General features: G+C 38.9%; 7 protein-coding genes, 1 long non-coding RNA gene and 4 pseudogenes across 19 annotated transcripts in view; 6 read left to right on the forward strand and 6 right to left on the reverse strand.

Moving 5' to 3' along the window:
* Positions 1–2,909, forward strand: part of LOC143861721 (rust resistance kinase Lr10-like) — a 4,964-nt gene extending 2,055 nt beyond the window's left edge. Inside the window, exons 2-4 of the mRNA XM_077372612.1 lie at positions 856–888; positions 999–1,022; positions 1,494–2,909. Of these exons, the coding sequence (XP_077228727.1) occupies positions 856–888; positions 999–1,022; positions 1,494–2,659 (1,223 nt within the window). The 3' untranslated portion in view covers positions 2,660–2,909. The remainder of the gene's footprint in view (positions 1–855; positions 889–998; positions 1,023–1,493) is intronic.
* Positions 2,910–7,443: 4,534 nt separating this feature from the next.
* On the reverse strand, positions 7,444–8,865 carry LOC143860019 (rust resistance kinase Lr10-like; annotated as a pseudogene). The gene is made up of 2 exons (XR_013239539.1): positions 8,695–8,865; positions 7,444–8,614 (listed from the first exon to the last, which is right to left on the reverse strand). The product of XR_013239539.1 is annotated as a rust resistance kinase Lr10-like (transcript).
* A 3,519-nt stretch (positions 8,866–12,384) lies between these two features.
* On the forward strand, positions 12,385–13,812 carry LOC143860021 (rust resistance kinase Lr10 pseudogene; annotated as a pseudogene).
* A 17,141-nt stretch (positions 13,813–30,953) lies between these two features.
* On the forward strand, positions 30,954–36,120 carry LOC143860025 (uncharacterized). Of its 6 annotated transcripts, none has more exons than XR_013239544.1 (9): positions 30,954–31,205; positions 32,147–32,195; positions 32,315–32,406; positions 32,530–32,944; positions 33,380–33,455; positions 33,665–33,698; positions 34,189–34,245; positions 35,055–35,122; positions 35,891–36,120. It is a non-coding gene; the product is annotated as an uncharacterized LOC143860025 (long non-coding RNA). The 6 variants fall into 6 exon arrangements; XR_013239542.1 differs by having other exon boundaries at positions 31,160–31,312; XR_013239545.1 differs by having other exon boundaries at positions 31,149–32,195; positions 32,530–33,004.
* Positions 36,121–40,611: 4,491 nt separating this feature from the next.
* LOC143860014 (rust resistance kinase Lr10-like) lies at positions 40,612–43,724 on the reverse strand. Of its 2 annotated transcripts, XM_077370522.1 has the most exons (3): positions 42,952–43,723; positions 41,926–41,955; positions 40,612–41,845 (listed from the first exon to the last, which is right to left on the reverse strand). In XM_077370522.1, exons 1-3 carry the CDS (start codon positions 43,667–43,669, stop codon positions 40,722–40,724), a joined length of 1,872 nt encoding a protein of 623 aa, XP_077226637.1. In that variant the 5' UTR covers positions 43,670–43,723; the 3' UTR covers positions 40,612–40,721. The 2 variants fall into 2 exon arrangements, with proteins under 2 accessions (XP_077226637.1, XP_077226638.1); XM_077370523.1 differs by lacking the exon at positions 41,926–41,955 and having other exon boundaries at positions 42,952–43,724.
* A 7,494-nt stretch (positions 43,725–51,218) lies between these two features.
* On the forward strand, positions 51,219–56,515 carry LOC143860012 (rust resistance kinase Lr10-like). 2 transcript variants are annotated; one of them, XM_077370520.1, is made up of 4 exons: positions 51,219–52,046; positions 54,475–54,507; positions 54,618–54,650; positions 55,129–56,515. In XM_077370520.1, the coding sequence occupies exons 1-4, from the start codon at positions 51,341–51,343 to the stop codon at positions 56,292–56,294; spliced, it is 1,938 nt and encodes a 645-aa protein (XP_077226635.1). In that variant the 5' UTR covers positions 51,219–51,340; the 3' UTR covers positions 56,295–56,515. The 2 variants fall into 2 exon arrangements, with proteins under 2 accessions (XP_077226635.1, XP_077226636.1); XM_077370521.1 differs by lacking the exons at positions 54,475–54,507; positions 54,618–54,650.
* Positions 56,516–62,269: 5,754 nt separating this feature from the next.
* On the reverse strand, positions 62,270–65,935 carry LOC143861664 (rust resistance kinase Lr10-like). Its single transcript, XM_077372550.1, has 4 exons — positions 65,930–65,935; positions 62,937–62,952; positions 62,552–62,842; positions 62,270–62,466 (listed from the first exon to the last, which is right to left on the reverse strand). Exons 1-4 carry the CDS (start codon positions 65,933–65,935, stop codon positions 62,270–62,272), a joined length of 510 nt encoding a protein of 169 aa, XP_077228665.1.
* Positions 64,950–109,198, reverse strand: LOC143860024 (uncharacterized). Of its 3 annotated transcripts, XR_013239540.1 has the most exons (4): positions 108,757–109,198; positions 103,626–103,714; positions 66,143–66,225; positions 64,950–66,051 (listed from the first exon to the last, which is right to left on the reverse strand). XR_013239540.1 is itself a non-coding variant. In XM_077370530.1 (3 exons), exons 1-2 carry the CDS (start codon positions 109,136–109,138, stop codon positions 103,668–103,670), a joined length of 429 nt encoding a protein of 142 aa, XP_077226645.1. In that variant the 5' UTR covers positions 109,139–109,198; the 3' UTR covers positions 64,950–66,225; positions 103,626–103,667. The 3 variants fall into 3 exon arrangements, 2 of the variants coding, with proteins under 2 accessions (XP_077226645.1, XP_077226646.1); XM_077370530.1 differs by having other exon boundaries at positions 64,950–66,225; XM_077370531.1 differs by lacking the exons at positions 64,950–66,051; positions 66,143–66,225 and adding an exon at positions 101,686–102,015.
* LOC143860023 (rust resistance kinase Lr10 pseudogene) lies at positions 67,544–68,778 on the forward strand (annotated as a pseudogene).
* Positions 79,221–83,343, reverse strand: LOC143860017 (rust resistance kinase Lr10-like). Its single transcript, XM_077370526.1, has 3 exons — positions 82,591–83,343; positions 80,651–80,680; positions 79,221–80,450 (listed from the first exon to the last, which is right to left on the reverse strand). Exons 1-3 carry the CDS (start codon positions 83,291–83,293, stop codon positions 79,327–79,329), a joined length of 1,857 nt encoding a protein of 618 aa, XP_077226641.1. The 5' UTR covers positions 83,294–83,343; the 3' UTR covers positions 79,221–79,326.
* On the forward strand, positions 89,892–99,381 carry LOC143860013 (LEAF RUST 10 DISEASE-RESISTANCE LOCUS RECEPTOR-LIKE PROTEIN KINASE-like 2.4; annotated as a pseudogene). The gene is made up of 6 exons (XR_013239538.1): positions 89,892–90,737; positions 91,630–91,662; positions 91,773–91,808; positions 97,690–97,722; positions 97,838–97,870; positions 98,057–99,381. The product of XR_013239538.1 is annotated as an LEAF RUST 10 DISEASE-RESISTANCE LOCUS RECEPTOR-LIKE PROTEIN KINASE-like 2.4 (transcript).
* Positions 109,199–115,822: 6,624 nt separating the features above from the next.
* On the reverse strand, positions 115,823–119,765 carry LOC143860018 (rust resistance kinase Lr10-like). The gene is made up of 3 exons (XM_077370527.1): positions 118,943–119,765; positions 117,138–117,167; positions 115,823–117,057 (listed from the first exon to the last, which is right to left on the reverse strand). The coding sequence occupies exons 1-3, from the start codon at positions 119,154–119,156 to the stop codon at positions 115,934–115,936; spliced, it is 1,368 nt and encodes a 455-aa protein (XP_077226642.1). The 5' UTR covers positions 119,157–119,765; the 3' UTR covers positions 115,823–115,933.
* Between the last annotated feature and the right edge of the window lie 2,131 nt (positions 119,766–121,896).

The following is a 121,896-nucleotide window of genomic DNA, read 5'->3' on the forward strand; positions in this document are numbered from 1 at the left end:
TACGAGGTTAATAAATAGTTACAAGTCTTTGCTTTTGTATTTTGGGTTATTCCATGTGTTGATCATGATTTGATCAAATATACTTTCATTTTATTTTTCTCTAGCATTTGCTTGTAAAGATAGAGAAATTATATGGTGGCCAACCGTGAAGTCCCGTCAAGGTGGTACAGTACCACCCTTGATATTTGATCCAACAGCAGCGGCTTAAAAAGTGTGCTGCTGTTCGATCAAATATCAAGGGTGGTACCGTTTTGACGGTAGTTGACGGTCGGGCACCATATAAAAACTCAGATAGAGAAATTATTGGATTATAAGATTATTTATAGTATTGTTCAATCTCTAGTAAAACTTCTACTTTTGGTTCATTCCTATTAGTTCACTTGCTTCAATAAGACAATATATGAATTTTCTTTTGGTGTTTTATGGCCAATTTCAAGTAAGATTTTAATTTACTAATATTATTTTTTAAATTTTAGATATATTACTATGTTAAATATATCTCAATTTTATGTCAGTTGCTAACATATTGTCGATATACAATCTATAAGTTCTTGGTGAAGTTTTTCATGAACTTTTCCAGTGACTATGATTTAGAATCCTAAAATCTAGTAGAAAAGGATTGTAAGAGCTCAACCAGTGACTATGAACTTTTCCAGTGACTATGAACTTTTCAAGTCGTACAGCTCAACCAGGATTGTAAGAGCCAGTAGAAAATCCTAAAATCTACAAAGGGTGGAATGGTCGAAGTATCATACCTTGTTAGTATCTAAGCAACGATAAATGTGGAATCCTTAGCTTAGAGTTTGGTGTTTTGGATTCTTATTCTTATATTAATTACGTGTTGGAAATATGCAGGTTTCTTCCAATCTATGTCGTTTCTCATTATTGGTAAAGCTTTCAAAAGGCCTTCTCTTCTTTCGTAATTTTCTATGGAAAGTGTGAAGCTTTATCATCTATAGTCAACCCGGATGACTTTGTTTTCTCGTCTCTTTTTTTAGGTATCGGGCAGTGGATGTTGATATGTAAGTGATCTTACTTGACAATTTAAATTTCCTTTAAAATAGGGCAATGATACCCCACCCCCCACCACACCCACACACACAGAAATCGTTAACTTTTAATGCTTTTGGAGTTAACGGTTGCACCTCCACGGCTCCACCCCTTCATATATCCTAACGATATCTGTTAGGAGAAGGGTGGGGGGAGGATATCCATCAGGGGGGGTATCACTGCCCTTAAAATGGTGCTGAGTTTGTTTCTTTTTCTAGTTATCCACTTTCTAGTTATCCATGCCTGTAAATGTTCTATCGACACCTGTAGATTTAATGTCCGCACCTATTTTTTCTGTTGTTGGCATGCGATGATATAAGTGATCTTACTATACAATTTAAATTTCAATTAAAATAGTGATTTTTTTATTTGAAATGATGAGATTAAAAGTGCTTTTATTATCAAATCTAATGCATAGTATGCATGTGGTTCTCGATGTGAAGTTGTTTTGTCAGCAAGAACATTTATAGGTGTACTCTGCGTGGCTATCTTCTTGGCATATAAGTTACGAATCAGACATGTTTGGATGGATGCCACAGTTGAAGAGTTCTTGACTAAGCACAGAAATCGGACGCCAACAAGATACTCTTACTCAGATATTAAGAAGATGACCCATGGTTTCAAAGAAAAATTAGGCAAGGGAGGCTTTGGCACCGTCTTTAAAGGAAAACTCCGAAGCCGTCGTCCGGTCGCCGTAAAGATGTTGGCCAATTCTAAAGCTAACGGGCAAGATTTCATCAATGAAATTGCTACCATAGGAATTATTCATCATGTTAATGTGGTTCAACTCATCGGATTCTGCTCAGAGGGTTCAAAAAGGGCTCTTATTTATGACTACATGCCTAATGGGTCTTTGGAAAAATACATTTTTACTCAACAAGAAAGCATTGGCCATTTGAGTTGGGAAATAACGTACAAGATCGCATTAGGAATTGCACGAGGGATCGAATATCTGCATCGAGGTTGTGACATGAGAATTCTACATTTCGATATCAAGCCTCACAACATCCTTCTTGATGAGAATTTTATCCCAAAAGTTTCTGATTTTGGACTAGCTAAGTTTTATCCCACGGAAAAAAGCATTGTGTCCGTCACGGCCGTAAGAGGAACCCCCGGATATATTGCCCCTGAACTATTTTTGCAAAATCTCGGGGGCGTCTCTTACAAGTCTGATGTTTACAGTTTTGGGATGCTTCTAATGGAGATGGCAGGGAGGAGGAGCAATTTTAACGCTAAGGCAGAGAATTCGAGCCAAATTTTCTTTCCCTTGTGGATTTATGACCAGGTTAATCAAGGAAATGATATGGAATTAGGGAATGCTAGTGATGATGAAAAGGAAATAGCAAAAAAGTTGATTATAGTGGCGTTATGGTGCATACAAATGAAGCCTGCAGATCGTCCTTCAATGGGCAAAGTGTTAGATATGCTAGAGGGAAGTATGGAGCTTCTACAAATACCACCCAAGCCTTCCCTATCTTCTCCAACACGGGTGACTAATGAAGATGATGCAACACAAATGGATACCATGGGATCATCAACTATTTCTGAAATTGAGTTAGTTTCACAAAATAACACAGAATCAAATCTCTTATCTGTGATAGTAGATTAATTAGTGATTGTTATAATGAGAACATGTAATATACAATGGGGTTGAGCCTCCAGCTCAACTGGTTGAGGCTTTGGCTTTCAACCTTAAAGTTGGAAATTCAATCCCAGCTTACCTATAAAAAAAATCATGTAATATACAGGGATAATACTTGGCATGTGAACTGCTATATGTATTATGGTAAATGACAGCATGGCTACATGGACACCTCGGATGGTGATAGAGATGAAGTTTTTCATGATCATGAGACTCATGTGGTACTAGCACATGAGTCTAGCAAGATTTCAACTATGGGTTTAGTAAGCTCGTCTTTCAATAATGCATAATCCAAATCTATGGAGCCTAGTACTATTGGATGTTTTCCTTCTACTTGCTAAAATCAACCTATTCAGATACTCTATCCTAGACGGGTATTTAGAAATAGAACTGAGGCTAATGGTGTAGATATAGTTTATAGTCATTTATATGGTCACTCCTAATAACACATATTAATCTATAATAGAGGTTTAAATTAGTTCAAGGTTTTATATAATCTAACTATTAGAAAAGACTAATTAGATTGGACTCAAGGTTTGAGGATTTTATAGACTCCCTCCCAAGCTAATAAACAAAAATACTTTATCTCCTTAGCCCCCTATTTTTTTTAGTATTGAACGTAATGAAGGTAGCGCTGCACTCTTGTCTCCCGATTCTTAATGAAAACTTTGAACATACTCGGTCATTTTTATTAATATCCCACTTATCTTGAGAGCAGGAAAGTAAAAATCCATCGAGTCTTGATGCCTTATACATGTCCATCTCAAAGATAACTTCCTTTTTCCCTCCTCCCCGAATTGACTTTCAGTCCGATTGACACTTAATTACCGAAAATGCATCAAATATGAGCTCATAAAGGCTAGGTCTATTGTCTTCCCTCCTAGGTATAAAGATTCATATGTTACTCTACTATAGCATATAGCATCATCAACCTCGATCCTTCATATCTCTCACCAATCTCTCATTAACTCTAAGCGCACCATAAAATTGACCCTATGTTTAGCTTAAGGCAAAAACCTAAATTCGTTTTAACATAAAGTCATGATCCGACTCCCCTTACTAATTAAATAAACCTTTCTTGGAACCAAATCATCCCTCATTTCTCACAGAAAGTGACAAAAATATTCATCTATATCATGGGAAATGCCCAAAGTATCCCTATCTCATAGAAAATAACTAAAATACCCCTATCCTATAGAAAAACATAAAATACGCCTCACACATGGAATTTGACCAAAGAATCCCTCTCATGAAAAATGAGGACAATACAGATATTTTATATAAAATTACTTTTATCTCACAAAACAAAATCAGGAAAATACTACACTATGTGAGTAACTGCCATACGTAACTATTACTAAGTTTCTACATAGACTTACCATTATAAATATGGTTATAGGGCTATGAAAGAGTAGCTTCACTACCAAATTATAAAAGATATAGTGATACAGCAGAAGGTACCCTGTGACACGAGATGATCGGTGGAAGCGAGTCGCAAAGAGCGGGTATGCTCAAAGGAGCAAACCCTAGGAAAGCAAATGTAGTTCTAATGGACTGCTCTTCCCTCACCTTTTTATGCTTTTTACTCAAACTCTAATCTGTCCAAGAAAGTATCTTGCAGCAGTAAGGGAATGATGCTGAACAGATGATGTAATTAATTCCCAACTTCGAATTTAAGAAGCCCTCCAACGTCTCAACTGTATTTGTATTCAATTTCAAAAAGAGAATAAGCTCTTTAATAATGAGGCTTTCTATCTTCACCAAGAACAACTGATCGAAGCCTTAATAGTGAACCATAACAGAACACTGTTTTTAAAATACCTTTGAAAGTCAAACTTGATCCTTAGATTGAAGGATTCCACACAGGAATTATGAGCTCCAAATCTACATGAAAGCATTTACCATTATCTCTTGATTCTAAAGACGCCTTACTAAAGCGAAATTTAACTTATATTTTTATTGTCTTTTTTTTAATGGCTATATTTTTAGGGAGATGATAAATTCGCACCCCTTTAACGTTAATTGACCTCAAAAAGCGTTAAAGTCTATTCAGATTTCTAAGACCTGGAAACCTCGGACCATCTCCTGCTCTCTTGCTATCGGAAAAAATGCTCTCTTGCTGTCAGAAAGAAGGGCGAGAAATCAGAAAACGACGGCTGTTATCTTTCTTCTTTACAATTTTGAGGAAATCCAAGATTCTATAATCCACGTTCCCAAACGGTCCCGTCATGATTGCAATCCAATGTGAGGAATTCATGTGACCTTTGGTTTTTAATATAACTCCATATGAAGTCTTCATATAATTAGTTGAAAGCCAATTCAGGGTCTTCGTAGCCATGTAAAAGCTGAGAAAAATAGCACCAACATAAGCATAAGAGAACAATATCTGGTTACTATAGTTGTCCCCTTTCCAACTGCTGTCATCTGTTTTCGCTTTAAAATTCGTCCAAGGACCACGAATAGCATTACCAAGAAAGAGAAGAAGAACAATCCAATCATCAGGGTTTGAGATCCATATTCTAGAATATGGCAAAATGGCAAAATCTCGGTCTTTGCCATCGTAGTATTAGGCACTTGATCTGTCATGCTAGTTTAGACCTCTGTAAAGAAAAATATAGAACATTGATTTTTATAGTAGGGTCATGTGAAATCAAGACCGTTGATGTTACAAAATGTCATGAATCTCCTCATCTATAAGATCTAGGGTCTTTATTCTAGGCCCTTGATTAATCAAGCCTCTCTTAGATTCTTCCTAGAAGAACTAAACCATTGGATGAAACCAGGACCATGTGTATCAAGATCAACTGTTTTTATTTCACATACTCGCCCCTGTAGGACCCAAATCATCCCTCATTTCTCACAGAAAGTGACATAAATATTCATCTATATCATGGGAAATGCCCAAAGTATCCCTATGTCAAAGGAAATAACCAAAATACTCCTATCGTATAGAAAACCATAAAATACGCCCAACTCATAGAAAATGATAAAATACCCCTATATATTTTAAAGATAATAAAAATACATATATCTCACGGAATTTGACCAAAGAATCCCTCTCATGAAAAATGAAGACAATACACATATTTTATATGAAATTACTTTACCTCACAAAATCAGGAAAATACTACACTATGTGTGAGTAATTGCCATACATAACTATTACTAAGTCCACTATATAGACTTTACCATTATAAATATGGTTATAGGGCCACGAAAGAGTAGCTTCACTACCACATTATAAAAGATATAGTGATACAGGGGAAGGTGCCCTGTGACACAAGATGATCGGTGGAAGTGAGTCACAAAGAGGGGGTCTGCTCAAAGTAGTAAGCCCCAGGAAAGCAAATGTGGTTCTAATGGACTGCCCTTCCCTGACCTTTTTATGCCTTTACTCAAACTCTAATCTGTCCAAGAAAGTATCTTGCAGGCTTGCAGCAGTACGGGAATGATGCTGAACAAATGATGTAATTAATTCCCAACTTCGAATTTAAGAAGCTCTCCAACATGTCAACTGTGTTTGTATTTAATTAAAAAAAGAGAATAAGCTCTTTAATAATGAGGCTTTTTATCTTCACCAAGAGCGACTGATCGAAGCCTTAATAGTGGACCATACAGCACACTGTTTGTAAAATACCTTTGAAAGTCCAACTTGTTCCTTAGATTGAAGGATTCCTCACTGGAATTATGAGCTCCAAATCAGTAAATGGAAAATAGTACACTAGCAGGTGATTTATGAGCCTAAGGAAGATGTGAACATTTGCATAGCAACTGTCACTAGAGTTATTTACCAAATCAAACCCCATCAAACGAGCATAATAGAATCACACTAATACTCAATTCCCATCATCAAGATTAAAATGCCAACTAGTCTCAGGTGGATAAAATCAAATAGCCCAGTAAATGTTCACAACACAAACAGATGGCGTGCGTGTGCCAGAACAGAAACATATTAGAAATTCTCCTTGTTTTGGACCTCAGAAACAGATCCAATGTGGATGAACTAGGAGATTACCTCTCAGAAGCATTATAGAACAGAATATATGGAATGAAATTCAAGGTAAGTAATGGGAGTGTTTCACTTACAGAACCATTTGAGAAGGAATCTCTTGAGCTAGCTTCCATCAAATTGTAAATTGGTAAGTAACGCTACACAACAATAATTTCCTGAATCGTTTATAGAAGTCCTTGCAAACAATGAGTAATTTGCGGAGGAAAGAAGAAAAGCTTGAAAAATCAAGCCCAATTTTCGAGTTCAAAAATACAACTCTCAGTTCTCCCATGAAAAAGAGGGAAATGGGCTTATACAGCTGCCTTTACAAGAGAAAAAGACAATTCTACCCCAATTTTTCCTCCCAAACAGTGGAAGATTTGGATGTAAGACGAAAAGGGATTTATGACCTTTTCAGCTACGACAATTGCTCACAACATTTCCCATGTGAACAAAACGTAAATTACTAAGGCCCTGTTCGTTTTGGATGTTTAAAATTGATTTTGAGTCCAAAACTGATTGTTGGACTCAAAATTAACTCAAAATCGCATTTAATTTTGAGTCCAATAATAAGTTTTGGCCTTAAAATCAGTTCCCAAAATTCAAAATGAACAGGACCAGAAAAAATGAAGCACCATTTGCTAACAAGACTAATGGGCATGATATACTCGTCATTCCTGTGGAGTAGCTTTGATAACTAGTATCAATTACATTGGTGCCTCAAAGCAAAATATTCCCATATGATGATGTTGAGAAAATGTATACAACTATAGGCTATACAATCATATCATAAACTTCTGAAAAAAAGAGTACAACTCCTTGATAATTTTCTATTTCATGGATAGTTGTCAATTTTGTACCGTGAGTTTCTTCAGGTAATGCTACATTAGTATCTTGTGGACATGAAGAAGCAAACGGGTATGGTGGCATCCTCAAGCTATCCATACTTCCTTCCAACATTTGGACTACACTTTTCATAGAAGGGCTATCCACAGGGTGAGACTGTATGCACCAGAGGGCCACTTTAGTTAGTTTTTTTGCAATCTCAACATCTCCATCTTCCTCAATCCTGAGTCTCAATCCATCTCCTTGAGTGAGTTTATTGTATACCCAAAGTAAATTTCACTAGTGTTTTCCACTGTAGCATCAATATTCTTCCTACCTCCAACCATTTCTAGCAACAACATTCCAAAACTATAAACATCTGATTTGTAGGAAACATTTCCAACGTTCCGAGAGAACACTTCGGGTGCAATGTAACTCATGGTCCCTCTAGCATCTTTCATGGATACAATGCTTTGCTCCTTTGGACATAATCCAAAATCATATATCTTTGGATTAAAGTTATGGTCTAGCAAAATATTGTGAGGCTTGATATCGAAATGGAGAATGCATTGTTCACAACCCTGGTGTAGATATTCGATTCCTTTAGCAACACCAACTGCAATATCTTGAAGCTTTTCCCAACCAAGCACTGGGTCTTTAGCATCAGCTGAGAAGATGAATTTCTCTAGGGATTCATTCGGCATGAATTCATAAAAGTGCTCTTCTGAATCTATCAACACAAAATCCTAGAAGGCGAACCACATTGACATGATGAATTCTACCAATGGTACCCACTTCGTTAATGAAATCTTCACCATTATCACCAGAGTTTTGGAGGAGCTTTACGGCAACAGTGACTTCACTGGGAAGCTTCCCTTTGAACACGGAGCCGTAACCTCCTTGACCCAACTTTTCCTTGACTTGATCTGTCATCTTTTTCAAATCAGCATAAGAATATCTTGTGGGCTTCATTGATTTGTAATCTTCCAAGAACTTTTCAACTTTGAGTTGGTTTTCTATATCCTTTCTATCTGTTTTCCACCAGATGTAGACCTTAATGCTGATCAATGTTGCTAATAAGAGAACAAAGATGCCTATGCTGACACCTGAACATATAATAAGATTGAAGATCATTAAGTAATTAAGGTACATTTATCTAATCTCTAAACATGGCAGAGAGCTCTACCTATTATTATGTACTTTTCATCACTTGATCCTGCAAAAAAATAATAGTAGAAAGTTAGAATCATTACACATATGGTCTTCATTCATTTCAAGCAATCCAATCCATCAATTGTTCATGTAACCAAGAAGAAACACAGATATTCTTAATTTTTAACTTTACATTTTCTTTTTAAAAAAAGATCGACACAACAAATTCAATTGTAGGGATAAAAATGTAACCATAGTGCTACTACACGCATACACACATACACCTACATATGCATGCGGTAACCATAGGCACCTACATATGCATGTGGTAAGAACTTTTGTGTCAAACAATGTTGCCTTCTCTCTCTTTTATAGAGAGAAAATATGACGGTTGGGAGGAAAAAATGCCCATTAAGATAACAAAATGTTTCTCTCCCAATAGTCACTTTTGCAATTGTTGGAGAAGATGAAACGGTTTGCATTAATAGGTGTAATTATAAAAATGTTTTGGAAAAAAATAAAAAATTGTTTTGGAATTAATGGAAAATTTTAAAACAGTTTTTACCAAAAAAAGTTCATTTTTATTTACCCAAACCCGATCCTCATACTGGTCCGGAGGGTGATCGTGTGTGTTTATATGAACTTGGGTTCATGTAGAACCAGGTCACCAAACAAATTCCAGCGTCCCCCCTGAAATGCGCAAACCTTTCCTCCACTCTATCTCTTATAAGGAAGTTAAACTTTTTTGAAAGTTCCAATGTGGGACTAAACATTCTTGCATTGGAGTTGAAACCCACTCCACACACCAGCTTTTGAAAACAAAGAGGAGATTTCAATTATGAATCTTCCTTCCAAATGTTATGTTCAAGTAGTAACTTTTGACTCTAAAATTTCTAACAGTGTGTTAGACTCGTCATCCAGAAAAGCCTAAATGCCTATGTATTTCAGTTTTAAATGACTTCCCAAATAATTTATTTCAGTTTAAGTCCTGATATATTAACTGGTTCTATCGGTTGTTTAATTCTTGTCTCAAGAGAAATTATATTTCATAGCAAGTTGGATGTAGGGAAAAAGAATTTCAGATTTTTTCTATGGAGAAATGATTTTTCCGTGTTTGGTCATTAAACACATTTTCTATGATTTGTTTTTCAAAAGAAATAAAAAATTAAGCTGAAAACCTACTAGAGCTTGGAATTTTTTTCATGGAATATTTTTTCTCTGGAAAATATTATTTTTCATAATTTCAATTGAGGCTGTCTCCCCTTGTGGCCACAAAGTGCGTCACCGAGAAATCAGCATTCAAGTTTGTTGTGAAGAGTGGATTTCACCTCCGGGCGCCAGTAAATCAACCCATGAGGAAGGTGAATCACCTCTCTTGTAAGAGGCCAAAATTAAAATGCATGGATTTCAGTGAGATTAATCTCTGCCTTTCACTCTCTTGTGAAAGGCTGATTTCTGGGCTGAACATGAAACGTGCTCATTTTCTTTTCCCTAGATCTGATTTCTGGGCTGAACATGAAACGAGCTCATTTTCTTTTCCCTAGATCCAAACGCCTATTTATTCAACAGGCTTGGACTCATTTTGTTGACAGAAAAACTATTCCTGCAACATGACAAATTAATAGCTTCATGGCAGAGAAGAACATGGTATCTTACCATATCTTACCATATGTTTGTGTTTTGAAACAGAGACAATTCGTATGGTTTGGACGGGAGACCGCCGTGGGTCGAGCGACCGCGATAGGTTTATGAACTGAAATTTTAATCGGACAGGTAGCCCTCGCCGAACGACCGCCATGGGCCGGTCGACCGCGGCAATAAGAAATTTAAAATTAAAAAAGGGCGCCCGATAAGGGCGGGCGACCGCGCCGGTCGGGCAAAAGAGCCGTTGGGGCTTTTGCAGGTTGACTTTTTCAACCAAGTTTTTTACGGTTTTACCCCAAACGGTCATATTTCCAAATGAGTTATATATACATCATCTAAACATATCTAAACAAGCTTTTGAACATTTTAGAAAGATCAAATCCTATTTTCCTCAAGCTAAAACCCTTATATCAAAAGCTAAACCTCTTTGAACTTGATTTTTACATTCTATCAAGAGGATCTTCATTAGGCTTCTTCAATTTTCTATCTTTGGAGAGTTTGTGAGCTATCAAAGTTGTAATCCGCCTATTAAGAAGCATTAAGAGTTTTTATTTTTATTTTCTTCATTATATTTGAGGTTCTTCTCTTCGGCCCGGTAACAAAGGTGAAGACATTGTGAGGGTCTACTCTTCGGCCCGTTAAAAAAGGAGAAGACATTGTAAGAGGGTGTGTCCCCTTGCAAGGCTTTATGCAGAAAGGGTTTCTTCCCTTTGGAGTCGGAGGAGTTGGGTGTACGGCTTGGAGATTCGCCTTATTGAAGAATCTCATTGTTTTAGTGGAGCGCCCCAAGGAGGTAAACTTGGAAGAGTGGAGTAGGTCTTGTGATAGACCGAACCACTATAAATCTCGTGCCTTGTGGATGCTTTCTCTTCTCCCTCTCTTTGCACTTTGGTGATTGGCAATCTCTACCCTTTAATTGCATTTATGGTTTATTGAACAAGGGTTAGAGCATATAGGCTTAAAGTAACATCTAAACCCTAGATTTCACTTTATTGATTATTTGAACAAGGGTTATATTAACTAGTGCTTAATTAGTAAATTAATTTTAATAATCCATTTAATTAAGCTTAAAATTTTTAATTAGCCACCCCTTCTTGGGTTGTCACCTTGTATTTCACTATGCAACTGACCCCATTATTTCTAAACTTCAAGTTTACAAGCTTTCTGATCAAGAACGCTTTATTTCCGGCTGTCTTTTTCTCATATAGATCATGCAACTTCTTCCACAAAGAATTTGCACTAGTTTACGTTGTTACATAGTGGAACACAACATTATCCAGTCATTGTCGGATACAAGTTACAGCTTTCCTATCCAACTTCTTTCAATAATCAATGGTTAGGGATTCTGGCTTCTTCTTTATCCTCTCAATCGACAAATAGAGGTCTCTTCAATATAGTAGGTCTTCCATCTTGGCTTTCTAGATTAACCACTTTCCTTCGTTTAGGCTAATCATCCTTGAAGTGGTACTTGCCTCCATCTTTAACCCTAGATAAATAGAAAAAAAACCCAACCAAAAGCTCTTATACCAATTTGTTGGAGAAACATGGATAGACCATGGTAGATAAACTTTCCCCTTCTAACTGTGAATTATAACTGGCCAAGAATAAGAAACCACAAAAAGATAAGAGGAATACAACAAGAAAAGAGGAATAACAGTGAAATCTTGTAGGAAATATGGGTTTACCTCAAAACCCCTTGGAAGAGAACTTTTTCCCACCCCAAGAATCCAAGCGTGCGAAATCGTTGAATAATCATGTATCTAGATTACTAAAAGTTGGGGTTTTGACTGAATTATTTATTGGAATTATTGAATAAAATTCATAGTACTTGAAAAGTAGTGTTGCAAAATGAAAAGGCCTCGTATTATGTTAAATATAAAGCTGTGAATGATTTCATAAAAAATTTCGATCAATTATTTAGGATAGTTTATTTGCTCATACATCTCAATGCAATTTGTAAGAGCCCATAGGAAATCCTAAAATATAAGAAAACAATAGTTTAATGTGTATAATGTAAAGAAACAAGTGTGCTTGCATTCTTATTCTTATATCAATTACTTGTTGAATCATGCAGGTTTCGTCCAGTTTATGCCGTGCGTCATCCGTGGTAAAGCTTTTAAAAAGCCTTCTCTTTCTTTCTTAATTTTCTTTAATTTGGAAAGTGTGAAGCTTTTTCATATATATTTGACGGTGCTGACATTGTTTTCTTGTCTCTTTTCTAGTTGCGTTCGTCTATATGTTGTATGTTATCATAGGTAAGATCACTTGACAATCTAAATTACAATTAAAATCGTGCTTTAATTATAAAATCTAATGCACATTATGCATGCGATTCTTTATGTGAAGTTCATTGGGCAGCACGAACATTAATTGGGGTATTATGTGCGGCTATCTTCTTGGCATATAAGTTACGAATCAGAGATATTTGGATGGATGCCACAGTTGAAGAGTTCTTGAGCAAGCATAGATGTCAGACGCCAACAAGATACTCCTATTCAGATATTAAGAAGATGAGCCAAGGCTTCAAGGTGAAATTAGGCCAAGGAAGCTATGGCTCTGTCTATCGAGGAAAGCTCCGAAGCCGCCGTCTAGTCGCGGTAAAGATGTTGTCCAAGTCGAAAGGGAAAGGGCAAGATTTTATCAGCGAGATTGCAACAATCGGAAGGATTCATCACCTCAATGTGGTTCGACTCATTGGATTCTGTTCAGAGGGTTTTCAAAGGGCTCTTATTTATGACTTCATGCCAAATGGGTCTTTGGAAAAATACATTTTTCCTCAACAAGGAAGTATCAACCCTTTTAGTTGGGAGAAGACGGATGATATTGCATTAGGAATTGCAAGAGGGATCGAATATTTGCATCGAGGTTGTGACATGAGAATTCTTCATTTTAATATCAAGCCTCACAACATCCTTTTTGATGAGATGAGAATTATATTCTGAAAGTTTCTGATTTTGGACTAGCCAAATTTTATCCAACCGAAGAAAGCATTGTGTCTCTCACGGATGCAAGAGGAACCATAGGATATATGGCCCCCGAACTATTTTATAAAAATATAGGGGGTGTCTCTTACAAGTCTGATGTCTACAGTTTTGGGATGCTTCTAATGGAAATGGCAGGGAGGAGGAGGAATTTGAATCAGATGGCAGAGAATTCATGCCAAATTTACTTCCCATTATGGATAATATGACCAGCTTAGTCAAGGAAATGATATGGGATTAGAGAATGCTACAGTGGATGAAAAAGAAATAGCGAAAAAATTGATTATAGTGGCGCTATGGTGCATACAGACAAAGCCTGTAGATCGTCCTTCAATGGGCATAGTGTTGGAGATGCTAGAGGGAAGTTTGGAGCTTCTACAAATACCATCTAAGCCTTTTCTATCTTCTCCAGCACGTGTGATTGATGAAGATCATGCAAGCAAAATGAATTTCATGGGATCGTCAGTTATCTCTGATGATGGGTTAGTGATGCAGAGCATCCCCTAAGATTCCTTACATCTTCCCATCCTAGCTCATTACCGTAGGGTTTCCTCTCTGATGATGGGTTAGTGAAGGGCTATCACTTGCATCAAATAATAGCTCAACAAACAGAAGTTGAAAAGAAAAGTAGCCATTTGAATTTAGGGCATAAATTATTATGGGAAATGAAATATTCAAGAAAAAAATGCCAATCTGCGGATTATAAATACTCCTAGAAAATGGGATTTTTTTTTCACTTCTAGACTAAACTTTCTTTGAAAAATGAACTATCCAAACGCGAAAAAACTCATTTCCAAATGAAATTTTATTCCAAGAAAACTTTTACCCTAGTACCAAACAGACCTTACTAGCATCAAAAATCAAATACAAGGAATCCAACAAAAGCAAAGGAAATTAACCCCATTCTCATAGAGAATTCGCCTAACAATTTCAAAAGTATTCAATTTTTGCCTAGGAAAATCGCTCCCGGATTTGGCCATGATTCCAAATCTAAAAATTTATATTTAAAAATTATCCTCTACAATTCCAAATCCAAAATATATTTATGAATAGAGTTGGTCTTATTTAATCATTTATATTTAAACCATGTGAAACGACAAATTAGCTGGCGTTATTTAATAAATCCATATCCTAAGATCCGAAACTATTTTGAATCATAAACCAAATGTAGCCATAAAATCCAATAGGGCATCTTAGATCCAAATGGAGGCAGCTACAACTCATTCAAAATGTACGAAAAATGTCCTTCCTATTTTTTTGGATATTTTTTCAAAATCATGAAAATAACTCCTCAGGAATAGGAAGTTCCTTACTTTGTAAACAATCCTTCTTAATGCCAATGCATGGATAAAATGTCAGAGCAATTAGCATTTGAATGAGTTTATATATAACCACAATACCTTCAATCCAAAATTTCGGACCGAAATTTTGGTGGGGACCGAAACCAAAATTTGCCGAAATTCCGTATTTCTCCCTTCTCGAAATTTGGTAATTTCGGTCCGAAATTTCGATTTAATGTAATTAAAAAAAAAAAAAACATGTTCCAAAATTTTGGTCCAAAATTTTGAAATTTATTAAATAATTTTTTTTTTATTATTACCAAATTTCGGCCCAAAATTTCGGATTTCGGTGGGGTCCGAAATAGGTACCGAAACCGAAATTTAAAACCTTGCTTCAATCTAACGATCAATTTTCATATTCTATTCAGCCTACTCGTTTTGAAGGTGTGCCAACAACAACAACTGGAATGGCTTTGCAATCCCTTTAGGGACCCAGCACATACGCAGTTGTAATAATTTTGCACACAACTATCCTGCGTACAACAAATTAGTTAGCGAATTAAATGTATGAAATCATATATAGAAAAAAATAATCTAACAAAGGAGGTGTAGACACCCCCTACATTAAATGGTCAAGTGTTTGAGTTACTCATTGAAAGGACAACACCTACAAAGGACTTATATACTATCCTCAAGGGTGTTCTCAATCAGCAGAGCATCACAGCATTTCATTTTTGGAAGTGAACTTCATATTCACGAGGGGTATGAAAATGTCCTTCCTATTCACAAGGGGTATTTTCATGATTTTGAGAAAAAAAATCCAAAATTATAAACAACAATTTATTTTTCCGCATTCTTTAAGATTCCCTTCTGTCTCTCTTATCTTTTATCTTCCCTCTCCTAACCCTAAGCTCAAATCGTGTACAACATAAATAATACTAGGAAACTCTAATGGACCGTCCAATTTGAAATGGATCGTAGACGATACCTATAAAGTAATTTCTGAAAATTACTCCAAAACTAATCGGGATGCAAATAATTTTAGTATTTTAATAATAAAAATAAAAGAAGTCTTTCTTTGACTTTTGAAAAAGATTCCAAACATTTGAGGTTTTCCACCAAAATTTCAAAATGCTTTTGAAGGAGGCTCTCTTATCTATCAAAAGTTTAGTCCAAGATGGGCAAGTGAGAGAGATTCTTCCATCCATATAAGATGGAGTGTTGAGACAAAGGCTTGGGCCTTTCAAGGGCATTCAATTTGTTTGCCTTGGAGCTTTTAAAAAGAACAAACAAAAAAACAAATAAGAAGAAAACACACGCGCGCCGTGCTGTGCTGTGCCAGGTAGTGGGCGCGGGTGCGAGTGGGTTTGGGTTTTCCCTAAACAAGAAAAGGATTCCGTTCCATTTCCTTTGTTAAGGACAAGAGGCCGTAGCCAGATCTCAACTGGTTACTAGACGCGTGAGTAAGTTCTCAGTTTTGGCAGTACTTTTGGGCATTGGTTCACGACTGCGCTTTCAAAAGGGCACATGTTCATCCTGATCCTATTCAAAATTCTATGTAGGGTCGGGCTTCTGGCCTGCTCTAGACAGGGGAACTTCCGGTCAGCTCTACTAGTCCTAGGGTTAAAACCCTTCTTAATAACGTTTTAACAAACAACTCTATTTTTTAAATAGAGTTTAATGGGTTGTGTCTTTACGCATTCAAGGTTATGTTTACATTTTTAAAATGGCGGGTGTCATCAATAGACACGTTTTGCCTTTAAAAACAAACCTTCATCAACGTTTTTTAACCACAGATCGTTTTCTGCCTTCTATAGTTTTTGCTCTGTTCATCTATTGTTAACAGAACAGTGCAGTGCCTTACGTTTTATATTTCATAGTATCATGTGTTCTTCTTCCTTCTTTGTTGTTGGGTAGTTGAAGTATTTCTTGTCTGGTTCAGATCTATCTGATCGTGCACTTCAGATAGATATCGACGATGGGCTGTGCAGAGGCGCAAAATCACTCATCATTTTTTTTTGGCAGAAATACAGATACGCCATATTTATATTTAGAGGAAAATTCTACAACAAATAATTCATTGTCAAATATACAATATTGTAAATTGAATCCGATATAAATAATAACATATTTATGAAATCCTATTAAGAGATAAGAGGGTTTCACGTTCACATTAATTCTCATATATTCCAAATCTAATTAAAAAACAACCAAAAATAGTATCAAAATTCCTTTGAGCAGCAAGTACTTTAAGTGTTAACTTACCTTCAAAGACGTTTCCAAACATGTTAAAATAGCTAATTAAGCAAAGAGTTGTATCTTTCTGAGGTTTGGAATCACTTGAGTCTTCCCAAGAACTATTCTGAATCTTTTGAGTATTTGGGGGTTTGTGCCATGAAAAAAGAGAGGGAAATTATTGTGGAATGTGTGTTTGCTAGCTACGTGGTGGGTGGTTTGGAAGGAAAGAAACTCTAGGGTGTCTGAGGGTTTGGCCAAATCACCTTATTATTTGTATATGCGGATTATAGCATTGGTCATATCGTGGGTTAGATGTCTTCCATCCTTTCTTTTTGTATCGGCTTTTGATCTTTGGGAACATTGGACGGAAGTGTGCTCTAGTAGTGAGAGGAAAGTTAACATAGTTCAAAGATAGGGGCCTCCGATGCTAGGAATGTTGAAAATCAACTTTGATGGTGCTTGTTTTGGAAATCTGGGTCCAGCGGGGGTGGGGGGTCTTTGTTGTGATGAGTTTGGTGAGATACTTTGGGCTTTTTCTCGTCCTATTGGTGTGTGTGATTCTTCTGAGGCGGAAGTCAAAGCAGCCTATTTTGGGATCAAGAAGTTGAGTAGGAAAGTCTTGGACCATATTATTGTTAAAGGGGATTCATTGAATGTCATTTGGTGGTTGAAGGGTGGTGTAGCTCCTCCTTGGAGATATTTGGCGTTATTTGATGAAATTGAAGATTTTGTTGCGGGTTCGGCTATTGTCTTTAATCACGTTTGTAGGTCGGCAAACGAAAAGGCGGATGTGTTAGCCAAGCAGAGAGTTGGGAGGGAGAGTATGGCAAACGAAAAGGCGGATGTGTTAGCCAAGCAGGGAGTTGGGAGGGAGAGTATTCTCTGGTTTGATCATCTTCCCCCGTAATATAATTTTGTTATTTTTGTTGTATCTTTTCTTCTTCTTCCCTATTTCTTCTTTCTTATTTTTGTTCTCTGGGTTGCCCCTTCTCGGGTGCTCCCTTGTCATTTAATACAAATCAATACAAATCGCTATTTAAAAATAAAATAAAAATAGATTCGAGACCACACTAAATTTCAATTTTAGAAAGTCTAAACCAAGGAAACTTCCAATATTCCATTCATCGTATGCATGTATATAAGTTACAATAAATCCCTGATTTGTAGGGATATACATGGTTTTACTTAGATTAACATGAAGAAAGATATTATCAAACTAGATACGAAAGATCAACTAGATATTGGACATCGGCAAAATGGGCATGAATTCTTGCTTGCCAACTGTTAGGTCTAAAATTGGTAACAGGTTATGGTAGGGCCAAAACTGAAGAGCTGGTGGAGCCCTGAGCTACACAAGGGCACAGAAGGACTGAAGGAGTCCTGCGCTGCGCATAGGCACAGAAGGACTGAAGAATCCTGCGCTGCACAGAGGCACAGACAAGAAAACGAAGGGTCAGAAGACCAACCCGGAGTGGTGCTCCGGACGGGCGCTTCGACACTCAAGTCAGTATGAGCAGGAGTGCAGAGCAATGTCAGAGCAGAAATCAGCTCTCAGATCCCCCCTTACCTTAGCAAAAATGAAGGGATTTATAGTGGTTTTGAGCCACCTGTCTAGGACAGGTGGTAACCTCTGTATGGACCAGGTGGTCACCTCTGTATGGACCTCAGGACAGGTGGTCTCATATCAGGAGGGACAGGTGTGGGCTTTGCAGTGGTCCCTGTGAGGGCCACGTGTCAGCAACCGATTGGTTGCATATTTTGGACCCCATCAGTTGCCCCCTGGTTCTCCGAGTCGTGACAGCGGCTAGGGGAAGCAAAAAGAGGGTTAAAACAGCATTTGGCCGACTGGGGCCGGCCTCAAACTGGGCCAGAAGGAGCACGGCCGGACAGGGCCCCCTGGGTGGCCTGGGCGGGCCTTGGAGCTTGGCCTGAAGGAGCACGGCCGGACAGGAGTCTGTGGGCGAACCAGTCCGGCCGAAAGTTGGACCAGAAGTCTGGCCGGCCAAACCTTCTGGGCGTCCGTGCCGGGCAGAATTTGCACTGGAGGTCTGTCCGTCTAAGCCCTTCTGGGCGGCTCAGCGAACGCGTCATATCCTGTCCTGCTGAGTTTGAGCACGTCCATGCCGGGCAGATATTTTGTCGCTTAGCGAACGCGTCATATCCTGTCCGGCTGAGTTTGAGCACGTCCATGCCGGGCAGATATTTTGTCGCTCAGCGAACGCGTCATATCCTGTCCGGCTGAGTTTGAGCACGTCCATGCCGGGCATATATTTTGTCGCTTAGCGAACGCGTCATATCCTGTCCGGCTGAGTTTGAGCACGTCCATGCCGGGCAGATATTTTGTCGCTTAGCGAACGCGTCATATCCTGTCCGGCTGAGTTTGAGCACGTCCATGCCAGGCAGATATTTTGTCGCTTAGCGAACGCGTCATATCTTGTCCGGCTGAGTTTGAGCACGTCCATGCCGGGCAGATATTTTGTCGCTTAGCGAACGCGTCATATCCTGTCCGGCTGAGTTTGAACACGTCCATGCCGGGCAGATATTTTGTCGCTTAGCGAACGCGTCATATCCTGTCCGGCTGAGTTTGAGCACGTCCATGCCGGGCAGATATTTTGTCGCTTAGCGAACGCGTCATATCCTGTCCGGCTGAGTTTGAGCACGTCCATGCCGGGCAGATATTTTGTCGCTTAGCGAACGCGTCATATCCTGTCCGGCTGAGTTTGAGCACGTCCATGCCGGGCAGATATTTTGTCGCTTAGAAAACGCCATCTAGTGCTTAGAAAGTCGTGCCTCGTATTTATTGCGAACGGCGCATTTAATGCGGTAGGTGACGTGGCGCACTCCGGCTGGTGGGAGGAAGGGCGGGAATTTTCCCGCGCTCCCCAGCCTATATATGCTGGAGTTTACTTCTCATTTTCTACATCACTTTATACTCTCCTCCTCCTCTGCTCAGCTCTTCAAGTCTCTGCCCACTTCGGATCAGCGAGCCCGGAGGTCTTCAGCGCTTTTAGTTCGGTAATTTCCTCTAGCTTTTTCTTTTACTTCTTTCTTTTCTTATTTGTAAAATGTCTAGCACTAGTTCGGAGACGGACTCCGACTCAAGGGAGTCCGGTTCAACCAGTAGCTTAGGATCCGGGGCGTCTGAGAGGGAGATGCCGGCCTCTCCTAATGGGGCCGGCGCGACAGAAGTAGAAATAGTAGACATAGAAGGGGAGAGCGGGGAAGAGGTGATCATGGATCTGGACACGATACCGGTCCGCGAGGACGGACCGTATCAAGCAAAAACCAGCGGGGATGAAGAAGAGTTTGAGGTAGCGGCTGTCCGCTCGCCGCGCCCACCCGTCGATGTAATAGCGGAGGCACGGATGGAGGCCAATCCGCAGTACGACATCGGGGCCCTCTATGAAGTAAATTACCTGGTGTCAGACAGGCTTCAGGTCGTCAGGGACAAATATTGTATCCCGGACCGTTATAGCATGAGGGCGGCCAGCGAAGGGGACCGGGCGAGCAATGATAGTGCAGACCCCTGCATATATGAAGAAGCCCTACGGGCTGGGCTCAGGTTTCCCGTGCACCCATTCTTCGTCGAGGTGCTGAACTATTATGGCCTGGCGATCACACAAGTCGTACCGAACTCGTGGAGGACGATGATCGGCTTTCTGTATCTCCTACGCCATCTCCAAAGGAACCCTACCCTGCCCGTCTTCAGGATGTGTGCGCACGTGAAAAGACACAAGGAGGGCGGCTGGATATATATCAGCCAACGGCCCGAAGTGAAGATGATCAGCGGCATACCCACTTCCATTCACACATGGAAGAACAGATTTTTTTATATTGGGAACAATGAGCCGGACTTCCAGTGGCCGTTCTCGCTGGAGTGGACAGCGCCGGACACCAAGGAACTCAGCCGGAAGCCAGTCCTCAAGGGTTACGACCACATGACCTTCGCTCTGATCAAAGAAGAACTGAAGCGTGGTCGGATAGGCTGCTCGGAATTCTCTGAGGAGCATGTTCTAGTAGAGCTCGGCATCAGTCGTGCGACGCCGGCACGTACGTAGGCTTAGTTGTGAACTGTTCTTTCTGTTCGTTACCTTCTCCCCCTCTTTTTTTTTTGACTGTGCTCTGTTATGACCTGTGCAGAAATGTCGAGGCAGATGTCCATGCTGGATAGAATCAAGCAACAGGGCTCTTCAGCGGCCCCGACACAGCAGGCCAAGAACAAGAAGAGAAAAGTGCCGGAGTCAACTCCGGCAATGGTAGCACGGGCCGAGCCGCTGAAAAGCAGTCGGGCGACACAGAAAGTCGCCTTCAAACCGAGCCGTTCAACATTTGTCGGCCAGAGCTCCGGGTCCGCGGAGAGAATGGAATCACCGCACGGCGGGGCCGTCCTAGCCGTTCCGGCTGTCAGAACGGCAGGGAGCACAGGCAGCACAGGCAGCAATGTTTTCCGTCCAGATTGGGCGGTACAGAAGACGGATACAGGCCTTGGAGATACCCGGGTCTGCACAGAGCTCCTTTACAAGGGCGTCCTGCCCCGCGACCGAAGGGACGTTGAGAAAGAAGCTCCTGAGACCTGCGAGGCGGCCGTGGCCTCCGCCCTCTACCAGCTCCAGGTGTACACAAGGGACATGGCCAAGAAGCGTTACCTCTTCTCGGAGACGCTCACGAAGCTACAATCTGAGAAGGGCGAGCTCGAGAAGGAAAGGGACGAGCTTACCGAGTCCGTCCAAGTAAAGGAGGCCAAGTACAGTTCATTGGAAGACGAGCTGCAGAGGGTTAAGAACCAGGCTGTACAGGATCTCGTAGCGGCGAGGGAGAGGGCCGACGAGAGGGAAAAGGCGGCCATCGAGGCGGCGGTGAAGAAGGTCGTGCAGGATACTGAGGAAAGGAAGGACAAAGAGTTCTTCAACCTCGGCCTGCAGGCCTATAAGGCGGGGTTCCTTTTCTGCGTTGAGCAGATAAAGGAGCGCCACCCCGATGTTCCCGTTGACGGGCTGGCCGTCCCAGAGGCACCTGAAGAGGACGAGGAGGAGGCGGACGAGCCGAACTTCCCCGATCCCATTGATTTGGATCGGGAAGTCGATCTGGCCGCCGAGGCCGCAGCCCAAACCACCGAGGCCGGGCAGACTGTATCTCCCAGTTTAGAGGCAGTCGCCGACGAGGTGGTTGACAGGGACGTCTGAGGGGCCGCTCTCCGGCTCTCACCTGTCTTTTCTCCTCTTCTTCTTTTTGTGTATACTGTACATGTAATGGCCTACGATGCTGAACAGATCTTTGTAAGCTAGCTCGGCAAAAAGAGCATTTCGGAATATAAATACAAATTTTTTGCTCAACTGTTTGCACGGCTGTTTTCTTTTTTGTGCTTACAAACACTTAGAGTTTTTTTTGAGGCGCCAAACGAGTTCGCCGTATCCTGTTCGGCTTGGTCTGTGTACGGCCAGACCGTGCAGGTATTTTGGCGTTTAGCGATTGCGCCATATCCTGTCCGGCTTGGTATGTGGACGGCTAGCCGGGCAGGTCTTTTAGATGGTCTTCACTAGGGCAGGTCCACGGTGGGAACTGATCTACACACCAAACTGGATGCGCCGGAGTGCACCATTGAGTCCTCTAAGTCTGCAAACACTTAGGTTGAAGGCTAAGTCTGCAAACACTTAGAGTTTTTTTTGAGGCGCCAAACGAGTTCGCCGTATCCTGTTCGGCTTGGTCTGTGTACGGCCAGACCGTGCAGGTATTTTGGCGTTTAGCGATTGCGCCATATCCTGTCCGGCTTGGTATGTGGACGGCTAGCCGGGCAGGTCTTTTAGATGGTCTTCACTAGGGCAGGTCCACGGTGGGAACTGATCTCCACACCAAACTGGACGCGCCGGAGTGCACCATCGAGTCCTCTAAGTCTGCAAACACTTAGGTTGAAGGCTAAGTCTGCAAACACTTAGAGTTTTTTTTTGAGGCGCCAAACGAGTTCGCCGTATCCTGTTCGGCTTGGTCTGTGTACGGCCAGACCGTGCAGGTATTTTGGCGTTTAGCGATTGCGCCATATCCTGTCCGGCTTGGTATGTGGACGGCTAGCCGGGCAGGTCTTTTAGATGGTCTTCACTAGGGCAGGTCCACGGTGGGAACTGATCTCCACACCAAACTGGACGCGCCGGAGTGCACCATTGAGTCCTCTAAGTCTGCAAACACTTAGGTTGAAGGCTAAGTCTGCAAACACTTAGAGTTGAAGGCTAGTGACTCAAGTAGAAGAACTCAGTTTAATCATAACTCCATTCTATTCTTTTTACAATGGTACAGACGCTATTTGCAGACTGTTAGAGGCGAGGAAAAAGACTATTGATAATATATCCGAAGGTTTCTGGCATTCCAGGCATGCGGCAGCAGCTGTTCGTCCAGTGTCTCTAGGCGGTAGCTTCCTGGGCGGATGACCCCTTTGATCCGGTACGGCCCTTCCCAAGTCTGGGAGAGTTTACCCACCCTTCTTGGTTGGGAAACGGCCGCTTTCCTCAAAACCAGGTCATCAGTTCGGAATTCCCTTGGCCGAATCTTCGAGTCATGGTATCTAGATATCTTCTGCTTGTATGCTGCTGCTTTGATCTGAGCGTCCTCTTGGCGTTCTTCGAGCAAGTCGAGGTTAACTCGGAGCCCGTCCCCGTTGAGCTGTTCATTGAAGCCCACGACTCTTGGGGAGGGCACCCCAATATCTACTGGAATCACAGCTTCTGTTCCGAAGGAGAGGCTGAAAGGTGATTCACCCGTTGCAGTACGCGGGGTGGTTCGATACGCCCAGAGCACATGGTACAGTTCATCAGCCCAGCGTCCGGTCTTATCATCAAGTCTCTTCTTTATTCCTTGTAGCAGAATCCTGTTCATCACTTCTGTTTGTCCATTCGTCTGCGGATGTGCCACTGAAGTAAATCTTTGCTCGATCTTAAGGTCCGAACAAAACCTTCTGAAGTTCTTCGAGTCGAACTGCTTGCCATTGTCTGTAATGAGAACTCGAGGAATCCCGAACCTGCACACCACTGACTTCCAAAAGAAGTTTTGGACGTTCTGCTCCGTGATCTTGGCCAGAGGTTCCGCTTCTACCCATTTAGTAAAGTAGTCAATGGCAACGACGACGAACTCGCGACCTCCCGAGGCCGGTGGAAAAGGACCCAAAATATCCATTCCCCAAGTAGCAAAAGGGAGAGGGCTGATGATAGGGGCCATTGGCACGGCGGGCTGGTGAACTGCGGGGGAGAACTTCTGGCATTTCTCGCACTTCTTCACAAGGCTCAGAGCATCCTGTCTTAATGTAGGCCAGAACAGGCCTCTTAGAAGGAGTTTGACGGCGAGGGCCTTGCCCCCAAGATGCTCTCCGCAAATCCCTTCATGGGTTTCTCACAGGGCATACAGGGCTTCACTTGGTCGGAGACATTTCAAATACGGAAGGGTGTATGATCTCTTGTACAGAATCTCACCGTCGAATGAAAACCTCGATGCCCGTTGCGCGACCTTACGAGCTTCTTTTTTCTCCGCGGGGAGCTCTCCACTGCGCAGATATCTAATGATCTGATCCATCCAGCACGGTTCATCTTCGATCTCGATCTCCATGATTGCGATGGGCTGATCATCAATACTGGACGTTTTCAGGAACTCCATACGAATTTCTCTGAGAGCGGTGTAGCCCGATGCCGCTAACTTTGAGAGCACGTCGACCTTGGTGTTCTCAGTCCGAGGAACTCTGATGACCTCGAAACTTTCGAACTCATTGGCCAAGCTACGCACTTTCTGTAGATACTTACTCATTCGCTCCTCTCGGGCCTCATATTCTCCTTGAATCTGACATACAACCAACTGCGAGTCGCAGTACGCCTTCAGTCTCTTAGCACGGACCTGAACGGCAAGGTTTATTCCAGCGATGAGCGCTTCATATTCTGCTTCATTATTTGACGCGCGGAAACCGAATCTCAGAGCATAATTCAGGACGAAATTATTTGGTCCTGTGAGTACTAGTCCGGCACCGCTGTTACTTCTGTTTGAAGACCCGTCAACGTATACTTCCCATTGGGAATCTTTAGGACACGGAGAGGGGCTGACTTGATGGGGTGCATCCTCAGGCCCGGGAAGCGGAGTCGCTTCAGCTTCAACCTGCTGCCTTTGAATGACCGGTTCTACTTCTAAAGGAGGTTCTGCTATGGACTCGGGGCCTGAATTCAACACCGTGCACTCAGCTATGAAATCCGCTAGAACCTGAGCTTTGATCGCTGGTCTGGGCTGATACTTGATGTCAAACTCGCTGAGCTCAACAGCCCACTTTACAAGTCGACCTGAAGTGTCTGGCCGGTGGAGGATCTGCCTGAGGGGCTGCCCTGTCAGGACCTTGATCGTATGCGCCTGGAAGTATGGCCTCAACTTTCTGGCCGCCATGATAAGGGCGTATACGAGCTTCTCAGCTAGCTGATATCTGGTTTCCGCATCATGAAGAACCTTACTGACATAGTAGATCGGTCTCTGCTGGTGGGATTCCTCTCTGATCAGTACTGCTGCAACTGCCAAAGGTCCCGCCGAGAGATACAGAATCAGTTCCTCTCCCGGCTCTGGCTTGGACAGCAACGGTGGGGAGGACAAATACTGCTTCAGCTCTTCAAACGCTGCTTCACATTCCGAAGTCCATGGCGCGGTCTTCAAACCCTTTACTGCGTTGAAGAACGGAAGACATCTTTCTGCGGACTTAGAGATGAACCGCCCCAGGGAGGCCACTAACCCAGTCAGTCGCTGAACTTCTCTGATTGTTTTTGGCGGAGTCAAATCTATTACTGCTTTGATCTTCTCCGGATTTGCTTCTATCCCTCTCTGGCTCACCATGAAGCCCAGGAACTTGCCTGCTCCGACACCAAACGTACACTTGGTCGGATTGAGCTTCATATTGTACCGCCTTAAGACTTGGAATGCCTCTTTTAGGTCGGAAACATGATTGCAGGCAACTCTGCTCTTGACCAACATATCGTCCACATATACTTCCATGTTGCGGCCTATCTGCTCCCTGAACAGCCTGTTGACGAGTCGCTGGTAGGTGGCCCCCGCATTCTTCAACCCAAAAGGCATAACACGATAGCAATAGGTCCCCTGATCGGTTACAAACGATGTCTTCGGTATGTCGGGCTCATGCATTCTGATCTGATTATACCCTGAGAAGGCGTCCATAAAACTTAGGAGCTCATGACCCGCGGTAGCATCGATGAGCTGGTCGATCTTTGGGAGCGGGTAGCTGTCCTTTGGGCAAGCCTTATTCAAGTCGGAAAAATCTATGCAGGTCCTCCACTTCCCATTGGACTTCTTCACTATCACCACATTCGCGAGCCAGTCCGGATACTGGATCTCGCGGATGAACTCGGCTTTCAGAAGCCTTTCCACCTCTTCTCTAATCGCCCTTCGCCTCTCCGGTGCAAAGTGCCTCCTTTTCTGTTTTACGGGCTTGCAGGTCTGGTCAACACCAAGCGCGTGGGTGCTGATTGCAGGGTCGATGCCGGGCATGTCTGAAGGAGCCCAGGCAAAGACATCTGCATTAGCTCTGAGAAACTGAGCAAGATCCTGGTGCGTGGCCTCTGGCAGGGCAGAGCCGATCTGGACGACCTTCTGGCCGTCATCGCTGTCCAGCGGGATAGATACGAGGTCCTCGACTGACTCGTTTACTGCGATCTGGGCTTCATCCCTTAGGTCAAATAGCTCGATCGGCAGAGACTCGGACGCATTTTTCCCTTGAGCGCCGCTGCATAGCACTGCCTTGACTGGGGCTGATCCCCTCTGACTTCCCCTATACCTCCAGGTGTGGCAAATTTCATTTTCTGATGATAGGCTGAGGGAACGGCTCGGAGGAGATTTTGACCAGGGCGGCCCAGAATGGCATTATAGGCGGACTTGGCTTTTACCACCAAGAAATTCACCATGGCGAAGGACTGGCTGGGTGACTCTCCTATAAGGACTGGAAGCTCGATCTGCCCTTCAACTTTCACCACTTCTCCAGAGAATCCGAACAGATCCGAGTTGGCCGGTTTCAGTCGGTCAGCTCCAATCAGCATCCGCTCAAAGGCGTGGTAGTAGAGGATGTCTGCGGAGCTCTCGTTGTCGACCAAGATCTTTTTCATCTCCCAGTTGGCCACCATCATGGTGATGACCAGGGCATCATCATGCGGAAGGATCAGGCCGTCCAGATCTGCATCTGAAAAAGATATCTCGTTCTCCGCCCTCGCCTTCTTGCTGCAGGTATGGACGGCGTTGATCTGCCTGGCATAAGCTCGGCGAGCTGATGAAGAGGTTCCTCCTGCAGTTGGTCCACCTGAAATGGTACCAATTACACCATGAGATTGCGGTTGAGGTACCTGAGGAGGAGGACTAGGCGGTGCAGGAGCCCGGATGCGATCGGTCAGAGGTTGTGCGCTCTGAAGGCTTCTTGCTCTGGTCTTCGACTTGTCCTTGGTTTCTTTTTTGTTGTCATCTTTTTTCAAGTACCTTCCCAGATACCCTCGACTGATCAACTGCTCGATTTCCTCCTTCAAATGCAGGCATGCGTTGGTGTCGTGGCCGTGAGATTTGTGGAACCTGCAGTACTGAGACATATTTCTTTTCCCGGATGAGGTCTGCTTCTCCGGCCATCGAATGAAGTCTTCTTCGCGGATGGCCGCCAGGATCTGTGCTCTGGATGCACTCAGCCGCGTGTAGTGCTCTCTCGGTTGGGGGCTTCCACCCTTTCGGGAAGGGCTTCTCTCCCTCTTCTGCGACTTGTCATCCCTACGTTGTTTGGTAGGGTTCTTCTCCTCGGGCCTTCTTCTGTTGACAGAGTCCAGGGCGGAAAGAGTTTCCTCCACAGAGATATACTCTTCCGCCCCGGCCATCAGGTCCGCGAGGGACTGCGGATTGCGCCGGGCCACTGCTCGCCTGAACTCAATCGACCGGGTGCCGGCCAGAAGGGCGTTCGTGGCCGCGGAGGGGTCCATGTGAGGAACCTGGAGGGCTTCCCTATTGAAACAACGAACGAACGCCTTCAAGGCCTCGTCGTCTCCCTGCCTGAGGGCCATCAGTGAGGCCGTCGTCTTCTTGGGTCTTCGGCTACTCATGAAGTGACGGGCCAGGTCATCTCCGAAATCACCAAAATTGTCCACGGACCTAGGTTTTAGTCGCGAGTACCAGTCCCTCGCGGCTCCAGTTAATGTAGTGGGAAATGCCCTGCAAAGGAATCCATCCGACACCCCGTGGAGGAGCATTGTAGTCTTAAAGGTCTCCAGGTGATCCACGGGGTCGGTGGTCCCGTCATACTGCGGCATCTGTGGCATCTTCCAGCCCACGGGGGCTGCAGCACTGAGCACTCTGTCCGTAAATGGAGGAGCACTAGTAAATTGACGAGATGCAGGCCGGCCCTGGTCTCTGGTGAGTTCCTCGATTCGGTGGTCCATCTCCTGGATCCTTAGCAACATCGGATCCTCTCTCTCTGCCCGGTGAACAGACCTCTCTTTTCTAAGCGGCGGGCTCACAGCGGAACCGGAATAGCTCGTCGGACTCTTTCTCCGGTGCCGCGATCCCTCTCCGTGCGCAGGGTCTCTTCTATTGTCATGTTTCTGCACGGAGGGAGATCGTGACCGGCGATGAACTTGAGGCTCGGGACGCACATGCTTGTCGCGGCAGACGTGATCTCGTTGCGTGGAGTGACGAGTCTGTTCCCGGGGCGGGGGCGTGTTCTCTCTTCGGGAGCTTCCTCTCCTCTGAGCGGGTTGTGAGGCTTCAGCTGGGTGTGGATGGAGTGCGGGGCCTGTAGTTCTGAACTGCGCGATCACAGCAGCCATTTCTTGAAAGAGGGCCCGCATCTCCCTTGGGGTCGGGGCTAGGTCTGAATGGTCCGAACGCGTCGGGCTCCGCTCTCCTTTTGCCCCCACCTCTACCTGTGACGCCAGTCGCTCACTTCTTCCTTCTCGAGGGGCTGTAGCTCGAGTCGTCCGGGAGGTTGGAACATGCTTTCCGCTCTTCCCTACCATTGCTTATGTGAGGTTCCGAACAGCTTTTTGTTGCGGGGTCCCACGGATGACGCCAAATCTGTTAGGTCTAAAATTGGTAACAGGTTATGGTAGGGCCAAAACTGAAGAGCTGGTGGAGCCCTGAGCTACACAAGGGCACAGAAGGACTGAAGGAGTCCTGCGCTGCGCATAGGCACAGAAGGACTGAAGAATCCTGCGCTGCACAGAGGCACAGACAAGAAAACGAAGGGTCAGAAGACCAACCCGGAGTGGTGCTCCGGACGGGCGCTTCGACACTCAAGTCAGTATGAGCAGGAGTGCAGAGCAATGTCAGAGCAGAAATCAGCTCTCAGATCCCCCCTTACCTTAGCAAAAATGAAGGGATTTATAGTGGTTTTGAGCCACCTGTCTAGGACAGGTGGTAACCTCTGTATGGACCAGGTGGTCACCTCTGTATGGACCTCAGGACAGGTGGTCTCATATCAGGAGGGACAGGTGTGGGCTTTGCAGTGGTCCCTGTGAGGGCCACGTGTCAGCAACCGATTGGTTGCATATTTTGGACCCCATCACCAACCACCGTAAAATGCATAGTAACATCGTTCTTCTGTAAAAACTTATACGGAGACAAATCATGCAACCCTCACCTGAATCATTCTCTTCAAATTCCTTAATCAAAGATCTCCCTCTCCACTCCATCCAGGCCCGATCAATATCTTCTTCTCCATCCAACCCTTTGTTACACTCCCAAGTCTTTAAATTCTCTATCTCGATAGAGATTATTAACACACTAGGCCTTGTACTCATGGCTCCAATTGTTGCATCGTGGGTGTAACCAGAAATCTTTCGCTCAGATCATCTTTCTTCTCTCTACTGATATCTAAACAAGAAATCAAATCTGAAATAAATTCTTCTGATTTCTCAGGAGAAAGCACCGACCCAAAATAAGTGGTTGAAGAATATGCATCTACAGGATTATCTCGATGATGATAGATGACCGTGGTAAATCCTTGGTCTGTGTGAACCATTACTTTTACGTTCCTTTTCACTGTGAATTACAACCTGGAGCATCGAATCCAAACCTGTAGTCATTATTGATTTCTTTGGATGGTAACGAATGGTAGGGATTGCTTCATGGAAGGCCATGGATAACGGAAAGCTTACTTAATTGTTTACTGTGTGGGGATTGAAGGGGGTTTTGATTTTGTAGAGTTTTGTTTTTTTTCACTCTAACCCAATTTAAATAGAATACGATAGTTGTTTTAGCAAAACTAAGCTTTGGATGTCTGTGTTTGACTTGAGTCAGGAAATTCTGTTAGGAGGAAAATTCTGGGAAACCAACCTTGGATTGATCTGGACCGTCCACCTGGTGTTCTTATTTGGTAACTTGCTCCAGAAGAAAAATAAGTGTGACCCACTTGATCAATCATCGAAGCCATTCATTTGTGGGGCCCACGGTCTGAAATTCTCCCCTTATTGTAGGGTTATGATTGGCCAATGCTACAAATCTTCAATATATCTCACCCGTCCATTGTCTGGGTTAGCATATGATTCGATAGAAGGTGGGCCCATGCCGCCCATCAACTTAACGATCCAGATTGACCGAAGGTAGAATGCAGGTAGTATTCCTTGACCATCATAACCCTACAAGAATTTGATTTATTTTATTTAGAATTTGGTAATTAGATTTATTTTATTGAAGAAGTGCTAAAAAAAGAAGCTCTTTCCTCTAGCCACTTTTTCTGGTCCTCTTGGTGTGTGTGTGATTCTTCTGAGGCGGAAGTCAAAGCGGCCTATTTTGGGATCAGGCGGAAGTCAAAGCGGCCTATTTTGGGATCAAGAAGTTGAGTAGGAAAGTCTTGGACCATATTATTGTTAAAGGGGATTCATTGAATGCAGGTAGTATTCCTTGATCAATCATCGAAGCCATTTTCATTTGTGGGGCCCACGGTCTGAAATTCTCCCCTTATTGTAGGGTTATGATTGGCCAATGCTACAAATCTTCAATATATCTCACCCGTCCATTGTCTGGGTTAGCATATGATTCGATAGAAGGTGGGCCCATGCCGCCCATCAACTTAACGATCCAGATTGACCAAAGGTAGAATGCAGGTAGTATTCCTTGACCATCTGATTTGGGAAATTATATGGACAAGAATTTGATTTATTTTATTGAAGAAGTGCTAAAAAGAGAAGCTCTTTCCTCTAGCCACTTTTTGGGGCAAATTTGCCATGTCTTTAGATCGTATGAACAGTAGTCATACGATCGTAGCCGTTGGATCAATCAACTTCACTTCCATTTCTGGATATTCGCTGGCAGTCTGTTTATTTCCTCTAGGCTTTATAGCAACATAAACCAAACAGCTCCCACTCCCCTCAAGACTCAAGAGTCATATTCGAAGGGAAATGATATCTGCGCCAAAGGTAAACCTATCTTGCTCTTTCGTTCTCTCTCGAGGAGGAACACAATTCCTCTTTTCTATTCAAGATGCGGATAGAAATAAAGGATTCGATTAATCCATTAGCAAAAGGTTTGCAACAACCTCCACCAAAACATCATTTCCAGCAGCTCTCTCTCTCTCTCTCTCTCTCATTTTTTGTTTTCATTTTATGGAGAAGATCAAATGAGGGGTTTTCAATCGGTTCTAGTCAATTGGTTTTGCTGCTTAACGAGGGTTCCTCTGTTATATGAGTTTTATGGGTTTTCTTCAAACCGTAGCCTGCGAATCCTATTGTTGAATGGTTTCAGCTTTAGAAATGCATGTCAGTGTCAGTGTTCTAGTTTTTTGTAAACAGAGTAGTCCATGACCCAATTGTTTTAAACTCCCTGAATTAATCATTGTCTTGCCTGGGTCGATTTGGTTTAGATTCAAATATTTGTTGCGTCAACCATTAACTCATGTAGACTCCATTTTACATTGGGCAAGTTCTTGGCTGAGTTGGAAGCAATGCTTCTTCTTACAAATTCTTGCTTTATTTGATAACCATTTTCTTTTTTGAAAAAAAAAAAAAAACTTTTTTATGTGATATGCTCTTCCCAATAATTATCTTATTTTTACATTAGAGTGTCAAGCTTCCATCTGAACTAAAGTGTGCTGCTTTTAACTTGGTGGTGTACATTAAATTGTCTTTCTAGCATCCTATTATATTTAGTTTTTGTTCCATGTTCATTCGTTTGGCTCAGATATGTTACATACTCAAAAGAGGAAGAAGCAGTTTGATATATTCATTAAATACATGGTTTTTTTGTATTGGATGTTTGGTCCTCGAGGTAGGTATGTGATTCACTTTCCAGTGGTAGTGTAAACAAGCCACATCTCAGTCATAATCTTGTCACTATGTGATGTTTTTGTTTGTCCATGCAGAGCATGCTTTGGTACTACTAAGTATTGCCACACATGGTTGAGAAATATGGTATGTCCATATGATTAAACAATAGGAAATATGTGCATTTACTTGATGAATTCTACTTTTAGTAGGCTTGAAACATGTTCACTCTAATTTCATTTAGAACAATGTGTTTGTTGGTCCAGCCTTGCAGCAATCCAGATTGTTTATATTTGCATGACTTTGGTGCCTATGAAGATAGTTTCACTAAATATGAGATAATTTCAGCTTATACGAGGTATATCCATTTCTGCAATGCATGGACTTTCTTGCATTTCTTCCCTTACCCAAGCTGTAGATAGACTTTACCCACTGGTTCTGATTTCTGTTCCTGAATTGTTGATTGATTATCTCCTTGCAGTTGATGTTGGAATTTTTTCGAAGCTCTTAAGGTTGGAAACACAGACATTTAAGTACAGGATTACCCTTCTATTTGAGATTTTACTGGGCGATTATAGTATTGGGTGACAAAAATATGAAATTCAATACCAAAAACTTAAATTTTTGGGAGGAACTCAAAGTGGATAGGAGATTGGAAGTTGGTTTCTTTTCTCTTTTCTTTGCGATGGAAAAATTCCAGAATCTGATAAAGTGGCTTCCCATCTGTTTTCTTTTACCAAAATCACTTCGCAATGATGAAATTGTGTGTGTGAGAGAGGCAATGAAGAAATGGGGTTGTGGGGTTTGGTGATATCTACAGATATACAAGTGATGGGTCGTTGAAGCAAAGTATTACCGTCGCTAACGCCTTATGCTCAGATCTGATTCTGGCACATGTTAGTGTCTATTTACATTTCCAGAGTTGCACCATTCCTTTTACTCATCACACAAAAGAAGTATCCTACCCATTCTTTCTTTACATTTCATTGATATAGCATGAGTTCCATAATCCATAGTATAGCCCGTGTTTGATTTTTTTTTTTTTGGTGCATAGTTGTTTGTGGACCACTTGGGGTGTAATTTTTACCATATCAAATCCTGCTAGAATTTGAAAGATTTTGTTTCCTCAGCGAATAATAGGCTATTATGTTAGAAAGATTTTGTTTCCGGTTGAGGCACGTGCTAACTGATTTTTAAACTTCTTGCTCTTACTAATAAAATCTACTTCAGTTATACAGTTGACACACATTGAGTTTATCTGACAGGATAGTGGTGTTAATTGTGGATACAGTTTTAGTATACCAAGTGTTAATTTATTGTGCTGCTTGTAGGTCTTTGCAGCAGATCGATTAACCCAAAGACAAGGGAATAGAGAACCTTGCCCATTTTCACACCAAGATTGGCAAAGTAGGTACACAAGTAATGGAGCAGTGGCCATTTCTCTACCTATCTTTTTCTTCTGTTTCTCATCCTTCTTCTTCATGCAATTTAAGAATCTTGTTCTAGGACACTTTTGCCTTTTCTTTGGGAAGTATTTTCACATGGTAGTGGTGGATTTAGGAGATGAGAGTGTTCCTGTATGAACGTTTATTTATGTAACTACCATGCATCTGCAGCTTTTTCGACCATCTCAAGATTTTTCATGAGGAGGTAAGTTGGTGAATGGGACATTATTTCCAGGAAGTTAGTATAAGTTGATTTTTCGGCTCGAATTTATTCTTCTTCTTGCGGGGTTCTTTTCAATAAGATACTAGTAAGTTGATTTTTTCGGCTCTAATTCTCTTTCACCGCAACATTTGGAAGACAAGCATTTGAGTCACTTTGTCAAATTGAACCCATTCAGTGATCCATGGGACATCACCAAATTGAATCCTTCCAAAACAGAGGACCTGTTGCTTGTCTCTTCCTGCTTGGTCTCTTCCCACCTATCTCATTTCAGCCCTGGTTCTAAAAAATTATCGTAGTTCTTTCTGTAACCAAATACAGTTCACATAATGTCTCCTTTAAGTCACTTTGCTGTTCAATGCATGCAAGGATGGGTTTTTTAAATGCAAGTATGCATCCCGTAAGAAATTTACTGGTATATTTGCATTTTTTTCTCTTCATCTGGGCTGACCCACTTGATGTTTGTATGCTCTAGATCATCAACAAGAACACATGTGGAGTGCCCACTTGGTCTTGGTCCCATCCGATCAAGGTATTCTCACCTCAGAATCTTGTTTTACTTGATCTCTTGAAGCAGGAAGTGGCTCTTGGAGGTAATACATACGGTGGTCTTGTGTGCCTGAAAATTTGGGCGCATGTTCCTTTCCCTTCAAAAACTTGAAAATTTCTAGATCGACATATACTTTTTGCAGTGTGTTCTTATTCTTACCAATTTGTAATATTAAGTTGTACTGTACTCTTCTGACCCATTTTAATATAATGCATGGAGTATGTTTTGCATTATCCTTTTTATAATCTAGAATGGTGCGGCATGAAGCAAAAATATGATGCTTTACAAGTTCTGTACTTTTGCAGCTTACGCTGATTTTGCACCTTCTTGACTTCTTGTTTTGAAATTAGCACTGTTAACACTTATTGTACAGCAAAGAGAAGATAATCATTAACTGGTATTGGAGTGGCTCCTACTTGAGGGCCAACCCCATGGAAATGATTTTTGCTGCTGCATGGATGGGAAAATTATGTAATTCATCCTTTTAATGCGTTATTTCAGTTCAATTTATTTGAGAAACTTTGGCTACATCTACAAGGGCATCTATGTCTGTGCTCAGTCCCACATGTATCATTTTGGATATCTTTTCTGAAACATAAGTAATGTGAAAAGATTTTGTATCTATGGAGACCAATCTTATGATCCAAATCTTGACATTGGTTATGTGAAATTTTTTGTATCTATGGGTTTTGTTAAAGATTTTTCTTTTGGTTATTGAGTCAACAATTTTGATCTTGTATCCAAGTTGTAATTTTCACTCTTTCTATTATTTTTCTTTTGTTTTTGCATAGAGAAGGAAACAGAAAGGGGCCCAACATATAGTTTTGAGCAAGAAAGACCAAAGACACCGGATCCTAAGGTGAATAAATAAGCTGCCTTTTAATCTCTTTTTTTTTTTTTTCATACATGCTCTATTGTGTTTGAGTATGTTTGGTAGGAAAATGGATTTAAACATTCACTCTCCTCAATCGGAGTAGGTGATCCGTTTCATAGGTTATTTGGGATGCATTTATTTATATGATGATGGATCATATGAATAATGCTTCCTGACTTGCTTGTCATGAAGCCCATTTTCTGTCCCTTCTCTTTAAATATGATGTTGGATAATACACATGATTCCATCAAAGTGGTGTTTCAATGTGCTTCACCTCTCCTAATTCCCCTAGAGGCACGATGACTTGCATAAAGTTTAACATAATTGGGCTGGGCTCCAAGGGAGAGCTAGTAGAGGAAAATTTCTCTCAAGCTCTTTCAGAAATGCCATTTTTGTATCTGTTCTGCAACTAATCAATTTGTTTGGAGGAACAACTTGCAACATCATACTAAGTTGACATGCGTCCATCAAAGTTACAGTCTTTATGTAATTTGTATGCACATGATTCAATCAAACCATATATATTGCTCGTTGATATGTGATGGATTTTAATATTTTTAATCTAAATTTCTGTCTATCATGGTTTGAGTGATGAATTTATTGTTCTTCAGTATGGTTTGATTTATGGAGTGGTAATTTAAAGGACTGTTTCTTTTGACGTAAAATTTCGCTAGGGCTTTGATTCTTTTGATTGATGAATGTATTTAATTTATACATGAATGTATTTAATTTATACATTATTTGTGGTTGCAGGTTAAATTGTTAAATAGTAAATGATGATGAGGTTCGAGGAGACGACGAAGAAGAGGTGGTGAAGATGGTGCTATGGAAATCGTGAAATGATGAAAATCTTGAACAATGTATTTTTTTAATGGCTCAATGTAGTTTAATGTAGTTTTTGTCAGGAACAATTTCGAGATATTTGTTATTAACATTTTCTTGTAATTTTAAAGATATTCAATTAAAATAGTTAATTTTTTATATATTTGTATCTGATGTGGTGGAAAATGAATGTCACAATTGTGAAATTTTAATGTAAAGATATCACATATATTGTGTGAGGAATGTATAGGTACAATAGGTCACATAGAATTACTATTTAATGGATTGAAAAATAGAAAAAAGGCTATCCATACGGCTATTTTTTTTGAAATTTTGTAGGGAAAAGCACATTTTACCTACGGAGTATTTTTAAATTTTGTAGGGAAAAGGTTATTCCTACGCCTTTTTTTTTTTAATTCCGTAGGGAAAAACACATATTCCTACTGATTATTTTGAAATTCTGTAGGGAAAAGGCTATACCTACAGATTTATTTCTGAAATTCCATAAGAAAAAGTATATTTTCCCTATGGATTATTTGGAAATTCCGTAGGGAAAGGTGGCCTATCCCTACGAACAAACCGTAGGGAAAAGTACACTTTCCCTATGATATTTATTAAATTCTGTAGGGAAAGCCCAGTGAAAGGTAGCCTATCCCTATTGAACTTAAAATCTGTAGGAAAAGGGCTTTCATTACGCCCACCTAGTCTATGGAAGTTGTGCACACTGAAATTCAACTTAACTCAACAAAGCCTTTGTCCCAAACTAGCGGGGTCGACTAAATGAATTCTTTAGAAAAATTTCATGAAGAAGGTGAAAGGAATCTACCCGGCTCTAATCCTGGCTCTAGTTGGGTTTTTCTACGTGGATCATTTTCTTCCATTCTATCCTATCCTAGGTCATGTTCTCTGTTATGTTCCTAGCTATCAAGTTATGCACACTGAAATCCGTTGGGAAAAACCTTTACGTACATATTTTGGTGCTTTTCCCTATAGATTTGTTCATAGGGAAAACCCACTTTTGTTGTAGTTAAAATTGCAGTCACAGCTGCTGCGGTGTCAATGTATTTATCATATTGATGGATGGGAGGATCAACTTCATGATGGAAGAGAAGTAGCACTCTTGATTACGGGATGTGTTTGGTTGCACAAAAGCTGGGACGGCTTAGGGGTTTAGCTTGGCCTTTGTGATGTAGGGAAGCATCGAACAACAACACTACGATAAATGATCAACACAAGAAACAGCTAAAATAACTCGTGGGGGTTTGAAAGCCCATGCCATGGTTTGGAGAAAAACTCCATTATAATACGTGAAAGGAGCCAAGCTCCTTCACCCACTTGATTGAACTTCACGAAAGATATTCCAAAAATCTTCTTTATTAAAATCTAAATCTTTCATCCTCATATCATTACATTATATAGACGCCAAAACTCAAAAATAGAAACCCTAAATACTGCTTACTTAAACAATTAGTCTTAATCTTTCATATAAAGTAACACAAGTAGAAGGTAGAAACCTTACTAAATCCTAAATAGAAATCATGTAATAATCATGCATCCTATCCGTAAATCGCCCATAACTTTGCCAAATCACATCCAAATCGCATGATCTTGAGCTCGTTAGATAGCTAATTGAAAAACCTTTCTAAAGATACCATTAATACATATTACTGTTTTCTTCTTCTTACCATCCATTGAGGCCCTATTGTCATGACCAGATCCCACTATGTAAATTTTGTCCAGTTATGGGTCTCCTACCCTCCCTGATTTTGTTCGCCTGCACAACATCACTACGGTGCCCAACTCACCTCCCATGGCCCCAACTCTTGGAGATGCGGAAAACACGTCCACAGAGGGAGATGGAGAATCCACATATGTAGCCTAGAAATCTTTTCTCTCTTTCCAATGTGGGATTTTACATTCCAACCCCCTTAGGGCCAGTTCCTCGCTGGTACCCCCTTGGGGTCCGGCATACTCGGTATCACGCCTTACTGTGGATGTCCGGCTTTGATGCCATTACGTCACAAACCCACCCTATTGTGAAACTATTATCTGGTTCTAGGTCTCCCACCCTCCTCGATTTGCTTTTCTAGCAGCACCATGCCTAACCCACCCTGCAAGGCCCTCCCCTTAGAGATGTTGAAAATGCATCTTCACAGGGACGGAGAATCCACATACATAACCCAGAAATCTTTTCTCCTCTTTTGATGTGGGATCTTACACTATTCATTTTGGATTTTGAGAATTGATTTTGAGTCCAAAACTGATGATTTGAATCAAATTTAAGTGTACAAAAGGAGAGAAAAATTATTACTTCAAGGCATGTTTGGATGTAGGTATTTTTTTCCAAAATAAAAAACTTCCTTACAAAAAAGGAGTTTTCCATAGTTTGATTAACACTGTAAATCTAGAATTTTTTATTCTTAAAATAACCTTTATAGAAAAAGCAAGGAAAGAAAAAATCCCAATAAGACCTACAATTTTAGTCTTCAAGAAAACTAAAGTTCACATTTATCTGTTTTAGATTTCCAATGGGATTTTGCGCATTTCTGTTTCATCTCTACTTCCTTTATCTACAACGGCCATGCTTCTCTTCTCTCTCTGCAATCCCTTTTTTGAGTGCTTCTCTTTTCAGAAACCTTGAATCCAAGTCCACAATACATGGCCTTGCCGCAAAAAATGGAAGCTTCCGAGTGAGTAATACCTCTGTTTTTGCTGGGATTGTTCGTAAGTTGTTATACTCTTCCGGTTTCTGAACGGAGCAGTCCATTCATCAGCTTTCTTCATAAAATGTTTATGATTTTCCCTGTTTTTGCACCTTTCTTGCTTTCCTTTCCCCTTCATTGAGAAAGTCCATATGATTTGCCCTCTTCAAGATATAAGGGAGGTGTCAGAAAATTGCAGTCACAGCTGGTGCAGGTGTCAATGTATTTGTCATCTTGATGGATGGGAGTATCGGCTTCACGATGGAAGAGGAGTAGCGCTCTTGATTACTGGATGTGTTTGATTGCGCAAAAGCTGGGATGGGTTAGGGGTTTTGCTTGGCCTTTGTGTGCAGGGAAGCATCGAACAACAACACTAAGCAAATCCAATGCTTGTCTCCTCCATGTTGGCAACTAATCCCACTACTCTCTGAGTCTATGCCGCACAACCAAATAGACTTGAGAGAGCCATGGTATTGGGATTTGTTTTCTGTTTCCTTCGGTCAATTTTTTTTGTAAGATGGGCGCAAAGAGGAATCTGCCATTGATCATAAACATATGAAATGTAGAGAGAAATTACCCAACACACCATGTCAAGCAACGGGTCATCTTCATGAAGAATCTAAGTATGGAAATGGAGAAAATCTAAAAAAAGAAAATGAGTCTTCTTGATGTGAACCAAATGGTAGAAAATGAAAATCTAGAAAAACAACCCATTAAAAAGTTTCCCAGGAAAATTATATTTTTCATAGTTTTCTTTTCCCTTGATCTACACATTCCCTTCAGAGCATATCCCTTTATCACCAAACAGGCTTTGTATCTTTCAAAAATAGAGTCTTAGTCCTTTAACTGGTAGATGTTAGGTTTGGGGTATGAAAATAAGTTCAGATAGTGCAAAGTAAATTAATTTTTTTACCGAATCCATCAACCATCCTTTCTTTTTCTTGCTCCTACTTGACCGGATATGGTGTTCTATTCTCTCGTGATTTCTTAGTAGGTAAAAACCTTTCAAAGAACTTCACAAAGAATTTGAATGGATAAAAAAAATTTAGTTCAGCGAGGGTCAACTCGAGGTTTCCATGAGGATTTCTTTCGTTAGCAATGTATGCAACATGTGATAAAATTAAGAGAATTTCTATTAATCTTGGATAAATTACAAAGATTTGGTCAGTGCTTATATAGAGTATCTACATGATAAACATAGATTAAAATCTAGACCAATGCCTAAGCTCTCTCTATAGTTAACATTATTAATGAGACCATCACGTCTTTTTTTGGCTCTGCAGTAAGACTTACGATAAATTGGGCGGAATCGACTCCTTGGTTATAGTTAACATTATTAATGAGACCAATGCCCATGCTCTCTCTATACACATTCAAATCAAGTTTGCTATGAACTAATTCATTCATCGGAAGACCACTTACACTTGGAAAGAAGAAACTGCTTCTATTGGTTTTCTCTCCAAAGAAGATTGTCCCTTCAAGGGGGTCGCTATCTCCCTTCTTATGACCTCTGATTTTTTTTTTCTTTCTGTATTGGTATGGTGTTTTGAGGGCTGTGATTTTCTTTTCCTCCTCTTTTAATAAATCTGGTTCCACCTAGCCCCAACTTATCTACCAAAAAAAGAGTACTTAATGAAATAAGAAGTGTCACTATCAAATGATAAGTATTGTTATGGTTGATAATAAGCACTGAATCATGCCTGACATGGTGCAACATGAATGGTCATCAAATATAGCTGATGTGGTTCACCTCTCTTTGGTATACGGGGAGGAGGAAATCAGGTTGGATAAGTCCAAAAGGAAAAAGACACCACGTCTCTCTTTTAAGCAATTGATAAGTCAATAAATGAAAAAATCCTCCACCTTTATTTTCTTAAGTAGTCTAGTCCTTATGAGAATATGATCATATATAGGAGTAGTAGCTTTGAAAACTAGTATCAATTATAGTGCTGCCTCAAAGAAAAATATTCCCATATGATGTTGAGAAAATGTATACAACTATAGGTTACACAATCATATCATAAACTTCTGAAAAAAAAGAGAGTACAACTCCTTGATACTTATTCTATTTCATGGATGGTTGTCAATTTTGTTCCGTGAGTTTCTTCAGGTAATGCTACATTAGTATCTTGTGAACCTGAAGAAGCAAACGGGTATGGTGGCATCATCAAGCTATCCATACTTCCTTCCAACATTTGGAGTACATTTTTCATAGAAGGGCGATCTGCAGGGTGAGACTGTATGCACCAGAGGGCCACTTTAGTTAGCTTTTTTGCAATCTCAGCATCTCCATCTTCCTCAATCCTGAGTCTCAATCCATCTCCTTGATTGAGTTTATTATATACCCATTCTGGAAAGTAAACTTCACTAGTGTTTTCTACTGTAGCATCAATATTCTTCCTACCTCCAACCATTTCTAGCAACAACATTCCAAAACTATAAACATCTGATTTGTAGGAAACATTTCCGAAGTTCCGAGAGAACACTTCGGGTGCAATATAACCCATGGTCCCTCTAGCATCTTTCATGGATACAATGCTTTGCTCCTTTGGACATAATTTTGCCAGTCCAAAATCAGATATCTTTGGATTAAAGTTATGGTCTAGCAAAATATTGTGAGGCTTGATATCAAAATGGAGAATGCGCTGTTCACAACCCTGGTGTAGATATTCGATTCCTTTAGCAACACCAACTGCAATATCTTGAAGCTTTTCCCAACCAAGCACTGGGTCTTTAGCATCAGCTGAGAAGATGAATTTCTCTAGGGATTCATTCGGCATGAATTCATAAATAAGTGCTCTTCTGAATCTATCAACACAAAATCCTAGAAGGCGAACCACATTGACATGATGAATTCTACCAATGGTACCCACTTCGTTAATGAAATCTTCGCCATTACCACCAGAGTTTTGGAGGAGCTTTACAGCAACAGTGACTTCACTGGGAAGCTTCCCTTTGAACACAGAGCCATAACCTCCTTGACCCAACTTTTCCTTGAATTGATATGTCATCTTTTTCAAATCAGCATAAGAATATCTCGTGGGCTTCATTGATTTGTAATCTTCCAAGAACTTTTCAACTTTGAGTTGGTTTTCTATATCCTTTCTATCTGTTTTCCACCAGATGTAGACCTTAATGCTGATCAATGTTGCTATTAAGAGAACAAAGATGCCTATGCTGACACCTGAACATATAATAAGATTGAAGATCATTAAGTAATTAAGGTACATTTATCTAGTCTCTAAACATGGCAGAGAGCTCTACCTATTATTATGTACTTTTTATCACTTGATCCTGCAAAAAATAATAGTAGAAAGTTAGAATCATTACACGTATGGTCTTCATTCATTTTAAGCAATCCAATCCATCAATTGTTCATGTAACCAAAAAGAAACTCAGAAATTCTTAAGTTTTAACTTTACAGTTTCTTTTAAAAGTCGAAACAACACATTCAATTGTAGGGATAAAAAACTAAATGATTAAGAAGAAAAAAGGTAAGAACCCGGGGCCTCTTTTAGACACCTACATATGCATGCGATAAGAATTTCTGTGTCAAGCAGTGTTGCCTTCTCTCTCTCTTTTATAGAGAGAAAATATGACCGTTGAGAGGAAAAAAACGCCCATTAAGATGGAAAAATGTTTCTCTCCCAATAGTCACTTTTGCGACTGCGGGAGAAGATGAAACGGTTTGTATTAATGGGTGTAATTATAAAAATGTTTTGGAAAAAAATAATTTTTCCCGGATTTAATGGAAAAAATTAAAACAGTTTTTACCAAAGAGTTCATTTTTATTTACCCAAACCCGAACCTTGGACTGGCTCGTCAGGCGATCGTGTGTGTTTCTATGAACTTGGGTTCATGCAGAACAGGGTCACCCAACAAATTCCAGCGGCGCCCCCCACCCACCATGCTCAAGCCTTTCCTCCAAGTGGAGCACACCAGCTTTTGAAAACAAGTGGAAATTTCAATTTTGAATCTTCCTTCCAAGATTTTGTGTTCAAGAAGTAACTTTTGACTAAAAAATTTCAACGCGGTGTTATACTCGTCATCCAGAAAAGCCTAAATCCCGGCACATTGATTTTCACGGCAAGGTGGATGTAGGGAAAAAGAATTTCAGATTTTTTCTATGGAAAAAGAATTTCAGATTTTTTCTTTGAAAAAGAGAGATGTGTAGAGCGCTGAAGTAGGGGGTACAGAGAAGACTCTCCGGACGAGAAAAGAGAGATGAGAAGCAGCAGCAGTATGTGTAATGCGGAATTAAGAAGGAACGGAAATAGAAGAGGGGAATACCTGGAATGCAAGTGATTTCGTCACCGGTTATGTTCTTGAATCCGCATCTCTCTCCTCTTGTTTCACAATCATCGCATCCGGGCACGTCCCACATCAGCAGATGATCTCCTAATTCGGACCAATATGCCAATGGACATTTGACGGTCTTGATTGGTTCGCAAGAGAATGGCAATCTCTCCACGCCCTCATCCCCATCATTAAGAAAAACATTGTATTGAGAGCCGCTCAGGCATGGGATGGGAGGACCATCGAAGTAACTACTAGAAACATCTGACGAACAATTGAGAAATGTGCGTTTGCAGTATGTATTAAGATTGAGGTATTCAGGCCAAGGGTGGAAAACAGAAGCGGAGAAATTAAGTTTGAGGTTGAAGAGGAGGCCCTCGATGCAATTCTGAGGGTCGGATATGCTTAGTGCCTGATCCTTGTAATCGATATCTGTCACGTAAAGCTCAGTTGAAGATGGGAGGTTGAGGACTGTGTTGGTGCCATTGCAGGAGAGATCAAAGCCAGGATAGGCGCGGCAGTGCCGATGCTGCTGGTCTTCTTCTTCTTCTTTCAATCCAAAAGGAAATCTAATTTCAGGGCCATGGGGATCGCACTGCTTGCAAGGTGGGCATGGTTCTGGTCGACAAACTCCATTGTCTAATAATAAAATTATGAGGAAGAGGGTGACGGAGAGCAAGTACAAGATGGCCTCTGCAACTCGCTTACCCATACTATCTCAAATTTCGTATTTTGTGCGGTGCTACTGAAACTCTCGTTTTGGCACATTTATTTATTTTAGCATGACCTCAACGAAGACTTGATCGAGATTTTTTGGGCGGCTGATCAAATCCCAGTTTTCCACGTGGCATCAAAAAAATCTAACAACGAAACTTTCTAGTAGCTTAGGATGAGGTCGACCCAGTTGGACTTTTTGAAGCTTTAATCCAACTTACACTGACGTCTTTATAACCGTTCAATTAATTTTACGCCTACGTAGCCTGTTTCCAAAAGAGATCTCCTCTTTTTATTTGAAATGGCAATAATTATATATAGCAAAATAAGGAGGCCGAGATGGACCACCCATATCTACAATAGGAAGCAAGAAAGAAACAGGAACGAAGAAAAAACAAAATACAGAGAAAACCCCTTTTTCAGGGAGGAAGGTGGTCGAACCACATAATAGAACCACCGGAGACACCACGCTTAGCTAGCGCATCCGCCTTATCATTTGCCGATCTTCTAACATGTTGAAAGCCGATAGCGGACCCCGCAGTGAAGTCCTCAATCTCATCAAAAATGGAAAGAAATCTCCATGGAGGAGCCACCCCACCTTTCACCCAACGAATCACATTTAACGAATCTCCCTCAACAATTGTCTGATCCATCAACCTTCTATCAATATTCAAAATGCCATAATGAGCCGCCCTTACTTCCGCATCTGAGGAATCAGACACACCAATAGAGCCGTAGTATACCCACATAACATCCCCCTTATCATTGTGACAAACCCCTCCCACTCCTGCCGGACCCGGATTGCCGGAACTCGCACCATCGAAATTAACCTTATACATGTTTTGAGCAGGGGGCTTCCACCTATGCAAAATAAGATCTCTGCGCTCAACACTAAAGCATACTTCCCGCCAACCTTCCCAAAGATCAAAAGCCGATACAAACCGGAAGGATGGGAGGCATCTCACCCAAGATATAACCAAGGTGATAATCTTCAAGTAAATCCAATGAGGATTCATGGCTTTCCCCTCAAATACTCTAGAGTTCCTCTCCTTCCATATAGACCACCACGTAGCAAGTAAACAAAAATTCCACAAGGTTTTTCCTTTTTCCTTCCAAGGAACCCCTCCCCATTGGTGCAATAGCGACGGAATAGATTTTGGAAAAACCCAACAAATCCCAAATCTCATGAAGATGAATTGCCATATGATCCTAGTGAACGAACAATGCATAAACAAGTGATCCACAGATTCGCCATCATGCAGACATAGTGGGCAATGATCAATAAGCCACATACCACGGTTCCTCAGAAAATTAATAGTTTGTATTCTATCACGACAAACCGCCCAACCAAAGATACAAACTCTAGGTGGGCAATGAAATTTCCATACCTTTGCCGAACATGAAGGGTTAGAAATGGGCATAATACTTTTATAGAAAGATTTAACCGAGAAAGTCCCAGAAGGTTCCTTAATCCAGAGCCTTTTATCCTCCCCATTCCTTTTAATGTAACAACCCTCAAGAAGAGCCCGCAGGCTAGAGACCAATTTCACCTCCCACTCAAAAAATGGTCTTCTAAACCCAGGGTTCTACACAAGAACACCCCCATTCCACTCAAAGCAATCGTTAACAAAGGCCTCCCTTAGTCGTTAGGTTTTGAAGTGGGGCAAGTGATGAGAAGTGGGGCAAGAAAAAACTCTACTCAAAATAGGATCAACTTATACCTGATTTTAGCCACATCTTAGGCTCAGCTCAATCGTGCCCTCTCAAAACCCTCTCCTCCCACTGTCCTACCCCTCTCTCACAACTCGGAAACAGCTACTTATCCTTAAAAAAAAAATTCCCAGCTGCCAGATATGGCCTAACAAAGCTTCTCTTTCCTATTTTGGTTTTCCCACATAAACAAGAAATCCTATTTAACATGTGGGAAAACGAGACAAGTCTCAACGGGCCAAAAAAAAAATCCCAAAATATCAGAAAGACATAGATCTAAACCTTAAATCCCACGAATCTAAAATTTAGATCTAAAAAATAACCTCTAAAATTCCACATCTAAAATATTTTTACAATTATTAACCTTTATTTTAAGATAAAGTGAAACCCACTAAAATTTTCCAATATTTTAAAACAATTAGATCATCAATGGCCCTTATAACATCAACATGAAACAATGATTATGTGGGATTTCGTTTGGAAAATAATGGCGAAAGTGGAATTGACCAACGATTTGGTCATTTCCATTTTCCAGCATACTTTTTGGATTTCGTGGGGGATTTCAGGTCACTTCCTTATCTTTTATGGTTGCAATGGGTCCCATGGTTCCCATCTTCATCCCTCAATCTTTCTTGGTAATTTCTATTCAAAACTGCATTAATATCTAATATCGGAATATCCACCACTTGACTTGTTAGTGGGCCGCGGTTGCCATGAAAATATGATGGAATATAAATGTTGATGGGGGCATGAAAGAGGTGACACCAATCATCGGCCGACACGTGGCGCCAAGACAAAAGCTGGGTTAGCGTGTGGAAACTCTCGTTTTGGCACATTTATTTATTTTAGCATTACCTCAACGAAGACTTGATCGAGATTTTGACTCTGATATTTTTTGGGCGGCTTCTCAAATCCCAGTTCGCCACGTGGCATCTAAAATTCTAACGACGAAACTTTCTGATAAAGAGTGATAGCTTCGGATGAGGTGGACGCAGTTGACTTTTTGAAGCTCTGATTTCTCTTTATTTTAAGCTACTGAAATTTGCAATATTACGTTTTTTTTATAGGGAAATGTTATCAGCACTACTGTATTTTGATGAGGGCACTCCTCACTTTATTAATAGTACGGTATGGAACGCACCGTAGAATGATCCAAACCGTCCATTAGATGGGCCACAGCCTAAATAGGTTGTGCCCCAAAAATCATTTCAATTGGTTGAGCCTAGCCCTCCGATCTGAATGTTAGAGGGTTGATCCTAACCCTCTATAGATCGGGGGGGGGGGGGGGGGGGGGGGTTTAGGATCAATCTATTGAAATTATTTTCGGGGCACAACCTATTTAGGTTGTGGCCCATCTAGTTGACGGTTTGGATCATCGTATGGTGCGGGCCATACCGTACTTTTAATAAAGTGAGGAGTGCCCTCATCAAAATACAGTAGTCTTCACAAACCTCTCATAAGATGTATTTATTGGCTTTCTTAACAAGCCCTAATTAATCCCAATTTTCTAAAGACAAAAACGCCCCTCTTTTAAAGAAGGAGATGGATTTCAATAAGGGGGTATTTTGGGTATCTTATATCCCTAAATCTAAATTTTAGATCTTAAAAATGACCTCTAAAATTCGAAATCTAAAATATATTTCAACTATGAGCCTTTTTTAAGATCAATTAAAACCTTCTAAAATTCTGCAATATTAAAAGAAAAGTGATATATCCGCCCCTTTTGATTACTTGGGACACCCAGCAGTGTACATCATGGCAATCAACCGCATTGAAGCCTTCTGACGTGAAGTACATCAGCCCCTCAGTCATTGATACACGGTTGCTGGGTGTCCCTAGTAATCAAAAGGAGTGGATATATCACTTCCCTATTTAAAAACAATTAAATCATCAATGGCCCTGTACAGTTGGAAGCTCTCGGTATGTTCGTACGCATCTTTTACAGTTGCATCCTCATCAAATAGACATGACATGACTTGTTAGCGTGTGGAAAATATAATGCGGAGTTCATAAAAGTCAAGGCTTTTAGTCTGTACAGACAAAATCACACCCAGTGGGAAACAACGTGCCAAAAAATTCTAACAAGTCATAAAACCTAAAACATAGTTCCAAACCTCATGTCCCAAAAATCTAAAATTTAGATCGAAAAAAATGATCTAATATTGGAGAGTTTTAGAAGGCAACCAAACAGAGCATTAACCCGGCAACCAAACAGAGCATTAACCTTTCTCGGTAGTTTCTCCATCAAATAGCGACGACTCGTTACCGTGTGGAAAATATAATGCAGAGTACATAAAAGTCAAAGTCTTTTACAAAATCACACTCCGTGCGAAACAGGGCAACTCCTCTTCTTAAGCATCGGAGAGCCTATCCGGAACATCGGAGAGCCTATCCGGAGCCAAGATAGGTGCGGCAGTGTTGATGTTGCTTCTCCTCTTCTTCTTTCAATCGAAAAGGAAATCTAATTTTAGGGCCATGGGAACGCACTGCTTGAAAGGTGGGCATGTATCTGGTTGACAAACTCCATTGTCTAATAATAAAATTACGAGGAAGAAGGTCACGGAGAGCAAGTGTAGGATGGTCTCTGCAACTGGGTTACCCATATTATCTCAAATTTCGTATTTTGTGCGGTGCTAGTGAAACTCTCGTTTTGGCACATTTATTTATTTTAGCATGACCTCAACGAAGACGAACAAAACTTGGCTCCAGACCCGTCTGGAGGAAGTTCCTCCAGCCCCTCTAATAGCAGGGTGGTGTACATATCAAATCCACGCCTACTTTTTAGAAGGAATTGATATTTCCACAGCCCCACTATTACGCTATAAGCAAGGGGCCCGGAGGAAAGTTCCTCCAGACCACTCGCGACATTGATTGTTTTTTGGTTGGGCTTCTGCTCAAATCCCAGTTCGCCACGTGGCATACAAAATCTAACAATGAAACTTTGTGATAGCTTTGGATTAGGGGTGTAAATGGATATTTGGAAATTTGATTACTGTCCGCATCCGAATCCGTTTAAAGCGAATATTATCCGAATCTGTTTCAAGCGGATATTATCCGAATCCGTTTATGAGATATCCGGCTCTTAGCGGATGCGAATCTGGTAAATGGTATATCCGATCCGTTTAACATCCGAATCCGCAAATCATTTTTCTTTATTATTAATAATATCATTAATATTTATTTTTAAGTAATGACACACTATCTTTTGTTTCTATAAGAAAAGTGAATATGCTTTTTAGAAAAAATAAAATAAAAATAAAAATAGCCCAAACTCATTCCATCAAAATAACCCAAACCCATTCCATCATATAAAAAAAAAAGAAAAAACCCAAAGACCAACCAATACTATCATCCATCCCCATCGCCTCCCTCTCTCTCTCTGCCTTTGTTTTAAAAGGAAGAAGAGGATCTCATATATTTTAGGGTTTGAGAGTTAATTTTGTGAAGAGAATGTAGAGGTCTAGTTTTAGGGTTTGGAAAATTCATTCGAGTAAGTAGGAGAAAAAAGATAAAGTGCTGCAATAAAATGTTCGAATTTACCGGATAAACGGATACGGATAATATCCGAATTCGAACAATATCCGACGGATACGAATTCGGTAATAGATATTAAATATCCGTCGAATCCGAATCCGAATCCGAATTCGGATAGTGTATACTGTAATCGAATTCGGATATAGCCATATCCGCTCCGAATTCGATCCGTTTACACCCTACTTCGGATGAGGTTGAGTGGTCGACGCAGTTGGACTTTTTCAAGCTTTAATAAAGTGCGCTCATAAATTCACCCTCTATTACATTGATCCCTATACGCAGCAGGTTTACCTCTACGTAGCAGGTTTCCAAAAGGAATCCCCCCTTAGCCACCCACTTAGTCGTTAGGTTTTGAAGACTTTTCACCACATTGGTTTTCAAAGGTTATGTTTGGCTACTATTAATTTCTTTTAATGATAAATTAGTATCTCTAAGTTGAGATGAGGGGAATCGGCTAAAAAATAGGAAATTAGTGTATAAGTAATGAGAAGTGGCTAAAAATCAGGAAAGAAAAAACTCTTCTCAAAATAGGATGACTTGTTCTGATTTTAGCCACTTCTTACACTCATCTCAATCGGGCCCTCTCAAACCTCTCTCACAACTTGGAAATGGCGGGCTCCATTTGGATGCCAGAATTTTTTTGGTTCTTGGGACTTTTGTGGAATTTCCGCAGGAAACCCACGTTTGGTTGCTAGTTATATAGTGGGCAAAAAAGAATCCCACGAACCAAAATAACCCCGCACGAATCCCAAAGCTGGAAAAAAAATAATCCCAGGAACCAAAATAATCCCGCACGAAATCCGAGGAACCAAAACAACCAAAAGAAGAACTTTTTTCTTCCCAACAGTTCAAGCAACCAAACAAACATGGGATTTTTATTTTACCGGGATTTTTTTTTCCCATCATAGTCCGGTCAACCAAACATGGGATTTTTATTTTACCGGGATACTTCCAGTGAGTTTTTTTTTTCCCACCAATCTCCCAGGAAGTTTTTTGTTCCACAAAAGTCCCAAGAACCAAAATAATTCTGGCATAAAAAAATTCCACAAGAAAGCTGCTCTTTCCTATTTTGGTTTTCCCACATAAACAAGAAAACCTATTTAACATGTGATTCCCATGTCCATCCTTTAACCTTTCTCGGTACTTTCTCATCAAATAGACACGACTTGTCTTGTTAGCATGTGGAAAATATAATGCAGAGTACATAAAAGTCAGTCTTTTAGGCTCTGTTGACTTGCGTTCCTGGAAAAGCAAATCCCTGGAAAACAACTTCTTTTTTCCTTGACAAGACAGAATTCTGGTGTTCACTTGCTTTCCTAGGAAAGTAACAAGCCTAGGTGGAAAATGTCAAATAATGACATGGAAATTGCCAAAAATGATGTGGAAATGTCTCTTTTCTCACAAGTGTGGGAAACCAAATCCCACTATTTTGGACGGATTTGCTTTCCCGGGAAAACTAGTGAAAAAAGGTGGGCAAGCAGTTTCTCGGGAAACCTTTTCCTGCACAGTTCCTGCGCACGTGAACAGGCGCGGGAAACCTTTTCCCACACAGTTTCCCTAGATTTCTTTTTCTAATGCCACGTTAGATTCCCGGGAAACCTTTTCTTTTCCTTTCTCTAGAAAACAAGTGAACAGAGCCTTAGTCTGTACAGACGAAATCACACCCCGTGGGAAACAAGGCAACTCCCAACATGCCAAAAAATTCTAAAAAGTCATAAAACCTAAAACATAGATCTAAACCTCATATCCCAAAAATCATGAATTTAGATCTAAAATTCCAAATCAAAATTATATTTAGAAATATTAACCTCTATTTTAAGATCAATTGAAACCCACTAAAATCCTCCATTATCTAAAAACAATAAAATCATCAATGGCCCTAATAAAATCAACATGAAACAATTATGTTTGGAAAACACTCACACAACAGGATTTTGTTTGGAATTCCAAAAATCCAAAATTTAGATATAAAAAATGACTTACAAAATTCCAAATCTAAAATATATTTACAACTATTAACCTTTATTTTAAGATAAATTGAAACCCACTAAAATTCTCCAATATTTAAAAACCCTAAAAAGATGAAAGTGAAACCGATGGATGATTTGGAATCCAGCTCACTTTCTTTTCTTCTTCTTGTCTTCTTGCACATGTCTCACGATAGGAGGGTTTGTCTTTAATTACTAGCCAAACGAAATCTTTTACTGTAGGCATCTTTTACTGTTGCAATGGGGCCCTGGTTATGGTTCCCATCTTTCTCGGTAGTTTTTCTTCAAGACCGTGTTAGTTTTTCCATAGCCACTTGTTACTGGGTGGAAATGTGTGATGCAGAGAATATTAAAAGTCTCTTTTCAAGAATTCTTTTTTGTACATAAAAAATCACACCCTCTTTTCTTTCTTCGTCCTCATCTCTCTCTCCCGTGTCATGAAGAGGAGCAGATCCCCTTCGGTCGCAGTTTTAGCCTCTCTTCTTTCCCTCTTCTTTTTTCTAGGTGGCTGCAACGCTTGGGGTAGGAAACATGATTGCCATTCTTCCTGTGGAACTCTCCAAAACATCACCTACCCATTTCGCTTAACCACCGACCCGAAGGCCTGCGGCGACGATTTTCAGGTCTATGACCAGCTAGTTTACCAGCTAGCTTGTGTTGACAATCGAACCGTTATGAATTTAAGGTCCGGAAAATATTACGTCGAAGAAATTTCGTACGAGAAACAGGTCATCCGATTGGTCGATTCCGATCTACAAAAAGGCAATTGTTCTTCTCTCCCTCAGTACTATTCGCCTGGGCTATATTCGGATTTCGATGAGTGGCCATATACACTTTCTAATCACTGGGCATACACTATTGTATTCGTGAAATGTTCAGTTCCAATCAACAATTCCGAGTATAAAGCTACCACTCCTTGCTCTTCTCCTGACTATTTGTATTTCATCATCGGTAACAACATGTCAATCTCTGACCTCAACGAATCCTGCAAGTCGGTAGCAAAGACCGCTATTGATATGACAGCAGTTGGGGAAGTTGACATATCTAATTTTACTCAAATTCAAAATCTGTTGCCCATGGGTTTTGAGCTCTCTTTTGACACTTCCGATTACACAAGGTGCAAATGGCGATCATCCCCTCGATGTGAGTACTCAAATCTTATTTAAGGCCTTTAACCGCTTAATATAACATGTTCTATAATTACTATATTTGTTCATGTTGGAAATTTGATTAGTGCAAAACGGAGAGAAAGAAGAGGAAAGTGGGGTGAGCAAAAATGGAAACTCACTCTCATTTTCAACCGCCATCAAGCGATTTTTACCGGTAAAGAAGGAAAAATATATACCGGCTGGGACGGAGCTATGGTGGGGGTGCGATTAACTCCTGAAAAAAGCACCAACATTTTCCGTAATAACCCCAATATTATTGCATTTTTGCAATCGATCTTAACTCTATCTCTGTTGTGGAAATGAGTTTTGCGGCACAACATATCTATACGTCCCAACATCATATAAAAACGTCCTCTCGCTTTAGCACCTATGGTGTACGTAATGTTGAAGAAGAGAATAATGACGTTGGTTCAATTTGAGGAGAATCAGTTCCTTCCAAACTTCTCAAGAAGTTTCAGCCAAAACAAAGTAGTTCCTTCAAGCAGCTTGAAAACTACTTTAAGTCACTTCTAACTGTTGAAAGCAGAAGGGTGATGCTTTCCAAGTCTAACTGCTACCCACTAACAAGGACACATCATCCATAACCCCACTTCCAAACAATGATCACACCAATTCTCCCTTTGCAGATTCACCTGAAATCTAAACAATGATCACACCACTTCTCCCTTTCAGATTCACCTGAAATCTCTTCTCTGTCCTACATTAGAGAGAGAAAGAGTATGTGTATGTATGTATTGTGTGAGAGATATTCATTTTGTACTTAGGAAGCATACATCTTTTTTCTTGACATTTTATGTCAGTTGTACTTATTCAAGAAGTTTCATTTTGTACTTATTCATCACTTCATGTATAATTAATTGATAGAGTGACATTAACAATTGGTATGTTTATTGATTGATGGGAGCACCAACAATTATGTCATGAAAATTGTTCAACATAGTTATAATAATTGTTCAAAATGGTCAACGACCGAGATAGTCATGTGCCAAAGGAAACAAAACAAGGAAAGGGTATTAATTTACCTAGATTTGTAGATATTATTATTTAAAATTTAGGTAATGTTTTAATAAATTTGATGGGCACTATGCAGTAAAAATGTGAATTGATTTTTTAGGATAGCTAAAATAATTTTTGTATATTTCTAGTTAATTTTATTTAAAATCTGGATAAAGTTTAAGCAGGGTTAAGTAGGCCCTATGTAATGAAAATGTGAGTGTGCATTTTAGGACAATAATATTTTAACACTTTCTATTTTTCTCTGTTTTTTTTTTTTGATGGGTATCTATTTTTCTAGCTCTGTTGCTCTCGAGTAAAATTTAGTCTTTCTTTAGGTTGATATAAAGATAAAAATTGATCCAATAAATAATTAGGATTATCTTTGTATTATCTTTGTTCCTTCAGGACCACCTCGGTTCTGTTTTTACATATATATATATATATATAATCTGTTGCCCTTTTCAAAAAAAAAATAATTAGGATTAAATGAGGGTTTTAAGATGTTATGGTCTAAATATTCAAAAAAAAAAAAAAAGATTTTATGGTCTATAGATGAGATTTTGATAAACTTTTTACGAGGTTAATAAATAGTTACAAGTCTTTGCTTTTGTATTTTGGGTTATACGATGTGTTGATCATGATTTGATCAAATATACTTTCATTTTACTTTTCTCTAGCATTTGCTTGTAAAGATAGAGAAATTATATGGTGGCCAACCGTGAAGTCCCGTCAAGGTGGTACAGTACCACCCTTGATATTTGATCAACAGCAGCGGCTTAAAAAGTGCGCTGCTGTTCGATCAAATATCAAGGGTGGTACCGTTTTGACGGTAGTTGACGGTCGGGCACCATATAAAAACTCAGATAGAGAAATTATTGGATTATAAGATTATTTATAGTATTGTTCTATCTCTAGTAAAACTTCTACTTTTGGTTCATTCCTATTAGTTCACTTGCTTCAATAAGACAATATGAATTTTCTTTTGGTGTTTTATGGCCAATTTCAAGTAAGATTTTAATTTACTAATATTTTTTTTTAAATTTTAGATATATTACTATGTTAAATATATCTCAATTTTATGTCAGTTGCTAACATATTGTCGATATACAATCTATAAGTTCTTGGTGAAGTTTTTCATGAACTTTTCCAGTGACTATGATTTAGAATCCTAAAATCTAGTACAAAAGGATTGTAAGAGCTCAACCAGTGACTATGAACTTTTCAAGTCGTACAGCTCAACCAGGATTGTAAGAGCCAGTAGAAAATCCTAAAATCTACAAAGGGTGGAATGGTCGAAGTATCATACCTTGTTAGTATCTAAGCAACGATAAATGTGGAATCCTTAGCTTAGAGTTTGGTGTTTTGGATTCTTATTCTTATATTAATTACGTGTTGGATATATGCAGGTTTCTTCCAATCTATGCTGTTTCTCATTGCTGGTAAAGCTTTCAAAAGGCCTTCCCTTCTTTCGTAATTTTCTATGGAAAGTGTGAAGCTTTATCATCTATAGTCAACCCGGATGACTTTGTTTTCTCGTCTCTTTTTTCAGGTATCTTTTTAGGTATCTGGCAGTGTAAGATATGTAAGTGATCTTACTTGACAATTTAAATTTCCTTTAAAATAGGGCAATGATACCCCAACCCCCACCACACACACCCACACATACACAGAAATCGTTAACTTGTAATGCTTTTGGAGTTAACGGTTGCACCTCCACGGCTCCACCCCTTCATATATCCTAACGATATCTGTTAGGAGAAGGGTGGGGGGAGGATATCCATCAGGGGGGGATATCACTGCCCTTAAAATGGTGCTGAGTTTGTTTCTTTTTCTAGTTATCCACTTTCTAGTTATCCATGCCTGTAAATGTTCTATCGACACCTGTAGATTTAATGTCCGCACCTATTTTTTCTGTTGTTGGCATGCGATGATATAAGTGATCTTACTATACAATTTAAATTTCAATTAAAATAGTGATTTTTTTATTTGACATGATGAGATTAAAAGTGCTTTTATTACCAAATCTAATGCATAGTATGCATGTGGTTCTCTATGTGAAGTTGTTTTGCTAGCAAGAACATTTATAGGTGTACTCTGCCTGGCTATCTTCTTGGCATATAAGTTACGAATCAGACATATTTGGATGGATGCCACAGTTGAAGAGTTCTTAACTAAGCACAGAAATCGGACGCCAACAAGATACTCTTACTCAGATATTAAGAAGATGACCCATGGTTTCAAAGAAAAATTAGGGAAGGGAGGCTTTGGCACCGTCTTTAAAGGAAAACTCCGAAGCCGTCGTCCGGTCGCCGTAAAGTTGTTGGCCAATTCTAAAGCTAATGGGCAAGATTTCATCAATGAAATTGCTACCATAGGAAGGATTCATCATGTTAATGTGGTTCAACTTATCGGATTCTGCTCAGAGGGTTCAAAAAGGGCTCTTATTTATGACTACATGCCTAATGGGTCTTTGGAAAAATACATTTTTCCTCAACAAGAAAGCATTGGCCATTTGAGTTGGGAAAAAACGTACAAGATCGCATTAGGAATTGCACGAGGGATCGAATATCTGCATCGAGGTTGTGACATGAGAATTCTACATTTCGATATCAAGCCTCACAACATCCTTCTTGACGAGAATCTTATCCCAAAAGTTTCTGATTTTGGACTAGCTAAGTTTTATCCCACGGAAAAAAGCATTGTGTCCGTCACGGCCGTAAGAGGAACCCCCGGATATATTGCCCCTGAACTATTTTTGCAAAATCTCGGGGGTGTCTCTTACAAGTCTGATGTCTACAGTTTTGGGATGCTTCTAATGGAGATGGCAGGGAGGAGGAGCAATTTTAACGCTAAGGCAGAGAATTCGAGCCAAATTTTCTTTCCCTTGTGGATTTATGACCAGGTTAATCAAGGAAATGATATGGAATTAGGGAATGCTTGTGATGATGAAAAGGAAGTAGCAAAAAAGTTGATTATAGTGGCGTTATGGTGCATACAAATGAAGCCTGCAAATCGTCCTTCAATGGGCAAAGTGTTAGAGATGCTAGAGGGAAGTATGGAGCTTCTACAAATACCACCCAAGCCTTCCCTATCTTCTCCAACACGGGCGACTAATGAAGATGATGCAACACAAATGGATACCATGGGATCATCAACTATTTCTGAAATTGAGTTAGTTTCACAAAATCACACAGAATCAAATCTCTTATCTGTGATAGTAGACTAATTAGTGATTGTTATAATGAGAACATATAATATACAATGGGGTTGAGCCTCCAGCTCAACTGGTTGAGGCTTTGGCTTTCAACCTTAAAGTTGGAAGTTCAATCCCAGCTTACCTATAAAAAAAAACATGTAATATACAGGGATAATAATTGGCATGTGAACTGCTATATGTATTATGGTAAATGACAGCATGGCTACATGGACACCTCGGATGGTGATAGAGATGAAGTTTTTCATGATCATGAGACTCATGTGGTACTAGCACATGAGTCTAGCAAGATTTCAACTATGGGTTTAGTAAGCTCGTCTTTCAATAATGCATAATCCAAATCTATGGAGCCTAGTACTATTGGATGTTTTCCTTCTACTTGCTAAAATCAACCTATTCAGATACTCTATCCTAGACGGGTATTTAGAAATAGAACTGAGGTTAATGGTGTAGATATAGTTTATAGTCATTTATATGGTCACTCCTAATAACACATATTAATCTATAATAGAGGTTTAAATTAGTTCAAGGTTTTATATAATCTAACTATTAGAAAAGACTAATTAGATTGGACTCAAGGTTTGAGGATTTTATAGACTCCCTCCCAAGCTAATAAACAAATATATTTTATCTCCTTAGCCCCCTATTTTTTTAGTATTGAACGTAATGAAGGTAGCGCTGCACTCTTGTCTGCCGATTCTTAATGAAATCTTTGAACATACTCTGTCATTTTTAATAATATCCCACTTATCTTGAGAGCAGGAAAGTGAAAATCCATCGAGTCTTGATGCCTTATACATCTCCATCTCAAAGATAACTTCCTTTTTTCCTCCTCCCCGAATTGACTTTCAATCCATTTGACACTTAATTACCGAAAATGCATCAAATATGAGCTCATAAAGGGCGCATAGTGGCTCTTTATTGGCGCTTTTTTAGGCGCGGTGCGATCCACACCATAGATGGTTGATCTAACGATGACTGAGTTGGAGAGAGGTTTTACTCAAACCAACAGTCACCTCTAGAATCGATCAGGACCGTTCAATATCAATGGGTGCGATCTAACGGTCAGATTTCAAACATTCTGGAAAGGTGCCCTGTAGAGGTGTTTTTCACACTGAAAAGACACCAGGTGGTCTACAAAATGTGCAGAATTCAGTCATTTCATATAGAAAAACGAATTGGCAATTCTGACAGACTTTACACTCTCTTCTGCACTCCTACAAAATCCCCAAGTATTTCTATATACTGTTTTTCTTTTGTTTACTGTTCTAGATACTGTTTTTCTGCAGAAACATTATCTAGAAATTTCTCTAAGGCTTGAAATTTCGGAAGGGCATTTCGGGTTTGATTCCGCTAGTGCTACGCATCATCAAACATTAGTAGGGCTTCCCTACTAGGCTTCATTGTATCTTGGAGGCAATTCGCGGATCCCCTTTGCACACTACTAGTGGGGGCGAATCTTGTCTTAAGGAAAGTGATATCACGCCTTGAAGCAACAAGTTTCTGTTTTTATCAACAACAGTACCCTCAAAATTTACAACATCATCAACCTCGATCCTTCGTATCTCTCACCAATCTCTCATTAACTCTAAGCGCACCATAAAATTAACCCTATGTTTAGCATTGGCCATCCTGTGGAAGAAGTCTGTGTTCCAATCCCTTCCTTGAACCACAGGGATTTAAATCACCATCTCCACAGTTTCTTCCCAACTAGTGAACTCATCATATTCCTTCGACTAAGATAGTCTCATTTCCCGCTCGCTAACCAGAAGAGGTCACTCCTATTCTTCGATTCTTTCCTACCCACAAATTTCCTCCTCCCCGACGCATTAACTTTCTAGTCCTTTATAATAATCAAAATTTTAAGGATATATGCCAATAAAATTTTGTGACATTAGCATGAGCAATTTAGGCTTAAGGTAAAAACCTAAATTCGTTTTTACGACCAATTTAGGCGTAAGGTATTTTAACATAGAGTCATGATCCGACTCCCCTTACTAATTAAATAAATCTTTCTTGGAACCAAATCATCCCTCATTTCTCACAGAAAGTGACAAAAATATTCATCTATATCATGGGAAATGTCCAAAGTATCCCTATCTCATAGGAAATAACCAAAATACCCCTATCCTTTTTTGACGCCTTTATGCGTCAATTCAAGTTAAAGAGGTGCGAATAATCCTCTATCGAATTTATCATCTCCCTATTTTTAGTGTCTTCACTAAGTTTGTTTCATGTAATGCAATTGGCCAACATGTAGGGGCCGTTTGGATACGCTGATTTAAGAATCCAGGTTATAGTTTGAAAACAGTGTAAAAGAGGGTTCCTGATTATGCTGTCCAAATCTCTCCCCCATCCTCAGATTTAGGGGTGCAAGTGCAAGTCGGGTCGGGTCGGGTCGAGGACAACCCTAACCCAACCCAACCCGTGATAGCATTCCCTCAACCCTAACCCGACCCAGCCCGAGCCTCAGGTTGAGGATGGTCAACCCTAACCCAACCCGCCTCCAAATCGGGACGGGTTGGGTTTGGGTTGAGTCGGGTTGGGACCAGGTTCATCTACGGCCAGAAAGAAAAATATAGGAAAGAAAAACATAATCCTAAGAAAATAATGATAAAATTAGAGGACGGAGGACGGGTTCGAGTCGAGTTGCTAAGGCCTCAACCCTAACCTAACCCAAATTTAAATCAGGTTTGCTTTTCCCAACCCAACCTGAGAAAATGCCAACCCAACCCGAGCCAAAATCGGGTTGAACCCGTGGTTCGGGTTGAGCCCGACCCAAGTTGCACCCCTACTCATATTTCTAAGACCTGGAAACCTCGGACCATCTCCTGCTCTCTTGCTATCGGAAAAAATGCTCTCTTGCTGTCGGAAAGAAGGGCGAGAAATCAAAAAACGACGGCTGTTATCTTTCTTCTCTACAATTTTGAGGAAATCCAAGATTCTAAAATCCACGTGCCCAAACGGTCCCGTCATGATTGCAATCCAATGTGAGGAATTCATGTGACCTTTGGTTTTTAATATAATTCCATATGAAGTCTTCATATAATTAGTTGAAAGCCAATTCAGGGTCTTCGTAGCCATGTAAAAGCTGAGAAAAATAGCACCAACATAAGCATAAGAGAACAATATCTGGTTACTATAGTTGTCCCCTTTCCAACTGCTGTCATCTGTTTTCGCTTTGAAATTCGTCCAAGGACCACGAATACCATTACCAAGAAAGAGAAGAAAAACAATCCAATCATCAGGGTTTGAGATCGATATTCTAGAATATGGCAAAATGGCAAAATCTCGGTCTTTGCCATCGTAGTATTAGGCTTACCCAAGTAAAAATACAGCATCTTCATCTTACTAGGTGGGTATCCTTTTTTATATGGTTGCTTATTTTATTTGCAACCCCAGCCCACGAACCAAACTAATACTATACTATAATTAAGTCCTCTATATCTTTCTTCTGCTCGAACCTATGTTCTCCTTTATCATCTTTTTGCCTTATTTTTCACATTGCATCGGTTAGATGATCTGATGAACTTCTCCAATCCACTTTTGACCTTTTCAATTCATTGGTGAGACTTTTGGACTACTAAAGAAATTAGGATTTTAAGACCTTCTGACTTCCAAACCGTGCTGGTCCCTCTAGTATATAAAAGGGATTTGCTAGGGACCATCACTGGAGGCATTAGATAAAATACATAAATTGAAGGAAAATGCTACACTATGTGTATCAAGATCAACTGTCTTGATTTCACATACTCGCCCCTGTAGGACCCAAATCATCCCTCATTTCTCACAGAAAGTGACATAAATATTCATCTATATCATGGGAAATGCCCAAAGTATCCCTATGACATAGGAAATAACCAAAATACCCCTATCGTATAGAAAACCATAAAATACGCCCAACTCATAGAAAATGATAAAATACCCCTATATATTTTAAAGATAATAAATATACATATATCTCACGGAATTTGACCAAAGAATCCCTCTCATGAAAAATGAAGACAATACACGTATTTTATATAAAATTACTTTACCTCACAAAATCAGGAAAATACTACACTATGTGTGAGTAGTAATTGCCATACATAACTATTACTAAGTCCACTATATAGACTTTACCATTATAAATATGGTTATAGGGCCACGAAAGAGTAGCTTCACTACCACATTATAAAAGATATAGTGATACAGGGGAAGGTGCCCTGTGACACAAGATGATCGGTGGAAGTGAGTCACAAAGAGGGGGTCTGCTCAAAGTAGTAAACCCCAGGAAAGCAAATGTGGTTCTAATGGACTGCCCTTCCCTGACCTTTTTATGCTTTTACTCAAACTCTAATCTGTCCGAGAAAGTATCTTGCAGGCTTGCAGCAGTACGGGAATGATGCTGAACAAATGATGTAATTAATTCCCAACTTCGAATTTAAGAAGCTCTCCAACATGTCAACTGTGTTTGTATTCAATTAAAAAAAGAGAATAAGCTCTTTAATAATGAGGCTTTTTATCTTCACCAAGAGCGACTGATCGAGGCCTTAATACCTTTGTAAAATACCTTTGAAAGTCAAACTTGTTCCTTAGATTGAAGGATTCCTCACTGGAATTATGAGCTCCAAATCAGTAAATGGAAAATAGTACACTAGACAGGTGATTTATGAGCCTAAGGAAGATGTGAACATTTGCATAGCAACTGTCACTAGAGTTATTTACTAAATCAAACCCCATCAAACGAGCATAATAGAATCACAGTAATACTCAATTCCCATCATCAAAATTAGCATGCCAACTAGTCTCAGGTGGATAAAATCAAATAGCCCAGTAAATGTTCGCAACACAAACAGATGGCGTGCATGTGCCAGAACAGAAACATATTAGAAATTCTCCTTGTTTTGGACCTCAGAAACAGATCCAATGTAGATGAACTAGGAGATTACCTCTCAGAAGCATTATAGAACAGAATATATGGAATGAAATTCAAGGTAAGTAATGGGAGTGTTTCACTTACAGAACCATTTGAGAAGGAATCTCTTGAGCTAGCTTCCATCAAATTGTAAATTGGTAAGTAATGCTACACAACAATAATTTCCTGAATCGTTTATAGAAGTCCTTGCAAACAATGAGTAATTTGCGGAAGAAAGAAGAAAAGCTTGAAATATCAAGCCCAATTTTCGAGTTCAAAAATACAACTCTCAGTTCTCCCATGAAAAAGAGGGAAATGGGCTTATACAGCTGCCTTTACAAGAGAAAAAGACAATTCTACCCCTATTTTTCCTCCCAAACAGTGGAAGATTTGGATGTAAAGATCCTCGAGTAAGACGAAAAGGGATTTATGACCACATTCTTATATGTGTCAGCAATTCCAACTTGGATAAATACGAGCATGTCCAAGAAAAACCACTAAAATTTAAGAACCTAGTTTATATGTGAATTAAAAAATCAAATACCAAGATAGTAATTACACAAGATAACTCATACACAAGAAATATACGGGGCTAATCCAATGAAATATACACTAATCAAAATGGAAAATTCATTTACCAAAAAATTTGAGGAAATACAAGAAATTAGCTCGGTAAGAATGACAAATCCCATTTTCTCTATGCGCAGAGTCTCTTATACTTAGTTATAAAAAAAAAAGTCAACTATTTTTCAAAACTAGTGGGACCCATATCAAAGGATGATCCAAACCATTAATTTTTTCAGCCACATCCATTACTGGATGCTCCTAACCTACATATCTATAGAGATAAATTTTGAAAAATAGTCTCACGCACCATCCTGTGTGTAAGATACTCGACAATAACAATCAGTGGTTTAGCTTTCGTTGGCAAACCCCAAATGTGACTTGTCCAAGACTTAGATGGATCAAGGGCCTAGGACATCCGATCAAGGTGATCTCAAGATCATTCGGCTGGATCAACGGATCCATTAAGCAAACAAGGCACAAGTGGGGACCAATAAATGGACTCAAAATTAACTCAAAATCGCATTTAATTGTGAGGCTTGATATCGAAATGGAGAATGCATTGTTCACAACCCTGGTGTAGATATTCGATTCCTTTAGCAACACCAACTGCAATATCTTGAAGCTTTTCCCAACCAAGCACTGGGTCTTTAGCATCAGCTAAGAAGATGAATTTCTCTAGGGATTCATTCGGCATGAATTCATAAAAGTGCTCTTCTGAATCTATCAACACAAAATCCTAGAAGGCGAACCACATTGACATGATGAATTCTACCAATGGTACCCACTTCGTTAATGAAATCTTCACCATTATCACCAGAGTTTTGGAGGAGCTTTACAGCAACAGTGACTTCACTGGGAAGCTTCCCTTTGAACACGGAGCCGTAACCTCCTTGACCCAACTTTTCCTTGACTTGATCTGTCATCTTTTTCAAATCAGCATAAGAATATCTTGTGGGCTTCATTGATTTGTAATCTTCCAAGAACTTTTCAACTTTGAGTTGGTTTTCTATATCCTTTCTATCTCTTTTCCACCAGATGTAGACCTTAATGCTGATCAATGTTGCTAATAAGAGAACAAATATGCCTATGCTGACACCTGAACATATAATAAGATTGAAGATCATTAAGTAATTAAGGTACATTTATCTAATCTCTAAACATGGCAGAGAGCTCTACCTATTATTATGTACTTTTCATCACTTGATCCTGTAAAAAATAATAGTAGAAAGTTAGAATCATTACACACATGGTCTTCATTCATTTCAAGCAATCCAATCCATCAATTGTTCATGTAACCAAGAAGAAACACAGAAATTCTTAATTTTTAACTTTACATTTTCTTTTTAAAAAAAGATCGAAACAACAAACTCAATTGTAGGGATAAAAATGTAACCATAGTGCTACTACACACATACACACATACACCTACATATGCGTGCGGTAACCATAGGCACCTACATATGCATGTGTTAAGAACTTTTGTGTCAAACAATGTTGCCTTCTCTCTTTTATAGAGAGAAAATATGACGGTTGGGAGGAAAAAATGCCCATTAAGATGGCAAAATGTTTCTCTCCCAATAGTCACTTTTGCAATTATTGGAGAAGATGAAACGGTTTGCATTAATAGGTGTAATTATAAAAATGTTTTGGAAAAAAATAAAAAGTTGTTTTGGAATTAATGGAAAAATTTAAAACAGTTTTTACCAAAAAAAGTTCATTTTTATTTACCCAAACCCGATCCTCATACTGGTCCGGAGGGTGATCGTGTGTGTTTATATGAACTTGGGTTCATGTAGAACCAGGTCACCAAACAAATTCCAGCGTCCCCCCTGAAATGCGCAAACCTTTCCTCCACTCTATCTCTTATAAGGAAGTCAAACTTTTTTGAAAGTTCCAATGTGGGACTAAACATTCTTGCATTGGAGTTGAAACCCACTCCACACACCAGCTTTTGAAAACAAAGAGGAGATTTTAATTTTGAATCTTCCTTCCAAATGTTATGTTCAAGTAGTAACTTTTCACTCTAAAATTTCTAACACTGTGTTAGACTCGTCATCCAGAAAAGCCTAAATGCCTATGTATTTCAGTTTTAAATGACTTCCCAAATAATTTATTTCAGTTTAAGTCCTGATATATTAACTGGTTCTATCGGTTGTTTAATTCCTGTCTCAAGAGAAATTATATTTCATAGCAAGTTGGATGTAGGGAAATAGAATTTCAGATTTTTTCTATGGAGAAATAATTTTTCCGTGTTGGTCATTAAACTCATTTTCTATGATTTGTTTTTCAAAAGAAATAAAAAATTAAGCTGAAAACCTACTAGAGCTTGGAATTTTTTTCATGGAATATTTTTTCTCTGGAAAATATTATTTTTCATAATTTCAATTGAGGCTGTCTCCCCTTGTGGCCACAAAGTGCGTCACCGAGAAATCAGCATTCAAGTTTGTTGTGAAGAGTGGATTTCACCTCCGGGCGCAAGTAAATCAGCCCATGAGGAAGGTGAATCACCTCTCTTGTAAGAGGCCGAAATTAAAATGCATGGATTTCAGTGAGATTAATCTTTGCCTTTCACTCTCTTGTGAAAGGCTGATTTCTGGGCTGAACATGAAACGAGCTCATTTTCTTTTCCCTAGATCTGAACGCCTACTTATTCAACAGGCTTGGACTCATTTTGTTGACAGAAAAACCATTCCTGCAACATGACAAATTAATAGCTTCATGGCAGAGAAGAACATGGTATCTTACCATATCTTACCATATGTTTCTGTTTTGAAACATAGACAATTTGTATGGTTTGGACGGGCGACCGCCGTGGGTCGGGCGACCGCGATAGGTTTATGAACTGAAATTTTAATCGGACAGGTAGCCCTCGCCGGAAGACCGCCATGGGCCGGTCGACCACGGCGATAAGAAATTTAAAATTAAAAAAGGGCGCCCGATAAGGGCGGGCGACCGCCATAGCTCGGTCGACCGGGCCGGTCGGGCAAAAGAGCCGTTGGGGCTTTTGCAGGTTGACTTTTTCAACCCAATTTTTTACAGTTTTACCCCAAACGGTCATATTTCCAAATGGGTTATATATAATCATCTAAACATATCTAAACAAGCTTTTGAACATTTTAGAAATATCAAATCCCAATTTCCTCAAGCTAAAACCTTTATATCAAAAGCTAAACCATTAGGCTTCTTACATATTCTATCTTCGGAGAGTTTGTGAGCTATCAAAGTTGTAATCCGCCTATTAAGAGGCATTAAGAGTTTTTATTTTTATTTTCTTCATTATATTTGAGGTTCTTCTCTTCGGCCCAGTAACAAAGGTGAAGACATTGTGAGGGTCTACTCTTCGGCCCGTTAAAAAGGGAGAAGACATTGTAAGATGGTGTGTCCCCTCGCAAGGCTTTATGCAGAAAGGGTTTGTTCCCTTTGGAGTCGGAGGAGTTGGGTGTACGGCTTGGAGATTCGCCTTATTGAAGAATCTCATTGTTTTAGTGGAGCGCCCCAAGGAGGTAAAACTTGGAAGAGTGGAGTAGGTCTTGTCATAGACCGAACGACTATAAATCTCATGCCTTGTGGATGCTTTCTCTTCTCCCTCTCTTTGCACTTTGGTGATTGGTAATCTCTACCCTTTAATTGCATTTATGGTTTATTGAACAAGGGTTAGAGCATATAGGCTTAAAGTAACATCTAAACCCTAGATTTCACTATATTGATTATTTGAACAAGGGTTAGATTAACTAGTGCTTAATTAGTAAATTAATTTTAATAATCCACTTAATTAAGCCTAAAATTTTTAATTAGCCACCCCTTCTTGGGTTGTCACCTTGTATTTCACTATGCAACTGACCCCATTATTTCTAAACTTCAAGTTTACAAGCTTTCTGATCAAGAACGCTTTATTTCCAGCTGTCTTTTTCTCATATAAATCATGCAACTTCTTCCGCAAAGAATTTGCACTAGTTTCCGTTGTTACATAGTGGAACACAACATTATCCAACCATTGTCGGATACAAGTTACAGCTTTCCTATCCAACTTCTTTCAATAATCAATGGTTAGGGATTCTGGCTTCTTCTTTATCCTCTCAATCGACAAATAGAGGTCTCTTCAATATAGTAGGTCTTCCATCTTGGCTTTCTAGATTAACCACTTTCCTTCATTTAGGCTAATCATCCTTGAAGTGGTACTTGCCTCCATCTTTAACCCCAGACAAATAGAAAAAAAACCCAACCAAAAGCTCTTATACCAATTTGTTGGAGAAACATGGATAGACCATGGTAGATAAACTTTCCCCTTCTAACTGTGAATTATAACTGGCCAAGAATAAGAAACCACAAAAAGATAAGAGGAATACAACAAGAAAAGAGAAATAACAGTGAAATCTTGTAGGAAATATGGGTTTACCTCAAAACCCCTTGGAAGAGAACTTTTTCCCACCCCAAGAATCCAAGCGTGCGAAATCATTGAATAATCATGTACCTAGATTACTAAAAGTTGGGGTTTTGACTGAATTATTTATTGGAATTATTGAATAAAATTCATAGTGCTTGAAAAGTAGTGTCTTGCAAAATGAAAAGGCCTCGTATTATGTTAAATATAAAGCTGTGAATGATTTCATTAAAAATTTCGATCAATTATTTAGGATAGTTTATTTGCTCATACATCTCATTGCAAATTGTAAGAGCCCATAGGAAATCCTAAAATATAAGAAAACAATAGTTTAATGTGTATAATGTAAAGAAACAAGTGTGCTTGCATTCTTATTCTTATATCAATTACTTGTTGAATCATGCAGGTTTCGTCCAGTTTATGCCGTGCGTCATCCGTGGTAAAGCTTTTAAAAAGCCTTCTCTTTCTTTCTTAATTTTCTTTAATTTGGAAAGTGTGAAGCTTTTTCATATATATTTGACGGTGCTGACATTGTTTTCTTGTCTCTTTTCTAGTTGCGTTCGTCTATATGTTGTATGTTATCATAGGTAAAATCACTTGACAATCTAAATTACAATTAAAATCGTGCTTTAATTATAAAATCTAATGCACATTATGCATGCGATTCTTTATGTGAAGTTCATTGGGCAGCACGAACATTAATTGGGGTATTATGTGTGGCTATCTTCTTGGCATATAAGTTACGAATCAGAGATATTTGGATGGATGCCACATAGGGGTGTAAACGAGCCGAGCCGAGCCGAGCTTGGCCAGGCTCGGCTCGGCTCGTTAAGCTCAAAGGCTTGGCTTGGGCTCGGCTCGGGCTCGAACCAGGCTCGGCCAGGCTCGCGAGCCGCTCGTGAGCCGGTTATAAAGTTTCGCCTATCTCACTAGCAAAAGCAAATTTCAAAAAAACGTAATGATTACAATAAAATAGCTGATTTTATAAAGTTTCGCACCTCTAGTGATAAAAGAAAAAAAAGTAATGATTACAAACAAAAGTAAACAGCTGATTTTATAAAGTTTAAAATGAAAAATTACGAATAAAATGTGCTAACTTATGACAATTAATAAAAAAATACCAAATTTTTTTCAAAGTTATGACAATTACGGTTTTCGATTTTTCACAACCGTTCGTTTTTTCATATGATGTTGACATTACATACGTACAATCATACCATCATTACGTATAGTATATGTTTTTTCAGATGAACATGACATGACACGAGCCTTGACGAGCCGAGCCGAGCCGAGCCTAGCCTGGCTCGGGCTCGGCTCGGCTCGTTAAGGATTCGAGCCGAGCTCGAGCCGAGCCCTAACCGAGCCGAGCCCGAGCGAGCTTCCTAGCCCGAGCCAAAATTGACACCCCTAATGCCACAGTTGAAAAGTTCTTGAGCAAGCATAGATGTCAGACGCCAACAAGATATTCCTATTCAGATATTAAGAAGATGACCCAAGGCTTCAAGGTGAAATTAGGCCAAGGAAGCTATGGCTCTGTCTATCGAGGAAAGCTCCGAAGCCGCCGTCTAGTCGCGATAAAGTTGTTGTCCAAGTCGAAAGGGAAAGGGCAAGATTTTATCAGCGAGATTGCAACAATAGGAAGGATTCATCACCTCGATGTGGTTCGACTCATTGGATTCTGTTCAGAGGGTTTTCAAAGGGCTCTTATTTATGACTTCATGCCAAATGGCTCTTTGGAAAAATACATTTTTCCTCAACAAGGAAGTATCAACCCTTTTAGTTGGGAGAAGACATATGATATGGCATTAGGAATTGCAAGAGGGATCGAATATTTGCATCGAGGTTGTGACATGAGAATTCTTCATTTTGATATCAAGCCTCACAACATCCTTCTTGATGAGAATTATATTCTAAAAGTTTCTTATTTTGGACTAGCCAAGTTTTATCCAACCGAAGAAAGCATTGTCTCTCACGGATGCAAGAGGAACCATAGGATATATGGCCCCCAAACTATTTTATAAAAATAGGGGGTGTCTCTTACAAGTCTAATGTCTACAGTTTTGGGATGCTTCTAATGGAAATGGCAGGGAGGAGGAGGAATTTGGCAGAGAATTCATGCCAAATTTACTTCCCATTATGGATATATGACCAGCTTAGTCAAGGAAATGATATGGGACTAGAGAATGCTACAGAGGACGAAAAAGAAATAGCGAAAAAATTGATTATAGTGGCGCTATGGTGCATACAGACAAAGCCTGTAGATCGTCCTTCAATGGGCATAGTGTTGGAGATGCTAGAGGGAAGTTTGGAGCTTCTACAAATACCATCTAAGCCTTTTCTATCTTCTCCAGCACGTGTGATTGATGAAGATCATGCAAGCAAAATGAATTTCATGGAATCGTCAGTTATCTCTGATGCTGGGTTAGTGATGCAGAGCATCCCCTAAGATTCCTTACATCTTCCCATCCTAGCTCATTACCGTAGGATTTCCTCTTTTGATGTATTAGTCATAGTGGTAAATTTTGAGCTTTTTCTTGTGTATTTATTGTCTTTTGGGTTAAGGTAGGGATCGCTTAGTCATTTTTCTATTCCTAGTTATCATTTTAGTTTAATCTTTTTTTTTTCTGTCAGACTTTATTTACTATACTGGATTTATTTATGTCTACAGTTTGTTCCATGTTTATATTATGAAGAAATAAATTATTTAGAGAAATGATAAAGTGAAGGGCATCCAGCCCAACTGCTATCACTTGCATCAAATAATAGCTCAACAAACAGAAGTTGAAAAGAAAAGTAGCCATTTGAATTTAGGGCATAAATTATTATGGGAAATGAAATATTCAAGAAAAAAATGCCAATCTGCGGATTATAAATACTCCTAGAAAATGGGATTTTTTTTTCACTTCTAGACTAAACTTTCTTTGAAAAATGAACTATCCAAACGCGAAAAAACTCATTTCCAAATGAAATTTTATTACAAGAAAACTTTTACCCTAGTACCAAACAGACCTTACTAGCATCAAAAATCAAATACAAGGAATCCAACAAAAGCAAAGGAAATTAACCCCATTCTCATAGAGAATTCGCCTAACAATTTCAAAAGTATTCAATTTTTGTCTAGGAAAATCTCTCCCGGATTTAGCCATAAAATCCAATAGGGCATCTTACAGCCAAATGGAGGCAGCTACAACTCATTCAAAATGTACGAAAAATGTCCTTCCTATTTTTTTGGATATTTTTTCAAAATCATGAAAATAACTCCTCAGGAATAGGAAGTTCCTTAATTTGTGATGTAAACAATCCTTCTTAGTGCCAATGCATGGATAAAATGTCAGAGTAATTAGCATTTGAATGAGTTTATATATAACCACAATACCTTCAATCCAAAATTTCGGACCGAAATTTTGGTGGGGACTGAAACCAAAATTTGCTGAAATTCCGTATTTCTCGGTCGAAATTTGGTAATTTCGGTCCGAAATTACAATTTAATGTAATTTTTATAAAAAAAAAGCATGTTTCAATATTTCGGCTGAAATTTGAAATTTCGGTCCGAAATTTTGGAATTTATTAAATAATATTTTTTTATTATTACCAAATTTCGGCCCAAAATTTCAGATTTCGGTGGGGTCCGAAATAGGTACCGAAACCGAAATTTAAAACCTTGCTTCAATCTAAAGATCAATTTTCATAATCTATTCAGCCTACTCGTTTTGAAGGTGTGGCAACAACAACTGGAATGGCTTTGCAATCCCTTTAGGGACCCAGCACATACGCAGTTGTAATAATTTTGCACACAACTATCCTGCGTACAACAAATTAGTTAGCGAATTAAATGTATGAAATCATATATAGAAAAAAAAAATCTAACAAAGGAGGTGTAGACACCCCCTACATTAAAATGGTCAAGTGTTTGAGTTACTCACTGGAAGGACAACACCTACAAAGGACTTATATACTATCCTCAAAAGGGTGTTCTCAATCAGCAGAGCATCACAGCATTTCATTTTTGGAAGTGAACTTCATATTCACGAGGGGTATGAAAATGTCCTTCCTATTCACAAGGGGTATTTTCATGATTTTAAGAAAAAAAATCCAAAATTATAAACAACAATTTATTTTTCTGCATTCTTTAAGATTCCCTTCTCTCTCTCTCTCTCTTATCTTTTATCTTCCCTCTCCTAACCCTAAGCTCAAATTGTGTACAACATAAATAATACTAGGAAACTCTAATGGACCGTCCAATTTGAAATGGATCGTAGACGATACCTATAAAGTAATTTCTGAAAATTAATACAAAAAAGAATTTCACCTATAAGGAATCCGAACTAATCGGGATGCAAATAATTTTAGTATTTTAATAATAAAAATAAAAGAAGTCTTTCTTAGACTTTTGAAAAAGATTCCAAACATTTGAGGTTTTCCGCCAAAATTTCAAAATGCTTTTGAAGGAGGCTCTCTTATCTATCAAAAGTTTAGTCCAAGATGGGCAAGTGAGAGAGATTCTTCCATCCATATAAGATGGAGTGTTGAGACAAAGGCTTGGGCCTTTCAAGGGCATTCAATTTGTTTGCCTTGGAGCTTTTAAAAAGAACAAACAAAAAAACAAATAAAAAGAAAACACACGCGCGCCGTGCTGTGCTGTGCCGGGTAGTGGGTGCGGGTGCGAGTGGGTTTGGGTTTTCCCTAAACAAGAAAAGGATTCCGTTCCATTTCCTTTGTTAAGGACAAGAGGCCGTAGCCAGATCTCAACTAGTTACTAGAAACGTGAGTAAGTTCTCAGTTTTGGCAGTTCTACTTTTGGGCATTGGTTCACGACTGCGCTTTCAAAAGGGCACATGTTCATCCTGATCCTATTCAACCTTCTATGTAGGGTCGGGCTTTTGGCCTGCTCTAGATAAGGGAACTTCCGGTCAGCTCTACTAGTCCTAGGGTTAAAACCCTTCTTAATAGCGTTTTAACAAACGGCTCTATTTTTTAAATAGGGTTAAAGGGTTGTGGCTTTACGCATTCAAGGTTATGTTTACGTTTTTAAAATGGCGGGTGTCATCAATAGACACGTTTTGCCTTTAAAAACAAACCTTCATCAACGTTGTTTAACCACAGATCGTTTTCTACCCTTCTATAGTTTTTGCTCTGTTCATCTATTGTTAACAGAACAGTGCAGTGCCTTACGTTTTATATTTCATAGTATCATGTGTTCTTCTTCCTTCTTTGTTGTTGGGTAATTGGAGTATTTATTGTCTGGTTCAGATCTATTTGATCGTGCACTTCAGATAGATATCGACGGTGGGCTTTGCAGAGGCGCAAAATCACTCATCATTTTTCTTCTTTTTTTTGGCAGAAATACAGATACGCCATATTTATATTTAGAGGAAAATTCTACAACAAATAATTCATTGTCAAATATGCAATATTGTAAATTGAATCCGATATAAATAATAATAACATATTTATGAAATCCTATTAAGAGATAAAAGGGTTTCACGTTCACATTAATTCTCATATATTCCAAATCTAATTAAAAAACAACCAAAAATAGTATCAAAATTCCTTCGAGCAGCAAGTACTTTTAGTGTTAACTTACCTTCCAAGATGTTTCCAAACATGTTAAAATAGCTAATTAAGCAAAGAGTTGTTTAATTAAATTCAAGACCACACTAAATTTCAATTTTAGAAAGTCTAAAACAAGGAAACTTCCAATATTCCATTCATCGTATGGATGTATATAAGTTACAATAAATCCCTGATTTGTATGGATATACATGGTTTTACTTAGATTAACATGAAGAAAGATATTATCAAACTAGGAGAAATTATATGATGGCAGACCATGAAAACATAAAGGGCGGAAGGAGACAAAACTTTCTTCTTGGTTTTTGAACAAAGGAAAAGTCAAAAGAGGGCTTTCTCTTGGATTTCAAATCAAGGGATATATTCACGATCGGCCACCATATAAGTTCTCTTTAGGATACGAAAGATCAACTAGATATTGGACATCGGCAAAATGGGCATGAATTCTTGCTTGCCAACCACTGTAGAATGCATCTTGCATGAAAGACATGTGCACAAGGCAAGCTAGTAACATCGTTCTTCAGTAAAAACTTATCGAGACAAATCATGCAACCCTCACCTGAATCATTCTCTTCAAATTCTTTAATCAAAGATCTCCCTCTCCACTCCATCCAGGCCCGATCAATATCTTCTTCTCCATCCAACCCTTTGTTATACTCCCAAGTCTTTAAAATCTCTATCTCGAAACACACTAGGCCTTGTACTCATGGCTCCAATTGTTGCATCGTGGGTGTAACCAGAAATCTTTCGTCTCAGATCATCTTTGTTCTCTCTACTGATATCTAAACAAGAAATCAAATCTAAAATAAATTCTTCTGATTTCTCAGGAGAAAGCACCGACCCAAAATAAGTGGTTGAAGAATATGCATCTACAGGAATATCTCGATGATGATAGATGACCGTGGTAAATCCTTGGTCTGTGTGAACCATTACTTTTACGTTCCTTTTCACTGTGAATTACAACCTGGAGCATCGAATCCAAACCTTTAGTCATTATTGATTTCTTTGGATGGTAACGAATGGTAGGGATTGCTTCATGGAAGGCCATGGTTAAGGGAAAGCTTACTTGATTGTTTACTGTGTGGAGATTGAAGGGGTTTTTGATTTTTTAGAGTTTTGTTTTTTGTTACTCTAACCCAATTTAAATAGAATACGATAGTTGTTTTAGGAAAACTAAGCTTTGGATGTTTGTGTTTGACTTGAGTCAGGAAATTCTGTTAGGAGGAAAATTCTGGGAAACCAACCTTGGATTGATCTGGACCGTCCACCTGGTGTTCTTATTTGGTAACTTGCTCCAGAAGAAAAATAAGTGTGACCCACTTGATCAATCATCGAAGCCATTCATTTGTGGGGCCCACGGTCTGAAATTCTCCCCTTATTGTAGGGTTATGATTGGCCAATGCTAAAAATCTTCAATATATATCACCCGTCCATTGTCTGGGTTAGCGTATGATTCGATAGAAGGTGGGCCCATGCCGCCGTTTTCTCATTTGGTAATTAGATTTATTTTATTGAAGAAGTGCTAAAAAGAGAAGCCCTTTCCTCTAGCCACTTTTTGAGGCAAATTTGCCATGTCTTTAGATCGTATGAACAGTAGTCATACGATCGTAGCCGTTGGATCAATCAACTTCACTTCCATTCTGGATATTCGCTGGCAGTCTGTTTATTTCCCCTCAAGACTCAAGAGTCATATTAGAAGGGAAATGATACCTGCGCCAAAGAGTTTTGATAAACATGATATCATTTCCCTATTAGAAATATAGTTTGAAATGGTTTTCATCACTCTGTATGGATTGCAAGAAAAATAATTCATGAAAAAATTTTCTCAGGAAAGTTTCCTTTCACCTTTTTAGAGGGAATTATTATGATTATGATTAATTTAGAGGGATACCATAATAAATTGAAGGCCCTCTAAATAAAATATTGAATAGGTTTTTTCAAGTCATGTATTTTTAGAGGTTGGGCATGTAGCTCAGTGGTTATGTCTTTGTTTCTTAACCTTTAGGTCGGAGGTTTGATCTCAACTTACCTACCAAACGAGGTAATGTTTTGTTATGTGTAAAAAAGGTAGGAAATTTTAGAAATATATTTCATTTTCAAAGTTTTCCTGAATTTTCTTGCAATCCAAGTGAGAGAATCTTTGGTTTCCGCTGGGGGACCACGAGTAATGTAGTGTGAGATCACGAGTCACGACCATTGACTTTCAAAACATCATAAGCTGATTCAAATGATCTTGGGTTCATCCCAAACGGACATCCCATCCTTAAGATAATGGGCAGTAAAAATCAAAGGTTTATCTTTGCTTGGCAAACCTCAAATGAGACTTGTTTAAGCCTTGATGAATCAAGGACCTAGGAGATCCGATCAAGGTGATATTAACATAGTTTTGCTGACCTTAGGGTTTTCGTTTGAGTCAACGGATGGCAAGTGAGGCCAGTAAATGTCCATGTAGGGGGCCACTTGCTCAATGATCCAAGCCATAAATTTTCTTGGTGTTCCTACAGATGAAGCATGGAGAAAAATTATAAGCCTCCAATTTGTAGAGGCTTTCCGTGTAAATTTTCTCCGGTTATGAGTCTCCTACCCTCCCCGATTTTGTTCTCCAGCACAGTAGCACTACTGTGCCCAACTCACCTCTCAGGGCCCCACCCCTTGGAGATGCTGAAACACGTCTATAGAGGAAGATGGTGCTTCCACATATATAGCCTAGAAATCTTTTCTCCCTTTCCGATGTGGAATTTTATATTCCAACCCCCTTAGGGCCAGCTCCTCGCTGGCACCGGGGTCCGGCATCCTCACCGGCACACCTTACTGTTGAGGTTTGGTCTGATGCCATTATGTCACAACCCGACCCTACCGTGAAAGTATTTTCTGGTTCTAGGTCTCCCACCCTCCTCAATTTGCTTAAATAGCAGCACTATGCCTAATCTACCCTGCAAGGCCCTGCCCCTTAGAGATGTTGAAAATGCATCTACACAAGGAGGGAGAATCCACATATATAACCTAGAAATCTTTTCTCTCCTTCTGATGTGGGATCTTACACTATTCGTTTTGGATTTTGAGAATTGATTTTGAGTCCAAAACTGATCATTTGACTCAAATTTAAGTGTACAAAAGGGGAGAAAAATTTATTAAGTCATGACATGTTTGAATGTAGGTATTTTTTTCCAAAATAAAATAACTTCCTTAAAATATGAGTTTTCCGGTTTTTGCCATCTCCCTCTATATACAAAACTAGGCTTTCCCTACCTACTTTAGTTATGTAGGAAGGGCTTTGATTCTTTTGATTGATGAATGTATTTAATTTATACATGATTTGTGGTTGCAGGTTAAATTGTTAAATAATAAATGATGATGAGGTTCGAGGAGACGACGAAGAAGAGGTGGTGAAGATGGTGATATGGAAATCGTGAAATGATGAAAATCTTGAACAATGTATTTTTTTAATGCCTCAATGTAGTTTAATGTAGTTTTTGTCAGGAACAATTTCAAGATATTTGTTATTAACATTTTCTTGTAATTTTAAAGATATTCAATTAAAATAGTTAATTTTTTATATATTTGTATACGATGTGGTGGAAAATGAATGTCACAATTGTGGAATTTTGATGTAAAGATATCACATATATTGTGTGAGGAATGTATAGGTACAATAGGTCACATAGAATTACTATTTAATGGATTGAAAAATAGAAAAAAGGCTATCCATAGGGCTATTTTTTTTGAAATTTCGTAGGGAAAAGCACATTTTACCTACGGAGTATTTTTAAATTTTGTAGGGAAAAGGTTATTCCTAAGCATTTTTTTTTGAAATTCCGTAGGGAAAAACACATATTCCTACTGATTATTTTGAAATTCCGTAGGGAAAAGGCTATACCTACAGATTTATTTATGAAATTCCATAAGAAAAAGTATATTTTCCCTATGGATTATTTGGAAATTCAGTAGGGAAAGGTGGCCTATCCCTACGAACAAACCGTAGGGAAAAGTACACTTTCCCTATGGTATTTATTAACTTCTGTAGGGAAAGCCCAGTGAAAGGTAGCCTATCCCTATTGAACTTAAAATCTGTTGGAAAAGGGCATTCCTTACGCCCACCTAGTCTATGGAAGTTGTGCACCTTGAAATTCAACTCAACTCAACAAAACTTTTGTCCCAAACTAGTCGGGGTCGAGTAAATGAATCCTTTAGAAAAATTTCATGAAGAAGGTGAAAGGAATTTACCTGGCTCTAATCCTGAATCTACTTGGGTTTTTCTACGTGGATCATTTTCTTCCATTCTATCATATCCAAGGTCATGTTCTCTGTTATGTCCCTAGCTATCAAGTTATGCACATTGAAATCCGTTGGGAAAAACCTTTACCTACATATTTTGGTGCTTTTCCCTATAGATTTGTCCATAGGGAAAACCCACTTTTGTTGTAGTTAAAATTGCAGTCACAGCTGCTGCGGTGTCAATGAATTTGTCATATTGATGGATGGGAGGATCGACTTCATGATGGAAGAGAAGTAGCACTCTTGATTACGGGATGTGTTTGGTTCCACAAAAGCTGGGAAGGCTTAGGGGTTTAGCTTGGCCTTTGTGATGCAGGGAAGCATCGAACAACAACATTAAGATAAATGATCAACACAAGAAGCAGCTAAAATAACTCGTGGGGGTTTGAAAGCCCATGCCATGGTTTGGAGAAAAACTCCAATATAACACGTGAAAGGAGCCAAGCTCCTTCACCCACGTGATCGAACTTCACAAAAGATATTCCAAAAATCTTCTTTATTCAAATCTAAATCTTTCTTCCTCATATCATTACATTATATAGACGCCAAAACTAAAAAATAGAAACCCTCAATACTGCTTACTTGAACAATTAGTCTTAATCTTTCATCTAAAGTAACACAAATAGAAGGTAGAAACCTTACTAAATCCTAAAATAGAAATCCCGTAATAATCATGAATCCTATCCGTAAGTCGCCCATAACTTTGCCAAATCACGTCCAAATCACATGATCTTGGGCTCGTTAGATAGCTAACTGAAAAACCTTTCTAAAGATACCAAAATCATGCCAAAAGATCAAGATTTGATGCCTAAAAATATGCAACAAATAAAATGACGAAAATAGAAAATAAAAAATAAAAAACGTGTTCAATGCCGCATGTCTGATCCAATGCTTGTTCAAAAAGCGTTCTGCATCACTTTGGGTGCCAAGTAAGCAAAACTACTTGTTTGATTGCCAGTTTAGCATTGGAATCCTTGAAAGACTCCAAGGGATGTCTCCTGGTTAATCATTACATGTCTGTTGATATGTCAACTTGTCCCCTCTCTATGCTATTCAATCCCCAAACCATAAAAAGGTTGAATTTTGCTTGGATTTCTTTGGAAGGATGCTTTTTCCTTCTCCCACTTTTTCTGTCATCTTTCTCTATATTGGCAATGGCGTCCCCTACTGATACTCTATGAGGTTGACAGCCAAATACTACTTACCATTATTCTTGGAGGTAAAGTTCCAACCAAATCCAATGCTTGTCTCCTCCATGTTGATAGCTAATCCCACTACTATCCGAGTCTATGCCGCACAACCAAATACACCTGAGAGAGCCATGGTATTTGGATTTGTTTTCTATTTCCTGATTTCACTTTTTTTGTAAGAGGGATGCAAAGAGGAATCTGCCATTGATAAACATATGAAATGTAGAGAGAAATTACCCAAAAAGGAAAATGAGTTTTCTTGATGTGAACCAAATGGTAGAAAAAGAAAATCTAGAAAAACAACCCCCTGAAAAGTTTCCCAAGAAAATTCTATTTTCCATAGTTTTCTTTTCCCTAGATCTAAACATTCGCTTACTTTCCTTCTGAGCATATCCCTTTATCACCAAACATACTTTGTATCTTTCAAAAATAGAGTCCAAGTCCTTTAACTTGTAGGTGTTAGGTTTAGGGTATGAAAATAAGTTCAAATAGTGCAAAGTAAATTAATTTTTTTGCCAAATCCATCGACCATCCTTTCCTTTTCTTGCTCCTACTTGACCGGATATGGTGTTCTATTCTCCCGAGATTTCTCAGTAGGTAAAAACCTTTCAAAGAACTTCACAAAGAAATTGAATGGATCAAAAAATTTTAATTCGGCAAGGGTCAATTCGAGGTTTCCATGAGGGTTCCTTTCGTTAGCAGTGTATGCAACATGTGATAAAATTAAGAGAATTTCCTTTAATCTTGGTTAAATTACAAAGATTTAGTCAGTGCTTATATAGAGCATCTACATGATAAACATAGAATAAAATCAAGAAAACTATGAAAAGCGATAAGAATAGAATATCTTATTCTAACATAACTGCTAATCTAATCTAGTTGCCTAACGAGTATTTAAGTAGAACTATTTTGGAATGAGATAAAGATAGAAACATCCGAATCTAACCTAATTACTATGTCGGGCTTAGTTGCCTAATCCAACCAATTACCTAACCTACCTCCATAATAATCAACGGTCGAGATTCCCTTACAATCAAGGGTCTAGATCTCATCTATTGTAACAAATGGGGCATAAGAAATTAAGGAATCTTTTAGTGGTACTCTCGGTTTCCGTAGCATTACTCTTTTCTCAAAGACATGCTTCACTCGATTACAACCGAAATGCAACAATCTTGAGCACATTAAAGTGTAAACTCAACCCAAAATCTTGATCACTAAATCCTCATGGATCAAGTGGAACAAAGGAAAGATCAAGGTTAACATTAATGCCTCTCAATCCTTCTGGAGAAGCTATTAACAATCATTAGTGATAATCTTGGGCCTTACGGCCTTCTCTGGAAATACAACTTATGATTGATATCCATCATGGTCTTTTTTTGGCTCTGTAGTAAGACTTAAGATAAATTGAGTGGAATCGACGCCTTGGTCATAGTTGACATTATTAATGAGACCAATGCCTACCACATGAAAGCTCTCTCTATACACATTCAAATCAAGTTTGCTATGAACCAATTCATTCATCATGAGGCCACTTACACTTGGAAAGAAGAAACTGCTTCTATTGGTTTTCTCTCCAAAGAAGATTGTCCCTTCAAGGGGGTTGCTATCTCCCTTCTTATTACCTCTGATTTTTTTTGTTTCTGCATTGGTATGGTGTTTTGAGGGCTGTGATTTTCTTTTCCTCGTCTTTTAATAAATCTGGTTCCACCTAACCCCAACTTATCTACCAAAAAAAGAGTACTTAATGAAATAAGAAGTGTCACTATCAAATGATAAGTATTGTTACGGTTGATAATCAGCATTGAATCATGCCTGACATGGTGCAACATGATTGGTCATCAAATATAGCTGATATGGTTCACCTCTCTTTGGCATACGGGGAGGAGGAAATCGGGTTGGAAAAGTTCAAAAGGAAAAAGACACCATGTCTCTCTTTTAAGCAGTTGATAAGTCCATAAAAGAAAAATCCTCGACCTTCATTTTCTTAAGTAGTCGAGTCTTAACGAGAATATGATCATAGGAGTAGTAGCATTGATAACTAGTATCAATAACAGTGGTGCCTCAAAGAAACATATTCCCATATAATGTTGAGAAAATGCATACACTAAAAGTTACACAATCATATCATAAACTTCTGAAAAAAAGAGTACAACTCCTTGATACTTATTCTATTTCATGGATGGTTGTCAATTTTGTACCGTGAGTTTCTTCAGGTAATGCTACATTAGTATCTGGTGGACCTGTAGAAGCAAACGGGTTTGGCGGCATCATCAAGCTTTCCATACTTCCTTCCAACATTTGGACTACACTTTTCATAGAAGGGCGATCCACAGGGTGAGACTGTATGCACCAGAGGGCCACTTTAGTTAGTTTTTTTGCAATCTCAGCATCTCCATCTTCCTCAATCCTGAGTCTCAATCCATCTCCTTGATTGAGTTTATTATATACCCATTCTGGAAAGTAAACTTCACTAGTGTTTTCTACTGTAGCATCAATGTTCTTCCTACCTCCAACCATTTCTAGCAACAACATTCCAAAACTATAAACATCTGATTTGTAGGAAACATTTCCAAAGTTCCGAGAGAACACTTCGGGTGCAATGTAACCCATGGTCCCTCTAGCATCTTTCATGGATACAATGCTTTGCTCCTTTGGACATAATTTTGCCAGTCCAAAATCAGATATCTTTGGATTAAAGTTATGGTCTAGCAAAATATTGTGAGGCTTGATATCAAAATGGAGAATGCGCTGTTCACAACCCTGGTGTAGATATTCGACTCCTTTAGCAACGCCAACTGCAATATCTTGAAGCTTTTCCCAACCAAGCACTGGATCTTTAGCATCAGCTGAGAAGATGAATTTCTCTAGGGATTCATTTGGCATGAATTCATAAATAAGTGCTCTTCTGAATCTATCAACACAAAATCCTAGAAGGCGGACCACATTGACATGATGAATTCTACCAATGGTACCCACTTCGTTAATGAAATCTTCGCCATTACCACCAGAGTTTTGGAGGAGCTTTACAGCAACAGTGACTTCACTGGGAAGCTTCCCTTTGAACACAGAGCCGTAACCTCCTTGACCCAACTTTTCCTTGAATTGATCTGTCATCTTTCTCAAATCAGCATAAGAATATCTCGTGGGCTTCATTGATTTGTAATCTTCCAAGAACTTTTCAACTTTGAGCTGGTTTTCTATTTCCTTTCTATCTATTTTCCACCAAATGTAGACCTTAATGCTGATCAATGTTGCTATTAAGAGAACAAAGATGCCTATGCTGACACCTGAACATATAATAAGATTGAAGATCATTAAGTAATTAAGGTATTATCTTTGTATTATCTTTGTTCCTTCAGGACCACCTCGGTTCTGTTTTTACATATATATATATATATATATATAATCTGTTGCCCTTTTCAAAAAAAAAAAAATTAAGTAATTAAGGTACATTTATCTAGTCTCTAAACATGGCAGAGAGCTCTACCTATTATTATGTACTTTTTATCACTTGATCCTGCAAAAAATAATAGTAGAAAGTTAGAATCATTACAAGTATGGTCTTCATTCATTTCAAGCAATCCAATCCATCAATTGTTCATGTAACAAAAAAGAAACACAGAAATTCTTAAGTTTTAACTTTACATTTTCTTTAAAAAAAAAGATCGAAACAACAAATTCAATTGTAGGGATAAAAAAGTAAGGGCCCGTTTGGATACCTCATACTCTGTACTTGGATTTGGAATTGAGGTTTGAGTTCAAAATGAATAGATCCGGCAGATCATGTTGAGGGAGAGAGAGAGAGGGAAGGGGTACTTCCTAGTGGAGGGGAGAGGTTGAGGAGCAAAGAGGGTGAAGGAAACTGTCACATCTTTGGATTTCTAATTTCTTATTTCCACAGCAAACTTAGAAATCTGATTTTTTTCACTGTCGGCTGCTGAATTAGAAATCCAAGAATTTAATCCGATCCAAATTACAATGCAAAAGGGCTGCAAATGTAAGAAATCCAAATCAAATTCTTCTCGGCATCCAAACGGCCCTAAATGATTAAGAAGAAAAAAGGTAAGAAGCGGGGACCTGTTTTAGTCACCTACATATGCATCGGGTAACCATAGTGCTACTACACACATACACACATGCGGTAACCATAGGTACCTACATATGCATGTGGTAAGAACTTCTGTGTCAAACAATGTTGCCTTCTCTCTCTTTTATAGAGAGAAAATATGACTGTTGGGAGGAAAAAATGCCCATTAAGATGGCAAAATGTTTCTCTCCCAATAGTCACTTTTGCAATTGTTGGAGAAGAGGAAACGGTTTGCATTAATGGGTTAAAAATGTTTTGGAAAAAAATAAAAAATTGTTTTGGAATTAATGGAAAAATTTAAAACAGTTTTTACCAAATAATTTATTTCAGTTTTAAATGACTTCCCAAATAATTTATTTCAGTTTAAGTCCTGATATATTAACTGGTTCTATCGGTTGTTTATTTATATTTCACGGCAAGTTGGATGTAGGGAAAAAGAATTTCAGAGTCATTAAACAATTTTTCTATGATTTGTTTTTCAAAAAGAAATAAAAAATTAAGCTGTAAACCTACTAGAGCATAGAATTTTTTCATGGAATATTTTTTCTCTGTGAAGAGTGGATTTCACCTCCGGGCACCAGTAAATCAGCCCATGAGGAAGGTGAAACACCTCCCTTGTAAGTGGCCGAAATTAAAATGCATGGATTTCAGTGAGATTAATCTCTGCCTTTCACTTTCTTGTGGCCGAAATATTCATTTTCTTTTCCCTACATCCAAAACATCAGGCTTGGACTCATTTTGTTGACAGAAAAACCATTCCTGCAACATGACAAACTTGTCTGCGTGAAATTAATGGCTTGATGGCGTGAACATGGTATCTTTCCATATTAAAACTCCCAACTACGAATAATATGGAGACCATCAATAAGAATATGCAAGAATAAGTTCATTTGAATCCCATCTATGGTATTTCAATCAACGTTCATTCCAATTCAGACCATCCGAGAGTAAGCCCCTGCTCGTTTTGGATTTTGAGAATTGATTTTATTATTAAACTGATTATTGTACTCAAAATTAAACATAATTTTGAGTCTGGTAATCAGTTTTAGAATCAAAACATCAATTCTCAAATCTGAAACGAACAGGGCCTAAATAAATGTTGTGGACAACAAGGAAGGCACCTTGTTGACACAGAGGGAGGGCCGAAGGGGGTGAAGAGGGACTATCTCGTTCCTCCTCTCCTCCTCTATCTTCTTCTTTGAAAAAGGGAGAGAGAGATGTAGATTGCTGAAGTAGGGGTTCGAAAACAGAGAGACTCCCCAGACCAGAAAAGAGAGATGAGCAGCAGTAGTATGTGTAGTGCGGAATTAAAAAGGAATGGAAATAGAAGAGGGGAATACCTTGAGTTGGTGGAATGGGGAAACAAGTGATTTCCTCACCGGTTATGTCCTTGAATCCGCATCCCTCTCCTCTTTTTTCGCAATCACTGCATCGAGGCAAATCCCACTTCAGATCTGACAAGGCGTAAAAAGTCGATGGACATTTGACGGTCTTGATTGGCTCGCAAGAGAATGGCAGTCTCTCCACGCCCTCATCCCCATCATAAAGAAAAACATTGTATTGAGAGCCGCTCAGGCATTTGATAGGAGGACCATAGAAGTTATTAATAGAAACATCTGACGAACAATTGAGAAATGTACAGTTGTAACGAAGCCAAGTGTGGAAAACAGAAGCGGAGAGATTAAGTTTGAGGTTGAAGAGGAAGCCCTCGATGCAATTCTGAGGGTCGGATATGCTTAGTGTCTGATACTTGTAATTGATATGTGTCACGTAAAGCTCAGTTGAAGATGAGAGGTTGAGGACTGTGTTGGTGCCATTGCAGGAGAGATCAAAGCCAGGATAGGCGCGGCAGCGCTGATGCTGCTGGCCTTCTTTTTCTTCTTTCAATCGAAAAGGAAATCTAATTTCAGGGCCATGGGGATCGCACTGCTTGGAAGATGGGCATGGATCTGGTTGACAAACTCCATTGTCTAATAATAAAATTATGAGGAAGAGGGTGACGGAGAGCAAGTGCAAGATGGCCTCTGCAACTGGCTTACCCATACTATCTCAAATAGTGAAAGTGTGAAACTCTCGTTTTGGCACATTTAATTATTTTAGCATTACCTCAACGAAGACTTGATCGAGATTTTTTTGGGCAGCTGATCAAATCCCAGTTTTCCACGTGGCATCAAAAAATCTAACAACGAAACTTTCTAGTAGCTTCGGATGAGGTCGACCCAGTTGGACTTTTTGAAGCTTTAGTCCAACTTACACTGACGTCATTATAACCGTTCAATTAATTTTACGCCTACGTAGCCTGTTTCCAAAAGAGATCTCTTAGCCGTTAGGTTTAGAAGACTTCTCAGTTTTCACTACATTGGCTTTCAAAGGGCATGTTTGGCTACCATGAATTTTTTTTTAATGATAAATTGGTATCTCCAAGTTGAGATGAGGGTGAATTGGTTAATAATCAAAAAATTAGTGTGCAAGTGATGAGAAGTGGGGCAAGAAAAAACTCTACTCAAAATAGGATCAACTTATTCCTGATTTTAGCCACATCTTACGCTCAGCTCAATCGTGCCCTCTCAAAACCCTCTCCTCCCACTGCCCTACCCCTCTCTCACAACTCGGAAACAGCTACTTATCCTTAAAAAAAAAAATTCCCAGCTGCGAGATATGGCCTAACAAAGCTTCTCTTTCCTATTTTGGTTTTCCCACAGAAACAAGAAATCCTATTTAACATGTGGGAAAACGAGACAAGTCTCAACGGGCCAAAAAAAAATCCCAAAATATGAGAAAGACATAGATCTAAACCTTAAATCCCACGAATCTAAAATTTAGATCTAAAAAATAACCTCTAAAATTCCACATCTAAAATATTTTTACAATTATTAACCTTTATTTGAAGATAAAGTGAAACCCACTAAAATTTTCCAATATTTTAAAACAATTAGATCATCAATGGCCCTTATAACATCAACATGAAACAATGATTAAGTGGGATTTCGTTTGGAAAATAATGGCGAAAGTGGAATTGAAACAACGATTTAGTCATTTCCATTTTCCAGCATACTTTTTAGATCTAAAAAATAACCTCTAAAATTCCACATCTAAAATATTTCAGGTCACTTCCTTATCATCCTGCGTGTGTGTCACGGCACGAGAATTTCATCTTTATTTTCCAAGCCAAATCCTGTTTTGCTAGCAGACCTCATTATGTTTGTAGGCATCTTTTATGGTTGCAATGGGTCCCATGGTTCCCATCTGCATCCCTCAATCTTTCTTGGTAATTTCTATTCAAAACTGCATTAATATCTAATATTGGAATATCCACCATGATTGTAGAAAAATAAAATTTCGATAGGCTAAAGACAGTTGTATTTAAACTCTATTTCAATCTATAGATGTATTGCTCTTTTTAAAAAAAAAAAAAAAAAAGTGTACATCACTGAAAGATTACTGTAAGGGCTTGGCAGGAATGGTGAGAACCCTTTACGGATCTGATCGAGGGAAAGAAGCAATGCAGGCAAAACGCAGGCAAAATGCATCTATGGATATAACTAAAATTTATTTGCAAATGTGAATATTTGCAAATAATAATAGTAACAGTTTTCCAGCTCATTCAGACGTGCAATCTAATTGGGTTTTTGGGTTACAACCTGTGTATCGACTTCTAATCTCAATTAGGCCTACAAAAGCAGGGCATCTCCACTCGAGTATGGCTACCTTAAAAAATAATCCATGGAATATTTTTGTGGCCATTTGTGAGAGAATGAAGTGGGAGAAACTAAAGAGGGTCGGCAAAACAAATTTTTTTAGTTATATCCATCTTTTTGGTTTGTGGGAAAGGTCTTTCCATCTTTTTCATCGTTTGGTACAACAAATTGAAATAGAATGCTTTTTCCTAGAAAGGCATAGAATGGTTCTTATAGCATGTTGGACCCACCATTTTACATTTCATGTTTTAATAGGTGGCCCGCTGACCCATGCATAAGGAGTCCACAATTTACAATTTACACCTCATATTTTGATCTAGTGGGGTCCACTATTTACACCCCGAAACCCACCAATAAAAAAGGAACGCATTTTTACTTTGAAAATCCCAATAGTTTTCAGGATTTTATATGTTTGCTCATGTAGTCTAGTATTTTTCGAAAACAACTATGGGCCCACTTCATAAGATGATCCAAACCGTTCATCTATTGGGCCATAATGTAAATAGGGTTAGGATCATCCATAGGATGATCCTAACCCTTATAGATCGAAGGTTTAGGATCATCCTACGGGGATGATTTCTATTCAAACCACATTAATTTCTCATATCCACCACTTGACTCGTTAGTGGGTAGAAAATATGATGGAATATAAATGTTGATGGGGGCATGAAAGAGGTGACACCAATCATCGGCCGACACGTGGCGCCAAGACAAAAGCTGGGTTAGACAACGAAGACTTGTCAGCGTGTGGAAACTCTCGTTTTGGCACGTTTATTTGTTTTAGCATTACCTCAACGAAGACTTGATCGAGATTTTGACTCTGATTTTTTTGGGCGGCTTCTCAAATCACGTGGCGCCAAGACAAAAGCTGGGTTCGCCACGTGGCATCTAAAATTCTAACGGCGAAACTTTCTGATAAAGAGTGATAGCTTCGGATGAGGTCGACGCCGTTGGGACTTTTTGAAGCTCTGATAAATGCCAAACTTGGAACATTTGGTCGTGTCCTTAATTTCTCTTTATTTTAAGCTACTGAAATTTGCAATATTACGTTTTTTTATAGGGAAATGTTATCAGCACTACTATATTTTGATGAGGGCACTCCTCACTTTATTAATAGTACGGTATGGACCGCACTATAGGATGATCCAAACCGTCCATTAGATGGGCCACAGCCTAAATAGGTTGTGCCCCAAAAATCATTTCAAAAGGTTGAGCCTAGCCCTCCGATCTGAATGTTAGAGGGTTGATCCTAACCCTCTATAGATCGGGGGGTTAGGATCAACCTATTGAAATGATTTTCGGGGCACAACCTATTTAGGTTGTGGCCCATCTAATTGACGGTTTGGATCATCGTATGGTGCGGGCCATACCGTACTTTTAATAAAGTGAGGAGTGCCCTCATCAAAATACACTAGTCTTCACAAACCTCTCATAAGATGTATTTATTGGCTTTCTTAACAAGCTCTAATTAATCCTAATTTTCTAAAGACAAAAACGCCCCTCTTTTAAAGAAGGTGATGGATTTCAATAAGGGGGTATTTTGGGTATCTTATATCCCTAAATCTAAATTTTAGATCTTAAAAATGACCTCTCAAATTCCAAATCTAAAATATATTTCAACTATGAACCTTTTTTAAGATCAATTAAAACCTTCTAAAATTCTCCAATATTAAAAGAAAAGTGATATATCCGCCCCTTTTGATTACTTGGGACACCCAGCAGCAGTGTACATGGCAAGTACATCAGCCCCTCTGCAGTCATTGATACACGGTTTCTGGGTGTCCCTAGTTATCAAAAGAAGCGGATATATCACTTCCCTATTTAAAAACAATTAAATCATCAATGGCCCTGTACAGTTGGAAGCTCTCGGTATGTTCGTAGGCATCTTTCACAGTTGCATCCTCATCAAATAGACATGACATGACTTGTTAGCGTGTGGAAAATATAATGCAGAGTACATAAAAGTCAAGGCTTTTAGTCTGTACAGACAAAATCACACCCAGTGGGAAACAACGTGCCAAAAAATTCTAACCAGTCAAAAGACCTAAAACATAGTTCCAAACCTCATATCCCAAAAATCTAAAATTTAGATCGAAAAAAATGACCTAATATGCATCCTTTAACCTTTCTCGGTAGTTTCACCATCAAATAGCGACGACTCGTTACCGTGTGGAAAATATAATGCAAAATATAATGCAGAGTACATAAAAGTCAAAGTCTTTTACAAAATCACACTTCGTGCGAAACACGGCAACTCCCAACTGACTTAAGCATCGGAGAGCCTATCCGGAGCCAGGATAGGTGCGGCAGTGTTGATGTTGCTTCTCCTCTTCTTCTTTCAATCGAAAAGGAAATCTAATTTTAGGGCCATGGGGAACGCACTGCCTGAAAGGTGGGCATGTATCTGGTTGACAAACTCCATTGTCTAATAATAAAATTACGAGGAAGAAGGAGCAAGTGTAGGATGGTCTCTGCAACTGGGTTACCCATATAATCTCAAATTTTGTATTTTGTGCGGTGCTAGTGAAACTCTCGTTTTGGCACATTTATTTATTTTAGCATGACCTCAACGAAGGCGAACAAAACTTGGCTCCAGACCCGTCTGGAGGAAGTTCCTTCAGCCCCTCTAATAGCAGGGTGGCGTACATATCAAATCCACGCCTACTTTTTAGAAGGAATTGATATTTCCACAGCCCCACTATTACGCTATAAGCAAGGGGCCTGGAGGAAAGTTCCTCCAGACCACTCGCGACATTGATTGTGTTATGGTTGGGCTTCTGCTCAAATCCCAGTTCGATAGCTCGGATGAGGTCGAGTGGTCGACGCAGTTGGACTTTTTCAAACCTTTAATAAAGTGCGCTCATAAATTCACCCTCCATTACACTGATCCCTATACGCAGCAGGTTTACCTCTACGTAGCAGGTTTCCAAAAGGAATCCCCCCTTAGCCACCCAACCAGTCGTTAGGTTTTGAAGACTTTTCACCACATTGGTTTTCAAAGGTTATGTTTGGCTACTATTAATTTCTTTTAATAGGTTATGTTTGGCTACTATTAATTTCTTTTAATGATAAATTAGTAACTCTAAGTTGAGATGAGGGGAATCGGCTAAAAAATAGGAAATTAGTGTATAAGTAATGATAAATCAGTATCTCAAAATAGGATGACTTGTTCTGATTTTAGCCACTTCTTACACTCATCTCAATCGGACCCTCTCAAACCTCTCTTACAACTTGGAAACGGCTGTTTATCCTTAAAAAAATTCCCCAAGAAAGCTTCTCTTTCCTATTTTGGTTTTCCCACATAAACAAGAAAACCTATTTAACATGTGATTCCCATGTCCATCCTTTAACCTAGGGCTGCAACTCGAGCCGGGTTTTACCCGACCCGCATCGACCCGACCCGAAAATAACCTGGGTTGGGTTCAGGTTTCATGGGTTTCGGGTCGAGCCGGGTTGAGCATTCAAAAGCCCGCATGAATCTCGGATCGAGCCGGGTTTGAAGGGGCCCGACCCGACCCGACCCGAGTTACATAAGTTATAGTATGTACATTTTTTTCTATTGTTAGTTAAAAGTTAAAAGTGAAAACCCACGCACCCACTGTTATTGTACGTGAGTGTAATTTCTGCTTCTATGAGTTGAGTTGAATTAAGAGTTTGATTGTAATTACAACATTGTTTGATTACAGCATTGTTTGATTCAAGTGTAATGTGAGTGTAATTACATCATTGTTTGATTCAAGTGTACTGTGAGTGTAATTTCTACTTCTATGAGTTGAGTTGCCTTGCCAAACAAGAATTTTCCTTAAAAAATTGCGTCAACGTGAAAAACCCGACCTGACCCGAGATTTATCATGGGTAGGGCCGGGTTTGGGAATCGTGGGTTTTCCGAAAAAAAACCCGACCTGACCCGACCCGAGATATTTCTCGGGTAGGGTTAGGTTCTCCAAAACCCGACCCGCCCGACCCAAGTTGCAGCCCTACTTTAACCTTTCTCGGTACTTTCTCATCAAATAGACACGACTTGGCTAGTTAGCGTGTGGAAAATATAATGCGGAGTACATAAAAGTCAGTCTTTTAGTCTGTACAGACGAAATCACACCCCGTGGGAAACAAGGCAACTCCCAACGTGCCAAAAAATTCTAAAAAGTCATAAAACCTAAAACATAGATCTAAACCTCATATCCCAAAAATCTTGAATTTAGATCTAAAAAATGACCTCTAAAATTCCAAATTAAAATTATATTTAGAAATATTAGCCTCTATTTTAAGATCAATTGAAACCCACTAAAATCGTCCATTATCTAAAAACAATAAAATCATCAATGGCCCTAATAAAATCAACATGAAACAATTATGTTTGGAAAACACTCACACAACAGGATTTTGTTTGGAATTCCAAAAATCCAAAATTTAGATATAAAAAATGACCTACAAAATTCCAAATCTAAAATATATTTACAACTATTAACATTTATTTTAAGATAAATTGAAGCCCACTAAAATTCTCCAATATTTAAAAACAATCAAAGCAACAATGGCACTCGTTATGTTTTTAGGCATCTTTTATAGTTGCAATGGGGCCCATGGTATCATCTGCTTTCTTCAACCTTTCTTGGTAGTATCTCATCGAAATCTCATTAATCAACATGAGTCAAGTCTTTTCTGTAGGTACAAAACACACCCCGTAGGAAGCAAGAAAAGTCCTAACAGACTAAAAAATCCTAAAAAGATGAAAGTGAAACCGATGGATGATTTGGAATCCAGCTCACTTTCTTTTCTTCTTCCTGTCTTCTTGCACATGTCTCACGATAGGAGGGTTTGTCTTTAATTACTAGCAAAACGAAATCTTTTACTGTAGGCATCTTTTACTGTTGCAATGGGCCCTGGTTATGGTTCCCATCTTTCTCGGTAGTTTCTCATCAAGGCCGTGTTAGTTTTTCCATAGCCACTTGTTACTGGGTGGAAATGTGTGATGCAGAGAATTTAAAAGTCTCTTTTCAAGAATTATTTTTTGTACATAAAAAATCACACCCTCTTTTCTTTCTTCGTCCTCATCTCTCTCTCCCGTGTCATGAAGAGGAGCAGATCCCTTTCGGTCGCAGTTTTAGCCTCTCTTCTTTCCCTCTTCTTTTTTCTAGGTGGCTGCAACGCTTGGGGTAGGAGACGTCATTGCCATTCTTCCTGTGGAACTCTCCAAAACATCACCTACCCATTTCGCTTAACCACCGACCGGAAGGCCTGCGGCGACGATTTTCAGGTCCATGACCAGCTAGTTTACCAGCTAGCTTGTGTTGACAATCGAACCGTTATGAATTTCAGCTCCGGAAAATATTACGTCGAAGAAATTTCGTATGAGAAACAGGTCATCCGATTGGTCGATTCCGATCTACAAAAAGGCAATTGTTCTTCTCTCCCTCCCTATTCGTCTGGGCTATATCCAGATTTCCATTATGACTACGGGGGGGTATACTATCTTGATCACTCGACATACACTATTATTGTATTCGTGAAATGTTCAGTTCCAATCAGCAATCCTGAGTATAAAGCTACCACTCCTTGCTCTTCTCCTGACTATTTGTATTTCGTCATCGGTAACATGTCAACCTCTGACCTCAACGAATCCTGCAAGTCGGTAGCAAAGACCGCTATTGATATGACAGCAGTTGGGGAAGTTGACATATCTAATTTTACTCAAATTCAAAATCTGTTGCCCATGGGTTTTGAGCTCTCTTGGAGAAGTTACATACGGTGCAATTGGCGATCATCCCATATATTCCAGTCCCCTCGATGTGAGTACTCCAATATTATTTAAGGCCTTTAACCGCTTAATATAACATGTTCTATAATTACTATATTTGTTCATGTTGGAAATTTGATTAGTGCAAAACGGAGAGAAAGAAGAGGAAAGTGGGGTGAGCAAAAATGGAAACTCACTCTCATTTTCAACCGCCATCAAGCGATTTTTACCGGTAAAGAAGGAAAAATATATACCGGCTGGGACGGAGCTATGGTGGGGGTGCGATTAACTCCTGAAAAGGGAAATTTTCCGTCATAGGTTTGGGGAGATGATATTAACCCCCTTTCATTTCCCCTTTTTCTCTCTCTTTAAATCTTAACCCCAATATTATTGCATTTTTGCATTTTTGCAATCGATCTTAACTCTATCTCTGTCACTCCGTTTCAATTTCAACACCAATTCTCCCTTTGCAGATTCACCTGAAATCTAAACAATGATCACACCACTTCTCCCTTTCAGATTCACCTGAAATCTCTTCTCTGTCCTACATTAGAGAGAGAAAGAGTATGTGTATGTATATATTGTGTGAGAGATATTCATTTTGTACTTAGGAAGCATACATCTTTTTTCTTGACATTTTATAGACTTATTCATCACTTCATGTATAATTGACTATGATTTAGAATCCTAAAATCTAGTACAAAAGGATTGTAAGAGCTCAACCAGTGACTATGAACTTTTCCAGTGACTATGAACTTTTCAAGTCGTACAGCTCAACCAGGATTGTAAGAGCCAGTAGAAAATCCTAAAATCTACAAAGGGTGGAATGGTCGAAGTATCATACCTTGTTAGTATCTAAGCAACGATAAATGTGGAATCCTTAGCTTAGAGTTTGGTGTTTTGGATTCTTATTCTTATATTAATTACGTGTTGGATATATGCAGGTTTCTTCCAAGCTATGCTGTTTCTCATTGCTGGTAAAGCTTTCAAAAGGCCTTCTCTTCTTTCGTAATTTTCTATGGAAAGTGTGAAGCTTTATCAACTATAGTCAACCCGGATGACTTTGTTTTCTCGTCTCTTTTTTTAGGTATCGTTTTCGCTATCGGGCTGTGGATGTTGATAAGTAAGTGATCTTACTTGACAATTTAAATTTCCTTTAAAATAGGGCAATGATACCCCACCCCCCACCACACACACCCACACACACACAGAAATCGTTAACTTTTAATGCTTTTGGAGTCAACGGTTGCACCTCCACGGCTCCACCCCTTCATATATCCTAACGATATCTGCGAAGTTGTTTTGCCAGCAAGAATAATAGGTGTACTCTGCGTGGCTATCTTCTTGGCATATAAGTTACGAATCAGACATATTTGGATGGATGCCACAATTGAAGAGTTCTTGACTAAGCACAGAAATCGGACACCAACAAGATACTCTTACTCAGATATTAAGAAGATGACCCATGGTTTCAAAGAAAAATTAGGCAAGGGAGGCTTTGGCACCGTCTTTAAAGGAAAACTCCGAAGCCGTCGTCCAGTCGCCGTAAAGATGTTGGCCAATTCTAAAGCTAACGGGCAAGATTTCATCAATGAAATTGCTACCATAGGAATTATTCATCATGTTAATGTGGTTCAACTCATCGGATTCTGCTCAGAGGGTTCAAAAAGGGCTCTTATTTATGACTACATGCCTAATGGGTCTTTGGAAAAATACATTTTTCCTCAACAAGAAAGCATTGGCCATTTGAGTTGGGAAAAAACGTACAAGATCGCATTAGGAATTGCACGAGGGATCGAATATCTGCATCGAGGTTGTGACATGAGAATTCTACATTTCGATATCAAGCCTCACAACATCCTTCTTGATGAGAATTTTATCCCAAAAGTTTCTGATTTTGGACTAGCTAAGTTTTATCCAACGGAAAAAAACATTGTGTCCGTCACGGCCGTAAGAGGAACCCCCGGATATATTGCCCCTGAACTATTTTTGCAAAATCTCGGGGGCGTCTCTTACAAGTCTGATGTCTACAGTTTTGGGATGCTTCTAATGGAGATGGCAGGGAGGAGGAGCAATTTTAACGCTAAGGCAGAGAATTCGAGCCAAATTTTCTTTCCCTTGTGGATTTATGACCAGGTTAATCAAGGAAATGATATGGACTTAGGGAATGCTAGTGATTATGAAAAGGAAATAGCAAAAAAGTTGATTATAGTTGCGTTATGGTGCATACAAATGAAGCCTGCAGATCGTCCTTCAATGGGCAAAGTGTTAGAGATGCTAGAGGAAAGTATGGAGCTTCTACAAATACCACCCAAGCCTTCCCTATCTTCTCCAACACGGGTGACTAATGAAGATGATGCAACACAAATGGATACCATGGGATCATCAACTATTTCTGAAATTGAGTTAGTTTCACAAAATCACACAGAATCAAATCTCTTATCTGTGATAGTAGACTAATTAGTGATTGTTATAATGAGAACATGTAATATACAATGGGGTTGAGCCTCCAGCTCAACTGGTTGAGGCTTTGGCTTTCAACCTTAAAGTTGGAAGTTCAATCCCAGCTTACCTATTAAAAAAACATGTAATATACAGGGATAATACTTGGCATGTGAACTGCTGTATGTATTATGGTAAATGACAGCATGGCTACATGGACACCTCGGATGGTGATAGAGATGAAGTTTTTCATGATCATGAGACTCATGTGGTACTAGCACATGAGTCTAGCAAGATTTCAACTATGGGTTTAGTAAGCTCGTCTTTCAATAATGCATAATCCAAATCTATGGAGCCTAGTACTATTGGATGTTTTCCTTCTACTTGCTAAAATCAACCTATTCAGATACTCTATCCTAGACGGGTATTTAGAAATAGAACTGAGGTTAATGGTGTAGATATAGTTTATAGTCATTTATATGGTCACTCCTAATAACACATATTAATCTATAATAGAGGTTTAAATTAGTTCAAGGTTTTATATAATCTAACTATTAGAAAAGACTAATTAGATTGGACTCAAGGTTTGAGGATTTTATAGACTCCCTCCCAAGCTAATAAACAAATATATTTTATCTCCTTAGCCCCCTATTTTTTTAGTATTGAACGTAATGAAGGTAGCGCTGCACTCTTGTCTGCCGATTCTTAATGAAATCTTTGAACATACTCTGTCATTTTTAATAATATCCCACTTATCTTGAGAGCAGGAAAGTGAAAATCCATCGAGGCTTGATGCCTTATACATCTCCATCTCAAAGAGAACTTCCTTTTTTCCTCCTCCCCGAATTGACTTTCAATCCATTTGACACTTAATTACCGAAAATGCATCAAATATGAGCTCATAAAGGATGGGTCTATTGTCTTCCCTCTTAGGTATAAAGATTCATATGTTACTCTACTATAGCATATAGCATCATCAACCTCGATCCTTCATATCTCTCACCAATCTCTCATTATCTCTAAGCGCACCATAAAATTGACCCTATGTTTAGCATTGGCCATCCTGTGGAAGAAGTCTGTGTTCCAATCCCTTCCTTGAACCACAGGGATTTAAATCACCATCTCCACAGTTTCTTCCCAACTAGTGAACTCATCATATTCCTTCGACTAAGATAGTCTCATTTCCCACTCGCTGACCAGAAGAGGTCACTCCTATAATAATCAAAATTTTAAGGATATATGCCAATAAAATTTTGTGACATTAGCATGAGCAATTTAGGCTTAAGGTAAAAACCTAAATTCATTTTTACGACCAATTTAGGCTTAAGGTATTTTAACATAGAGTCATGATCCGACTCCCCTTACTAATTAAATAAATCTTTCTTGGAACCAAATCATCCCCGACAAAAATATTCATCTATATCATGGGAAATGCCCAAAGTATCCCTATCCCATAGGAAATAACCAAAATACCCCTATCCTTTTTTGACGCCTTTATGCGTCAATTCGAGTTAAAGAGGTGCGAATAATCCTCTATCGAATTTATCATCTCCCTATTTTTAGTGTCTTCACTAAGTTTGTTTCATGTAATGCAATTGGCCAACATGTAGGGGCCGTTTGGATATGCTGATTTAAGAATCCAGGTTATAGTTTGAAAACAGTGTAAAAGAGGGTTCCTGATTATGCTGTCCAAATCTCTCTCCCATCCTTAGATTTAGGGGTGCAAGTCGGGTCGGGTCGGGTCGGGTCAAGGACAACCCTAACCCAGCCCAACCCAACCCGTGATAGCATTCCCTCAACCCTAACCCGACCCAGCCCGAGCCTCGGGTTGAGGATGGTCAACCCTAACCCAACCCGCCTCCAAATCGGGAAGGGTTGGGTTTGGGTTGAGTCGGGTTGGGACCAGGTTCATCTACGGCCAGAAAGAAAAATATAGGAAAGAAAAACATAATCCTAAGAAAATAATGATAAAATTAGAGGATGGAGGACGGGTTCGAGTCGAGTTGCTAAGGCCTCAACCCTAACCCAACCCAAATTTAAATCGGGTTGGCTTTTCCCAACCCAACCTGAGAAAATGCCAACCCAACCCGAGCCAAAATCGGGTTGAACCCGTGGTTTAGGTTGAGCCGGACCCAAGTTGCACCCCTACTCAGATTTCTAAGACCTGGAAACATCGGACCATCTCCTGCTCTCTTGCTATCGGAAAAAATGCTCTCTTGCTGTCGGAAAGAAGGGCGAGAAATCAGAAAACGACGGCTGTTATCTTTCTTCTCTACAATTTTGAGGAAATCCAAGATTCTAAAATCCACGTGCCCAAACGGTCCCGTCATGATTGCAATCCAATGTGAGGAATTCATGTGACCTTTGATTTTAATACAACTCCATATGAAGTCTTCATATAGTTAATTGAAAGCCAATTCAGGGTCTTCGTAGCCATGTTAAAGCTGAGAAAAATAGCACCAACGTAAGCATAAGAGAACAATATCTGGTTACTATAGTTGTCCCCTTTCCAACTGCTGTCATCTGTTTTCGCTTTAAAATTCGTCCAAGGACCACGAATACCATTACCAAGAAAGAGAAGAAGAACAATCCAATCATCAGGGTTTGAGATCTCTATTCTAGAATATGGCAAAATGGCAAAATCTCGGTCTTTGCCATCGTAGTATTAGGCTTACCCAAGTAAAAATAAAGCATCTTCATCTTACTAGTTGAAAGCCAATTCAGGGTCTTCGTAGCCATGTTAAAGCTGAGAAAAATAGCACCTATGTTCTCCAGTATATCTTTCTTCTGCTCGAACCTATGTTCTCCTTTATCATCTTTTTGCCTTATTTTTCACATCGCATCGGTTAGATGATCTGATGAACTTCTCCAATCCACTTTTGTCCTTTTCAATTCATTGGTGAGACTTTTGGACTACTAAAGAAATTAGGATTTTAAGACCTTCTGACTTCCAAACCGTGCTGGTCCCACTAGTATATATAAAAGGGATTTGCTAGGGACCATCACTGGAGGCATTAGATAAAATAGATAAATTGAAGGAAAATGCTAAAAGAAAGTCACTTTTTTGCTCCTTCCTAAAATATATAATTTACATGGTTAGATCCGTTGATCAGAACAGAAACCAGAAGACAGGCCAGCTACACTTAGAGAATACCCTTGATCAGATGATCCTAGGCACTTGATCTGTGATGCTTGTTTAGACCTCTGTAAAGAAAAATATAGAACATTGATTTTGTAGTAGGGTCATGTGAAATCAAGACCGTTGATGTTACAAAATGTCATGAATCTCCTCATCTATACGATCTAGGGTCTTTATTCTAGGCGCTTGATTAATCAAGCCTCTCTTAGATTCTTCCTAGAAGGACTAAACCATTGGATGAAACCAGGACCATGTGTATCAAGATCAACTGTCTTGATTTCACATACGCGCCCCTGTAGGACCCAAATCATCCCTCATTTCTCACAGAAAGTGACATAAATATTCATCTATATCATAGGAAATAACCAAAATACCCCTATCGTATAGAAAACCATAAAATACGCCCAACTCATAGAAAATGATAAAATACCCCTATATATTTTAAAGATAATAAAAATACAATACACATATTTTATATAAAATTACTTTACCTCACAAAATCAGGAAAATACTACACTGTGTGTGAGTAATTGCCATACATAACTATTACTAAGTCCACTATATAGACTTTACCATTATAAATATAGTTATAGGGCCACGAAAGAGTAGCTTCACTACCACATTATAAAAGATATAGTGATACAGGGGAAGGTGCCCTGTGACACAAGATGATCGGTGGAAGTGAGTCACAAAGAGGGGGTCTGCTCAAAGTAGTAAACCCCAGGAAAGCAAATGTGGTTCTAATGGACTGCCCTTCCCTGACTTTTTTATGCTTTTACTCAAGCTCTAATCTGTCCAAGAAAGTATCTTGCAGGCTTGCAGCAGTACGAGAATGATGCTGAACAAATGATGTAATTAATTCCCAACTTCGAATTTAAGAAGCTCTCCAACATGTCAACTGTGTTTGTATTCAATTAAAAAAAAGAGAATAACCTCTTTAATAATGAGGCTTTTTATCTTCCCCAAGAGCGACTGATCGAGGCCTTAATAGTGGACCATACAGCACACTGTTTGTAAAATACCTTTGAAAGTCAAACTTGCTCCTTAGATTGAAGGATTCCTCACTGGAATTATGGACTCCAAATCAGTAAATGGAAGATAGTACACTAGACAGGTGATTTATGAGCCTAAGGAAGATGTGAACATTTGCATAGCAACTGTCACTAGAGTTATTTACTAAAAGTAGTGTCTTGCAAAATGAAAAGGCCTCGTATTATGTTAAATATAAAGCTGTGAATGATTTGATAAAAAATTTCGATCAATTATTTAGGATAGTTTATTTGCTCATACATCTCATTGCAAATTGTAAGAGCCCATAGGAAATCCTAAAATATAAGAAAACAATAGTTTAATGTGTATAATGTAAAGAAACAAGTGTGCTTGCATTCTTATTCTTATATCAATTACTTGTTGAATCATGCAGGTTTCGTCCAGTTTATACCGTGCGTCATCCGTGGTAAAGCTTTTAAAAAGCCTTCTCTTTCTTTCTTAATTTTCTTTAATTTGGAAAGTGTGAAGCTTTTTCATATATATTTGACGGTGCTGACATTGTTTTCTTGTCTCTTTTCTAGTTGCGTTCGTCTATATGTTGTATGTTATCATAGGTAAGATCACTTGACAATCTAAATTACAATTACAATCGTGCTTTAATTATAAAATCTAATGCACATTATGCATGTGATTCTTTATGTGAAGTTCATTGGGCAGCACAACATTAATTGGGGTATTATGTGTGGCTATCTTCTTGGCATATAAGGTACTAATCAGAGATATTTGGATGGATGCCACAGTTGAAGAGTTCTTGAGCAAGCATAGATGTCAGACGCCAACAAGATACTCCTATTCAGATATTAAGAAGATGACCCAAGGCTTCAAGGTGAAATTAGGCCAAGGAAGCTATGGCTCTGTCTATCGAGGAAAGCTCCGAAGCCGCCATCTGTCGCGGTAAAGATGTTGTCCAAGTCGAAAGGGAAAGGGCAAGATTTTATCAGCGAGATTGCAACAATCGGAAGGATTCATCACCTCAATGTGGTTCGACTCATTGGATTCTGTTTAGAGGGTTTTCAAAGGGCTCTTATATATGACTTCATGCCAAATGGGTCTTTGGAAAAATACATTTTTCCTCAACAAGGAAGTATCAACCCTTTTAGTTGGGAGAAGACGTATGATATCGCATTAGGAATTGCAAGAGGGATCGAATATTTGCATCGAGGTTGTGACATGAGAATTCTTCATTTTGATATCAAGCCTCACAACATCCTTCTTGATGAGAATTATATTCTGAAAGTTTCTGATTTTGGACTAGCCAAGTTTTATCCAACCGAAGAAAGCATTGTGTCTCTCACGGATGCAAGAGGAACCATAGGATATATGGCCTCCGAACTATTTTATAAAAATATAGGGGGTGTCTCTTACAAGTCTTTTTGGGATGCTTCTAATGGAAATGGCAGGGAGGAGGAGGAATTTGAATGAGATGGCAGAGAATTCATGCCAAATTTACTTCCCATTATGGATATATGACCAGCTTAGTCAAGGAAATTATATGGGATTAGAGAATGCTACAGAGGATGAAGAAGAAATAGCGAAAAAATTGATTATAGTGGCGTTATGGTGCATACAGACAAAGCCTGTAGATCGTCCTTCAATGGGCAAAGTGTTGGAGATGCTAGAGGGAAGTTTGGAGCTTCTACAAATACCATCTAAGCCTTTTCTATCTTCTCCAGCACGTGTGATTGATGAAGATCATGCAAGCAAAATGAATTTCATGGGATCGTCAGTTATCTCTGAAGATGGGTTAGTGATGCAGAGGATTCCCTAAGATTCCTTACATCTTCCCATCCTAGCTCATTACAATAGGATTTCCTCTATTAATGTACTAGTAAAAAATGCACGTGCGAGCGACTATGGTATTTAACAGCATGATGCAACATTGCAACTGGTATTTTACATCAGCATTATGCAACTATGGTATTTTACATCATGATGCTTGCGACTGGTATTTTGCATCACAATCTAGCATAGCTGCAAAAAACTTGGAACTCTTTAGGGATGTCTTTTTATTTTTATCCAAGTTAGAGGAAATATGTCAAATTAGAGCTAGAACACATTATTATGCCAGTATCCAATATTACATAATCATTTTTTCCCTTTTTGGGTTTCAAACATCACACCGAGGGTGGCTAAATCGTAAGGGATTTTGAATCTGGCATGACCTCTTGTATAGTGCCAATGACTGTTTTGGGACTTGAACTTTGAATGCGTGGACAGTTAAAGTCGCGAACAATGAAATGGCGACTTAGTCTTGTTTTTAGGAGAGATACAATCCCAAATGTTCTCGGGATTTACTCCCACATTACATATTCAAACTTATTCGTTCCACAAAATTAAAATACAAAGACTAATTGTTTTCTTCATGGGGTATTCACTTAATTTGTCATAAAGGAAAACAACCACAGAAAGAAGTTCTGAAAATTTTGAGCAGGATAATTTTGTCATTGATTGTTACCCTAAAAAGCTGCAAGAAATTGAACATCCAAATGATGTAACTCATGCACATCGCCAATCATTATCCATCACAAGAACATTAGCCAGAAAAGATAATTGTGAGCAAGTCCAAAGTAGAAATCTGCATATTTTTTATACAATTTGGAGGCTTTGTTTTCTCATCTGCTCTTGCTTCCGGCCTGTATGTATTGTTCAAGGAATCTGCCTAAAACTATTATGTATAGACAGTGAAAGAATATCAAATACAGAATTGATGATGGAATGAAAAATAAACCAATCACGACACATAAAAGTAGCAAGCTTGCGCTTTAGTTCCACCAACCTTGCACTCTAGTGATTTGATAAAGCTCTTCACCCACTTCTGCCAATCAGCATGGCCTTTTTCAAGCACCACTACTAAGTTCTCTAGTTTCATGAGCAGAATGCAACCTGACTCCAACATCAGAAAGCCCGTCTTTCACAGTTGATTTACCTTTTTTGAAAAGCCAAAGAGATGATCTCTTAACGAAACACAATTGATTTACCTTCAGGACTGCAGATTGCACAAATGATCCATTTATCTAGTAATAGCCACACAAGCAAGCAAGAGGAAGAGAGTTACTGAGTTCGTACCCCAGTATAATATATAGTCACGCTTCAATGTCATAATACCAAAACCAACTAAATGATGCATGCGAAACATGCTTAACTGTCACATGTGCTGAACTGAAGCTATAATAGAACTTTGAAAGGAAGTCATTAGTTGGATCAAGCATGAAAAAATTGAAATAGTGTTGTGGGAATACTTGGGTTCTATAAATTTGGAATTAGATAAATATGAAAATATCCTAATCTAATCTAGGAATTTGTGTGCCTTAGTTCTAGGTCTCAAAGTTTGGTTTTGGAAGACTGCACTCTGTTTTATCAATGCATACACCTCATTTTGCATGCATAGCATATCCTTTTGCTTTCAAGAATAAGGGGCAACAAATTGTAATCACAAGATTTCGCACGGAATTTTCTGCCACTCCAAATAATGAAGCCGGGCACATAGCTTAATTAGAAGGTTCTATATACCTCAACCTTAAGGTTAAGTGTTCAAAAGATTGAAGTTGCTTCTGATCTAACCTCCGATCTTTACTAAGATAAGCACTACATAATCGGCCCAGGTTCAAATGTCAGTTTGCCATTTCAGAAAGAAAAAAAAAACTGGCCTGGGCTTCATTGCAAACTTGATTTCCAAACAAAAAACCCTAATTTGAACTCCAGCAAGTAAGATAGAATTTCTATAACTGGAATATTTTCAGACCTTTGCAAAATTTGTTGTTTCACAGTGAACAAGTATCTCATTGGTAAACTCAAACAAAATTTAACTCCAAATTACAACACAATGCATTTTTTTAGCAAATTGAACTTGAATTGCCATAAAACTCTACTATTTCCCCCAAAAAAAAAGCTCAGTTCGGTATCAAAGCTCAAAATTACATTTAATCACCCAACAATCGCAGAAATCCAACAGAGACTGCCAAAAAATTCAAAACTATGGAACCTAAACTCAATTTGCATAAAAATCTACAAGAATAAAGAAGAATAGAGAAAACCTTGTTGTGAGACTATGGTATTTTACAACATGATCTAGTTTAGCTGCAAAAAACTTGTGTAAGATAAGACTGCAAATTATCTCATAGTCTTGTCAGGAAAAGCATAAGATCTAGTTGGTCAGCAATCAGAAAAAATAGAGAAGCATATTTCCACACAAGGAGTAACACTACTTTGACATTACATGAAAAAGTTAACAAATTCAACAAAAATAAGTGAAGTTGTTTAAGAAAACACCAGCTGATATCCCATTCCATAAGCCTCCTACCAAGACACAACTTGAAGAATCTCCTCCCTATCATATTTTTCTTTTGAAAGTTGACATATTTTTCATTAATATTAAAGTAGCATTAGGGACCAGGAGTCCCATCCTGCGATACAAAATATTAAAGAGTGCTGGCACGGGCATACCCTATCATTATTCACCATAAAATTGAAAAATCAGTGCGATGTATCTTGGATGAGGTTAAAACAATCAGAGACAGATTATGACAGAATCAACAAGGCAAACCAGTTAACAGCATCCCATAAAGAAAAACATTTGTGGCAATCAAAGGTGTGGAGATCAATACTAATCTTTCAAAGGTCAAACAGCTTAACGGTTTTGTCAGTCGAACCTGTCGCTAAAACCCGCACATTGAAAGGAATAAACGTTAAAGTAGTTGACCTATCACAAAAAAATTATAGGGAAGGATTGTCATCAAGCTACGAAGGACAGACCTGAAAACATCATATCCAAAAATAAACAAAAACATAAAATATAAGAACCTACATTGAGGACAAACAGGAAGTGATCACAAAACATGCTGATGCGGATTGTAGGCCCAATAAATAACATAATAAATAACATGGAAAATATGCCTAATAGGCAAATATGCCTCTTATTGGGCCTACAATCTGCTTCACATGCAGAGTTCTACTTTGCCAACTCCTTGCATGTTGATTAACAAGCTTTCCTCTGTTAATTATTTTGAATTATTGGAAGCTTTTAGACATTTTGTGGTAATAAAACTTTTTTCTTGTAGCTGTTTGAAGTTTGATAATAGATCTGAACAAACAGTATTGCACAAGCATGGATGAGGCATTGGATTTGAACAAATGGCCTAATAGGTGGGAGATGCAGGGAAATAGTAATTTGAAGCACAACTTAGATGTCAACATTTTAAAAAAGGGTAAATATTTAAATAAAAATTAAAAATGCCGCCATTTAATGAACCAAAATGAATCTAACAAAGGGCTACGGTCTCTCTTGTCACTCTTGTAAACCTAAAGAGAAGTAGGAAGGCTGAAACCGATTGACAGAGAAATGACATATACTTCAAGGTTAGTTGTTCCATCGGTTAATCGTATATAATCCCAACGATACTAACAATAATAAAGATGACAGTATTCATTTTCTTCTACCACTTTCTTCTATGTGAGATTGCACTATGTGTTTCACATTACAGAACCACAACCGTGGTACCAAACTGCTACCTTTATTTAACACATTCATTCCCTTCTTTAAAAAAGAATCCAGATCCAAGAGAAAATATTAGCAAACTTGCATGTTCCTGAAGAGATGCTCATAAGCCAGTAAACTTACAAAGACCCAAAAATGCTAAAATATTACAAATTGTTTTCTCTTTAAAAAGACCCAAAATGCTCAACTGTTTTTTGTTTGGGATTTGATATGGTCAGTGACACAATAAAAAAATGTCACCAACAATTTGGTTTAAATGATTAACCATAATTTATCCGAGTAAGACTTAACTCCTTGTGTGTAATACAATATAGAGCATAGGCAACTCGGAATGGTGAGGTGACAGTTTGGTTTGAGTTTGCACGTCCTAAATGTTCATAAAAGACACGAGCTGCAGAGGTTTCAACTTAAAATGAATTTTAAGAGGTTTTGGACTGAGAGCTTTTTAATTTTCAATAAGAGATCCTTTCAAGTTTTGATAATTATCTAATTGGTTGGAGAGATTTGTACACATTATGTCTTATGTGGGAAGTGATCAAACGAAGACGTAACAACAGTTTTGAAACTCACTTGAGTAAAGTTTCAGGGTTGTAGATAAGGAATATAAAGCATTCTATATAATGCATTGTATATGAAAGTTTTAGCTGTTAAAAAATTTCGCAGCAAGATCATGTCGAGCTTGGATGTTGCTGTGGTGTTGTATAATTCAGTGTTTGGACCTTATTGTTTGTGAAGAGCTCCGTGCCTACAATCTGTCCAAGAGTTCAGAAGAAGGGCTATGAGGTGATGCTTTGTGATATAACGTGGATTGATACCTTCTCAGACAGGATTTTTCAACAAACCCAGTAGCAAGAAGGCTATTCCTTGAGCAATTCAACTTGCTGAGAAAAACCATCTTCTGAGCCTGAAAGAGAAGAGAAATTAGTCACAAAAATGACACACAGATTAACAAACTTAATGAACATCGAATGTTCATTAAAGTAGGCAGGAGAAAAACTTTGGCTGAAATTAATCCTAATTAGTTAAAAAGTGGAGAACCAACATTAGTAGAGTAAATTAAACCCCGAATTTTCGCATTCATTTTTTAATATTATGTAGGTAATGTGTAACTGGAAAACTATGTTGGCAAAATGAAGCTTCATAGTTTATTATATATACATGTTTACAAGCATGCATGGATATAAATAGCCCCGCATACACTGAAGTCACAGAAAATATTGTGGCCCATTGAGCACTCAAGTGAAGTAGTTGTGGAAGCCAAGGTGAGATAGCGTCATTTGTTCTCTTAATCTAAATTTCCATTTTCAGTGGTTCAGATGCTAGAATGTTACGAAAGAAGGATATTTTCTAACTGAAACAATTAGAAGCGAGCATCAAAAGTATGGAAAACTTTGATGGGCTAGAAGTAGCTCTAGAGAGACATGTTTTTCCTTCAAAATCTCAGAGAAAAGAAAATCAAAAGACAAAAGGAGATTTACAGAGTTTCTAATTGATTTCCTTTGAAAATTAGAAACAAATTTTTAACATAAACAAAAAAGATAAGCAGAGCTTTATCTTTGAAAATTTTAACATAAACATTTCGATGATCCTGGTTATATAATTAGGCGTCAAAGGATTCACAAAAGCAAATTAAGCAGAGGAATATTCAGTAAAAAAATGGCATGAGAATTTCAAAACAATACATACATTTTCCTTTGCTACTTCTTTACACACGAAAAAAATAATTTGTACGAATCCTATTTAATCTTTATTTACAGGTACATTCAGTTTATGATTATATCCCTCCAAATTAACCATTATTATATCCTTTTCCTCTAAATCATGAAAATAAACAAAATTCCAAGGATAAAATTTCCATCAGAAATGATTTTCTTCCCATCTAAATGGGGCCTAAAATATTAGTGTACTTTTCGGTCCGAAATTTCGATTTAATGTAATTTTTATAAAAAAAACAAAAAAAACATGTTTCAATATTTCGGCTGAAATTTGAAATTTCGGTCCGAAATTTTGAAATTTATTAAATAATATTTTTTTATTATTACCAAATTTCGGCCCAAAATTTCAGATTTCGGTGGGGTCCGAAATAGGGGTGGACATGGTTCCGGTTCGAACCGAGGAACCGAACCGAACCAGCACATATGGTTCGATTCGGTTCGGTTCCATATTTATATGGTTCGGTTCCTGTTCCAATATCCTGGAACCGATGGAAATTTGGTTCGGTTCTGGGTTTGGGATCCCGGAACCGAGAACCGAACCAAGAACCGACCCACCTTAAAACACTTAAATATGCTTGTTTTTACTTGGATTTGGTGAAGGACTGAGATTAATCAGACTGAAAAACAAGTTTTTTAATCTCAGCACTTCCCCAAAAATAAAGTGAATGGACTGATTCCACTCACTCGATTTTATAAAGCTACGCGGATTTCGTTTGAGCAAGTTTCATTCTACCGTTCGTGGCTTGCGGGGAATGAGAATGTTTGGAAAACAAGCCCTAATATTTTAATGGCAGGAAAGAAGATGTGGGAAGGAAAATTGTTGTGAATAAATTCCGTCGATTTGGTGAAGGTCGGGTAAACCCAGAACCGAACCGAACCGAACCGATTATATATGGTTCTGGTTCGGTTCGGTTCCAAATATATATGGTTCTGGTTCGTTTCCAATTTCAGGGAACCGATTATATATGGTTCGGTTCTAGGTATACCCCAAAACCGAACCGAACCATGTCCACCCCTAGTCCGAAATAGATACCGAAACCGAAATTTAAAACCGTGCTTCAATCTAAAGATCAATTTTCATAATCTATTCAGCCTACTCGTTTTGAAGGTGTGGCAACAACAACTGGAATGGCTTTGCAATCCCTTTAGGGACCCAGCACATACGCAGTTGTAATAATTTTGCACACAACTATCCTGCGTACAACAAATTAGTTAGCGAATTAAATGTATGAAATCATATATAGAAAAAACAAATCTAACAAAGGAGGTGTAGACACCCCCTACATTAAAATGGTCAAGTGTTTGAGTTACTTACTGAAAGGACAACACCTACAAAGGACTTATATACTATCCTCAAAAGGGTGTTCTCAATCAGCAGAGCATCACAGCATTTCATTTTTGGAAGTGAACTTCATATTCACGAGGGGTATGAAAATGTCCTTCCTATTCACAAGGGGTATTTTCATGATTTTAAGAAAAAAAATCCAAAATTATAAACAACAATTTATTTTTCTGCATTCTTTAAGATTCCCTTCTCTCTCTCTCTCTTATCTTTTATCTTCCCTCTCCTAACCCTAAGCTCAAATTGTGTACAACATAAATAATACTAGGAAACTCTAATGGACCGTCCAATTTGAAATGGATCGTAGACTATACCTATAAAGTAATTTCTGAAAATTACTCCAAAAAAGAATTCCACCTATAAGGAATCCGAACTAATCGGGATGCAAATAATTTTAGTATTTTAATAATAAAAATAAAAGAAGTCTTTCTTTGACTTTTGAAAAAGATTCCAAACATTTGAGGTTTTCCGCCAAAATTTCAAAATGCTTTTGAAGGAGGCTCTCTTATCTATCAAAAGTTTAGTCCAAGATGGGCACAAAGGCTTGGGCCTTTCAAGGGCATTCAATTTGTTTGCCTTGGAGCTTTTAAAAAGAACAAACAAAAAAACAAATAAAAAGAAAACACACGCGCGCCGTGCTGTGCTGTGCCGGGTAGTGGGTGCGGGTGCGAGTGGGTTTGGGTTTTCCCTAAACAAGAAAAGGATTCCGTTCCATTTCCTTTGTTAAGGACAAGAGGCCGTAGCCAGATCTCAACTGGTTACTAGACGCGTGAGTAAGTTCTCGGTTTTGGCAGTTCTACTTTTGGGCATTGGTTCACGACTGCGCTTTCAAAAGGGCACATGTTCATCCTGATCCTATTCAACCTTCTATGTAGGGTCGGGCTTCTGGCCTGCTCTAGACAGGGGGAACTTCCGGTCAGCTCTACTAGTCCTAGGATTAAAACCCTTCTTAATAAGGTTTTAACTAACGGCTCTATTTTTTAAATAGCGTTTAAAGGGTTGTGTTTTTACGCATTCAAGGGTATGTTTACGTTTTTAAAATGGCGGGTGTCATCAATAGACACGTTTTGCCTTTAAAAACAAACATTCATCAACGTTTTTTAACCACAGATCTTTTTCTGCCTTCTATAGTTTTTGCTATGTTCATCTGTTGTTAACAGAACAGTGCAGTGCCTTACGTTTTATATTTCATAGTATCATATCTTCTTCTTCCTTCTTTATTGTTGGGTAATTGGAGTATTTATTGTCTGGTTTAGATCTATTTAATCGTGCACTTCAGATAGATATCGACAGTGGGCTGTGCAGAGGCGCAAAATCATTCATCATTTTTCTTCTTTTTTTTGGCAGAAATACAGATACGCCATATTTATATTTAGAGGAAAATTCTACAACAAATAATTCATTGTCAAATATGCAATATTGTAAATTGAATCCGATATAAATAATAACATATTTTTGAAATCCTATTAAGAGATAAAAGGGTTTCACGTTCACATTAATTCTCATATATTCAAAATCTAATTAAAAAACAACCAAAAATAGTATCAAAATTCCTTTGAGCAGCAAGTACTTTAAGTGTTAACTTACCTTCCAAGACGTTTCCAAACATGTTAAAATAGCTAATTAAGCAAACAGTTGTATCTTTCTGAGGTTTGGAATCAGTTGAGTCTTCCCAAGAACTATTCAGAATCTTTTGAGTATTTGGGGGTTTGTGCCATGGAAAAAGAGAGGGAAATTATTGTGGAATGTGTGTTTGCTAGCTACGTGGTGGGTGGTTTGGAAGGAAAGAAACTCTAGGGTGTCTGAGGGTTTGGCCAAATCACCTTATTATTTGTACATGCGGATTATAGCATTGGTCATATTGTGGGTTAGATGTCTTCCATCCTTTCTTTTTGTATCAGCTTTTGATCTTTGGGAAAATTGGACGGAAGTGTGCTCTAGTAGTGAGAGGAAAATTAACATAATCCAAAGATGGGAGTCTCCGATGCTAGGAATGTTGAAAATCAACTTTGATGGTACTTGTTTTGGAAACCCGGGTCCAGCGGGGGTGGGGGGTCTTTGTTGTGATGAGTTTGGTGAGATACTTTGGGCTTTTTCTGATCCTATTGGTGTGTGTGATTCTTCTGAGGCGGAAGTCAAAGCGGCCTATTTTAGGATCAAGAAGTTGAGTAGGAAAGTCTTGGACCATATTATTGTTAAAGGGGATTCACTGAATGTCATTCGGTGGTTGAAGGGTGGTGTAGCTCCTCCTTGGAGATTTTTGGCGTTATTTGATGAAATTGAGGATTTTGTTGCGGGTTCGGCTATTGTCTTTAATCACGTTTGGAGGTTGGCAAACGAAAATGCGGATGTGTTAGCCAAGCAGGGAGTTGGGAGGGAGAGTATTCTCTGGTTCGATCATCTTCCCCCGTAATATAATTTTGTTATTTTTGTTGTATCTTTTCTTCTTCTTCCCTGTTTCTTCTTTCTTGTTTTTGTTCTCTGGGTTGCCCCTTCTCGGGTGCTCCCTTGTCATTTAATACAAATCAATACAAATCGCTATTAAAAAAAAAAAAAAAATTTAAATTCAGGACCACACTAAATTTCAATTTTAGAAAGTCTAAAACAAGGAAACTTCCAATATTCCATTCATCGTATGCATGTATATAAGTTACAATAAATCCCTGTTTTGTAGGGATATACATGGTTTTACTTAGATTAACATGAAGAAAGATATTATCAAACTAGATACGAAAGATCAACTAGATATTGGACATCGGCAAAATGGGCATGAATCCTTGCTTGCCAACCACCGTAAAATGCATCTTGCATGAAAGACATGTGCACAAGGCAAGCTAGTAACATCGTTCTTCAGTAAAAACTTATGGAGACAAATCATGCAACCCTCACCTGAATCATTCTCTTCAAATACCTTAATCAAAGATCTCCCTCTCCACTCCATCCAGGCCCGATCAATATCTTCTTCTCCATCCAACCCTTTGTTATACTCCCAAGTCTTTAAAATCTCTATCTCGATAGAGATTATTAACACACTAGGCCTTGTACTCATGGCTCCAATTGTTGCATCGTGGGTGTAACCAGAAATCTTTCGTCTCAGATCATCTTTGTTCTCTCTACTGATATCTAAACAAGAAATCAAATCTGAAATAAATTCTTCTGATTTCTCAGGAGAAAGCACCGACCCAAAATAAGTGGTTGAAGAATATGCATCTACAGGAATATCTCGATGATGATAGATGACCGTGGTAAATCCTTGGTCTGTGTGAACCATTACTTTTACGTTCCTTTTCACTGTGAATTACAACCTGGAGCATCGAATCCAAACCTGTAGTCATTATTAATTTCTTTGGATGGTAACGAATGGTAGGGATTGCTTCATGGAAGGCCATGGTTAAGGGAAAGCTTACTTGATTGTTTACTGTGTGGATATTGAAGGGGTTTTTGATTTTTTAGAGTTTTGTTTTTTGTTACTCTAACCCAATTTAAATAGAATACGATAGTTGTTTTAGGAAAACTAAGCTTTGGATGTTTGTGTTTGACTTGAGTCAGGAAATTCTGTTAGGAGGAAAATTCTGGGAAACCAACCTTGGATTGATCTGGACCGTCCACCTGGTGTTCTTATTTGGTAACTTGCTCCAGAAGAAAAATAAGTGTGACCCACTTGATCAATCATCGAAGCCATTCATTTGTGGGGCCCACGGTCTGAAATTCTCCCCTTATTGTAGGGTTATGATTGGCCAATGCTAAAAATCTTCAATATATCTCACCCGTCCATTGTCTGGGTTAGCATATGATTCGATAAAAGGTGGGCCCATGCCGCCGTTTTCTCATTTGGTAATTAGATTTATTTTATTGAAGAAGTGCTAAAAAGAGAAGCCCTTTCCTCTAGCCACTTTTTGAGGCAAATTTGCCATGTCTTTAGATCGTATGAACAGTAGTCATACGATCGTAGCCGTTGGATCAATCAACTTCACTTCCATTTCTGGATATTCGCTGGCAGTCTGTTTATTTCCCCTAGCCTTTATAGCAACATAAACCAAACAGCTCCCACTCCCCTCAAGACTCAAGAGTCATATTAGAAGGGAAATGATACCTGCGCCAAAGAGTTTTGATAAACATGATATCATTTCCCTATTAGAAATATAGTTTGAAATGGTTTTCATCACTCTGTATGGATTGCAAGAAAAACAATTCATGAAAAAATTTTCTCAGGAAAGTTTCCTTTCACCTTTTTAGAGGGAATTATTATGATTATGATTAATTTAGAGGGATACCATAATAAATTGAAGGCCCTCTAAATAAAATATTGAATAGGTTTTTTCAAGTCATGTATTTTTAGAGGTTGGGCATGTAGCTCAGTGGTTATGTCTTTGTTTCTTAACCTTTAGGTCGGAGGTTTGATCTCAACTTACCTACCAAACGAGGTAATGTTTTGTTATGTGTAAAAAAGGTAGGAAATTTTAGAAATATATTTCATTTTCAAAGTTTCCTGAATTTTCTTGCAATCCAAGTGAGAGAATCTTTGGTTTCCGCTGGGGGACCACGAGTAATGTAGTGTGAGATCACGAGTCACGACCATTGACTTTCAAAACATCATAAGCTGATTCAAATGATCTTGGGTTCATCCCAAACGGACATCCCATCCTTTAGATAATGGGCAGTAAAAATCAAAGGTTTGTCTTTGCTTGGCAAACCTCAAATGAGACTTGTTTAAGCCTTGATGGATCAAGGACCTAGGAGATCCGATCAAGGTGATATTAACATAGTTTTGCTGACCTTAGGGTTTTCGTTTGAATAAATGTCCATGCAGGGGGCCACTTGCTCAATGATCCAAGCCATAAGTTTTCCTGGTTCCTACAGATGGACCATGGAGAAAAATTATAAGCCTCCAATTTGTAGAGGCTTTCCGTGTAAATTTTGTCCGGTTATGAGGCTCCTACCCTCCCCGATTTTGTTCTCCAGCACAACAGCACTACTGTGCCCAACTCACCCCTGCCCCACCTCTTGGAGATGCTGAAACACGTCTATAGAGGAAGATGATGCATCCACATATATAGCCTAGAAATCTTTTCTCCCTTTCCGATGTGGAATTTTATATTCCAACCCCCTTTGGGCCAGCTCCTCGCTGGCACCCCCTTGGGGTCCAGCATCCTCACCGGCACACCTTACTGTTGAGGTTTGGTCAGATGCCATTATATCACGACTCGACCCTACTGTGAAAATATTATCTGGTTCTAGGTCTCCCACCCTCCTCAATTTGCTTCAATAGCAGCACTATGCCTAATCTACCCTGCAAGGCCCTGCCCCTTAGAGATGTTGAAAATGCATCTACACAAGGAGGAGTATCCACATATATAACCTAGAAATCTTTTCTCTCATTATGATGTGGGATCTTACACTATTCATTTTGGATTTTGAGAATTGATTTTGAGTCCAAAACTGATCATTTGACTCAAATTTAAGTGTACAAAAGGGGAGAAAAATTTATTAAGTCATGACATGTTTGAATGTAGGTATTTTTTTCCAAAATAAAATAACTTCCTTAAAAAATGAGTTTTCCGGTTTTTGCCATCTCTCTCTATATACAAAACCAGGCTTTCCCTACCTACTTTAGATATGTAGGAAGGGCTTTGATTCTTTTGATTGATGAATGTATTTAATTTATACATGATTTGTGGTTGCAGGTTAAATTGTTAAATAGTAAATGATGATGAGGTTCGAGGAGACGACGAAGAAGAGGTGGTGAAGATGGTGATATGGAAATCGTGAAATGATGAAAATCTTGAACAATGTATTTTTTTAATGCCTCAATGTAGTTTAATGTAGTTTTTGTTAGGAACAATTTCAAGATATTTGTTATTAACATTTTCTTGTAATTTTAAAGATATTCAATTAAAATAGTTAATTTTTTATATATTTGTATACGATGTGGTGGAAAATGAATGTCACAATTGTGGAATTTTGATGTAAAGATATCACATGTATTGTGTGAGGAATGTATAGGTACAATAGGTCACATAGAATTACTATTTAATGGATTGAAAAATAGAAAAAAGGCTATCCATACGGCTATTTTTTTTGAAATTTCGTAGGGAAAGGCACATTTTACCTACGGAGTATTTTTAAATTTTGTAGGGAAAAGGTTATTCCTAAGCATTTTTTTTGAAATTCCGTAGCGAAAAACACATATTCCTACTGATTATTTTGAAATTCTGTAGGGAAAAGGCTATACCTACAGATTTATTTATGAAATTCCATAAGAAAAAGTATATTTTCCCTATGGATTATTTGGAAATTCCGTAGGAAAAGGTGGCCTATCCCTACGAACAAACCGTAGGGAAAAGTACACTTTCCCTATGGTATTTATTAACTTATGTAGGGAAAGCCCAGTGAAAGGTAGCCTATCCCTATTGAACTTAAAATCCGTTGGAAAAGGGCATTCCTTACGCCCACCTAGTCTATGGAAGTTGTGCACTCTGAAATTCAACTCAACTCAACAAAACCTTTGTCCTAAACTAGTCGGGGTCGACTAAATGAATCCTTTAGAAAAATTTCATGAAGAAGGTGAAAGAAATCTACCCGGCTCTAATCCTGAATCTAGTTGGGTTTTTCTCTGTGGATCATTTTCTTCCATTCTATCCTATCCAAGGTCATGTTCTCTGTTATGTCCCTAGCTATCAAGTTATGCACATTGAAATCCGTTGGGAAAAACCTTTACCTACATATTTTGGTGCTTTTCCCTATAGATTTGTCCATAGGGAAAACCCACTTTTGTTGTAGTTAAAATTACAGTCACAGCTGCTGCGGTGTCAATGTATTTGTCATATTGATGGATGGGAGGATCGACTTCATGATGGAAGAGAAGTAGCACTCTTGATTACGGGATGTGTATGGTTACACAAAAGCTGGGACGACTTAGGGGTTTAGCTTGGCCTTTGTTATGTAGGGAAGCATCGAACAACAACATTAAGATAAATGATCAACACAAGAAGCAGCTAAAATAACTCGTGGGGGTTCGAAAGCCCATGCCATGGTTTGGAGAAAAACTCCAATATAACACGTGAAAGGAGCCAAGCTCCTTCACCCACGTGATCGAACTTCACAAAAGATATTCCAAAAATCTTCTTTATTCAAATCTAAATCTATCTTCCTCATATCATTACATTATATAGACGCCAAAACTAAAAAATAGAAACCCTCAATACTGCTTACTTGAACAATTAGTCTTAATCTTTCATCTAAAGTAACACAAATAGAAGGTAGAAACCTTACTAAATCCTAAAATAGAAATCCCGCAATAATCATGCATCCTATCCGTAAATCGCCCATAACTTTGCCAAATCACGTCCAAATCATATGATCTTGGGCTCGTTAGATAGCTAATTGAAAAGCCTTTCTACAGATACCAAAATCATGCCAAAAGATCAAGATTTGATGCCTAAAAATATGCAACAAATAAAATGACGAAAATAGAAAATAAAAAATAAAAAACAAAAAACGTGTTCAATGCCGCATGTCTGATCCAATGCTTGTTCAAAAAGCGTTCTGCATCACTTTGGGTGCCAAGTAAGCAAAACTACTTGTTTGATTGCCAGTCTAGCATTGGAATCCTTGAAAGACTCCAAGGGATGTCTCCTGGTTAATCATTACATGTCTGTTGATATGTCACCTTGTCCCCTCTCTATGATATCCAATCCCCAAACCATAAAAAGGTTGAATTTTGCTTGGATTTCTTTGGAAGGATGCTTTTTCCTTCTCCTTCTTTTTCTGTCATCTTTCTCTATATTGGTAATGGCGTCCCCTACTGATACTCTATGAGGTTGACAGCCAAATACTACTTCCCATTATTCTTGGAGGTAAAGTTCCAAGCAAATCCAATGCTTGTCTCCTCCATGTTGACAGCTAATCCCACTACTATCCGAGTCTATGCCGCACAACCAAATACACCTGAGAGAGCCATGGTATTTGGATTTGTTTTCTATTTCCTGATTTCACTTTTTTTTGTAAGAGGGATGCAAAGAGGAATCTGCCATTGATAAACATATGAAATGTAGAGAGAAATTACCCAACACACCACGTCAAGCAATGGGTCATCTTCATGAAGGAGCTAAATATGGAAAGGGAGAAAATCCACAAAAAGGAAAATGAGTCTTCTTGATGTGAACCAAATGGTAGAAAAAGAAAATCTAGAAAAACAACCCCCTGAAAAGTTTCCCAAGAAAATTCTATTTTCCATAGTTTTCTTTTCCCTAGATCTAAACATTCCCTTACTTTCCTTCTGAGCATATCCCTTTATCACCAAACATACTTTGTATCTTTCAAAAATAGAGTCCAAGTCCTTTAACTTGTAGGTGTTAGGTTTAGGGTATGAAAATAAGTTCAAATAGTGCAAAGTAAATTAAATTTTTTGCCAAATCCATCGACCATCCTTTCCTTTTCTTGCTCCTACTTGACCGGATATGGTGTTCTATTCTCCCGAGATTTCTCAGTAGGTAAAAACCTTTCAAAGAACTTCACAAAGAAATTGAATGGATCAAAAAAATTTAATTCGGCAAGGGTCAATTCGAGGTTTCCATGAGGGTTCCTTTCGTTAGCAGTGTATGCAACATGTGATAAAATTAAGAGAATTTCCTTTAATCTTGGATAAATTACAAAGATTTAGTCAGTGCCTATATAGAGCATCTACATGATAAACATAGAATAAAATCAAGAAAACTATGAAAAGCGATAAGAATAGAATATCTTATTCTAACATAACTGCTAATCTAATCTAGTTGCCTAACGAGTATTTAAGTAGAACTATTTTGGAATGAGATAAAGATAGAAACATCCGAATCTAACCTAATTACTATGTCGGGCTTAGTTGCCTAATCCAACCAATTACCTAACCTACCTCCATAATAATCAACGGTCGAGATTCCCTTACAATCAAGGGTCTAGATCTCATCTATTGTAACAAGTGGGGCAAAAGAAATCAGAGAATCTTTTAGTGGTACTCTCGGTCTCCGTAGCATTACTCTCTTCTCAAAGACATGCTTCACTCGATTACAACCGAAATGCAATAATCTTGAGCACATTAAAGTGTAAACTCAACCCAAAATCTTGATCACTAAATCCTCATGGATCAAGTGGAACAAAGGAAAGATCAAGGTTAACATTAATGCCTCTCAATCCTTCTGGAGAAGCTATTAACAATCATTAGTGATAATCATGGGCCTTACGGCCTTCTCTGGAAATACAACTTATGATTGATATCCATCATGGTCTTTTTTTGGCTCTGTAGTAAGACTTAAGAAAAATTGAGTGGAATCGACGCCTTGGTCATAGTTAACATTATTAATGAGACCAATGCCTACCTCATGAAAGCTCTCTCTATACACATTCAAATCAAGTTTGCTATGAACCAATTCATTCATCGGAAGGCCACTTACACTTGGAAAGAAGAAACTGCTTCTATTGGTTTTCTCTCCAAAGAAGATTGTCCCTTCAAGGGGGTTGCTATCTCCCTTCTTATTACCTCTGATTTTTTTTCTTTCTGCATTGGTATGGTGTTTTGAGGACTGTGATTTTCTTTTCCTCGTCTTTTAATAAATCTGGTTCCACCTAACCCCAACTTATCTACCAAAAAAAGAGAGTACTTAATGAAATAAGAAGTGTCACTATCAAATGATAAGTATTGTTATGGTTGATAATCAGCATTGAATCATGCCTGACATGGTGCAACATGATTGGTCATCAAATATAGCTGATATGGTTCACCTCTCTTTGGCATACGGGGAGGAGGAAATCGGGTTGGATAAGTTCAAAAGGAAAAAGACACCATGTCTCTCTTTTAAGCAGTTGATAAGTCCATAAAAGAAAAAATCCTCGACCTTCATTTTCTTAAGTAGTCGAGTCCTAATGAGAATATGATCATAGGAGTAGTAGCATTGATAACTAGTATCAATAACAGTGGTGCCTCAAATTAAGAAACATATTCCCATGTAATGTTGAGAAAATGTATACAACTAAAAGTAACACAATCATATCATAAACTTCTGAAAAAAAGAGTACAACTCCTTGATACTTATTCTATTTCATGGATGGTTGTCAATTTTGTACCGTGAGTTTCTTCAGGTAATGCTACATTAGTATCTGGTGGACCTGTAGAAGCAAACGGGTTTGGCGGCATCATCAAGCTTTCCATACTTCCTTCCAACATTTGGACTACACTTTTCATAGAAGGGCGATCCACAGGGTGAGACTGTATGCACCAGAGGGCCACTTTAGTTAGTTTTTTTGCAATCTCAGCATCTCCATCTTCCTCAATCCTAAGTCTCAATCCATCTCCTTGATTGAGTTTATTATATACCCATTCTGGAAAGTAAACTTCACTAGTGTTTTCTACTGTAGCATCAATATTCTTCCTACCTCCAACCATTTCTAGCAACAACATTCCAAAACTATAAACATCTGATTTGTAGGAAACATTTCCAAAGTTCCGAGAGAACACTTCGGGTGCAATGTAACCCATGGTCCCTCTAGCATCTTTCATGGATACAATGCTTTGCTCCTTTGGACATAATTTTGCCAGTCCAAAATCAGATATCTTTGGATTAAAGTTATGGTCTAGCAAAATATTGTGAGGCTTGATATCAAAATGGAGAATGCGTTGTTCACAACCCTGGTGTAGATATTCGACTCCTTTAGCAACGCCAACTGCAATATCTTGAAGCTTTTCCCAACCAAGCACTGGGTCTTTAGCATCAGCTGAGAAGATGAATTTCTCTAGGGATTCATTTGGCATGAATTCATAAATAAGTGCTCTTCTGAATCTATCAACACAAAATCCTAGAAGGCGGACCACATTGACATGATGAATTCTACCAATGGTACCCACTTCATTAATGAAATCTTCGCCATTACCACCAGAGTTTTGGAGGAGCTTTACAGCAACAGTGACTTCACTGGGAAGCTTCCCTTTGAACACAGAGCCGTAACCTCCTTGACCCAACTTTTCCTTGAATTGATCTGTCATCTTTCTCAAATCAGCATAAGAATATCTCGTGGGCTTCATTGATTTGTAATCTTCCAAGAACTTTTCAACTTTGAGTTGGTTTTCTATTTCCTTTCTATCTATTTTCCACCAAATGTAGACCTTAATGCTGATCAATGTTGCTAGTAAGAGAACAAAGATGCCTATGCTGACACCTGAACATATAATAAGATTGAAGATCATTAAGTAATTAAGGTACATTTATCTAGTCTCTAAACATGGCAGAGAGCTCTACCTATTGTTATGTACTTCTTATCACTCGATCCTGCAAAAAATAATAGTAGAAAGTTAGAATCATTACACATATGGTCTTCATTCGTTTCAAGCAATCCAATCCATCGATTGTTCATGTAACCAAAAAGAAACACAGAAATTCTTAAGTTTTAACTTTACGTTTTCTTTAAAAAAAAAGATCGAAACAACAAATTCAATTGTAGGGATAAAAAAGTAAGGGCCCGTTTGGATACCTCATACTCTGTATTTGGATTTGGAATTGAGGTTTGAGTTCAAAATGAATAGATCCGGCAGATCATGTTGAGGGAGAGAGAGAGGGAAGGGGTACTTCCTAGTGGAGGGGAGAGGTTGAGGAGCAAAGAGGGTGAAGGAAACTGTCACATCTTTGGATTTCTAATTTCTTATTTCCACAGCAAACTTAGAAATCTGATTTTTTTCACTGTCCGCTGCTGAATTAGAAATCCAAGAATTTAATCCGATCCAAATTACAATGCAAAAAAGGCTGCAAATGTGAGAAATCCAAATCAAATTCTTCTCGGCATCCAAACGGGCCCTAAATGATTAAGAAGAAAAAAAGGTAAGAAGCGGGGACCTGTTTTAGTCACCTACATATGCATCGGGTAACCATAGTGCTACTACACACATACACACATACACCTACATATGCATGCGGTAACCATAGGTACCTACATATGCATGTGGTAAGAACTTCTGTGTCAAACAATGTTGCCTTCTCTCTCTTTTATAGAGAGAAAATATGACTGTTGGGAGGAAAAAATGCGCATTAAGATGGCAAAATGTTTCAATCCCAATAGTCACTTTTGCAATTGTTAGAGAAGATGAAACGGTTTGCATTAATGGGTGTAATTATAAAAATGTTTTGGAAAAAAATAAAAAATTGTTTTGGAATTAATGGAAAAATTTAAAACAGTTTTTACCAAATAATTTATTTCAGTTTTAAATGACTTCCAAAATAATTTATTTCAGTTTAAGTCCTGATATATTAACTGGTTCTATCGGTTGTTTAATTCTTGTCTCGAGAGAAATTATATTTCACGGCAAGTTGGATGCAGGGAAAAAGAATTTCAGAGTCATTAAACAAATTTTCTATGATTTGTTTTTCAAAAAGAAATAAAAAATTAAGCTGTAAACCTACTAGAGCTTAGAATTTTTTCATGGAATATTTTTTCTCTGTGAAGAGTGGATTTCACCTCCGGGCACCAGTAAATCAGCCCATGAGGAAGGTGAAACACCTCCCTTGTAAGTGGCCGACATTAAAATGCATGGATTTCAGTGAGATTAATCTCTGCCTCTCACTTTCTTGTGGCCGAAATATTCATTTTCTTTTCCCTACATCCAAAACAACAGGCTTGGACTCATTTTGTTGACAGAAAAACTATTCCTGCAACATGACAAACTTGTCTGCGTGAAATTAATGGCTTGATGGCAGAGCAGAACATGGTATCTTACCATATTAAAACTCCCAACTACGAATAATATGGAGACCATCAATAAGAATATGCAAGAATAAGTTCATTTGAATCCCATCTATGGTATTTCAATCAACGTTCATTCCAATTCAGACCATCCTAGAGTAAGCCCCTGCTCGTTTTGGATTTTGAGAAGAGGGACTATCTCGTTCCTCCTTCTCTCCTCCTCTATCTTCTTCTTTGAAAAAGAGAGAGAGAGAGAGATGTAGAGCGCTGAAGTAGGGGTTCGAAAACAGAGAGACTCCCCAGACCAGAAAAGAGAGATGAGCAGCAGTAGTATGAATTAAAAAGGAATGGAAATAGAAGAGGGGAATACCTTGAGTTGGTGGAATGGGGAAACAAGTGATTTCCTCACCGGTTATGTCCTTGAATCCGCATCTCTCTCCTCTTTTTTCGCAATCACTGCATCGAGGCAAATCCCACTTCAGATCTGGCAAGGCGTAAAAATTCGATGGACATTTGACGGTCTTGATTGGCTCGCAAGAGAATGGCAATCTCTCCACACTCTGGTCCCCATCATAAAGAAACATTGTATTGAGAGCCGCTCAGGCATTCGATAGAAGGAACATAGAAGTAATCACTAGAAACATCTGACGAACAGTTGAGAAATGTACAGTTGTATCGAAGCCAAGTGTGGAAAACAGAAGCGGAGAGATTAAGTTTGAGGTTGAAGAGGAGGCCCTCGATGCAATTCGGAGGGTCGGATATCCTTAGTATCTGATACTTATAATCGATGTCTCTCACGAAAACCTCCATTGAATATGGGAAGTTGAGGACTGTTTTGGTGCCATTGCAGGAGAGATCAAAGCCAGGATAGGCGCGGCAGTGCTGATGCTGCTGGTCTTCTTTTTCTTCTTTCAATCGAAAAGGAAATCTAATTTCAGGGCCATGGGGATCGCACTGGTTGGAAGGTGGGCATGGATCTGGTTGACAAACTCCATTGTCTAATAATAAAATTACGAGGAAGAAGGTCACGGAGAGCAAGTGTAGGATGGTCTCTGCAACTGGGTTACCCATATTATCTCAAATTTCGTATTTTGTGCGGTGCTAGTGAAACTCTCGTTTTGGCACATTTATTTATTTTAGCATGACCTCAACGAAGACGAACAAAACTCGGCTCCAGACCCGTCTAGAGGAAGTTCCTCCAGCCCCTCTAATAGCAGGGTGGTGTACATATCAAATCCACGCCTACTTTTTAGAAGGAATTGATATTTCCACAGCCCCACTATTACGCTATAAGCAAGGGGCCTGGAGGAAAGTTCCTCCAGACCACTCCTGACATTGATTGTTTTTTGGTTGGGCTTCTGCTCAAATCCCAGTTCGCCACGTGGCATACAAAATCTAACAATGAAACTTTGTGATAGCTTGGGATGAGGTTGAGCGGTCGACGCAGTTGGACTTTTTCAAGCTTTAATAAAGTGCGCTCATAAATTCACCCTCTATTACACTGATCCCTATACGCAGCAGGTTTACCTCTACGTAGCAGGTTTCCAAAAGGAATCCCCCCTCAGCCACCCACTTAGTCGTTAGGTTTTGAAGACTTTTCACCACATTGGTTTCCAAAGGTTATGTTTGGCTACTATTAATTTCTTAATGATAAATTAGTATCTCTAAGTTGAGATGAGGGGAATTGGCTAAAAAATAGGAAATTAGTGTACAAGTAATGAGAAGTGGCTTAAAATAAGAAAAGAAAAAACTGTTCTTTTTATTGTTTCATGTAACCAAAACTTTGCATTTTTCTAACAATTTTACCTAATTGTTTCATGTTGATTTTATTAATGGAAGTGAGCTAAAAAGGTGAAGTGAAAAAGAGAGCTCAACATGAAACAATTAGGAAAAATTGTTAGAAAAATGCAAAGTTTTGGTTAAATTGTTAAGTAAGGGTACGTTCTTTTTATTTGTGAAATAGGGGCTGTCAGTGCTTTTAGAAATCCCAAAGGACAAGAATACCCTCCCTTCTCTTTTTCCCTTCACCTTTTTAGCTCACTTCCCTATGCATTTTCACCTACCCTATCACCTTTTTAGCTCACTTCCCTAATGGTTCTGAGATATAAAATGTGGTTCCCTAGTTGTTCCGTGGTAGAAAATGTGGTTCCCTAGTGGTTCCGGGATATAAAATGTGGTTCCCTAGTGGTTCCGGAGTATAAAATGTGGTTCCCTAGTGGTTCCGAGTTATAAAATGTGATTCCCTAGTGGTTTCGGGGTGTAAATGGGGTTCCCTAGTGGTTCCGAGGTGTAAATGATGGTTCAATAGTGGTTCTAGGGTATAATATGTGGTTCCCTAGTGGCTCCGAGGTATAAAATGTGGTTCCCTAGTGGTTCTGTGGTAGAAAATGTGGTTCCGTAGTGGTTCCGGGGTATAAAATGTGGTTCCGTAGTGATTCTGGGGTATAAAATGTGATTCCGTAGTGGTTCCGGAGTATAAAATGTGGTTCCCTAGTGGTTCCGAGGTATAAAATGTGATTCCCTAGTGGTTCCGGGGTGTAAATGGGGTTCCCTAGTGGTTCCGATGTATAAATGGTGCTTCCATAGTGGTTCCAGGGTATAAAATGTGGTTCCCTAGTGGTTCCAAGGTATAAAATGTGGTTCCCAAGTGGTTCCGGGGTAGAAATTGTGGTTCCTTAGTGGTTCCGAGGTATAAAATGTGGTTCTCTAGTGGTTCTGTGGTAGAAAATGTGGTTCCGTAGTGGTTCCGGCGTATAAAATGTGGTTCCGTAGTGGTTTTGAGGTATAAAATGTGGTTTCGTAGTGGTTCCAGGGTATAAAATGTGGTTCCCTAGTGGTTCCGGGGAATAAAATGTGGTTGCCTATGGTTCCGGGGTATAAAATGTGATTCCCTGGTGGTTCCGGGGTGTAAATGGGGTTCCCTAGTGGTTACGAGGTATAAATGGTGCTTCCATAGTGGTTCCAGGGTATAAAATGTGGTTCCCTAGTGGTTCTGAGGTATAAAATGTGGTTCCCTAATGGTTCCCTAATATAAAATGTGGTTCCCAAGTGGTTCCGGGGTAGAAATTGTGGTTCCCTAGTGGTTCCGAGGTATAAAATGTGGTTCCCTAGTGGTTCTGTGGTAGAAAATGTGGTTCCGTAGTGGTTCCGGGGTATAAAATGTGGTTCTGTAGTGGTTCCGAGATAGAAAATTTGGTTCCCTAGTGGTTCTGAGGTATAAAATGTGGTTATGTAGTGGTTCTGGGGTATAAAATCTGGTTCCGTAGTGGTTCCGGGGTATAAAATGTGGTTCCCTAGTGGTTCCGGGGTATAAAATGTGGTGCC

The sequence above is a fragment of the Tasmannia lanceolata genome, unplaced genomic scaffold (assembly GCF_043159265.1).
Source record: "Tasmannia lanceolata isolate RefF3 unplaced genomic scaffold, GAP_Taslan_0.1 ptg000037l, whole genome shotgun sequence".
NCBI classification, from domain to species: domain Eukaryota; kingdom Viridiplantae; phylum Streptophyta; class Magnoliopsida; order Canellales; family Winteraceae; genus Tasmannia; species Tasmannia lanceolata.

Coding starts and splice junctions, on each gene's coding strand:
- LOC143860012 (XM_077370520.1), top strand. CDS start 51,341: ATGAAGAGGAGCAGATCCCCTTCGGTCGCAGTTTTAGCCTCTCTTCTT. Junction 54,508..54,617: donor TATGCTGTTTCTCATTGCTG/GTAAAGCTTTCA, acceptor CTCTTTTTTCAG/GTATCTTTTTAGGTATCTGG. Junction 54,651..55,128: donor TATCTGGCAGTGTAAGATAT/GTAAGTGATCTT, acceptor CTCTATGTGAAG/TTGTTTTGCTAGCAAGAACA.
- LOC143860014 (XM_077370522.1), bottom strand. CDS start 43,669: ATGGGTAAGCGAGTTGCAGAGGCCATCTTGTACTTGCTCTCCGTCACC. Junction 41,956..42,951: donor CGAAATCACTTGCATTCCAG/GTATTCCCCTCT, acceptor TATTTTTTGCAG/GATCAAGTGATAAAAAGTAC. Junction 41,846..41,925: donor TAAAAAGTACATAATAATAG/GTAGAGCTCTCT, acceptor TTATATGTTCAG/GTGTCAGCATAGGCATCTTT.
- LOC143860018 (XM_077370527.1), bottom strand. CDS start 119,156: ATGTTTCTTTATGATGGGGACCAGAGTGTGGAGAGATTGCCATTCTCT. Junction 117,168..118,942: donor CCCCATTCCACCAACTCAAG/GTATTCCCCTCT, acceptor TATTTTTTGCAG/GATCGAGTGATAAGAAGTAC. Junction 117,058..117,137: donor TAAGAAGTACATAACAATAG/GTAGAGCTCTCT, acceptor TTATATGTTCAG/GTGTCAGCATAGGCATCTTT.
- LOC143860024 (XM_077370530.1), bottom strand. CDS start 109,138: ATGGTTCACACAGACCAAGGATTTACCACGGTCATCTATCATCATCGA. Junction 103,715..108,756: donor ATTTGAAGAGAATGATTCAG/GTGAGGGTTGCA, acceptor CTTCTCTTTCAG/GCTCAGAAGATGGTTTTTCT.
- LOC143861664 (XM_077372550.1), bottom strand. Junction 62,467..62,551: donor CCAAAACTCTGGTGATAATG/GTGAAGATTTCA, acceptor TTGTGTTGATAG/ATTCAGAAGAGCACTTTTAT.
- LOC143860017 (XM_077370526.1), bottom strand. CDS start 83,293: ATGGGTAAGCCAGTTGCAGAGGCCATCTTGCACTTGCTCTCCGTCACC. Junction 80,681..82,590: donor CCCCATTCCACCAACTCAAG/GTATTCCCCTCT, acceptor TATTTTTTGCAG/GATCAAGTGATAAAAAGTAC. Junction 80,451..80,650: donor TAAAAAGTACATAATAATAG/GTAGAGCTCTCT, acceptor TTATATGTTCAG/GTGTCAGCATAGGCATCTTT.